Source organism: Carassius gibelio, chromosome B4 (assembly GCF_023724105.1).
Source record: "Carassius gibelio isolate Cgi1373 ecotype wild population from Czech Republic chromosome B4, carGib1.2-hapl.c, whole genome shotgun sequence".
In the NCBI taxonomy this organism is placed as follows: Eukaryota; Metazoa; Chordata; class Actinopteri; order Cypriniformes; family Cyprinidae; genus Carassius; species Carassius gibelio.
Window position 1 is genome coordinate 11,210,161 of NC_068399.1, and position 144,179 is coordinate 11,354,339.

General features: G+C 39.1%; 5 protein-coding genes across 12 annotated transcripts; 2 read left to right on the forward strand and 3 right to left on the reverse strand.

Annotated features, from left to right (window-relative positions):
• Positions 1 to 12,530: 12,530 nt before the first annotated feature.
• LOC127956941 (uncharacterized) lies at positions 12,531 to 22,339 on the reverse strand. Its single transcript, XM_052555270.1, has 2 exons — positions 22,320 to 22,339; positions 12,531 to 15,394 (listed from the first exon to the last, which is right to left on the reverse strand). Exon 2 carries the CDS (start codon positions 15,133 to 15,135, stop codon positions 13,330 to 13,332), a length of 1,806 nt encoding a protein of 601 aa, XP_052411230.1. The 5' UTR covers positions 15,136 to 15,394; positions 22,320 to 22,339; the 3' UTR covers positions 12,531 to 13,329.
• A 128-nt stretch (positions 22,340 to 22,467) lies between these two features.
• On the reverse strand, positions 22,468 to 84,998 carry brd1a (bromodomain containing 1a). 6 transcript variants are annotated; one of them, XM_052555262.1, is made up of 14 exons: positions 84,841 to 84,978; positions 84,641 to 84,752; positions 82,686 to 84,051; positions 82,412 to 82,568; positions 78,803 to 78,934; positions 78,578 to 78,706; positions 71,687 to 71,999; positions 69,984 to 70,226; positions 64,280 to 64,738; positions 62,916 to 63,024; positions 56,242 to 56,375; positions 55,131 to 55,237; positions 53,043 to 53,197; positions 49,148 to 50,234 (listed from the first exon to the last, which is right to left on the reverse strand). In XM_052555262.1, the coding sequence occupies exons 3-14, from the start codon at positions 84,032 to 84,034 to the stop codon at positions 50,051 to 50,053; spliced, it is 3,471 nt and encodes a 1,156-aa protein (XP_052411222.1). In that variant the 5' UTR covers positions 84,035 to 84,051; positions 84,641 to 84,752; positions 84,841 to 84,978; the 3' UTR covers positions 49,148 to 50,050. The 6 variants fall into 6 exon arrangements, with proteins under 6 accessions (XP_052411224.1, XP_052411222.1, XP_052411223.1 ...); XM_052555263.1 differs by having other exon boundaries at positions 84,641 to 84,738; positions 84,841 to 84,977; XM_052555261.1 differs by lacking the exon at positions 84,641 to 84,752 and having other exon boundaries at positions 84,841 to 84,998.
• A 13,140-nt stretch (positions 84,999 to 98,138) lies between these two features.
• Positions 98,139 to 110,311, forward strand: zbed4 (zinc finger, BED-type containing 4). Of its 2 annotated transcripts, XM_052555259.1 has the most exons (3): positions 98,139 to 98,329; positions 105,280 to 105,362; positions 105,459 to 110,311. In XM_052555259.1, the coding sequence occupies exon 3, from the start codon at positions 105,476 to 105,478 to the stop codon at positions 109,235 to 109,237; it is 3,762 nt and encodes a 1,253-aa protein (XP_052411219.1). In that variant the 5' UTR covers positions 98,139 to 98,329; positions 105,280 to 105,362; positions 105,459 to 105,475; the 3' UTR covers positions 109,238 to 110,311. The 2 variants fall into 2 exon arrangements, with proteins under 2 accessions (XP_052411219.1, XP_052411218.1); XM_052555258.1 differs by having other exon boundaries at positions 98,150 to 98,329; positions 105,280 to 110,311.
• Positions 110,312 to 110,390: 79 nt separating this feature from the next.
• On the reverse strand, positions 110,391 to 122,007 carry alg12 (ALG12 alpha-1,6-mannosyltransferase). 2 transcript variants are annotated; one of them, XM_052555276.1, is made up of 9 exons: positions 121,818 to 122,007; positions 121,322 to 121,454; positions 121,053 to 121,226; positions 120,606 to 120,800; positions 120,334 to 120,438; positions 119,443 to 119,665; positions 111,309 to 111,478; positions 111,147 to 111,222; positions 110,391 to 111,061 (listed from the first exon to the last, which is right to left on the reverse strand). In XM_052555276.1, exons 1-9 carry the CDS (start codon positions 121,974 to 121,976, stop codon positions 110,812 to 110,814), a joined length of 1,485 nt encoding a protein of 494 aa, XP_052411236.1. In that variant the 5' UTR covers positions 121,977 to 122,007; the 3' UTR covers positions 110,391 to 110,811. The 2 variants fall into 2 exon arrangements, with proteins under 2 accessions (XP_052411236.1, XP_052411235.1); XM_052555275.1 differs by having other exon boundaries at positions 121,053 to 121,259.
• A 12,919-nt stretch (positions 122,008 to 134,926) lies between these two features.
• Positions 134,927 to 143,795, forward strand: creld2 (cysteine-rich with EGF-like domains 2). Its single transcript, XM_052555280.1, has 11 exons — positions 134,927 to 135,260; positions 135,495 to 135,577; positions 135,769 to 135,879; positions 136,314 to 136,405; positions 136,993 to 137,169; positions 137,992 to 138,090; positions 140,216 to 140,299; positions 140,408 to 140,503; positions 141,297 to 141,380; positions 141,608 to 141,703; positions 142,078 to 143,795. Exons 1-11 carry the CDS (start codon positions 135,132 to 135,134, stop codon positions 142,155 to 142,157), a joined length of 1,131 nt encoding a protein of 376 aa, XP_052411240.1. The 5' UTR covers positions 134,927 to 135,131; the 3' UTR covers positions 142,158 to 143,795.
• Positions 143,796 to 144,179: the final 384 nt, after the last annotated feature.

Consider the following 144,179-nt stretch of genomic DNA (forward strand, 5'->3'; position numbering starts at 1 on the left):
TCCGCCCTGGTGGGCTCTGGGTTTCACCACATGGCTGTGGGGGTCTTCTGCTCCGTCCTGGGGGGCTTCCGCCCTGACCACACGGCTGTGGTGGTCCTCTGCTCCGCCCTGTGGGTGCCTCAACATGCCCTTCATGGACTTCTGTTTGGTGTTTTGGTTTTTGTTCCCCTCAGTTAGTTTATTATTAAAACTGAAAAATGGTATATGTGAGGATTTCCAGTCAGGATTTAGACTGTATCATAGTACTGAGACTGCTCTCCTTAGAGTTACAAATGATCTGCTCTTATCATCTGATCTCTCTATTAGTTTTATTGGATCTTAGTGCTGCGTTTGACACAATTGACCACAGCATTCTTTTGCATAGACTTGAACACTTTGTTGGCATCAGTGGAAGTGCATTAGCATGGTTTAAATCGTACTTATATGACCGCCATCAGTTCGTAGCAGTGAATGAAGATGTATCATATCGATCACAAGTGCAGTATGGAGTACCTCAAGGCTCAGTACTAGGGCCGCTACTCTTCACGCTTTATATGTTACCCTTGGGAGATATCATCAGGAAACATGGTGTTCGCTTTCACTGTTATGCTGATGATACTCAGCTCTATATTTCTTCGTGGCCCGGTGAAACACACCAATTTGAAAAACTAATGGAATGCATAGTCGATATAAAAAACTGCATGACGAGTAATTTCTTACTGCTAAATTCTGAAAAAACAGAGGTGTTAATTATAGGACCTAAAAACTCTATATGTAATAACCTAGAACACTGTCTAAGACTTGATGGCTGCTCTGTCAATTCTTAGTTGTCAGTTAGGAACCTAGGTGTGCTATTTGATCACAATCTTTCCTTAGAAAGCCACGTTTCTAGCATTTTCTAGCATTTGATATTTTTCCATCTCAGAAATATATCTAAATTATGGCCTATGCTCTCAATGTCAAATGCAGGAATGTTAATCCATGCATTTATGCCCTCAAGGTTAGATTATTGTAATGCTTTATTGGGTGGTTGTTCTCCACGATCAGTAAACAAACTACAGCTAGTCCAAAATGCAGCAGCAAGAGTTCTTACTAGAACCAGGAAGTATGACCATATTTTCCCGGTCCTTTGAACACTGCACTGGCTCCCTATCAAACATCGTATAGATTTTAAAATATTGCTTATTACTTATAAAGCCCTGAATGGTTTAGCACCTCAGTATTTGAATGAGCTCCTTTTACATTATAAAAATGAGTTCTCAAAACTCAGGCAATTTGATAATACCTAGAAAATCAAAATCAACTGCGGGCGGCAGATCCTTTTCCTATTTGGCGCCTAAACTGTGGAAAAAGCTACCTAACATTGTTCGGGAGACAGACACACTCTTGCAGTTTAAATCTAAATTAAAGACCCATCTCTTTAACCTGGCTTACACATAACATACTAATATGCTTTTAATATCCAAATCCATTAAAGGATTTTTAGGCTGCATTAATTAAGTAAACCGGAACCGGGATCACTTCCCATACCACCCGATGTACTTGATACATTCATTAGAAGAATGGCATCTACGCTAATATTAGTCTGTTTCTCTCTTATTCCGAGGTCACTGTAGCCACCAGATCCAGTCTGTATCCAGATCAGAGTGTCACTGCAGTCACCCGGATCCTGTACGTATCCAGACCAGATGGTGGATCAGCACCTATAAAGGACCTCTACATCCCTGAAAGACAGCGGAGACCAGGACAACTAGAGCTCCAGATACACTTCCCCTGTAAAGACCTTGTCTCAGATGACCATCAGGACAAGACCACAGGAAACAGATGATTCTTCTGCACAATATGACTTTGCTGCATCCAATAATTGAACTACTGGTTTCGTCTGGTCAGATGAGAACTGGCCCCCCAACTGAGCCTGGTTTCTCCCCAGGTTTTTTTCTCCATTCTGTCACTGATGGAGTTTCGGTTCCTTGCCGCTGTCGCCTCTGGCATGCTTAGTTGGGGTCACATCATTTACAGCGGTATCGTTGACTTGATTGCAAATAAATGCACAGACACTTTTTAAACTGAACAAAGATGACATCACTGAATTCAATGAGGAACTGCCTTTAACTGTCATTTTGCATTATTGACACACTGTTTTGCTAATGAATGTTGTTCAGTTGCTTTGATGCAATGTATTTTGTTTAAAGCGCTATATAAATAAATGTGACTTGACTTGACATGTTGTCTTACCCCAATAGAGTTTAGAATGTCTATGAATTCTGATCCCAATGCATCATATGATGCTCTGGTGGCCTGTATACAGTACCCAGTACAAACATCCCAGGGAATTTATCATTAAAAAACTTGTTTCTCTTGACTATTATATTATATTATATGAAGCACCATAACTTCAAACGAGTTATACCTGAAGCTTGCCCTCTGAGAAATACTGAAAATATTGTTATAAATCGTGGCAACACTTCCCCATTTAACTTTTGGACGTGGCTCATGTTTATAAAAAGAGAACAGACACAGACTCTGTAGTGTGATCTCTAGATGAAAGAGTCTATGTATTGAGAAATTAGCTGATTTCTGTAATGTGAGGCGGCTAGCAGATGGTCGGTTTAGCCACTCTGTCTGCTTCCTGACCTGGGCCCCAGTTAGTGGAGTGCAAATTCTAAGACTATATGTCATATTTCTAGAGAGAACAGTGGCACCACCTCTGGAGGGATTAAGACCATCTCATTTTAAAAGGTCAGGTCTTACCCAAAAACTCGTCCAATTGTCTATAAAACCTATGTTATTCTGCAGGCACCACTTAGACATCCAGCTACTGAGTGACAACAGTCTGCTGTGTATCTCATCGCCATAGTAAGCAGGCAGGAGACCAGAGCATATTACAGTGTTTGACATTGTACTTGCAATTTCACACACCTCTGTAGCATTTGGACCAATCAGACACACAACTATTTGTTATGTTTAACAAATAATGTCTAACGCCCCCTCATCTAACCAAAGGGTCTATGGACCCTTATCCCAAAATGCAACTATCACCTCAAAAAAGCAACTCTTAACTGAAGCCTCTCAAAAGCAGACACATAATGCACATAAAAAGGGTCTCTTCTCTAATTAACTCATAGAAAAACCTTTCTTTGAATTAATTCACATATACTTTAGGGCACTGTGTATGCTGTTATTGTTCTTGTATATTGTATTTTTTGTATTGTTTGTTTTATCTATGCTTATGATGGATCACTAGTTAATATAACCTCATCTATATGTTGTTCGGTATGTATGAGTTCGTATTTTCATGATCTAAATGAGAGTGTATATTATAAGTTGATACCTATGCAACACATTAGTTTTATAAGAATCTTAAATATTCTTCTCTTGAACCCCCCAATCTAATTTCTTATGCAAGACACCATACTAGAAACAAAGAGTTGTAAAACTTCCCTCCAAAAGGTGCCATTCCTCATTGACTCACTCAAATCCTGAGGGTGTGACATCGTCACCCCATATAGATCACTGATCACCAGATTTGGGCGGTTCTTTTAGATTCAGGAATTCCAGGAGAAGATAAGCTTGCGCCAGGCCTTCGGCCTTGACTTTCCATTCATCAAGATCCTCTGATTCGAACCAATCTTTCTCATCAACTCACTTCAGCAGAGTCCAACTAGAGCCCTGAAGTGCATCAGGACTCTTTTTCAAACAGGCGAGACGTGCAAGTATCAAACTTAGTCTTATTAATTGATATATTAAGTATCATATGCACCTTTTACAAAGGTGTGTTTGAACTAAGAAACTGATATTTCCCTTCAGGCTGTAGATCTGCTGAATATCAAATTGTATGATAGCTTCATGTTTTTTTGTTTTTGTTTTTTTTTTCAAGCCATGCTTACAATAGGATTGTCAATAAATAGAGCACTTTGATCAGGTTTCTCAGTGGGAGCATCACTGAGTGGGGAAAACCTGTTTAAAAACCTGTTTAATCTGAATGGAAGAGTGGTGTTTCATCCAAATTCATATCTACATCCCTCACATTCAGTTTGGATGTGTTTCTCTAATTCTGTAACCTTCTCTGTCAGCCTAAATATTACCCTGCATTTATCGTGTGAATCTCTTGTTGCCAACAGAGAGAGCTAAACAATAAATAGGCCTACTAAGCGGTGCAACCAACAATAACAGGAGAAGAAGCCATTACTCACCGTGATTAAAAAATGATTCTGACTTACCACTGTTGTTTGATAAACTTGTGAAAAATGGCTCAAGAAAGAAAATAAACGAGGCAACAGAAAAAGAAAACGGTAATAGACGCGAATAGAAACACGAGTGGAAACGTGAATGACAAGCTAACCAGCTAACGAATGCTAACATGCTGTACGTGCACTGTACTTATACAGCACTTATATAATTTAAAACAAACAGTCAGAATAGTCAGATTAGTTTGATAGATAATATCAGATATATGGTGTGAATTAAGTTTATATTTTCACTTTAGACAACACAGAGTGATGGTAAGATTCAACAGAAAAGTGAAGTTACCTGGAGCTACAATCACAAACCTTGCCACACGAGCAAGTAGTCCAGATTGGTGGAGTGTTGCAGTGATGTTTATGATTCTGTAAATTTCTTCCATCTCCATATATGATCATGGAGCTCAAAGAGTGACCATCAGCTTCTCGGTCACCAGTTTACACCCTGACATTGATAAGTTTGGTTTAAGACATTAACTGGTAAGCACAAAACAAAATATACTTCTCATTTCAGTATAAATAAGACTTCGATAAATCTAAGACATACAAACGAATCTAATACAAACACACTCTCATACATTCACACAAGTTACAGAGAGAGAGAGAGAGAGTGAGAGAGTGATGAAAGAATGAGTTTTATGGAAAGTGAAAATGTGAAATCCCAAGTTTATAGCAATACCTGCAATTGTTTACAACCATCAATCATTTAACTAACCCTCGCATTGAGTTTATCAATGAGGCTATTCAACTTTATATTAAAAGCACGAGTTTAGCTAGAATCTGGAGTTACATGCATTGCCTGTGTAGGTAGTCGCCTTTGTTGTCGTTATTGCAGATAGGGGTTTCCCATGTTTGTTGATTGTCTGGAAGTTCAGTAGCTGTTCGAAGTGATGTCTTCGGTATTGGCTGAAGGATGGTGTGGAGTCAGTGGGCTGGTTGAGTTTGAGGTGAGTCTGGGCGCAGCCAAATATGGAGCCAAAAGAGTCTCAATAAAGATATATGCACACACTAAATTCACAAATGCACACATAGGATTCATACATGCACACACATGATTCATAAATACACACACAGGATCCACAAATGCGCACAAAATTTACAAATGCACACACAAAATTTAAAAAGCACAGAAGATTCACAAATGCATACAAAATTCAGAAATGCACACAAAATTCAGAAATACGCACACAATTCAGAAATGCAAACAACATTTACAAATGCACTCAAGATTCACAAATGCACAGGACAAGATTCAGAAATGTATTTCTGATGCACACACACATATATATTGATTTACAAAATGCTTGCGGTTGTGAACTTCACTGCATTTGTGTGTGAATTTTGAGACTCCCCTGACTTGGCTCGACACACAAATGCTTTTTTTTTAAACAGGGAATGATCAGCAACCAATCAGATATCTCCCTTCTTTTAGCCAATCACAAGAACGCACTCCACGTGGGGGATTGTTTACTTATAAGCCAATCACATGAATGCGTTCATAGCGCAATATGCCTGTGGTGCAGTATATTATAGCCTACTTATTTATGAAATTGTATGAAAATACAGTTGTTTAGATTACAATTCAGGTTTTTTTTTTTTTTTTTATCATTTTTTACAAAATATAAATTAAAAAATGTCTCAATACATATAGCCCAGTGACTGCGGAAAAAAAAGTTAACCATGGATTCATAAATTTGCAATAGGCAATTATTTCATTTTATTGAAATATTTTAATGAAAGTTTAAAAAAAAATTTACACCTTTTTGAATATTTAAATATATCTAAATATTCTTTTGGATGCAATATAGAAGTCACTTTAATAATATAATAATCGGTCCCTACATGAAGAGAGAGTCAGAGGTCCGCTGCAAGAGAAAAGTGACTCTCCGGCTGCGCAAAGTTAGTCGCTGGCTGCGTGAGGAAAGTGAGTCGTTCGCTGAGGAAAGTGAGTTGATCGCTGCGTGAGGAAAGTGAATCGTTCGCTTAACTTCGCTGCGTGAGGAAAGTGAATCGTTCGCTGAGAAAAGTGAGTAGTTCGCTGCGTGAGGAAAGTGAGTCATTCGCTGCGTGACTCTTGAGGAAAGTGAGTCGTTCGCTGCGAGAGGAAAGTGACTCTCCGGCTGCGGAAAGTGAGTCTCCTGCTGTGCAAAGTGGGTCGCCGGCTGCGCAAAGTGAGTCGCCGGCTGCTTGAGGTAAGTGAGTCGTTCGCTGAGGAAAGTGATTCGTTCGCTGCGTGAGGAAAGTGAATCGTTCGCTGAGGAAAGTGAGTCGTTCGCTGAGGAGAGTCGTTCGCTGATTGGCTTATAAGTAAACAATCCCCCACGTGGGGTGCATTCTTGTGATTGGCTAAAACAAGGGAGATATCTGATTGGTTGCAGATCATTCCCTGTTTAAAAAAAGGCAGTGAAGTTCACAGACCGCAAGCAGTTTGTAAATCAAGATATATGTGTGTGTGCATCAAAAATACATTTCTGAATCTTTTGAATACAATTTGTGAATCTTCTGTGCTTTTTAAATTTTGTGTGTGCATTTGTGAATTTCGTGCGCATTTGTGTATCCTGTGTGTGTATTTATGGATTATGTGTGTGCATGTATGAATCCTATGTGTGCATATGTGAATGTAGTGCATTTATCTTTATTGAGACTCCATACTATGTTTGGCTCCATACTATGTTTCTCCTCCCAATACATAAATCAACATGTTATATTATTAGTCACATGGTCTTAATTTTCCCGTTCTTGCAGAGTATAATTCAAACACGATTTCTATAACATGAATATAACACAGTTTAAAAAGAATTGATTGATAGAAAATACTTAAGGGTTAATAAAATAAGATGTGCTTCAAACATGTGCTTACCAAACACAACTATAAACCTATAAACTATTCAATAGTTATTAAAAATTGCATAGGCTACTCAATGAGTGATTAGGACATGATAGTCAAATGTGTGGGTTACATACTTGATATGGAGTACATTATGATATAGAGTACATGATATGGACATGATTAGTTGCTCATTAATCCTGTTAGCATCATTTAGGTACATATATGCATGCTGTGAAGAAGGTGGTTGGTTAGGCTTACTGATTTACAATCATCCATGTTGTCTTGGGCCTCTTTGTGGAATTCAGCTCCTTGTGTTTCAACATTGTTCTGATCAAATCTTAAATTCCTTGCTTAAATTGCTTCACTCTGATACACTACATGGTCATACAGAGTTTCTATATTATGTACACAGAGCAACCATCCAATAGCGCATTACAATAATTTAACCTTGAGGTCATGAACACACAAATTATTGATTTTGCACTGCCACTGAGAGCATATAGGTCATAATTTAGATGTATTTTTGAGAAGGAAAAATGCGGTTTTAAAAATGCTAGAAACGTGGCTTTTGAAGGAAAGATTCCAATCAAATAGCACACCTAACAAATGACAAGGAATGGACAGAGAAGCCATCAAGTATTAGACTGTTCTAGGTTATTACATGCATAGGTTTTTGTTCTATAATTAAAACCTTTTTTACCGTAAGAAATTACTAGTCATTCAGTTTTTTATATCAGCTATGCATTCTGTTAGTTAGCAAATTGGTTTGTTTCGTCAGGCCACGAAGGAATATAGAGCATAAAGCATAAAGACCGTTTCACACTGAGCATGATGTGTAAAAGCAAGGCGAATCGCCGATAAACGTTGCTTTCTCACTGAGCACAAAACGATTGATCACCTTCTGCCAATTCATGCCTGCACACTAGGCATTGCCTACCAGAAATGCATTTTTACTCAGATATGTATTTTACAGATTTAACATGGTCCACTGCTCAGTATACAGGATTAAATATAGCTAAATCGAGCGCAGCGTCAGTTCAGTCAGGCCACGGAGGCAAGTCTGTGAACAGCTGATGCGGTCAGCTGTCAAATCGCTCCAATCACTACCACTCTCCTATTAGACACGGGACCTATATATACGTGGCACTACGGCTTGGTAAGTATGCTCAACGACTCGCAACCCTCCCTCCCTCCCCATTATAAGCATGAGCACATTACTGCGCAACTTCTGGCTGTTGTCTTGTTTGTTTCAGATCACTAAGGCTTACAAAAATCTTAGCTGGCATGGACCTCATTGCGGAGAGACACCCATCTTCATAACCAGGCTACAGGATAGACGTACCACTGCCACATCTACATCACCGTTTGCTTTAAAGACTTTATTAAAAGTCTTAATTATTATGTATTTCTAAATTCATGGTTTCCGGGGGGTTAATGTTAAAGCTCTTGTATGTTCAATTATTCTGGGAGCAAGAACCCCCATAAGGAACCATACCGCCAAAGATAAATTGTGTTCAATAAACTCAAGTAAACTTGCCAAAGTGGTTCCTGTCTGAAATAAAGTTTGGTTCTACACCAGAAACACAAACTATCTATTACGTTTACAAGAAAACATTTTAAAGTATAAATATAAGTACAATTAGCATGAGTACAATTAGCATCAAGCCACATTTTAAAAAGTATGTTTATTAATTTTTTTGCTTAAAACCCACTATAAACCATAATTGAGTACTTGTAATAACTTCCGACTGTAATCTTATTGTCATAAGAATCCTTTATTGTTATAAAATTAATATTATTGTTATAAAAAATAAAAACATACATAATCATGTCTATTTGCTTTCATATTTCATGTGTAGAAAAATGTTTCATTCTTTTTTTTAAACAAGGACGAGAGTTAACACGCTCTGACTCATAACACTTTCGCACATGGAAGAAAACGGACATTCCAGATCACATAATTCAGGGGAGAATTTAGAAATTATATTAAGGAAATGTGAGAATAAATCTGTTCTCAGATACCAACAATAACAGCAACTTGGTATCCACTCCCTTCTCTCTAACGGGATACTCTTCGTCGGTGTTAGTTAACACAGGTTTTTGAAACAACGCCACCACTCTCACCCTTTTGTGCAACAGCAGCTGCTCTGGGCACGTGGTCTAAGCTCAAATCTGATGGGATGGCCCGTTTCATCGTGGAGTGACGGGGGAAAAATCGACACAAATGACAAAAAAAAAAATCCTCTCTTTTGCACACCACGAATAATTGTGCCTGACATGAATAGCCCCATATGGATCTATTGTTTCGATTCAAAAGTGTCAATCCGCTGAACATTCACAATGAATTTTGCTTTCAGTGTGAAAAGCCCTTAATAGTGAAAACTGACACAGAAGAGCTACATAAAGCATAACCTCTAGGCTGAACCAAATGACAAGTGACAGAATAATGCATTATTTACACCTAGGTGCACCTGCTGATATCCATCAGTACATTTCAGAGACCTGCGCCAGAGTGGGGCCACTAGGGCAGTAGCTAATTAGGGCACATCAACTCTGTAGAAGTCATTTGATAATACTGATGTGAGAGATTGATATTCACGCTTCACCTCACTTGCCCTCCACTCAAGCATGCTGTTTACTTCCTGAAGCAATTAGACACCAAACAGAGAGAGCAACATATTTGAATTGAAGATACAAAACACCACTGTCAGTATTTCAGCAAAATCAAAAGCTTTCTAAACACTTTTCACAAGGTCAATCTCAGCGCAACACCAATAAAGGAGTTTAAATTCACTAGGTTCCTCTATGCATTGCTTATTTGGCATTTCAAGAGCTCAGGTTGACATAAACATAAGTGATGCATTAATACCCTGAGAAAAATCCCATAAATCAGGAGCTGCTTAATTTCACTCTTTCTGAAGAAGTGTCCTGATGATATTGTCTCAGTGAAAATGCAGAATGCTTTTTTTGCTTTTCTTTCATAGATTCACAGTGACCTCTAGTGACAGTAAAGCCTCTGAAATATTGGCAAAATCTGACAATGTAACTACCATGAAATGACTGTAAGCATCAAATAAAGACAGTAATAAGTACTTAATAATTCAAACCTAATAAAGTACTGAGGCAGTGTCATTGTACCAGATAGTAACACAATAACATTAAAAAGCAACAGCCATTGTAGTGTTGTAGGGATTACCTTGGAGTTCTCTTTTAGAAAAACAATGACAATGGCAGTGTATGCACATTGTAAGTAATCTCATACCATATTGAACTTTGTGTTAATTTCCACAAGACTTTCTGTATATAAGAAGAAGGCTATTTCAAAAAGGAAAATGTAAAAGATTAAACTAGGGAATTAGGGATAATCACAAATTATGAAGAAATTAATGCTATTGTGTAAATAATATGTAATCATGTTATTCATAAAAATAGCCTAACTGTAGTCTGATTATGAGTATTTTAAAATCATAACTGTATTTATTTTTTTTTTTTTTGTTATTTAATCTAATTACAAGTACTTAATTTTTGGAATATGATTACAATCCAGATCACATGTAATCAGTTACTACCTAGCCCGACCCGTCATTATTACATTTTCTTCGCGATTGTCAAGGGATGAAGTGTGGAGGGCTGGGAGGACGTCGGAGTTTCTTCGTGCCAATCAACTTCACTTCGCTTCACTGCCCAGACAGCAAGCAGTTTCGTCCCAGATCCGGCCAACATCTGGCCGCATGGATTTAACGCGGGCTAGATGTGCCCCTGATCTGGGCCAACACTATGTTGCTGTCTGGGTGAGAATCTCATCACGTCTGATCGCAAAAGAAGACAGCTGCTTTGGCCTGCTGTAGATAAGGCTCGAAAAGAGGGAAAGAAGGCTCACTTTGTACGAGGTCTTGTCTTTATAAATGGATCTGAAATTCTGAAAATCTTTTTTTTGTTGAATGTTGAATGTCTATTTCAATTGTTTCTCTCAGTGCCAGGGGGTTGCGTGATAGTGTAATGCATACAGTGTTGGTTTTATATGCTAAATCTTTCAAAACCATTATTTTTTCCAGGAGTCTGACTTTTCCAGGAGGCTCACTTTTTGGGAAAATCAATGGGGCAGTGAGGTGTGGATGGCTCATGGTTCAGAGCAATCCGGTGGTGTTATGGTATTGAAAAACCATTCCGCATGTTCAGTTTTTCAGAGTTACATAGATCCCATTGGCAATACATAGAAGGTAAGAGTAGAAGGTTATATCAAAGATCTTAACACTTCAGAGCAAATGGCTAGAACAATGAGAGAACAGAGCTCTGCTTATTTTTTAGAATGGAAAAATATAATTGTAAGAACTAAGCATTAGTTTTCGGGATATTAATGATATTTTGACAGATAATTATAAGGTAATTGCCTGTTTCTGTAGTAATTTCTATTCAGAACTTTATAAATCTAATTACTGTTAAGATTCAGCACTTATTTTTTTCATTTATTAAAGGGGGTTAAATCATTATCTAAAGATGAGAAGCTTGCATGAGAAATTTTTTTTATCCCTGAAGTAATTGAGGGATTGAGGGCCTTAAAAATAACAAATTTCCTGGAACTGATGGCCTAATGGCTGAGTTCTACAAAGTCTTTACTCAAGAATTGGCTCCATCCTGCTAGAGATGTTTTTGGAGAGTATTCAGTCAGAAACTTTGTCTTCTGGTTTAACACATGGGATTTTAACTTTGATACCTAAACCTAAAAAAGATGATACTTTGATAGATATTTAGCAATCTATTTGTCTCCTTAATAATGATTATAAAATTTTAGCTTGGACTTTGACCAAAAGACTCTAGTATGTTCTAAGTTCAGTTGTCAGAATCAGGATTTATGTCAAAAAGACATATATCAAACAATATCCGACTTGTTCTAGATTCATTAGACTATAGCGAATTAGTTAATGATGACAGTCTTATTCTTTTTGTAGACTTTTACAAAGCATTTGACTCTTTCGAATGCAAGATTATTTTTCTATCTCTCAAAAAGCCTGGATTTGGTGAGCCATTCTGCAAATTTTTTTACTCTTTATAATAATGTCAACTGTTCCATCAACCTTAAGTCAGGCACCTTCCCTAGATTTCAGTTGTCAACAGGAGTTTGTCAGGGTTACCCTGTATCCCTTTATTTATTTCTTGTGGCTGCACAACTTCTTTCCTCCTCTGTTTTAAGTAGTCAACTGCAAGGTATTACTATTAAACTCATACTTAAAAGTCAGCTAGCTGATGACACTATCCTGTTTTTAGAAGATGAATCAAAGATTCAGATTGCCATCCAATACATTAACTTTTTCTCTAAAGCTTCTGGCTTAAATTTAAATCTTATAAATGTGAGCTGTTAGCTGTCAAAGCTTGTCCTTCTCCCTCTCTTCACAGTATTCCAGTTAAGCCACAGGTGACCAATCTTGGTGTATCTGTGGTGTATTTCGCCGGTTCTCAGAAGAATCACACTCAGTCAGGGGTTTCTCACCGAAGAAAAGACTTTATTTTAAACAAAACAAAGTCGAGAGGACGTTGCAAGGAACTCTCCCGTGCGTTATTTGGTTTTTCCTTATATACATCATACATGGGGCGGTCCCACATAGACATGTCTCCTTTTAGACCATCATAAATCACAAGGGGAGGGGAGGCCTTTAAGGTATGTCTGACCATATGCTTATCTCTGTGCATTCCAGGGCATAGGCAACTTGTCTATTAGATTTTAGGCCTGTAAGAGTTTAATAGAATAATAACTTTAAAACAAAAATGGCTAGATTCATATTGATTATATACTTGATTAATTGAAACTTTACTAATAAAAATCTTCCACATATTCTCCCCTTTGAGACTTAATAAGTCTCACATTTGATTATTCTTATCCAGAGTGCTACTCCATAATCCAGTCATATTAGTTACACTACCTAGTGACTAAATAAGTCACATTGTATTATCACCAGTGACTAGATTATGGAATTCCACTCTGAGGGATTACTGGACCAAACATCTCTCTCCTTATTTGACGAGGAGGGAGTAAAAGATCCAGTCTCCCAAATTCCTTCTTTAATAGTACACAATGTTAAAAGCGTGAGCGTGTAATTGGTTCAGCACTTGCCTGTGGTTATCACAGTTATGTATAAAAGACATAAAATACATACATTACATCAATAATTGAATATCACAAGATTATAAAAGTTGATCTTCGGCTCAGATACTTTATGTATCGTAGAGAGCCTCCCTGGGCCAAAGTTCAACTGGCACTTATATCCAGGGTATGGTTAACCCTTAGACATCTTCATCATCATCAGAGTTGATAGAACTATCGTCCAAAGTTTGCTCATTCAAGTTCAGTTTGTTTAGCCATCCTTCATAATATTCCTCCAGACTCTTTTCAATGATCCTTTGTTGATTAATTGGGACTTTTATCACTCCCATTTGCTTAACAGTAGCATTGATGATTAATGATCTTAATAAAGGTAATACACAGCAAAATAATAATCCTCCTATTAATATGGCAACTCCTAAAAACATTCCTAGTTTAACAAACCATGCTCCCCATGCTCCAAATTTCACATCAATCCAATCCCAAATGTGTTGGTCTCTTCCGGCATTTGTTGTAATTTCATTTCTTAATTTTTTAATTTTTGTCATAACTTCCCTGAAAGCTCCTCCAGGGGCGGTGTTATTTGGGATAAATGTACAACATTGATCTCCAAACATAACACAAACTCCTCCCTTGTCTGCCAAGAGCCAATTAAGAGCCTGTCTATTTTGCCATGTCATTCTGCTTGTTGCATGCACTTGGTCGCCTAGTAAAGTTAAAGCCTCATCAGTATAATTAATGAATCTTTGTTGATTATAATAGATATAATTAATCCACTCTGTATTTTTGTTTGGTGTGATCCAAACCAGGATTGACTCAAAACCTCCTTTTATTTCACTTCTTGCCTTGAATTTATTAGGAATTCCTCTTGGCTGTCCAATTGAGTCTAAATATACGTCAGGGTCTGGCTCGTATCCTCTTTTAGTTCTATTGTCTTCCTTTTTCGTGCTCTGTTCTGTTCCCCATTGTGCCATGCTAACTTCTTGAAGTAACCTTACTCTTACACATATACCTTTCCATCCAGCTGGTAAAGACGGCAATAATATTTCACCTCCACAGATCCAAAAGAAATCTGCTATTATTAATGATTGATCTTCATAAATTTCTATTGGAGGTAAGGCTATAGTTTGATTTTCACATTTTTCAGGTGCTATCTTACTTCCTTTAGTTGTTCCGAATGCTAAAAGATCTGGAGCTCTAGAAGGAACTCCTGATTTCCAAGAATTTTTCTTATCTATATACCAAATAATAGCACATCTTCCTTTAAATTTACCCACATCTTGGGTTCCTTTTGGTTTATGGAAACACTCATATTCTTGTTTATAATCTATGCTATACCATTTTGGAATCTCTACTTTTTGTTTTTCAATTTTTATATTTTGACCGATATCTGAATACTGACACCAGGATCCCCAGAGTGGTCTAAAGAAATAATCTGTTAATTTAGGATTTCCTAAAAATCCAAGGCATTCGGCAATACAATATGGCCTGGTAAAATCTGTTAAATGACAAAAGTTTCTTCCAAATTGGGCACATTTTCGGTAGTCATATGGATTTGGTATGGCTATTACTTTGTTTAACGGAGATTTGGAGCACAGCAAGCAATTTTCTTTTCCTGTTTCTTTAGCTGTAAAGGCTGCCCATTTATACCATTCATTATTTTGGGCTGTATCCCATAATGCATCAATTTGACTAACGTCTTCATCACCTTGAACATCATAATCAATGTCTCTACGATTTTTGATTATCGTTGGTTCTGTTGGGTTGATCACATTATCACTTTTGTTCAAAGGTTGTAAAGTCAATTGAAGGGAAGTCAGGTTGCTTTCTATCGGTTGAGTTTGAGTCTGCATTATGAGATTCATTAGGCATAGAATGGTCTTCAGACATGTTGTCAGACTTATTCTCTGTCCTCTCCAGTTTGTCTGACAGGAGGAAAGAGCTCTCGTCAGTTTGCACTTCATCATGTGTCTCTGATTCTTCCTCATTGCTCTCTCCTGTATTGTCTGGTTGTCTGCTTTCCTTTCTTTCTGCCTTTCCTGTGGGAACTCTAGTACAGTGGTTTAGATGATACCAGGTTGTGCTTCCCTCCACTTGGACTGCTGTTGGAGTAGCTCTCACCACTGTGTAGGGTCCTTCTCTCCTGGGCTCATTCCATTTTCTCCGGAATACCCTCAGATAAACTTGGTCCCCTGGAACAACTGGACAGACCGTCTCCGATTCCTCACTGGGCTCTTTTCTTTTTTCCTGTAACTAGATAGCTTTATGTATGGCAGTTAGTTTCTTCATATAAGAGCGAAGTTCCATTTGTAATTGTTCTAGAGGAGGTCCTTTATAGGGACCTCTACAATATGGCACAGGCATGGGTCGACCCGTAAGCATTTCATGCGGTGTTAAGTGTGTGCTCCTGTTAGTTTGCATGCGATAGCTCATTAGTGCGAGCGGTAATGCATCAATCCAATTAAGTTTAGTACTTTCACATATTTTGTTTATTTTAGCCTTGATAACTCCATTAACCCTCTCCACTATCCCTTGTGACTGAGGTCTATAAACGCATCCTAGTATCTGTTTTATTCTTAATTGTTGCAACACTTGTTTCACAGTTTTTTGTATGAATGCCGACCCATTATCTGAACTTATTTCTGATGGAATTCCAAATCTAGGAATTACCTCTCTTGTTAGGAATTTAATTACAGTTCCTGCTCCTAGATCCGCGGATGGTACTGCTTCCACCCATCTGCTAAACCTGTCTATGATAACAAGCATGTATCTTTTGCCTTGTACACGCTTTATCATATCCACATAATCACATACAAGATGTTTAAAGGGGCCTTCAGGTGTTGGAATATGGCCTATTGGTGTCACCATGCCTTTTCTTACATTGTATTTAGCACATACTTCACATGTGGACAAAAATTCATCCACCATTGCATATAAATAAGGAGACCAATATCCTTGCTGTTTAATTTTTCTTACTACTTCTCCCCTTGCACAATGGTCAAAACCATGTGCATCTGTAATAAGAATATTCAACAGTGAAGTAGGTGCAACAATGTGTCCTTCATGTGTACGCCAAATTTCCTGTGAGTCTTTTTTAGCTCCCCTTTGTTGCCACATTGATTGTTCATAGGGGCCTGCTTGTTGTTGTATTCGAATAATGTCATCCAATTGAGGATGAGGCTCAATAAGTACAACAGGTGCTAATACTGCTACTTGACACCCTGAAGCTTTTTTAGCTTCTAGATCTGCTGCATTATTTCCTTTGATGACATAGTCATTTCCCTTCTTGTGTGCTTGACATTTGATTATTGCTAGTCGTTTTGGTAGCATCATAGCAGAAATCAATTGCCCTATTTGTTCACTATGTTGAATGGGAGTCCCATCACTCTTTTTGAAACCTCTTTGTTTCCACACTGCTCCGAATAGATGACATACACCATGAGCATACGCTGAATCTGTAAAAATGTTAGCAGTTTGTCCTTTTGCTAACTGACATGCAGTTGTGAGAGCTTTTAATTCTGCTAATTGAGCAGAGCAGGGCTGTACACAATGTTGTGATATCACAGATTCAAATTCTTTTTTGTTTTTCTTCACTACTGAATATCCTGTATGATTTCCTTCGTGATCCCTAAAGCTAGAACCATCTACAAAGTAAGTTACTTCTGCTTCAGTAATAGGTGTTGATTCTAGATCTGGTCGTAATCTAGTAAATGCCAAGGACTCATTCACACACTCATGAGGTTCTCCTTCAAAAGCCAAAGGAATTAATTCAGCTGGATTAACTGTATGGCATCTTTTAATAGTAATATCTGGATATGTGAGTAATGAGGAATAGGCTAGAATTCGAGCTTGTGTCAGAACAAATTTCCCTTGTTCTATTAATTCCACAACTTTGTGATGGGTATATATTGTTACTGGATACCCCATAGTTATTGTGGATGCTTTTTCATAAGCATAATACACTGCAGCTAAACCCTGTTGGTAACATGGTGGGTATCCCTGGGCTACATTGTCTAATTTTGTGCTATAGTATGCTATAGGCTGTTTTTTCCTCCCACTACAGGTCTCTTGCATTAATACAGCTGATGCATAACCATCAACTCTATTTGCCACGTATAGATGAAACATTTTATCATATTCTGCCATTCCCAGGGCAGGGGCCTGTTGTAATTCTTTTTTTATTGCTTCAAATGCTAGTAAGGCATCTGTGTTCCATTTTAATGGATTTCTTAAATGTTGTAATCCTGCTTGTTTCATAATTTCTCTCAAAGGCCCTGTCTTAACTGCATAGTCTTCTATCCAATCGGCACTAAAGCCTGTCATTCCTAGAAACGTCATCATTTGTCCTACTGTCTGAGGTAACGGTGTTTTACTTATACCTTCTAACTGAGCTGGTGCTATAGCTCGGGTACCAAATGCAATTAATCTTCCCAAGTATTCCACTTGAGGCTGGCAATACTGCAATTTGTTTTTAGACACCTTGTGCCCTCCTTCTGCTAATTTTGTCAACACCTTAATTGAGTCTTTGTGACATTGTTCTAGTGAGGTAGAACAGATAATCAAATCATCCATGTATTGTAATAGTGTACCGTCTATTACAAGGTCTTCTAAATCATCCTTCAAAATCTTGTTGAATATATGTGGTGAATGTTTATATCCCTGAGGAAGCCTGGTATATGTATATTGCTTATTTGCAAGTGTAAATGCAAATAAATATTTACTCTCTTCTGCAAGCGGTACACTAAAGTAGGCAGAGCAAAGATCGATTACAGTAAAGTATTTGGCATCAGGAGGGACATTTGTCAGTAAAGTGTGCGGGTTTGGTACCTCAGCTGGCATATCTTCTGTTATTTCATTTATTGTTCGTAAATCATGAACAAGTCGCCATCTATTTTTGTCTGATTTGATTACAGGCATAATTGGAGTGTTACAGTAACTAGTAGTTTCTATCAATACCCCTGCCTTCACTAAGCCTTCAATTGTCTCCTTTATTCCTGCTTCCGCATCTGCCCGTAAGGGATATTGTGCTTTTCTAGGCAGACGTGCATTTGGCTTTAGTTGAACTCTTACTGGATTTGCTGATTTTATTAATCCAATATCTGTGTCATGTTGAGACCATAGCTCAGTTGGTACCTGACACTCCATTTCCTTAAATAATTCAGTCTCATTTGTGTTTATTAAATCAGATGCTGTAGTCATCTGTGTCATTTTATTTTGGCTGATAACTACTTCCTGTGGAATTCCCAGCAAACTGGTTGCACACAGAATTTTGATGTAATTTTTGTCAGCTGAATGAAAAATCAATGGGTTTTCTGTTGATTCCCATTTGCTTTGTTCTGCCCTTTTCATCATTGGTCCTAAATCTTTTGCTTTCCAATTTCTTCCTAAATATACTGCAATATGCGGGACAGAGTTATTTACATTGAACCATTTTTTGACAAACTCACTTTCTGGTATGTTTAAAGCTGCTCCCTCCTTACCTATGATGATGTACTGGGAGACTATTTCAATCTGCTGTCCTTTTGTTTCTTTTTGCCATTTGTGTTCTATATCTTCATCCCTTTCTTGATCATACATCATTGTGCAATGAAATTCAGACTTTGATAGCTGTGCTTCAGGTATCTGTGCTTCAATAAACTTTCCCCATTTATTGACTGTCTGTCTCACATCTTGTTCTATCTGTCCTATCCAAAAAACATTTGCTTTTGGCTCTGCAACCATCATTTGTTTTTCTGTTCCTATTGAATCAATATATATACCTTCTGGAGAACACCAAATTTGTAGTCCTAATTTACATAATGCATCTCTTCCTAACAAATTAATAGGAGTTTGATTTGATACCAGAATGGGCATTGTTATACTTTGATCTTTTGTTTGTAGACACACTGGAGCTGTTATGGGAATCAATTGCATTTTTCCCGAGAATCCTATTGTCTTTGCAAATTTTCCAGACAAGGGGAGATGTGAAGCATATTTCAAATTAATGCATGTTAAATTTGCCCCCGTATCTACCATAAATGGAAATGGTTCTCCCTCTATTTTAATCTGCATAATAGGCTCTTGATCAGCTTTTGTTGATAAAATTGGAAGCTGACTCTCCCCTTTAGGATTCTCTGGGCACCCCTAATAGCCTGGATTGGGACCTCCCCAAGGGTTTACTGGGCCCTGCACTGGGCCCCGAGTAGGCTGTTGCCAGCTCATCTCCCTTCTACCCTGAGGTTGCTGTGGCCATTGTTGAGTTGGACAGTCAGCTTTGATGTGTCCGGGCTGTCCACAGCCCCAGCACAAGGGGGGAGGCCTGTCTCTGCCTCTGCCTCTGCCTCTGCCTCTTTGCTGTATGGGGTTTTTTCTCCATCCCATTTGTCCTGGCTGTTGAGTATAAACATTTATTATGGGCACAGAGTTCAAGTGTTCATTTGGAGGGACTGCTGTAAGTAGGCTTGACTGAGTAGTAGGTTGTGGAGCAATTACTGGAGGCATTAGAGTCATTTGTTCGGCTGTTGCATTTGTCACTGAAGCTTGAATATTTTTCTTATTTTTCTTTGTGAGTTCTTCAAGCTGTAATTGAGTTAGTTTACGTTGTAACTCTTTCTCTTGACTTTTAAGTTTTAGTTCATTTTTTCTTTGCTGTTCCACTGCATGAGACACATGGTCACAAAACTCTTTGTGTGTTTTAGACGTTAAACCGACCACATCCTCCAGCTTGCTTTTTACCGCTGGCGGCATAGCATCAATCACAGCTTGTCTAAACAATGTTGACATTAATGGGTCTCTTTCGGGATCCCCCTCAGTTTCTTGTTTCCACCTTTTCAGCTCTTTTTGGACATAAGTGGTTGGATTTTCTAAATCTCCAATTCCTTCTCCCTTCAGTGATTTAGGATTCAGTCTGATCGGATACTCCGCACGCAATGCCTGCCATACTGCTGGGCGGAATGCATCAAAAACAATCCCATCCATATTGTGAGAGTTCACTGCTCTATTTAGAGTCGTGGTAAGAAGAATTTCATCCATCTTTGTCCCTCCAAGAATTTTAGCAAGCAGAGCTTTAACATCTCCCACTGCCAATAGCTTTCCCATTGTTTCCTCTTCAAACACTTTAATGAATTTCCCTGCACCCTCATGAATATCAGGAAGGCGAGTGACAAGCCCCTCGAGGTCCTGTGAAGCCCAGGGGACATACTGTCCCTGCTCACCCTTGATTAAAATTGGGAGCTGTGCGGCCAGTGGTCTAAGTGTCCCTTTATCTCTGCCCTGTTCCCATTTACCGTTCTCAAATAACTCCTCTGCCTGATTCTCATCCTCACTACCATAGAACAACTTACTCTTTCCTCTTTCCAATTTATTTACCTCTCTGATCTTTTTCCCTGATTCTCTAATTTTCTCTTCCATTTCTTCTTCCAAAGCTTGTGCTTGTGCTACAATATCTCTATCTTTCCTCCGTTTTCTTTCTAATCCTTCCTCAAACCAGGTTTTGTCTTCCTGACATGCTTTCATTTTTTCTAACGCTGTACGTGCTTGTCTATAACAGTCGAGTTGCAGACCTTCTGCATTCTCCTGTCTAGTTTGCTTCTGTGTTTTTACAGCTGGTTGCTCTCTATCTTCCGTCTCTAACTGCCCTTCTAACTCTAGTTCTCCTGTTACCTCCATGGTTCCCTTGAGTAATGGGAATTCTTTTCCTAAAGGCAGATAGGGAGGGGGGTCTGCATATATCTTTTCTTTTCTCATGTTATCTTTCTCTGCCTCCTTTAGGACTTTCCTAGCCTGTTTTATACTCTTCAACATATCTTCACCTTCTTTTTTAAACAGCGCAAGTACTTCTTTCTCTTTTTCCCGTTTTGTTTCTCTTTTTTCTTTTTTCATATTGATGCTTTTAGTTTTATAGTTTTTTATCAGAGTTTCCATTTCCTCACACAATGCCACATCAAATGTCCCTTCCTTTGGCCATTTTGTCATCATATTTTTTGTTCTCTTCTGCCATTTCTTCGAGATTTTGTCTATTTGCTCTTTACACAGTGGATTTTTTAATCCAAGGATTTCCACTGGTGTGGCTGCCATATCTTTATTTATATTATTACCACCAACAATCAACTTTTTAGTTTTATATAATAAACTTGGTTACAATCTCTTCCTTTCCTTTCACTGAATTTAACTATTTTTTACCCCTTTCACCCTACTTTCTATTCTTTATTATGTGTCATACCCTTTTGAATTTAGTTTTTTATTGTCTCATGCGTTTACACTTTTTTAAATTTATATTATTATTTAATTGTCTATTTTATTTATCCTATTTTATTATCACTTTTTAGATAACTATTTCTAACAATAATTCTTTATTTTTATTTTTACTTCTCTTTCCTTTTTTGTCCACCCATGTATTAAATCTTTAATGTGGGAACTTCCTCCCTTGCTCTCACTCCCACTGTACTGGGCTCAGAAAATGTTCTCCCCTTTCACACAGACATCCAAATTTCAAAACTCTATTATAGATCTCGGTTCAAACTTTATTGATACTATTTCCCTAAGCCCATTCACACTTGCTACACTCTTTATTGAGCCAGAGTGCTTATGCTTGCATACTTTTTCCCTTTATCTAAGGGATAATCATTCATTAATTGTCCTTTTATTGTCAAGGCTCATCATACATTCATCCCTCTCAAGTGGATCTGGGACGAGTCCAATTCTGCCGGTTCACACCTAAGTGAAGGTCCAGGAACGGTGCTCGACCCTTACCCACCCAATACGGAATTTATTTGTTCATACATTCATCATCGTTCATACGGTCATTCGTCCGGACACAGTTTCATCCACACAACAAAACACAGCTCTTTCTAGAGCTCGCTCTACCTAGAGCGTCCTTAAGGGCCCACTTATTCTGTCTGCTTATCCGTTTATCACTGCCCTTTCCTAGGTCACAGCTATCCAATAAACACAGACCATTGCATACAATGTCTTTTTGCCTACACCCTTTTTGTTTTAAATCTAGGTTACCTTACAAGGCTTTCCTTTCAATAAACCAAATATGTGCATGCGGTTATTTCTTCTGGAGTGAAACCCCTTTTTCAATTTGGATATCCTATTTTTTCTAAATTTGGAAGAGTAGATTTTAAGTGTCCTTACCACTCAGAACTGACCTCAACCAACACAAACGAATTTTATAAGCAAAAATGCTTACCTTGTTTTATGGTGGCCACCCGGTTGTGTTGATCATCGGTCAGCTCAAAAGCGGCTGTCCACTCTGCCACTCTTGTCCAGTCCCATCTGGGGTGCCAAATCTGTGGTGTATTTCGCCGGTTCTCAGAAGAATCACACTCAGTCAGGGGTTTCTCACCGAAGAAAAGACTTTATTTTAAACAAAACAAAGTCGAGAGGACGTTGCAAGGAACTCTCCCGTGCGTTATTTGGTTTTTCCTTATATACATCATACATGGGGCGGTCCCACATAGACATGTCTCCTTTTAGACCATCATAAATCACAAGGGGAGGGGAGGCCTTTAAGGTATGTCTGACCATATGCTTATCTCTGTGCATTCCAGGGCATAGGCAACTTGTCTATTAGATTTTAGGCCTGTAAGAGTTTAATAGAATAATAACTTTAAAACAAAAATGGCTAGATTCATATTGATTATATACTTGATTAATTGAAACTTTACTAATAAAAATCTTCCACATATCCATATGTAAAGATGATAAAGTCAGAGGCAGACTGAACTTAGATCCAGTTGTTGGGAAAACTAAAAGAAAACACAAGTCAAATCACCTTTATTTATATAGCACTTTAAACAAAAAAGATTGTGTCAAAGCAACTGAACAACATTAATTAGGAAAGCTGTGTGTCAATAATGCAAAATGACAGTTAGAGGCAGTTCATCATTGAATTCAGTTGATGTCATTATCTCAAATCAGTTTAAATAGTATCTGTGCAATCATTTGCAATCAAGTCAACGATATTGCTGTAAATGAAGTGTCCTCAACTAAGGAAGCCAGAGGTGACAGTGGCAAGGAACCAAAACTCCATCGGTGACAGAATGGAAAAAAAAAAACTTGGGAGAAACCAGGATCAGTCGGTGGGCTAGTTTTCCTCTGACCAGACGAAACCAGCAGTTTAATTCCGGGCTGCATCAAAGTCAGATTGTGCAGAAGAATCATCTGTTTCCTGTGGTCTTGTCCCGGTGGTCATCTGAGACAAGGTCTTTACAGGGGATCTGTATCTGGGGCTCATCTAGTTGTCATGGTTCCGCTGTCATTCAGGGCTGTAGAGGTCCTCTCTAGGCACCATCTGGTCTGGATATGTACTGGATCTGGGTGACCGCAATGACCCTCTGATCTAGATACAGACTGGATCTGGTGGCTACAGTGACCTCGGAATAAGAGAGAAACAGACTAATATTAATGTACATGCCATTCTTCTATTGATGTAGCAAATACATCAGGTGTTATGGAAAGTGTTCCCGGTTCCGATTTAACTAATTAATGCAGCATAAAAATCCTTTAACGGATTTGGATATTAGAAGCATATTATTGTGTTATGTGTAAGCCAGGTTAAAGAGATGGGTCTTTAATCTAGATTTAAACTGCAAGAGTGCGTCTGCCTCCCGAACAATGCTAGGTAGGTTATTCCAGAGTTTATGCGCTAAATAGGAAAAGGATCTGCCGCCCGCAATTGATTTTGATATTCTAGGTATTATCTGTCACGGGGTGCGTACTGGACAGAGGACTCAGATGCAGAGTTTAGAAAAGGAGAATCTTTATTCTCGCCACAAAACACAAAATAACATAAACAATAATGAAAAGCTCTGGCGCACACAGATCTCCGAGCTGGCCGGCACACTGCGGACCACTCGCCCTGCCGGATCTCCGAGTTACGGATCCTTTGGCACAAGAACAGAAGGTGAGACTGATACTGAGAAACAGTGCAAAACATGGGCAAAGACAAAACAATCTACTCACGACCACAGACAGAAAAGCAGAGACATATAAAGGGAGTGGGGGAATGAGCGACAGGTGGGGAGAATAAGCTTGTGATCTGCACAACCCCGCCATGATTAGCGCTGATTGCCCAGACCACGAGCTACTGAACAGACAGGACAACACAGACCACAGGGGAAGCTGAGACAGCACCCTGCACCGTGACAGTACCCCCCACCTCAGGGACGCCTCCTGGCGGCCCCCGGAGGACTCACCATGACGCTGATGAAATTGATCAATGAGAGCGCGATCTTGAATATCGCAAGCCGGAACCCAGCATCTCTCCTCCAGACGATAACCCTCCCAGTCTACCAGATATTGATGACCTCTACCCCTACGCCGAATATCAATGAGCCGCCGTACAGTATAGGCAGGCGACCCCTCGATGAGCCTAGGAGGAGGAGGGGCAGAGGTCAGGGGCTGAAGGGGGGAGCGAAAGGCGGGTTTAATCTTCGAAACGTGGAAAACCGGGTGGATCCTTCTAAACTGAGGGGGTAATTTGAGCAGAACTGACACCGGACTAAGCACCTTGGCTATGATAAACGGTCCAACAAATTTGGGTTTAGTTTACGTGAGGGCAGTCTGAAGTTAATGTCCTTAGTAGACAACCAGACTCTCTGACCACACTCGTAAAGTGGGGGCTTAGTACGGTGACAGTCCGCCGATACCTTGTTCCTCTCGCCAGTCCGAGTGAGGGCTTCTCTGGCGATCCTCCAAGTACGGAGGCATCTCTGAATAAACGCATGCGCGGAGGGAACAACGGCATCGGATTCTTGAGAGGGGAATAGAGGTGGCTGGTAGCCTAAACAGCACTGGAAGGGAGACAAACCCGTAGATGAGACCGGGAGGGAGTTATGCGCATACTCTACCATGGTCAACCTGGAACTCCAAGATGACGGTTCAGCAGACGCCACACAGCGCAGGACTCTCTCCAAATCTTGGTTTGCACGCTCGGCCTGACCATTAGTCTGTGGTTGATAACCGGAAGATAGGTTCAGAGTTCAGCTGTCGACAGAACTCTGTCCAAAACCTAGACACAAACTGGTGACCTCTGTCAGAAACCACGTTCACCGGGAGGCCATGAATACGGAAAACGTGATCTAAGACCGTAGTCGCTGTCTCCCTCGCTGACGGCAATTTGGGGAGGGGAATAAAATGGACCGCCTTTGAGAACCTGTCCACCACAGTGAGAACCACCATCTTGCCCCTAGATGGAGGCAAGCCAGTCACAAAGTCCATCGCTATGTGTGACCAGGGCCGCGAAGGGACCGACAACGGCTGAAGTAGCCCTGCAGGGGGTCGATTGGATCCCTTACCCGAAGTGCAAATTGGACAGGCCGACACAAACCGTCGAGCATCCTGAGCCACGGACGGCCACCAAAACCGCTGCTTGATTAACCTACAAGTACGAGTCGCTCCAGGGTGGCAAGCTAGACTAGAAGAGTGGCCCCACTGAAGTACGCTAGTTCGGACTGACTCAGGTACAAAGAGCAAACCCTCTGGGCATCCAGTGGGAACAGAAGCATGGCATTGTGCCGTGCGGACCTTGGACTCCACCCCCCAGGTGACCGCAGCCACAACCCGTTCAGGATGCAAAATGGCCACCGGGAGGGTGGGACTAGCCTCAGCCTCAAAAACCCGCGACAGCGCGTCAGGTTTACCATTCTTAGAGCCTGGGCGATAAGAAACGGTAAACCTGAAACGTCCGAAAAATAATGCCCAGCGAGCCTGCCTAGAATTTATTCTCCTGGCGGTGCGAATGTACTCAAGATTCTTATGATCAGTTCAAACGATAAACGGAAATCGCGCTCCCTCTAACCAGTGACGCCACTCCTCCAGGGCCAGCTTGACAGCTAGTAACTCCCTATTCCCAATGTCATAGTTCCGTTCTGCGGGGGTTAAACGATGAGAAAAAAAAGTGCAGGGATGTATTCTCTCGTCCGAAGTTGATCTTTGAGACAAAACTGCCCCCACCCCCACCCCCACCTCAGACGCATCCACCTCCACAATGAACTGACGAGATGGGTCAGGGGTCGTTAAAATGGGGGCCGAAACAAATTGACACTTAAGGTTCTCAAACGCAGCTTGGGCCTGCGACGACCAACAGAATCGTCTCTTTGTGGAGGTGAGATCAGTCAGATGAAGGGTGATTTGGCTAAAATTCCGAATGATCCGCCTGTAAAAATTGGCAAACCCCAGAAAGCGCTGGACCGCTCTATGACAATCTGGGGTGGGCCAATCAGCGCAGTTGCAAGCTTTACCTTGGCGAGATCCATTCGGATACCTTCAGGCGAGAGAATAAAACCCAGGAACGCAACCGACTGTGCGTGAAACTCACACTTCTCCAACTTAACGGATAAACGATTCTCCAGCAGCCGCTGGAGCACTCGCCTGACGTGCTGGACATGATCGCGCTCATTCTGGGAAAAAATAAGGATGTCGTCGATATAAACAAAAACAAACCGATCGACCATGTCTCGGAGCACGTCGTTGACGAGTGCCTGAAAGACCGCCGGGGAGTTGGAAAGCCCAAACGGCATAACTAAGTACTCAAAGTGCCCTGTATGGGTGTTAAAGGCGGTCTTCCATTCGTTCCCCTCCCTAATCTGAACCAAGTGATAAGCACTGTGTAGGTCCAACTACGTAAAGATGGTTGCCCCCTGAAGGAGCTCGAAGGCCGATGACATCAACGGCAAAGGATAATGATTCTTTACTGTGATGTCATTCAACCCCTGATAGAAGTCGCTCCAGAGTCAATCAATGCTGAAACCTGGAAAACATCTAGTGAATAGATCTCGTCCTTCACCTGCTCAGCCAGGCCGTGGAGGAAATGATCCCAGAGAGCCTTCTCATTCCAGCCGCAGGACGCGGCGAGCGTGCGGAACTGAATAGAGTAACCGGATACCGACTGCTCTCTCTGCTGAAGCAGCGACAATGTTCGTGCTGCCTCAATACCGTGTGCCGAGCGGTCAAACACCTTGCGCAGCTCCCTCGATAATGCCTCAATGACGCACAACAGTCATGTTTGCTGTCCCACATAGCCGTTCCCCACTCTCTCGCTTGACCAACCAGGAGAGTGATGACGAACGCCACCCGGGATTGCTCCGTGGGGAAACAGGAAGGCTGGAGAGTAAAAAGTCAGCGAATACTGGGACAGAAATGATCGACATGAGTCGGGCTCACCCGAGTATGGAGCAGGTGGATTGAGTCGCGGTTCCGCGTGGCGAGGAGCAGGTGGGACAGACGGGGCATCCGGAACAGACAGGGCAGCTGAGGGGTTGGCCTGCAGCTGGTCAAGCCGTTCGGCTAGCCGGTTGAGCTGGAGAGCGATCTCCGAGTAGGCGCGACGAGAAGCTGCAATTTCCTCCTGCTGTCTACCCAGAAGAGAGCCCTGCTGCTGAAGAGCTCGGCGCAGCTCCGTTTCCTCTGCTGAATCCATCCTGGTGAGTAGATTCTGTCACGGGGTGCGTACTGGACAGAGGACTCAGATGCAGAGTTTAGAAAAGGAGAATCTTTATTCTCGCCACAAAACACAAAATAACATAAACAATAACGAAAAGCTCTGGCGCACACAGATCTCCGAGCTGGCCGGCACACTGCGGACCACTCGCGCTGCCGGATCTCCGAGTTACGGATCCTTTGGAACAAGAACAGAAGGTGAGACTGATACTGAGAAACAGTGCAAAACATGGGCAAAGACAAAACAATCTACTCACGACCACAGACAGAAAAGCAGAGACATATAAAGGGAGTGGGGGAATGAGCGACCGGTGGGGAGAATAAGCTCGTGATATGCACAACCCCGCCATGATTAGCGCTGATTGCCCAGACCACGAGCTACTGAACAGACAGGACAACACAGACCACAGGGGAAGCTGAGACGGCACCCTGCACCGTGATATTATCAAATTGCCTGTGTTTTGAGAATGCAGCGGACGTGGAGGACTATAATGTAACAAGAGCTTGTTCAAATACTGAGGTGCTAAACCATTCAGGGCTTTATACGAAATGAGAAAGATTTTAAAATATATACAATGTTTGATTGGGAGCCAATGCAGTGTTGACAGAACCATGCTAATATGGTCATACTTCCTGGTTCTATTAAGAACTCTAGCTGCATGCAGAACAACCATCCAATTACCTTGAGATCATCAGATTAACATTTCTGCATTTGACATTGACAGCATCGGCTGTTATTTAGATATATTTCTGAGATGGAAAAATGCAGTTTTACAAATGGTAGAAACGTGGTTTCTAAGGAAAGATTGCTATCAAATTCCTAACTGATGACGAAGAATTAACAGAGCAGCCATTAAGTCTTAGACAGTGTTCTAGGTTATTACATGCAAAGTTTTTAGGTCAGATAATCAATTTTTTTCAGAATTTAGCAGTAAGAAATTACTCGTCATCAAGTTTTTTATATCAAGTTTGCATTCTGTTCATTTTTCAAATTGGTTTGGTTAGTTTCACCGGCCTGTGAGGAAATATAGAGCTGAGTATCATCAGCATAACAGTGAAAGCTAAGAGTGTGTTTCCTGATGATATATCCCAAGGATTACATGTAAAGCATGAAGAGTAACAGCCCTAGTACTGAGCCTTGAGGTACTCCATACTGCACTTGTGATTGATATGATACCTCTTCATTAACTGCTATGAATTGATGACGGTCATATAAGTACGATTTAAACCATGCAAATGCACTTCCATTAATGACAACAAAGTTTTCTAGTCTATGCAAAATAATGTTGTGGTCAATAGTGTCGAACACAGCACTAACAACTAATAGCACTAATAGAGAGATACAACCACAATCAGATGATAAGGTCATTTGTAGCTCTAATGAGAGCAGTCTCAGGAAATCCTGGAAATCTTCACAGATACCACTGTTCTGTAAGAAAGAATATAATTGTGAGTATACTACCTTTTGTAGTATCTTGGACAGAAAAGGAAGATTTTAGATTGAACCATAATTAACTAGCTCTTTTGGGTCAAGTTGTGTGTTTTTTATGAGAGGCTTAATAACAACCATTTTGAAGGTTTTGGGGACATATCCTAATGACAGCGAGGAATTAATAACAGTCAGAAGAGGATCTAGGACTTATGGAAGTACCTCTTTTAGGAGCATAGATGGAATAGGGTCTAAAATACATGTTGTTGGTTAAGGTGATTTAAAATGTTTATAAAATTTTTCTTCTCCTATAGCAGAGAATGTTTGGAACTGTTCCTCAGGGGATCTATAGTGCACTGTCTGATGCGATACTGTAGCTGATGGCTGCATGGTTACAATTTTATCTCTAATAGTATCGATCTTAGAAGTAAAGTAGTTCATTCATTCATTCAGTAGTTCAAGTCATTACTGCTGTGATTTTGGGAAATGTCAACACTTGTTGATGCTTTTCGTTAATTTAGCCACTTTATTAAATAAATACCTGGGCGTATGTTTGTTTTCTTCTAAAAGAGATGAAAGAAATCAAATCTAACAGTTCTTAATGCTTTTCTGTAGGATAAGTTACTTTCCCACCAAGCAATAATAAATACCTCTAGTTTTGTTTTCCTTTAGCTGCGCTCCATTTTCCAGAGTGCTCTCTTTAGTGTGTGAGTGTGCTCATAATACCAAGGTGTCAGCATAAAGGAGCAACTGTATTTAAAATGCTAGAAAAGAGAGTGTCCACAGTTTCTGTTGCATCATCAAGTTGTTCTGGTGTTTTGGATATGCTAAGGAATTGGGATAAATCACGGAGATTACTTACAAAGCAGTCTTTTGTGGTATAAGTGATGGTTCTACCATACTTGTAACAAGAAGTAGAATTTGCGGTTTTAGCTGTATGAAGTTTGCACAAAACTAAATAATGATCTGAGATATCATCACTTGGCTGCATAATTTCAACACCATCAACATCAATTCCATGTGACAGTATTAAATCTAGAGTATGATTTCAGCGAGTAAGTCCTGAGACCTGTTGTCTAACCCTAGTAGAGTTCAGAATTTCTATAAATCCTGATCCCAATGCATCTTTTTCATTGTGAATGTGGATATTAAAATCACCAACAATTAAAACTTTATCTGTGGCCAGCACTAACTCGGATGTAAAATCACCAAACTCTTTAATAAACTCTGTATGGTGCCCTGGTGGCCTGTATACAATAGCCAATTCAAACATCACAGGGGATTTATCAATTGCATTTGTTTCTCTGGATAATGTTATATGAAGCACCATTATACTTGAAACCTGCTGTGGCAAGGAGGGCGTGATTCAGCTAGGTCTGCAGCGGGAGAGAGAGGCAGGAGACAAGTGGTGAGTAAATAGGTCAAGTGCTAATGATAAACACCTGTGTTTTGTTGCAGTAATTGGTGTGGAGAGACTGGATAAAAGCCACCAGTAATCAGGAAGGAAGAGAAGAGAGACTGACTGGAAACTCGAGCCACATGGGAGACTGTTGGTTTAACAAGAGTTGTGGGCAGATTTATATTCTGAGTTGTGTAATGAGTGATAGAGAGTGAAGTGGGTGCCGTTTTTTGGTTTGTTTCTTTGTTTAAATATATATTTAGTTCCAGTCAAGCCAACCCTGTCTTCTTCCTTCCACCCTTTGAACCACATCACACTGGTGTGGAAACCCGGGAGAGGAAGAAGAACGCAGGCGTCGTCATGCAGTCCCCGCCAGGATCGCCATTTGCGGATGTCATCCAATCGCTCGCTGGTCTTCACCAGGAATAAGATCAGGCACTGCTGTACCTTAGGGATGATCAGGAACGGCGTTTCCGAGCACTCATCCAAGCCCAGACTGCAAGACTGCAAGCTGTTACGGAGCTGGATGGGGAACTCCATCTGCCCCAGCCCTGCCCACTCACATGCCTCTCAATAAGATGGGTGCCCAGGACGACCCAGAGGCCTTCATAGACCTGTTTGAGAGGTCCGCTGAGGCATGTGGGTGGCCCAAGAGGACTGGCCAGTGCAGCTCATCCCCCTGCTGTCTGGAGAAGCGCAGTTGGCCGCACAACAACTGCCAGCCCAGAACTTCCTGGTCTACAATGACCTCAAGCACGCCATTCTTCAGCAGGTCAGCCGGAGTCCAGAACATCACCACCAGCGCTTCAGGTCGCTGGACCTTGGAAAGTGTGACCGACCCTTTGTGATGGCGCAACCGATGGCTGATAATTGGCAAAGTGGTGCTGGTGCAGTTTGTGTCTCGGCTACTAAGGAAGACTGCCCAGTGGGTCCAGTGCTCCCGCCCAACGTCGCTGAACCAGGCCATCCAACTTGTGGAGGACCAAATGGTGGCATGCCCAGGGGTCGGTGAACCCCTGCCATCTGTCTCTCTCTCTCTCTCTCTCTCTCTCCCTTCCCCTGTTTCTCTCCCCAAACCTGTCCCTTTCCCCAGGTCCAGAGGAAATCACCCTCCACGAGCCCCACCCTTGTAGAAGTGGTCCAGGGGCAGAACCCACAGCTGCCCCGAGGGCACCGCCCAGGGGGGTGAGATTGACCAGCGTCAGCCCTGCAGCTGCTCCCGATCCTTCACTCTCTCAACACCAATTCCTTGACCCGCTTCCTGCCACTAGGGTGGCGGGGAGGCCTGGACCGGCCTGTTGGCGTTTTGGGGACTCAGGTCATTTTATTGATTGGTGACCAGTGATGGAGGTGGGTTCCAGGTGCCCCACAGGCTGCCACCAATCAAGCTGGCCTGTACCAAATACCTGTAAGTATTAAGGGGGGTAACTATCATGCTTTGGTGGATCCAGGAAGTAACCAGACCTCAATTCATCATAGCCTGATTCAGCCAGAGGCACTGGATAAGAGCCGCATGGTTAAAGTTCAGTGCATTCATGGGGATGTGGTGAACTACCCCTTAATGTCGATGGCTATTCAATTTCGGGGACAGAAACATAGAGTAGAGGTTGCAGTTAGCCTGAACCTCAAACATCCGCTAATTTTGGGAACAAATTGGCCAGATTTTTGTGTATTATTGGGGCATTTATGTGTGGATGTATCCTGGGGGAAAGAACAGTGGGGAAGGGGGCGGTTGCAAAGGTGGGAGATGCTTAGCCAGGACCAATGGGAACTGAGACAGGGGAACGAAGCACTGTTGAGAGGAGAAACCTCACAGAGTGTGATGATTTTCCCCTGGAACAGTCTCAGGATGAAACGCTCAAAAATGCCAGTTCCGTGCCATTGACGGGCAGCTTCTCCAACTGACTTGACCGCTCTCCTATCCTGATTTTGCTATTTGAAAAGATAGGTTGTATCAAGTGACTTTGTCAAAACTAGATACAATTCAATTGTTAGTACCAAAAAGACATCTGGAAATGCTTTTCCAGGCAGATCACTGTAATCCGATGGCCGGACATATGGGACAAGCAGCAACATTTAATCGTCTAATGACCCGATTTTTCTGGCCGGGCATTCATGGAACATGCACAGATGATGTGCGTCTTGTCATGGATGTCAGCTGGTGAATCCGCCGGCCACCCCAAAAGCACCTTTGTTGCCCTCTCCCTCTTATGCAGGTCCCCTTTGAAAGGATTGGCATGGACCTCATCGGAGCACTAGAGCGATTGGCACGTGAGTATCACTTTGCATTAGTCCTAGTGGATTAGGCAACACGATATCCAGAGGCAGTGGCACTCTACAGCAATATCCCAAAAAGTATAGTGGATGGGCTGCTTCATCTAATCTCCTGGGTGGGAATCCCAAAAGAGATTCTCACCGATCCAGGCACAGCGTTTATGTCACAGACTCTCCACAAACTATTGGGCATTAAATCCGGTCCTGTCCCAGGAGATAGAGGGTGAGGAACAACCGGTGCTGTACATCAGGTGGAAACTCTTGAAGAGGGAGATGATGTACAGCACCATAGAAAAAGAATGCTTTGCAATTATATGGGACATGCTCACTCTCTGCTATTATCTCCTGGGGCGGGAGTTCACTCTCTGTTTGGACCACATGCCCCTGCAGTGGCTCCACTGCATGAAGGATACCAACACGCAGATCACCCATTGGTATCTAGCATTACAGCCCTTTAAATTCAAGGTGGTCCACTCCACAGGCCGGGGGTGCAGATGGCTTTAGCTGACTTTCTCTCCAGAAATAAAGGGGGGAGCTGCAGGCCGGCCTGAGTTGGGCGGTGGGGGTATGTAGCAAGGGGGGCGTGGTTCAGCGAGGTCAGCAGTGGGAGAGAGAGGCGGGGAGGAGAGGTAAGTAGGTCAAGTGCTAATCATAAATACCTGTGTCTTGTTGCAGTAACAGGTGTGGAGAGACTGTATAAAAACCACCAGTAATCAGGAAGGAAGAGAAGAATCAGCGAGTTTGGCGGTGGGGGTATGTGGCAAGGGGGGCGTGGTTCAGCAAGGTCAGCACTGAGAGAGAGAGGCAGGGGACGAGTGGGAATTAGGTCAAGTGCTAATGATAAATACCCATGTCTTGTTGCAGTAACTTGCGTGGAGAATAATTTATCCAACCCTCTGGAGTCTATTAACACGTATATGCGTTATGAGTCATTTTCTCCTGATAACCCCGAAAATAACTTAAATTACACTTTCAGTTTTGATTGTACATATAAGAGCAATACATCAATCGAATCTGTAAAGGGTCTAGTTTTTTTCTATACAGACATAATAACAACAAAACTTTGTGCACGTATAAGATAAAGATAACAACAATGTGTGCTATTCTGCAGCCTTAGTCTGCGCTGATCTTCATTTACAAATACATCATTAAAATGAACTGTAACTCAGTGAATACTAAACGAAGAGACATGAGAGAGATATCTATAGAAAGCCTGACACTTCTACTTTTAAACTAAACAAGTGCCGCCGAAAAGCAAATATTCTGTGATAAAGAATCCCATATGAAAACAACGCGATGTTCGTTTTTTCACGTCTCCCTTCATTTTATCTAATGTTACTCTGCCCCCGCGCTGAACGCTCTATTCAGATTCTGAAGCCCGAGGCTTGAATACGCCCACACAGAAGAAAAAGCAGCGTAACTCACCTGCTAAAACACGAGCTGAACCAGTCACAAAAGCGAAGCTTCACTCCTCGTCTCTCTCAGTCCTCGACTTTTTACAAATGCTGGAAAGAAACCGGTGCTACGGAAACTCTCACGATTGCGCATTTGCCTGTAACGTTAAGCGACTAGTGATTCAACTGTCGTGATAGTTTCGCAGTCTGAACGTAATTGTTTTGCCATGATCGACCGAGGTCATTTTGATCAAAATCTAAGAAACTATTATTATTATTTATAATAGATCGCAATTACGATCGGGGTGGCCATTGGGGTGGCCGTGATTATTTTCATGGTGGCCATGGCCACCCCTGGCCACCCCCTAGCTCCGCCCCTGCTTTAAGGGTGGGTAGGGGAGCACCAATAATCCTTTCAGCAGTTCGAACAGTAGTCGAACTCTGTAGTCTTCTGATGTCTGATTTGGTTGCTAAACCAAACCAGACAGTTATTGAAGTACACAGGACAGACTCAATGACGGCTGAGTAGAACTGTTTCTGCAGCTCCTGTGGCAGGTTAAACTGCAGGTCGTCTGCAAATTTCAGGAGCTTGACAGAGTGGTCTTTAGAGGTGCAGTCGTTGGTGTACAGGGAGAAGAGCAGAGGGGAGAGAACACATTCCTGAGGGGCACCAGTGTTGGTGTAGTGGCTTTTTGACATGAATTTCCCCAGTATCACTAACTGTTGCCTATATGTCAGAAAGCTGGTGATCCACTGACAGATAGAGCTAGGAACAGAGAGCTGGGTCAGTTTGATCTGGAGGGCTGTTGGGATGATGGTGTTGAAAGCTGAACTAAAGTCCACAAACAGGATCCTCACATAAGTCCCTGTTTTGTCCAGATGTTGCAGGATGAAGTGCAATCCAATGACGACAGACATTAGAGCCACAGGTCTGTAGTCATTAAGTCCTGTTATCTTGGGTTTCTTTGGAATGAGGATTATGGTGGCGCGTTTGAAGCAGGAAGGCACTTCACACAACTCCAGGGATCTGTTGAAGATCTGTGAAAAGATGGGGGCCAGCTGGTCAGCACAGATTTTCAGACAGGCTGGTGTAACGCCATCTGGGCCTGGTGCTTTTCTTCTTTTGTTCTTCTTGAAGACCTGGCGCACATCATCTTCACAGATTTGAAAAGCAGGATGTGTGGAGAGGGGATTGCAGGAGGTGTTAACAGATTAACAGGGAGATGGGCAGAATGGGTGTTGGTGGTTTCAAATCTACAATAAAACTCATTCAGGTCATTAGCAAGTCGTGGATTAGCCTCGGTGCAGGGGGATGGTGTCTTGTAGTTTGTGATGACTCTCAGTCCTCTCCGCACTGAATTTGAGTCATTGGGCGGCAGTGGCTCAGTGGCTGGATGAACTGGATGGCACCTTAAATGGCTGACACCGTGTGTGAATGGGTGAATGTGAGGCAACTTGTAAAGCCATGTGGTCTGTTGAAAGCGCTATATAAATGCAGTCCATTTACCAAGTAAACTTGTCTTCCAACTTTTTAGCTTAGGTCTTTTTAGCCGCTCTAATCTCTTTGTTCAGTGTGTTCCAGCTTGATTGTACAAGACTCTGTCCCCATTTCTGTAGGCATCCTTTTTGGCCTGACGAAGGTGTCTGAGTTTTGCTGTAAACCATGGCTTATTGTTGAATGTTAAATAAGTCCTGGTAGGAATGCATATATCCTCACAAAAACTAATATAGGATGTTACAGTCTCTGTGAGTTTGTCCAGATCGGCGGTAGCAGCTTCAAAAACACTCCAATTAGTGAGTTCAAAACAAGATTGTAAATCCTGCTCTGTTTCGCTGGTCCATATCTTCAGTCTTTACTACAGGTTTTGCAGATTTAAGTATCTGCTTTTAGATCGCTATAAGATGAACCAGACAGTGATCAGAACATCCCAAATCTGCTTGTGTAACAGAGTGATATGCATCCTTTATTGTGGTGTAACAGTGATCCAATATATTACTGTCTTTGGTGGGACATGTTACATGCTGTCTGTATTTTGGCAGTTCATGGGAGAAATCGGCTTTATTAAAGTCCTCAAGAATGATTAAAACAAAGTTTGAGTGTTGTTGTTCTGTCTCTGTGATCTGATCACAGCGCCGCTGCCCCTCCGATAACAACGTTCAGTAAAACGTCTGAATAATTTAAATCCGGTAAAAGATCTTGTGGTGTGTTCTGCCGAATGTTCAGCAGTTCATCCCTGGTGAAACTGATCGTGTTTGTTAAACAAAAAAACTGGAAAAAAACAAACAAAAACAGTACAAACACTGGAGAGCCAAGCACTGAAGCAGCTGTGTGTGGTGCCATCGAGTGATTGATCCTGTGTTTTGTTGCAGTAACTGGTGTGGAGAGACTGTATAAAAACCACCAGTAATCAGGAAGGAGGAGAAGAGAGACTGACGGGGAACTGGAGCAACATGGGAGTTGGTGTAACAAGAGTTGTGGGCAGATTTATATTCTGAGTTGTGTAATGAGTGATGGAGAACACAGTGGGCAAGGTTTTTGGTTTGTTTCTTTATTTGTTTAAATAAAACTCGAGTTCCAGTCATGTCAACCCTGTTTTCCTTCCACCCTTTGAACCACATCACACCTGCCCTCTGAAAAATCCTGAAAACATTGTTATAAATTGAAGCAACACCTCCCCCTTTACCTTTTGGATGCGGCTCATGTTTATAACAGTAATCTTGGGGAGTAGATTCATTTAAAATAATGTAGTCATCAGGTTTTAGTCAGGTTTCTGTCAAACAGAGCTAGATTATGATCAGTGGTCATATTATTTACAAAAAGTGCTTTCGTAGAAAGGGATCTGATATTCAATAAGCCAAGCTTTATCATTTGTTTATCCGTATTGCATCTGTTTTTTATTTGTTGAACCTCAATTAAATTGTTATTCTTAAATTGGTTTGGACTTTTTTTGTATTTTCTCGTTTGGGGAAAATTCATGGTTCAAAAAAATTAATGGTTACCAAAAGATGTATCCCTTAGAGGACAAACCCTTGTTGCTAAAGCTGAGTGCTTGATTTTTGTGGAAGCATAAGAGGTATCATGTTAAAAGTCTGTGGTTATTAATAATTATGATTGTGGTGGTCTATACTTTTTAGATTTTACTTTAAAAATCTAAATCTTAATTTACTTAAATTAGTAAAAACAGTACTTAACAAACTTTTTAATTTTAAAACCTTTTAATTCTGGAATATTCTTCCTAATCTTGTTTTTTCAAGGGGGGGAGGTGTCCCTTTCTTATTATTATGCCACTACAACATCACTAAATTTCCTCTTAAATTATATATTTTTTTCATGAACAAGCACTTTTGGGCTGGCAACTTATATATAAGAACAATTTTAGTCCTCACTGGTACTTTATTTGGAATAATTGTCATATTCTTTATAAAAAACAAGTAATTGTTTTATCCAGATTTGGTGAATAACATTTTAATTTGGTTTCACAATTAATCAATGCTGATGGACACTTGTATTCATATTCAGAGTTTTGAACAAGTATAACATACCTGAGAGTTTGCTGTAGTAATGGATGCCATTCCTTACGGAGTAACAACTCTTCTCAGAGATTATTTTTCAGTTGCTCATCCTTTTGATACAATGATTGGGAATATATATATATATATATATATATATATATATATATAGGTATATATATATATATATATATATATATATAGGTATATATATATATATATATATATATAGGTATATATATATATATATATATATATATATATATAGGTATATTATATTTATTAACTACACAAAGAGTGATATATTTCAAATTTGTATTTCTTTTAATTTTGATGTTTATAACTTTATAAGGAAAATCCCAAATTCAGTATCTCAGAAAATTAGATTATGAAAAGGTTCGATATTGAAGACACCTGGTTCCACACTCTAATCAGCTACTTAATGCAAAGCCTTTAAATGGTCTCTCAGTCTAGTTCTGTAGGCTACACGATCATGGGAAAGACTGCTGAATTGGCAGTTGTCCCAAAGACGACCATTGACACCTTGCATAAGGAGGGCAAGACACAAAACGTCATTGCAAAAGAGGCTGTCTGTTCACAGATCTCTGTGTCTAGTGATGGCAAAATGAGGCTTCCTTAACCTGTGAGACCTCACAGCCCATTGCTTCACCAAAAGGTTCATTATTCGAAGCTTCATTCATTATTGCTCACTAGTGACACCTAGCTACTGTGCAAAGAAATAGCAGACCAATAAAAACATACTGAATCAATGACCTGAGCAGACATTTGTCCATTGCCTGGGTATCAAATAAAATATGTTTCTCTGTCTGTCTGAATTTACTTGTGCAGAGACAACTGTCACACACATTCATTATTCATAAATTGTTTGGATAGTGACAGTAGGAACAACAAAAGTGAGACTGTGTTGAGTGTAGTTCTTATGGGGGAGGGAGTGTAATAACGCAAATTGCAACAGAAAAGTGTGAGGTGGGAAAGGTTAAGAATTGTTTCTGGTGTGTTTTGTGCATTAAACTGTTACTAGTTTTAGTGCAGTGTTGTGCTTATGGGACTATGGATTTAGAGGAACAAACTGCAACACTGCAGTTTGGGGTGGGTGAAGGAAGGATCACACATTCTTTTTATTGAGGAACAGAATTTGTTCAAGTGTGTTGGGGCTAGACGATTCCTCCTTTTGGACAGAACCTCTCCAGCCTGGGAAAAGGTCCTTTCGCATGGAACAGAGGATGCGGGGGAACAAAAAAATTTCAGTGCCAGCTGGTATAAATGAGAATACAGATGTTTATGTTGAGGCCAATATACTAGTGGATCCTCAGATCTTGTGAGATTCACTTTGGATAAATATTGATTTGATTGATAAAGATTGTTAGTAGTCTGTGCATGCTCGTGCAGTGCTCGATAACGCCTGTGCATGGAGGAGGTGTTATTGTTGTATGTCAGCTCCTTTAGGCACAGCAATCATTTCACCTAGAAACATAAATGAATAGACATTAAATATAATACAACCTTATAGTGAGTATTATTATTAGATCAAGACCGTAAAACAATAATAATACACATACCTTATTGTGACCAACCTTTTAAAAAAAACTCCCAGACAGAGGAGGATTTCCTCTTTCTTGCTGGCTCCATTACAAGGAAAAAGGAAGAGGTCACAAAAAGCATACAAATCCAAAAGGGCAATCCAAATCAAAAAGCAGTCCAGTCCAAATCCAAAAAACCAAAGCAATCCAAAAAATCTTATCTAGTTAATATAACAATATTATAATATAACTACTTTAATTAATAATAACAATATACTATAACTAATATAACCTGATATAATCTAATAATATACAGCCATAACACATATATGACACAATAACGATGACGACACAACTATCTAACTCTAATTCTGACTCGCTCACTCTACTACAACTGATTAATCTACTCCTGACAACACTCACAAGGTGGTGTGAGTTTCGAACCACCTTTATCCGGAACCGACACTCAGACCAAACCGATGACATGTCCACACAAACCGAGGCCTCGTTTGTCATCAGTTCATAACAGAATTACTGTTGGTGTCGCTGTTGGACAGTGTTTTCTCTACTTCCTGTTGGCCTTCTGTAGCTAATCATAGCTCCATGTAGCTGTTTTTATTTTATATTTTTTTCTCTATAATCTTTCTTACTATCACTGTCTGTTTGTTTGTTTTTTTAATTGTAAAATATAACTTAATTCACACCATATTTCTGATATTACCGATCAATCTTATCAGATTAACTTTGATCGTTCACTCTTCCGTGACTGCAGTACACCTGCAAAGCGTTAGCACTCGTTAGCTTGTCATTAGCGTTTTCTTTTCTCCTCTCCTCTCCTCTCTCACGCTGCAGTTTTCCACAAGTTCATCAAACAACCGCAGTAAGAATATTTCATCAAGCACGGTGAGTAATGGCTTCTCCTACAATTGTTATTTGCACCTCTTGCCACATGTACAGTTTATCTATCTCTGTCACTGATGAGGGATTCACATGTGATAAATGCAGGGAAACAGTTAGGCTGACAGAGAAGATTTCAGAATTAGAGACACGCATCCAAACTTTAATTGAGGACAGTAAGAATGTTAGGGCTCTAGATATGGCTTTGGATGCGTCTAGCTCAGGGATTCCTGTACATTGTCCGGTTCCAGCAGATCCCCTGCAGCAGGGCAACTGGGTGACGGTGAGGCAGCGTAGTCGTGGGTCAAAACACCGCTCTTCTGTTCCGCTCAAAACATTAAACAGGTTCTCCCCACTCAGTGATGCACCCACTGAGAAACCTGATGAAAGTGCTCTAGTTATTGGCGATTCTATTGTACGGAACGTGAATATAGAGACACCAGCCACCATAGTCAAATGTTTACCGGGAGCCAGAGCGCCTGACATCTTGGCAAATTTAAAAGTGCTGGCTAATGCTAAACGTAAATACAGTAAGATTGTTATTCATGCCGGCGCTAATGATGTTCGACTTCGCCAGTCGGAGATCACTAAAAATAACTTTAAAGAGGTGTGTGAACTTGCAAGCACGATGTCAGACACTGTAATATGCTCTGGTCCCCTCCCTGCTTACAGTGGTGATGAGATGCATAGCAGATTGTCATCACTCAATGGCTGGATGTCTAAGTGGTGCCCAAAGAATAACATAGGTTATATAGACAATTGGACGAGCTTTTGGGGCAGACCTGACCTGTTGAAAAGAGATGGTCTTCATCCCTCCTGGGGTGATGCTGCTCTTCTGTCTAGAAATATGGCACATAGTCTTAGTGTTTATACTTGACTAACTGGGGCCCAGGTCAGGAAGCAGACAGACTGGCTAAACCGACCGTCTGCTAGCTGCCTCCCGTCACAGAGGTCAGTTAATTCTCAGCACATAGAGACTCTTTCACCTAGATATCACACTATAGAGACTGTGTCTGTTCCACGAACTAGAAAATACAAAAAACGTCCAAACCAAGTTAAGGTTAACAATTTAATTGAGGTTCAACAAATAAAAAACAAATGCAATATGGATAAACAAATGATAAAGATTGGCTTATTGAATATCAGATCCATTTCTACGAAAACACTTTTTGTAAATAATATGATAACTGATCATAATATAGATGTGCTCTGCTTGACAGAAACCTGGCTAAAACCTGATGATTACATTATTTTAAATGAGTCCACCCCCCAAGATTACTGTTATAAACATGAGCCGCGTCTAAAAGGCAAAGGGGGAGGAGTTGCTTCAATTTATAACAACGTTTACAGGATTTCTCAGAGGGCAGGCTTCAAGTATAACTCGTTTGAAGTAATGGTGCTTCATATAACATTATCCAGAGAAACCAATGTTAATGATAAATCCCCTGTTATGTTTGTACTGGCTACTGTATACAGGCCACCAGGGCACCATACAGACTTTATTAAAGAGTTTGGTGATTTTACATCCGAGTTAGTTCTGGCTGCAGATAAAGTCTTAATAGTTGGTGATTTTAACATCCATGTCGATAATGAAAAAGATGTATTGGGATCAGCATTTATAGACATTCTGAACTCTATTGGTGTTAGACAACACGTTTCAGGACCTACTCATTGTCGAAATCATACTCTAGATTTAATACTGTCACATGGAATTGATGTTGATAGTGTTGAAATTATTCAGCCAAGTGATGATATCTCAGATCATTATTTAGTTCTGTGTAAACTTCATATAGCCAAAATTGTAAATTCTACTTCTTGTTACAAGTATCGAAGAACCATCACTTCTACCACAAAAGACTGCTTTTTAAGTTATCTTCCTGATGTATCCGAATTCCTTAGCATATCCAAAACCTCAGAACAACTTGATGATGTAACAGAAACTATGGACTCTCTCTTTTCTAGCACTTTAAATACAGTTGCTCCTTTACGCTTAAGAAAGGTTAAGGAAAACAGTTTGACACCATGGTATAATGAGCATACTCGCACCCTAAAGAGAGCAGCCCGAAAAATGGAGCGCAGTTGGAGGAAAACAAAACTAGAGGTATTTCGTATTGCTTGGCAGGAAAGTAACCCATCCTACAGAAAAGCATTAAAAACTGCTAGATCTGATTACTTTTCTTCTCTTTTAGAAGAAAACAAACATAACCCCAGGTATTTATTCAATACAGTGGCTAAATTAACGAAAAATAAAGCCTCAACAAGTGTTGACATTTCCCAACACCACAGCAGTAATGACTTTATGAACTACTTTACTTCTAAAATCGATACTATTAGAGATAAAATTGCAACCATTCAGCCGTCAGCTACAGTTTCGCATCAGACAGTGCACTATAGACCCCCTGAGGAACAGTTCCACTCATTCTCTACTATAGGAGAGGAAGAATTGTATAAACTTGTTAAATCATCTAAACTTACAACATGTAAGTTAGACCCTATACCATCTAAGCTCTTAAAAGAGGTGCTTCCAGAAGTCATAGGTCCTCTTCTGACTATTATTAATTCCTCATTGTCATTAGGATATGTCCCCAAAACCTTCAAACTGGCTGTTATTAAGCCTCTCATAAAAAAGCCACAACTTGACCCCAGAGAACTAGTTAATTATAGACCAATCTCGAATCTCCCTTTTCTGTCCAAGATACTAGAAAAGGTGGTATCCTCACAATTATATTCCTTCTTAGAGAAAAATGGTATATGTGAGGATTTCCAGTCAGGATTTAGACCGTATCATAGTACTGAAACTGCTCTCCTTAGAGTTACAAATGATCTGCTCTTATCATCTGATCGTGGGTGTATCTCTCTATTAGTTTTATTGGATCTTAGTGCTGCGTTTGACACAATTGACCACAACATTCTTTTGCATAGACTTGAACACTTTGTTGGCATCAGTGGAAGTGCATTAGCATGGTTTAAATCGTACTTATATGACCGCCATCAGTTCGTAGCAGTGAATGAAGATGTATCATATCGATCACAAGTGCAGTATGGAGTACCTCAAGGCTCAGTTCTAGGGCCGCTACTGTTCACGCTTTATATGTTACCCTTGGGAGATATCATCAGGAAACATGGTGTTAGCTTTCACTGTTATGCTGATGATACGCAGCTCTATATTTCCTCGCAGCCCGGTGAAACACACCAATTTGAAAAACTAATGGAATGCATAGTCGATATAAAAAATTGGATGACGAGTAATTTCTTACTGCTAAATTCAGAAAAAACAGAGGTGTTAATCATAGGGCCTAAAAACTCTACTTGTAATAACCTAGAACACTGTCTAAGACTTGATGGTTGCTCTGTCAATTCTTCGTCATCAGTTAGGAACCTAGGTGTGCTACTTGATCGCAATCTTTCCTTAGAAAGCCACGTTTCTAGCATTTGTAAAACTGCATTTTTCCATCTCAAAAATATATCTAAATTACGGCCTATGCTCTCAATGTCAAATGCAGAAATGTTAATCCATGCATTTATGACTTCAAGGTTAGACTATTGTAATGCTTTATTGGGTGGTTGTTCTGCACGCTTGGTAAACAAACTACAGCTAGTCCAAAATGCAGCAGCAAGAGTTCTTACTAGAACCAGGAAGTATGACCATATTAGCCCGGTCCTGTCCACACTGCACTGGCTCCCTATCAAACATTGTATAGATTTTAAAATATTGCTTATTACTTATAAAGCCCTGAATGGTTTAGCACCTCAGTATTTGAATGAGCTCCTTTTACATTATACTCCTCTACGTCCGCTACGTTCTCAAAACTCAGGCAATTTGATAATACCTAGAATATCAAAATCAACTGCGGGCGGCAGATCCTTTTCCTATTTGGCGCCTAAACTCTGGAATAACCTACCTAACATTGTTCGGGAGGCAGACACACTCTTGCAGTTTAAATCTAGATTAAAGACCCATCTCTTTAACCTGGCATACACATAACATACTAATATGCTTTTAATATCCAAATCCGTTAAAGGATTTTTAGGCTGCATTAATTAGGTAAACTGGAACCGGAACACTTCACATAACACCGTACTTTCTACATCATTAGAAGAATGGCATCTACGCTAATATTTGTCTGTTTCTCTCTTGTTCCGAGGTCACCGTGGCCACCAGATCCAGTCTGTGTCCAGATCAGAGGGTCACTGCAGTCACCCGGATCCAGTACGTATCCAGACCAGATGGTGGATCAGCACCTAGAAAGGACCTCTACTGCCCTGAAAGACAGCGGAGACCAGGACAACTAGAGCCCCAGATACAGATCCCCTGTAAAGACCTTGTCTCAGAGGAGCACCAGGACAAGACCACAGGAAACAGATGATTCTTCTGCACAATCTGACTTTGCTGCAGTCTGGAATTGAACTACTGGTTTCGTCTGGTCAGAGGAGAACTGGCCCCCCAACTGAGCCTGGTTTCTCCCAAGGTTTTTTTCTCCATTCTGTCACCGATGGAGTTTCGGTTCCTTGCCGCTGTCGCCTCTGGCTTGCTTAGTTGGGGTCACTTCATCTACAGCGATATCATTGACTTGATTGCTAATTAAAACAGACACTATTTCAACTGAACAGAGATGACATAACTGAATTCAATGATGAACTGCCTTGAACTATCATTTTGCATTATTGAGACACTGTTTTCCAAATGAATGTTGTTCAGTGCTTTGGCGCAATGTATTTTGTTTAAAGCACTATATAAATAAAGGTGATTGATTTATTGATCAGTCACGTGATTTCCATGTCAACAACACAAGCCTTGAATCACGGCTTCATCTGGCACGCCCCTTTTTTCTTGACACAAGCTCCGACGCCTCGGTTTATGGAGCCAAAAGAGTATCAGTAATAAATGCACACACTACATTCACATATGCACACATAGGATTCATACATGCACACACATAATTTATAAATACACAAATGCGCACACAATTCACAAATGCACACACAAAATTTAAAAAGCACAGAAGATTCACAAATGCATATAAAATTCAGAAATGCACACAATATCCAGAAATACACACACAATTCAGAAATGCAAACAACATTTACAAATGCACTCAAGATTCACAAATGCACAGGACAAGATTCAGAAATGTATTTCTGATGCACACACACATATATATTGATTTACAAACTGCTTGCGGTCTGTGAACTTCACTGCATTTGTGTGTGAATTTTGAGACTCCTCTTACTTGGCTCGACACACAAATAACTTTTTTTAAACAGGGAATGATCTGCAACCAATCAGATATCTCCCTTGTTTGAGCCAATCACAAGAATGCACCCCACGTGGGGGATTGTTTACTTATAAGCCAGTTTGTAAATCAAGATATATGTGTGTGTGCATCAGAAATACATTTGTGAATCTTGTTCTGTGCATTTGTGAATCTTGAGTGCATTTGTAAATGTTGTTTGCATTTCTGAATTGTGTGTGTATTTCTGAATTTTGTGTGCACTTCTGAATTTTGTATGCATTTGTGAATTTTCTGTACTTTTTAAATTTTGTGTCTGCATTTCTAAATGTTGTGCACATTTGTGTATCCTGTGTGTGTATTTATGAATCATGTGTGTGCATGTATGAATCCTGTGTGTGCATATGTGAATGTAGTATGTGCATTTATCTTGATTGATACTCTTTTGGCTCCATATCGGTTCAAATGTCACATCACTATCTGTGTCCAAGCACATTGATAGAGAAGCGAAGGGAAGGAAAAGATGTGATAGAAAAAAGTGTACAAGCAATAGGGATAACCGCACCCTGGAGAGGATTGTCAAACAAAACCCATTCAAAAATGTGGGGGAGATTCACAAAGAGTGGACTGCAGCTGGAGTCAGTTCTTCAAGAACCACTCCACAAAGACATATGCAAGACATGGGTTTCAGATGTCTGATTCCTTGTGTCAAGCCACTATTGAACAACAGACAGCGTCAGAAGCCTCTCGCTTCAAAAAGGACTGGACTGCTGCTGAGTAGTCCAAAGTTATGTCCTCTAAAGAAAGTAAATTTAGTATTTCCTTTGGATATCAGGATCTCAGAGTCTGGAGGAAGAGAGGAGAGGCACACAATCCACATTTCTTGAGGTCCAGTGTAAAGTTTCCACAGTCAGTGATGGTTTGCGTTGCCATGTCATCTGCTGGTGTTGGTCCACTGTGTTTTCTGAGGTCCAAGGTCATCACAGCCGTATAACAGGACGTTTTAGAGCACTTCATGCTCTTCATGCTGTTGACCAACTTTATGGAGATGCAGATTTCATTTTCCAACAGGACTTGGCCCCAGCACACAGTGCCAAAGCTTCCAGTATCTGGTTTAAGGACCATGGTATCCCTGTTCTTAATTGGCCAGCAAACTCGCCTGACCTTAACCTCATAGAAAATCTATGGGGTATTGTGCAGAGGAAGATGCAATATGCCAGACCAGAAGAGAAGAGCTGAAGGCCACTATAAGAGCAACCTGGGCTCTCATAACACACACACACATATATATTATCTAACTCTTTTGGTCGGAACAGGAGAATTAGGCAACTATTTTAGAATAGGCTTCTATCCTGTACATTTTGTCCTACTCAAATGGCCAGTTTATTAACATTCCACGGAATAAAGTGTGGTCTTTGTTTTCAAAATATTTAATAACCAATAAGGTCAAGGATATGTCCTGCAAATTACTTTATCTTTTTTATCCTGTAAAGCTTTACTTAAAAAGAATGTTTCCTGATATTTACTCTTTATGTTATTTTTGTTGTGATGAAGACAAATCTATTTCTCATCTCTTCTGGGAATTCTCGTATACTAGTCTGTTCTGGAAGGATTTCTATAATTGTGAATGCACAATTTTTTTTCTTTATTACTCAGGATGTTTTATGTTGTCAGCACAATTGTGATAAAGATGCAAAGGACCAATATTTCTTGATAAATTTGTTTCTTTTTCTAGCTAATTTTTTTCTTACATAAATGTACATTTCAGGGTGTTAAGCCTTACTTTAAAATTTTCATAAGCAACTTAAATCCTATCTGGACAATCTTCTTACATCCAGCAACTCCAAAGCCCGTAAAAACTGTCTAATTGTGTCATTGTATTTACCTCTGGCATTGATTGTGTATGTTCTTAGCAATGCAAAAAAAAAAAAAAAAAAAAAAAAAAAAAGATTGTTTTCAGTTGAATACTATCTCCAACCAGGAGAGGTCGCTAGTTTCCAGACGCTCTCCGTATAATTTTCAGTATAGTAGGATATGCACTATAATGTAAACATTCACTAATATTAGCAAATAATAAATGAAAAACTGACCATGAAAACTGCATTGTCCAGTCAAGATGGTAAACAGATTATCTTTTTACCAAGTTCAAGGGGATGCTTATATGTTTGGAGTGTTCTGAAATCTGTTATTTAAATCGTCATCACAACACTACAGCACAAACAACGGGGACGTCAGAGTTGCACTTGCCTCAAATTTCAAAGGTAAAAAAACTTTTTTTTTTACATAAATGTTTGCACTTAACTATGTTCATATAAACTCTAAAATGATACAACGTCATAATTATTAGAGGTCTTAAATTTGGGGACAGAAAGACAAAAATGTAAATATAGATAAGTGTGTAGATTAAACTTCAATGCTATGATTTCACTGAATAATCTTGAGCGCTGCACGTTTCAAAGTCAGGTGTGCTGCGGTTACCGGGGAAACTGCTATATTTCTGCAATTCCGAAAGTGAAACTTGCCGGCAGAGAACGAGTCAATTGAATTTTTCAACAAGTCCGTCTGCTATTTTCGCTACATATGTGTATATATGTATATATATATATATATATATATATATATATATATATATATGTGTGTGTGTGTGTGTGTGTGTGTGTGTGTGTGTGTGTGTGTGTGTATATATATATATATATATATATATATATATATATATATATATATTTTATGTTAACCAGTGGATCGACAAAAAGCTAATGCATTATAAAAAATCTAAACAATTAAGACACTAAGATATATTTATGCAATTAAATATAATCATTGACTAATATTATCCCAATTGTTTTAATTAATATAATAATTGATACTTTGGACTCTTCCCTTTTCTTAGAAATTGTTTAAAGGCTGAAATATAAAGTGCAGGGCTTAAAAGGTATTTAAAGCTCTTAAATTTAATGAAAAAAAATCCTGCAGTAACGCGGTTATTTTATGGTACCATTTGGAATAACAATTTATTTCTTTTTAATAGGCCCTTTTTAACGGTCCTCTCATGATGTTTTGAGAATGTTCTTTAATAATAATAATAAAAAAAAATAATAGGACCTTTGTTTGTTGCAAATTTACAATGAAATTGAGATTTTTATTTGTTGTGGTGATATTTCTGTCAACTGACAACAAAGTTTCCTTCTGAATTATCTTAACTGCACAAGTTTTATAGTTAATAACAATAACTGAACAAGTTTTATCTTTAAAAACAAATAACATACTTTAATTTCCTTCAATTAAAAGGAAATTGAGTAAGACAATGTAAAAGGTGTGTGAACATGGATTAGTAATCTGGCCTTTAAGGTATAAAGGAGAAAAATTCAAAATTGCCAGTCCCTGTTGTAGAGCATATAGCCTATGAGCACTATATTAAAATCCCAGGACACCCCGGCCCTAGTCCGAACTTTCAATGCTGTTTATTACTTTGGATTGTCTGACATGAATATTCTATTTACTTATAAAGAGACAGAAGCTATTCTACAATGGGTTACATTTAAAAGCATTTTGAGTTAAAATAGAGTAAATGAAATCACCTATAAAGTGATAAATCTGATTAACATGACACACACACACACACACAGAGGGGGAGAGAGAGGGAGAGAGAGAGAGAGAGAGAGAGAGAGAGAGAGAGAGAGAGAGAGAGAGAGAGAGAGACATGTGAACACTCAAATCGAAAAATTCTGTTGTTTCCAAATCTGTTTCTGTTAAAAATCAGCTTCTATTTCTTTTCCACACTTTACACTAATTACAAGTTAAAATATTTACTTAAAGATGCCTTTAAGTGCCATGCAAATCATATGTACTATACAATACATATTAATATAGAGTAATTGTTGTAATAAACTCAAGACATAACTAGCTGATTTATGAATTTATAAAAAATAAAAATAAAAAAGGACAATTTGATCAACAGATGTAATACCAACTAAAACAACTGACATACAGTTTAAAAAGTATTCCAAAATCTTCCCACTATAACCAAGTGGAAAACTAAATTAAGGAAGTCGATGTAAACATCCAAGAATACTCTTAAGTCATGTAAAACCTTTTTTTTTTTTATCCTTTTCCCAGTGAATAAACATCCAACACAATTAATGAACACCAGTACAAAAACAGTATCCTACAGCCATTATGGAGTTTCCACATACAAATAAAAACATAAAAAATTGTTCAAACAAAACCATTCACTCAACACAAACAAAAGTCTGGGTAGCATTTTTTGTTCTTTTTTTTTAAGTTTCATTAGAATATCAAAATAACACACTTGTGGTTTTCATAACAACATGACTTACTAATATGCAAAGACAAAGTTATATATTTAATTATATAAATACATAAAAATATGTAAAAATTGTTGTAAAAACATTAAGTTACAAAAAACAAAGCCAAATAAAAGCCTGTGTACAAACTTCAATAATTTAAACACAAAAAAGCAAGTACTCTTACATCATGTTCCAGCCCTGATTACAGTATTCTTTTACTTTAGTTTTACACAATTTATTTTGTTAATTTTTTCCAGCATCAATGAATTATTATGCTGGGAATAATTCAGGAAAATAAAAAATGTATGTACAGTACCCATTACAGTAAACCTGAATAATAAGTTAGTGGCATTATTTACAGAACTGATTAGAGACTTCTGTGCAAAAGAGACAGAAGTGGCAGGTATGGAGTAAAACAAAATACAGGAGTCACACAGCAGGTGCCAGTCAGGAATGGTGCTTAGTAAGGCTTTGAAATGTGTCTGCATTTGCCAGTCTTAGTCAACATCACTAAGGTCACTAATAGGTTCATCTTTGACTCGATTCAGATGGTTCATGGCACGGTTAAAGGCAGTCTGAACAGCCTTGCGGATGGCTGATGTGCGGCCCTCCATCATTTTAATCTTGTCGATGGTTTTGTCAATACCGAGAGAAACCATCTTGGATTTAGGAAGCCACTGCCTGGACAAGGTAAAACACACACACACACACACATATATACAATCAAATAAATGAATAGAAAAGATATAATAATAGAGATCACTATACCTCCCTAGTTTATTGAAAAAATTAAGAAATGCAAACATTTTCTGTATTAAATCTTTGTTTCAAATGTTATGTGTAAATTGTCTTTAGTTAAAGATGCACTAATTTGCATAGATTTCTAGAACAAAATCCTGGACACTGGATGAAGCCAGGTTCATAATAATTGTAATATTGTGTTGACATATTAGTCATGGGTTATTAAAATATATCTCTTTTTAACACCCCATAAGTATAAAAAAAAAAAAAAAAAATAAGCTAAAAAAAAAAAAAAAAACATACATATACAATAATAATAATAATAATAATAATAATATTATATATATATATATATATATATATATATATATATATATATATATATATATATATATATAAAATGAACAAAATTCTGTATACAATCAGGCAAGAAAAATCATATACAAATAACGCATATGAACAAACTCCTTTATAAAACCTTCAGAATACAGATTGGAATAAAACTGTAAAGTGTATTTAATTGCTACTGAATTTGAGATTTTTGAAGGTTTTTTTTCCCCCTTCACAGTAGAAAAATCTAATTTTGAGAAAATGGCCTTTAAAGATGAATTATAAATAAAATCTACAGACTCGAATAGATAAAATGCCATCAGATAAACACGCAAGAAAGACCTTGTTGTCTTTAATGTTTGAATTTTATATTAATAAGACTACTCGTTTTTGCTGCGATCAAAACTGGAATTTGGAATTTTAAGGGTTATTAGGGCTGGCAAATTTTGGAGTGTCTACTTAAACTAAGTGCAAATAACCTGCCTTGTTGGCTGAAGCTATTTACACCAACTCCACCCACTAACGTGTGACTTGGCTAGTCAATACTACTGAAGTTGTGCAGATGGTAAACCCTGTGACATGTTAATTTTGACGCGATCGACCTGGGTTCAAATCCGCCTTATGGCAAACTTTTTTTCACCCTTTTCAAATTTCTAATCACATCAGAAAAGCATTTATATAGAATATAGAAAACAGAAGAATAAAGTTTTGGGTTGGATTAGGATAGGTTTAGAGAACGCTTTAAATGTCCCAATAAGGTGGCATCCATTTATTTATTTTAATTACAATTAAAATTTAAACGCAATAAGTTAATATTGCATACTGTTTAACAATGTACTACAATACTGAGGTTCAGATAATAGCCACTATTTGCAGTAAGTAGTAACATTTTAATAGTGCAAATAAAATCTATAGCTATTTGCACCTAGTGTAAACAGCATATCACTAAAAATGCTGCTATTTACGCTTATTGCAAAAAGCCGGTGCCAAAAACTGATCATGGTAATTCTTTTTTTCAGAACAGTCGATATCCATAATTATCACGATAATAGTCAAATCTTTAATTCTTTTGAGTTTAAAGCCAGATTTTTGCTCCAAAATGAAAGTTGTAGAAACCAGATCATTATTGTAGAAACCAGACGTTTTTTGTCTAAGAAATGCACATTTGATAGTAGCTTAAGTTAGAATGCAGAGGTAAATTTTTTGTTAATTATCAAAATCAGTAACATCTGGAAAAATTGTAGCAACCACAGTTTTATATGGTTCATTTATTCTAACCAAGGATTTTATTTTTTAATTAAGCACTGGTCTCCTATTGTAGCATATATTTAAATCATGATAAACACAGTTAAAAACACACATATAGCAACTCCGTGCCATGGTAAAAATATAACTATGAAAAACAGTAGTCTAGAAACATTCAGTATAAATGCAAACATGTTATAGCTTAATTACAAATACATACTAGAATTACATACCATTACTCCTGTAATAAAATTCAGTGTGAATATCACAAATTTCTGCCACAATACATGTAAGTGATGGAGTGAGTGTTACTACAGTAAATCCATGGTGAATGATGGCGAGGTGTAAATTGAAAAGCCTTCTGTCTCATTGCACAGTGTTTCTTCTTTTTGGCTTTAAACTAGTTAGTCAAATTTTAATTTGTAATTTGTGCTCATCACTCTTGTGGCGTACGGCAGTTTAAACTGTGATCTAAGAGGATTAACAGTCCATGTAGCGCAATTCAAACGAATCACGCTGTTTCGTTACGCTTTTGGCGCATACATTTAATTTAACATTTATTGAACTCTTCGTTAGGGATGCACGATATTGGATTTTGGCCGATATTCGATATGCCGATATTTTCAAAATAATTTTGGCCGATGCCGATACCGATATCGATATATATACAAATATATACTGATATATTTAAACTTTAATTTTACTGAAGAGAAATCCATGTATCTCTTCTGTACTGATTCTACCATAAATGTATTATTTTACAAATGAAGACAGACATTCACATCTGAAAAACAGGTCAATTATTTCACTTGGAGAATATCGGTTTGGCTCATCGGCAGAAATAGTCATATCGGCCGATACCGATGATGGTCATTTTAAGCTTTTATCGGCCGATACCGATGTTGTGCCGATATTATCGTGCATCCCTACTCTTCGTATTGTTTTATCAAGGAAAATTATATCGTGATAATTATCGTTAACAAATTATCACCCACCCCTAATTAAAATACAAGGTTAAATGGTTATCATGGTCTGTAGTACAAAAAGGAAAAGTTACAAGATAACTGCAGATGTTCAAAGCATGGTTTGCTCAAATCCCTAAGTACGCACAATAATAATAGTATGAGCAATAATTGACTTGGCAAACAACAATAATTAGCATCTAAATCTCACCAGCTACGTTTGTTGTCAAAGAAGAGAACAAGGTAAAGTTTCTCTTCTAACTTGTACTGCATCTGTTCTCCAATCTGTAGAACATCCAGTGGGGGCATTGGAATAGAGACTCCATTGTGCTGGCACCCCACTCGTGGCATGTGAGGGTCTATGATCTTTCATAAAACAAAAACATGTAACAGAAAATGAGGACAACCCTGGGAAAAGTAAAATAACTGTCATTGTTTATAAATATTACTTGGGTCATACATGATTTACAAAAACCTTTCACTTGTTATTAAATACATAGTCTATGTCGGGGTGTCCACACTTGGTCCTGAAGGGCCACTGTCCTGCAAAGTTTGGCTCCAACTCACTTCAATACACGTACCTGGAAGTTTTTAGTATGCCTGGTAAGACCTTGCTTAGCTGGTTTAGGTGTGTTTCACTGGTTATGGAACTAAACTCTGCAGAACAGTGGCCTTCCAGGAACAGGACATCCCTGTTCTAAGTGATGTATTGCTCTAGAAAAAGTGTGAGCGTTTACCTTATGAGCGCTGAATATATGCAATGGCCGGATCAACATTCTGTCCAACGTTATATAACCAATCCAGGGGTTTTTCCGCATTGATCTTTTTTTTTTTGGCGGCTGTCAAAGCCTTATTTGATCGGGGAGTGATGTAGAATGACTTCTGCGCCTGAGAGAGAGCCCCGGCTGTGCGCGCGCACTCACAGTCTTCAAACAACACGAGAGCTTCTTGCTCTCTCTCTCCCTTGTGCATATTAATCAAAAACATTGAACACTATAGATAAAGGGCGAAACACCAAAGTTTCACGTGCGCTCGCGCACTCACGGTCTTCAAACTACACGAGCGCGGTCTTGCTCTCTCTCTCTCTCTCTCTCTCGTTTTCTCTCTCTCCCTCGTGCATATCAACCAAAATCATTAGACACGATAGAAAAAGGGCGGAACGCCAAAGTTTCACGTGGAGCATTCATAGATTTTTTTTTCTCCATGACAGGCTGCTGGCTCCCACTGTTAATTTTTTTTTTTTTTTTTTTTTTTAGAAAAGCACGCTCTGTATTAGCTAAAAGCCCTCAAGTTTACATTGGTTTCTGTATTCTTTCAATTCCTCTAAACAAGTATTTTGGGTGATCTTTTTTATTGAATCCTAGACATCAAGTTGTTGTTATTTTCATCTGAAAGAAGAACTTTTTTTCAGTAAGCTAGGCCTTGTGTGTTGAGTAGGCTATGTGTTTTCAAGTCACATCAAAACTGACTATTTGTAAGTACTGAAAAGAATGCATCAAACAATAATACAATTTATTTTTAAAATCAGTTTTCTGTAGATGGGTCTGATCTGTATCTATTGAATTATCTATTGATAGAAAACTGAAAAATAAAAACATACTGCAATGTTGCAACACTTATAGGAATAATATGAGAAAGAATCCAGCCAGATGCTACATAGAGCAGTGGTTCTCAAACCTGTCCTGCAGTACCCCATGCCCTGCACATTTTGTATGTCTCCCTCAATTATCACACCTGATTAAAATCATCAGCTCATTAGTGGAGACTGCAAGACCTAAAGTGTGTGTGTCAGATATAGGGAGACATACAAATGTGCAGTGCTGGGGGTAAATCACGGAGAGGTTTGAGAACCCCTGACAGAGAATATAGATTTTTATTTTATAGAGACACTGCAGATTATAAGGTAATATATAATAACAGGATAAAACTAAATGACTACTTAAATACATCTATTATGTTTAGACAGACCAATTATTTCTTCAAGAAAGTTTTTTTTTTGGGTTTCCTGACTTTAAATGTATGCTGAAGATATATTTTCCACAAGTAAATTGATTTATCACAAATATTTTATTTTGGCTGACTCCGAAAAGTGTGACAACTGAAGCATAGCTCATGCACAAGACTGAAGCCATAAGCACCAAGTTGTTCGGTCAAATTAGCATCAGCTCAACAGTTTAAATTATGTCAATTATGCAGGAATGTAGTGCACAATGAGCAGGACTGGACAGATCCAAGCTTTGAGAATATAAATAACGGAAAGAAATAGGTAGAAATAGCTATTAAACACATGCATACTCACCAGGGCAGGGTAGGAGGGGTATCCACTACATTTAGCCCAAACTAGTTTGAGAGGTTCCAGAACTGTAGCAGCACTAGCAGGCATCCAAATACTGCTGTTGCCAACTTCTATAAAAGCAGGAATATCAACAAACATGTTATGATGGTGCAGACATACAATATAGTGTTTATACTATGTCTACAGTGATGCAGCAAATAATAATAAAAAAATAGGCAATTCAGGTATCTTTATATATATATATATATATATATATATATATATATATATATATATATATATATATATATATATATATAGTGTGTGGAAAATAGGATATAAATACAAAAGAATTACAGTTCTGTACTTAAGTAACAGGTCAGTACGTTTTCAATACATTTACATTTTGTCATTTAGACACTTTTATCCAACGCGACTTACAAATAAGGACATTGGAAGCAATCAAAAACAACAAAATGGCAATGATATATAAATGCTATAACAAGTCTGTTAGCTTAAATGCAGTAAACGTAGCAAGGGCTTTTAAATAATATAATAAATAAAAAGAAAACAGATAGATTAAAAAATAATAATAGAGCAAGCTAGTGTTAGAGGTCTTTTTTATATAATTGTATAATAAATAAAAAGAAAACCGAATACAAAAAGATTAGAAAGGTAGTTAGATTTTTTAAGAATAGAATTAGAATAGTGAGTGCTAAAGTTAGAGGGTCAACATAGGTCAACATAAACATAGATGTGACGTGTATTCTTTTCGGTTAATTAAAAATTTATCTTGCTGCCACATTCTAGATTAATTGTAAAGGTTTGATAGAACTGGCTGGAAGACCTGCCAAGAGAGCATTGCTATAGTCCAGCCTGGACAGAACAAGAGCTTGAACAATACAGGTGGTATCTGTGGTTCAGTGGTTCACCGAACAAACTGTGGCTATATCTTTCAATTATAATCAAAACTTTGTTAAGGATAAGAAAAAACATATGATAGCCTTATTTGTTTACACTGTAATACAGAGCAGCAAGATCTGTCTTAAAAAATATCCAAGCCACTGAGGTTTGACTCACTGTCAAACTGAGATCAAATTACAATTCAGTTAAGTTTACAGATGTGGATACCTACCAGCAGCTATTCTAGCAGCTTTGGCGAAGTTTCTACTCTCGATGCAAGCAATAATCTCATTCTTGTCCTCCACTGTGTTCCTCCGGATGAGGGCTGGTTTCCCCTTTCCACACTTTGGTAGATTAACTGCATTACTAAAGACAGACAAGAAAACATGATGGTGTGGTGTGGGATGCCCGTGAAAACAGGAATTGTACAGCGTTACAGGGATGTTCATGTTGAATACTCAAGCACTTGACAGATAAATCATAAATTAGCAGAGTGCTCGAGTACTTGGGGATGCAATGTGTGTTCCTGCAGCTCACCAAGCATGGTGCTAGAAATGCCTAAGCCATGGATTTGATTCTTAAGGGATGAATAAAGTGATACAGTGGGGAAAATATTTATTTGATCCCCTGCTGATTTTCTAAGTTTGCCCGCTTACAAAGAAATTAAGCATATTCAGCATTTCTCTCCCTCCAAACACGGCGAGTCAAGTTAATGCCAAAGAGCTCAATTTTGGCCTTATCTGACCACAGCACTTTCTCCCAAACCTTCTCTGAATCATTTAGATTTTCTTTGGCAAACTTTAAACGGCTTGTACATGTGTCTTCTTTAGGAGTGGGACCCTCCGGGCGCTGCAGGATTATAGTCCATTTTGGCTTAGTATGTTACCAATGGTTTGCTTGGTGAGTGTGGTCCCCACTACCTTAAGATCATTAAAAAGCTCCTCCCATGTAGTTCGGGGCTGATCCCTCACCTTTCTCATGATCATCCTTACCCCATGAGTCAATATCTTGTGTGAAGCTCTAGATCAAGGCTAATTGATGGTTGTTTTGTATTTGTTCCATTTCTGAATTAATCACACCAACAGTTATCTCCTTCTCACCAAGCTTCTTGCTGATGGTCTTGTAGCCCATTCAAACCCTGTGCAGATCTACAATCTTGTCTCTGACATTCTTTGACAGTAGGGCTGCACGATTAATCGAAATCAAATCACAAAGACTATAGACTGTTTCATCGGGCCCACGCGCCTGGACCTAAGTTAACTTCCGGTCTGTTGGCTGCAGTGCCTTGCCTTCTACAAACACAGTTAAAGTTAAGGTGATGAGTAGACTGAAGTTGGGCTCAGGTGGTTGTACTGTGGGATGTGTTTCCCATACATTTATTTTATTTTTGGAGACTCGCCACAATTTTAAAACTGATCGATTTTCAAAAAGGCTTCTTTGAATAAACATGAGTAACGTTACGTACTGCACTTTTATTAATAATAATTCCTTACATTTATATGTTTAAATATCAAAGCGAGTCACAGGTGTTTTTATATCGCTGTATTTCTGGAGGAGGACTTGCATGTTATATGCCTGATAAAGCAGCGTGTGAGCGTAGCTCTGCTTCGTTTACAGCTGTTACTGGGGAAACCTCTATTTCTCGCGCTTTATGTCTATGCTTTAAAACATCTCCTGCAGGCAAATAATGAATTTGCATATTCATTAAGTCCGCCTGATCCACGCAGCAAACATATTTTGTTTGTTATCAAAAATATCTACTCTAGAGGGACTTGGCTGCTGTTATTTATTCTATTTGGAAGTCTACCGGAAGTTAAGTTAGGTCCACAATACGGGCACGCGCAGTAACGTCTGTTTATATTGTTATATTGTACATTTACATAATGACCATCGGAAATACTAAGAGGGGAGTAGTATAGCAGCTGGCTAAGTTCAGAATTCCAGCTGGCTGGTTATGTTCTTCAGATATACGGCCCAAACGCTTGACATCTGCAGAAGCAGAACATGCGGACACCTAGGTCTGAAAGCAGTTACTGATTAAAAATCAGCTAGCGATTTCTACAAAATTTCACTATAAACTATGTTGTGCAGAAAAGCACAACATTTGCATCCCTGTCCAGACTAGCTGACCGTCACAGACGTAAGCTATAGCCTACAGCCTACAGCATTCATTTAAAATCACTTGAAAAACAACAAAGTCGACAGCAATATTGCTAAATATGATTTCTTAAAGATACTGCAATGTGATAAACATGGAGACAACGTAGAATGTTAGCCACACTTAGCTATAGCCTGTGGAGACATATTCTCCTCACACCACAACTCTCTCTCCTCTGTCCATTTACCCTTCCCCTTAACTCTGCCTGACCCCTCTCTCACCTAGGCGGCTCATAAATTATATGGCAATGGCCCATCGTAAGAGTTGACATTAACCCCAACTGCGACCTCTTCACTGTCTGATTCCATTATGAAGAGATGAGCATAGAACGAGTCAATGTTTTGTTCGTTATCTGGCTCGGCTCGGTGTTCATCTTCAGTTCTCTCTTAACAGCAGTTCAGTCAGTGTACTGTTCGAGTACATTAATTACTCCGGGATATTGGTTTGTTTTAACTCAGGGAGTGTCAGCCACATTAAAAAAGTTAACAGCTTATGTCATTTGCGGATTAATGCTCATTGGAGATGTGAACCGGTTTAAACGATTCAGTTTGATTTGGTGAACTGGTACAAAAAGATCTGGTTACATCAAATGATTCATTCGTGAACCGGATATCACTAGATTGTTGTTTTGAACTCTCTCACAACAGACACGGAAGAGAAGACAATGCTGAATAAAGTCGTAGTTTTTGCTATTTTTGGACCAAAATTTATTTTCAATTCTTCAAAAAATTCTAACTGACCCTCTGATGTCACATGGACTACTTTGATTATGTTTTTCTTACCTTTCTGGACATGGACAGTATACCATGCACACAGTTTCAATGGAGGGACTGAGAGCTCTCGGACTAAATCTAAAATATCTTAAACTGTGTCCCGAAGATGAATGGAGGTCTTACGGGCTTGGAACGGCATGAGGGTAATGACATAATTTAAATTTTTCAGTGAACTAACCCTTTCAGTCTTAATACTTAAGTATTTGGCACTGTGATGAACATTATAGCAAATACATAAATCTGAATGGCTATTTCGATTTATTTAAATATGTTTTAGAAATTAGTGCAGCTGCTGTATTTATGGGGTTTCCAGGGTAAGGACATTTTCTGCAGTTTAGCGCCATCTGCTGTCAGAGAGTGAAAGTTCTTTCATTCAGCGTGTCTGTCATGTGTTCTCCCATGTGTGCTTGTTTACATCAAAGCGCAATGGATCGCGAAATAAAGATAAATGGCACTGCTGCATGATTTGCGTAGTATATAAATAATTTAGTGTATTATATGTGTGTATGTATATGGGGCAGACATACAGTCTATGGTGGCAGGCTCTCTCCACCCTCACATCAAGTGCTTAGAATCTGGCCAGTAAGCGAGGCTTGGCTGTATCCCGCATCACGCGCCTTCTTGGTAGTGTGCGAAGAATAACTACATTCTTTCACAAGAGCACCAGGGCCACCGCCGCCCTGACCAACAAGCAAACCCAGTTAGAGCTGCCTCGGCATAAACTTATCACCGATATCCAAACCAAGTGGAATAGCACATATGACATGCTGGCGCGCTATCTGGAGCAACAAGCAGCTGTCTTAGCTGCGCTGAGCTGCCCGGGAATCCGAAGGAATGCGAGAGAAATTGACACTCTGCATAACAGTGATATATCAGATGTCGAGGACATAGTGAAACTGCTTAAGCCACTGAAGACAGCCACAACAGTTGTCTGTGATGAAAAAGAGCCCACTGTTTCACTGATAATCCCACTGAAGTTCATGATCGAGCAAAGCATGTCACCAGACGAAAATGACACACAGACCATCGCCAACATGAAAAGCGTCGTTCTACTCGACATCTTGGACCGGTACTCTGGGGACTGTAATGACATGCTGCAGGAGTGCACTGTGCCTGACCCATGATTCCGAAGCCTGTCCCATCTGAATGATGAACAACGCGAGTCCGTCTATGCCCGAATATGTGAAAAAGCTTCAGCACTTCATGAGCAGCGCAACCAGGTAGGCTAACTTTTATTGAAAAAATAAAATGAGGTGCCCTGCACGTGTGTGTAACTCTGTATGTGTAGGCCAGAGCACGAAAACTTATTTCTCATATTGTTTTTTTGTTTTTTTATTAGTCGATGAGAGAGAGAGAGAGAGTCTCTGTGTGCGTGTGTCTGTGAGAGAGGGAGGGAGTGAAGGATTGAAAGACAGAAATGTTTGAGCTAGTTTTATTTTATTTTTTTCAGACCAGTGACATAGATGAAAGAACCACTCTAGGGCCAGTGCTTCAACATCAGGGGAAGCAGCAGAGCAGGGCAGGGTCATGGTTGAGACAGCACAGGGAGCAGAGCAGAGCTAGGAAGAGCCAGTGGAAGGAGAAAGTCAGATGCAGGACGTGACACAGCCTCCCCCACCAAAAAAGACAGCGTTAGAAGATCTCCTTGGGAGCTCCTACACTACTGTTGTTGAGACAGTGCAGTCCAGCAGAGGGATTGAAATGGAGATACACTCCTACAGAAATGGGATTCCTATCCCACTGTACAGTAGTCCACTTGAGTGGTGGAAAGTTAATGCATATGCTTACCCCATACTTGCCCCCCTGGCCAAAGCCTACCTTTGCATTCCTGCTACGTCAGTGCCCAGTGAGCGTGTTTTTTCCACAGCAGGAGACATTGTGTCTGCTCAAAGATCACTGATTACACCAGAACATGTTGATATGTTAGTTTTTTTGAAGAAGAACCAGTCCTGAGATAACTTAACCTAGGATTAGAGCAGCACTAAGGGAGTGTTCTTGTTTGTGTTTGGCCAGTTAGGCCTTGTGTTTCCCTGTGTGCAGCTGAAACAAAAATAAATAAGTTGTTGTTATACAGTAATATTTTCTTCTTTTTTTTTCTTTTTTGATATCGTATCGTGATGTATCATATCGTGACCCTGGCATATCGAGGTGCATCGTATCGTGAGTTTAAGCATATTGTCCCATCCCTAATTTATATTTATATTTATATATATATATATATATATATATATATATATATATATATATATATATATACACATATATATATATATATAAACACATATATATATATATAAACACACACACTTATCCTCTATAATTTAATTCAATTCTAATTTGAAATAATATTGTCTGTTAACGGTTAATAATCGGTTAGGAAAAATAACCAAAATGAACATCCCTACACTTGTCAATAATTCAAATTTGCCAAAATTCAAATTCAATTCATTTTGTCATATTATAAGTGCCATACCCTTTAAGAGTGAGCACTCCCTCTTCTGAAGTGCATTGCAATCGGCACGAGTACACATATGAGCAGGTACCGTATTTTCCGGACTGTAAGTCGCACTTTTTTCATAGTTTGGCTGGTCCTGCAACTTATAGTCAGGTGCGATTTATTTATCAAAATTAACTTGACATGAACTGAGAGAAATGAACCAAGAGAAAACAATATACCGTATTTTTCAGACTAAAAGTCGCACCTGAGTATAAGTCGCATCAATCCAAAAATACGTCATGATGAGGAAAAAAACATATATAAGTCGCACTGGACTATAAGTCGCATTTATTTAGAACCAAGAGAAAACATTACCGTCAGCCACGAGAGGGCGCTCTATACTGCTCAGTGCTTCTGTAGTCTACACTGAAGACATAGAGCGCCCTCTTGCAGCTGTAGACGGTAATGTTTTTTCTTGGTTCTAAATAAATGCGACTTATAGTCCAGTGCGACTTATATGTTTTTTTCCTCATCATGACGTATTTTTGGACTGATGCGACTTATACTCAGGTGCGACTTATAGTCTGAAAAATACGGTATATTGTTTTCCGTTGCTCATTATGTTCTTATGGTTATAAAGGGTAAGGCTTTTGACAATATGAGGTGTATGAAAGACAGCTATCCTGGTTCACCATGATTACAGACTGTGAACAACTGTGAAATGCCAACTGCAAACCGACCCCACTAGTGAAGTGTGCAGTTGAAAGCGATCAATTCGTGGTTGATTTAGAAGTGAATGCCCACAGAAGATATTCTAAAGCACTGGAGATTTCAGTCAAATAAGGTATTCCCCCATGTCCTTTACTGTTATAAAATCCACTACGCTTGACGTTGTATTCTCACACACTAAATATAACATCTGCTTGCTGCTAATGCTACTGCTTTTACATGTACAAGACATGCTTAATATTTACTCCTCTCATGAATAACCACATTAGCTTTACAACTTATATTTTCTAGTTTAAATATGTAAATCTGATTAATGCAATAATGCACAAAAAATCAGAGTGAAGACCATTTACTTATCTAACTGTTAAGTTTTGGAAAATCTCTGAAAGCATGCTGCAAGAATCTCAAGTGAATGCTAGCAAGCCATATAAATGCAAGGCAGTAAGCTCATTGGCTGCATATCCGGCATGATCTACTATATATCCACTACATAAAAAATCCACTATAGCATTTTAGTGAGGATGTCAAAAGGTGTTAAATAAGGGTTTCATAGGCATATTTATTGCACATACTGAATAGCCCTAAAAACAAACAAAGAAAACCTGTATGTATTTATTTTTGGTAATCACAATAGCAATTAAAAATTCACAAAAATGATGCAGCTTTTTAGACATAATTTAATTAGTCTTCACATAATTGTAATATTCCATGCGAGAGATGAAATGCTGTTGAAAATAATTTTTGATGGAATACAGCATGTCACACGACTGTACATTGCATCCTTTCAAAAGTACTTGTCAACTACCCACCTGCTGCTGGAGGACATGCTGGATTCAGATGCGCACCTGTACCTAGCCTCCAACTGCCTGCTAGAATCCAATTCTTTCTCCGGCTCCAGATCAAAACCATTTGACAGCCCTGAAAGACACAAGGAAAAGAGAAAAAGAGAAATCATTCCCATTTAATCTAATGAAACTAATGTTGAAATTAATAAAGAAACTCACAAAGTGAAGTAGTTCAAGCAAGCAAAGAGACTTTAATAGCAGACAGGTTGTTTACATGACAAATCACACAGCACATGTCTACTACTGACATGCATGACTATTTTTTGACTGAGGAAATCACCATATATTACACTTTCCCATGATGCAATTCTAGTAACCTTATTCTAAAAAGCCTTAAATGCACTTTGACCTGTCAAAAAAAAAAGTCTATTTTTTTTAAAATAGCTAAAACAATTGTATATGCCAAAAATAATTAGTATTAAGAGTCATGCTCAGGCCCATGCCCGTGTCTATAGATATACTAAAACTGTTCAAGCATATAACAATGTTTAAACATTTAACATAGATAAATGAGCACTATATCCAATAGTTTGTGCAGAGAGTGGAAGCTATGCGTGCTTTTGCAGGACTTGGAGGTGCCAGAGATCACTTGTATGTTTTTTTGTGGATACGCTGTCATTTTTGCTCATAAGGTAAGAGTAATTCATAACTGTAAAAGGTCTAATTTTATTTTTGTTCATTCACAATATCAACAAAAAATGCTTTTATAAAATAAATAAAACAAACATAATTTGTAAGCTTTCTTCCACATGGTGTTGAATAGGAGCGCTTCACAAAAATGAACCAAAACTCAGCAAATACATGGCTCACAGACATGATAAATACATCTATAGAAAGCTTTAAATTAGTACTCAACGAAATAAAACATATTGAAAACAAAAATGCTTTTATTTTAATCATAATGCATATAAATGCTTTTATTAAAGGTGCATCTAACGAGGAGATGGCAAGCACTGCACAAGACCAAATAACTTGCGTTGTTTGTCATGGTAATCAAATCAAAACTCTTTCAAAATGCCAAAAAAAAAAAAAAAAAAAAATACCGTAAATATTTCAAAAGTACATTTTTGATTAGTAATATGCATTGCTAAGAACTTCATTTGGACAACTTTAAAGGCAATGCTCTCAGTATTTCGATTTTTAAAATAGTTATATATTGGCCAAATATTGTCCTATCCTAACAAATCATACATCCACGGAAAGATGATGTATAATTCACGATTTTGAAAAATTAACACTTAAGACTGGTTTTGTGGTCCAGGGTCACATATATAATCAATCATAGTGTATCTGTCTTGCATTTTTGTTTGTTTTCCTGCAGTTTCTACCTGTGTCCAGGCGTTTGATGAGGGGCTCGTCCTTAACACTTTCTCTACTGGTACTCCGTGGTCTCTTCCTAGTGTGAAGCAATGTCTCTAGGCGTGGTATGACGACTGCCAAGAATGTTTTTGTGCCTAGCTGAGAACTCCCCTTTGGAGTTTCATCCCCTCTCATGAGTTTATGAGGGCTTGTGCTTTTTGTTTTGCGGAAAAGCACAGACGTCCGTTGGTTTACTGGGCTTGATGGCTCGGCTAGAGTTGATGTAGCTAATACACTGACATCACTGTCCTCTAACTGTAGATGGGAGTGTCCATTGAGTGGCTTTGAAATTCCATCCTGGTGGTGCCAGTTTTTGTCGGGACCGGGTTCAATGGGTTTCAGTTTGGGTGGCTCAGAGTGACGTCCCGCATTGATGAAGGGTGGCACAGAAACAGATGGCTCAAGCTTAGGTGGGACAGATTTATCACCTGCCATGAAACAGGGAAATACCGTCAAATATTGTACGAAAAGCAGTGCGTCACAGATTAACTTCAGTGACAATAAACTAGATTTTTTACATTTTTCAGAAAAAACAAACTAAAGTTTTTGTTTTCTCAGAAAAATCAAATGGGTATTGTAGGTGGTTGGCAAGATAATGCCACCAAGTTGCTAGTGTGTGTTCACAGTGCAATGTCATGCAGTTGCTAAGAGAGGGTTAGACTGTTTCAATCCTGCTCCAGGAGGGCCACTATCATGCAAAGTTTAGTTTTAACCCTGATCACACTCATCTGCCTATAATTAACTAGTAATTCTGAAGATCATGTTAGCTTGTTCAAGTGTGTTTGGTTATGTTTTTTTTTGGGGGGGGGGGGGGGGCGGGGTGACCCATTTAGTCACTATAAAAAATATATATATATTTTTTTTAGTGATTATTATTAAATAAAAACATAAAAAATAACTAGTAATAATATTTAATAAAACATCTAATAAACATCTATCCTCATCCAACCTGAGCTCCTCTCTTCTTCTCCTTTTCCACTAGGCTCAGATTTTTAAAAGGTTTGCTCTACTTACCTTTTTCATTATATGTCTCAGTGCAAATCGCTTACCTAAAATAACAGTAGGGTTGCCCTTGACCAAGGATTTATTTTTCTGGTCGACAAGTAGTTGTTCATTTTACACATTAGTTGACTAATTATCACATGGAGTGATTGGAAATGAGCAACACCTGCTCGACCCACCGGTCTCAAGTCCCACGGAGGAGACATAACAGGAGCGGCGACAGTGAAGGACGAGAGAGGACCAGGCCTGGATTTTAGTTTGTGTTTTGATTTTTTTGATTTTTGATTTTGTTTGTCGGCCGTGAGGGGCTGCCGTGTTGTTTTGTCTTTATTTTGTTATTAAAGTCTTATTTGATTGTCCGCCGGTTCCCGCCTCCTTCCCATGAATATGAAGTTTTAATGCGTTACAGTGGTGCTGAAGCCTCGGAGAAGGAGGGACATGCTGCTGAAGATCCCTCGCCGTGGTGAACCCGCGGTGCCATCAAGGAGGGCGAGGAAGTGTGCCACCATGGACGCTCGAGGCGGTGGGCTGGAGTGAGTTGCCGGGGATGGGCGAACTCGCTGCTGGCCGCCCATGATGTAGTAGGGCGGCTGCCGTCCGTGAGGGAGCAGAGGAGTCGGTGCCGTTCGCCAGGGGTCCGGAGACTGCTGCCATCCATGATGGAATGGGGAGGAGCAGGGAACGGGTGACTCCTGCCGGCTGCCCAAAAAACGGCGGAGGAGTGTCGTGCCATCCGCCGAGGGCCGTCCAGTGTAGTGTTGCATGGTGCACCGATACTTCAAAAGTATCGCGATTCTCAGAAATTAAAAACGTCACGATTCCTAAATTTATTAGTATCGATACTTCAAAGAATGACTGCGTTCCAGATTTGTAAGAGAAGTATTTCATGTTGGTGTGTGCAATGCATGCTTCCAGTGCCTCCCTATGGACGTCTGTGTTTTTTCTCCACACGCAAGCAGCAAAAAAGCACTAAAGCGAGATGGCTGCATAAGTGGCTTTACTAAACTGAGTGCATAATCGCATTAAATAATTTAAGTTGTTCAGATGAACAAAGCACGAGGTTTTCTTGCATAATTAACATTTTAATTGTTTAGTCAGATAGTTCATTCTGTATATAATATTCATTATATAGTTATGTTCTGTATGCTAAATATGAAAACGAGCGTATCTGCACAGCACCTATAACTGCGCTTTGTATCTGCTGATTGCTGATCGAGATTTACATGCTTGGCTCACTGACCCTGTATACTCATTCATTTCATTCATTCAAACAAGATGTATCAGTTCATTCAACTCTTTCACGAATGAGAAGATCTCTCGATCTAGTTCAGTGAAGGACGGATTTGTTCACTACATTCAACAAATCACATGCTCCGTCACATCTTGAGTAACTCTTTGACAGGATGAAACAGTTCACAGAGCTGTTCATGAGCTGCGCATGCGCTGCTCATGCGCTGCTCATAGCGCCGAGCTCGTGCGCTGCTGTGGAGGGAGGAACTTCAGTGAACAAGAAATATGAGTCTAGTATCAACGTATCTTCTGTGATGTCCCCGATCCACGGGTCGGGGTGGGTAAAGAAATTTCACTTTATTTGTGGGCTGGAGCGGGCCAAATAATTTCATAAAAGCATGACCCGCGCATCACATCGATGATATTTGAGAGTCCCACAGGTCACCGTGAGCGGAATTTTACATCACTATTCACGATAGCCCAACGGATTGGAAAACACAATAGCCCCAGGAGGTGGGGGCTAACGATTTTGCGAGCCCTGCACCTCAGATCTATTTGTGAAACACTGGTTTCCACACTGGTTTCGTTAAACAAAATAAATGATTATTTTAAAACATTGACTCAAAAGAATCATGGGTTCACTAATCTGATCATGAACTTGTATTACTGAGTCAAAGATTAGCTATTATTGAACATCTCGAATGAATAAAGACTTCAAGTTCATCTGTAAAGCACATAAAGCTATTGTTTGAGTCTATTTCATGCATGATTCGCATGGATCTGCTAACTGAATGCAAAGAGTGAGTTCTAGAAGAATGTTTGTGTCTTTGAGCATGTATCGCTCACTTGGAGTCGCTAAATGAACAGCTGTTGTTCTTTTTTTTTTCAACGGAGGATCAGTTGCCCTATTGGTTAAAATCCCCAAACTGTTTACTTAAATATAAAATTAATAAATGACATAAAAAATAAAAACAGGGGTTTTTGCGTTATGATGTGGTGGGCTGCTGTGGGCCAGAAAGCCTGGGCAACATTTTGGTCCCAGTCCGCCGCTGAATAGCACACCCCTATCCAAAAAGCACAATCAGTTGTATTAATAATGTTATCCTGAGTGTGAAGTGTTACCAGAATTTGTTTTAATTAAGGTGAAAAATAAAAGTTTTGTGTTTAATGTGTTTGTGCTGATGTTGAAATGGATTTCAAAACATATGGTATCGAAAAAAGTATCGTTAGGAACAGGTATCGAAACTGAGGTATCAAAATTGGCACCGGATCAAAAGATTTTGAACAATACAAAGCCCTATGCACCGGTGCCTTCATCTGTCCTGCGGCAAGTGCTACTGTTCAGCTTCCACTCTCTGCACAGAAACTTAAACAGTGCACATTTCTCAAGGTTAACATCAGACTGAGTGGCCATGTAAGGCTGCTGCTACTTAAATTTTTCAGATAAGCCATATTTGTGGTGGACAAATGATAAGTAATCATTTGGATGGCCTGCCAGATGCACTGTATTACCATCAGAGGTGGGTAGAGTACCCAAAAACTTTACTCAAGTAAAAGTAATTCTAGAAATATTTACTCAAGTAAAAGTACTAGTCTTGAATAGTTACTTGAGTAAGAGTAAAAGAGTATTGGATAAAAAATCTACTCAAGTAGTTAGTTACTAGTTACTTTGGGTCATATATACGGAGCCTATTTTTATTTAGATGTATAGATAAAATGTATGTAATGTATGTGTGTATGTATAAATTTATATATTTCATCAGCCTTTACTCCAATTTATTAAATTTATTATAAAACCCTGTCTGTTTACTTAAGTAACAGATATATGTGTAATGCCATAACATATTTTAATACGACTGACTTCATATTAAAAGTGAATTTAACATTGAAAGTTAATGTGATATAAATATTGCTACTAATCTTTCATTGTTCAGAAAGAGAGCAAATAACATTTACATTATTAAAGAACATTTTCACTGACAGTCTAGAGTTCAGTCACTCTCATAAAATCCTATTAAAATCATTGAAACTGTTAACACTGTGAAATCAATATCTTAATTATAGATTCGTACACACATCTGCACTTTGTTGTTTCTGACGAGAGAATTTGCCAGAAAGAGGTATTCAGTCAGTGAGCGAGTGAAGGAAGCACCGGCATTTCAGCGATGAATCATCGGAACACCTCTGATTGGCCATTGCATTCAAAAGCTCAACAGAACCGTGTGTGATTGGTTATAATGCGCAGCGCTGTAAAAACGCACCTGTCTCTGGCTCAGCTCCAGCAAGCGATCACAGATCTGAATTTAGCAGCTGATGATATGACTTGCTGAACGTACTCGCACCGGTGTGATTGTATTAAAATTAATAAAATCTCAATCGGCTATTTTTTGTCTTTTGGAAGCTGCATTCAACTTGACTCCCCTCTGTTATAAGCCACACACGTACAACAAACTAATGTAACAGTGGTATCGTGTACTGTAATCGAATGTAGCCCAAGTTATTACCTGTTAAAAAGTAGACAGCACATGCGTTCATCTAATAAGGATCTCCATCGCAAGCAAACAATAGCCTTTTCAGATTTGCTTTCAATTCAGGGCAGTTCCATAGCCCCGTTTTCAACACTGCTGATATTCTTAAACGTTACAACTCTGAGTGAACCGCTTCAGACGCTCAGCGCGTGCGGCAGGGAACTGAACGACTCATTCAAACTGATTCATGAACCAATTCACTCGTTTGCCGTTTGATCAAGCCTTTGAACAGAATTGACTCAAAAGAATGAATCATTCGCGAATGGGCATCGCTCATTGCCCAGAGAAAAGTAGACAGCGCGTTTGGAATAAACTGAAGCATTTATAACATTTATTGCATTAAGATAAAGTAACGAGAGGAGCGTCGCCCACAGTAACGAAGTAAAAGTACAGATTTTCCCCCAATAAATTTACTCAAGTAAGGGTATAAAGTACCCATCTTTAAATATACTCCGAAAAGTATTAGTTACCCCGAAAAATTACTCAAGTAAATGTAACGAAGTAAATGTAACTAGTTACTACCCACCTCTGATAACCATAAACCAGCCGTTAAACTTCGTGACTTTGCCAATGTGGATTTTTCCATAAAATTCATACAATTTTGGTCAACCAAGCCTCTTCTAGTTGAACGAATAGTTGAATATAAGGAGGTTGCCCTAAATAACAGTGATGCTTACCTTAGCCAATACTAAAGACACAAACTGTGATTTTAATCAAGAAGTTTGCTTGTTTATAAAGTGTCTTTTGGGCATTTAAGCGCTTATTGGTCAGGGTAGCTTTACAGAGGCAGGAAGCGACAGGAGAGGGATAGGATCAGTATGACCATGAGATGGGACTTGAACTTGAGTCGCTTGTTATATCAAAGTGATACCTACAAGGATTTGAAAGATATTGCAACATTTTTCAAACAAACCTTTCTGAAGGATATGGCAGGATTCTTTTTCTGCAGCATTCTCCAGTTCAACAGCAGGAAAATACTTCTTCAAACTCAGCTCCATCCTCACATCACTAATGATTTTCTTAAGCAGCTTAAGTCGTCTGCTCCGTGATGGGCTGGATTTCATTGCTGTGATCAGATCCAACTTTTCCAATAGCTCCCTCAGCTGCTCTTCCAATGACATGTGCTCTCGATTGGCTGGAACCAATAAGCGGTCCACTGAAAGAGTAAAAAGGCAACAATTCTTGATTGATTTATTCAAATGTAGGGATGGGAAACGCAAAAACATGTGATCATTATGATCTGACATAACTCTTCAGATTTACTGATTCTTAGGTGAAAGTTAACGTGCCTTGCGTTTTTGACTCATACATTACACGTCACATCCTGATGTCAAGTGTCATTATTGGATCATTATTTTGCCTTGTCCAAATACCTTTTTATACAGTCTATGCCAGACTGTCCAAAGCGCAGTGCCCTGAACGCACGCTAAATCCACAATATCCCGAATACCTGGCTTAGCGTATCCTATTCTCAGCCTCAAACGTCATGCCCACGGACCACTGGCTAAATGTCTAATGCATATGAGACACAAAAGAAAACACTTCAGGAGTGTCGAAGTCGTCATCGGATTGGTTGAATTCCACAGGATTTCTGGGAGACATGTGTGTCACATTTTTTAACGTTCTGCCTGTAAACAAAGATGCCGTGGTGCCAAACCCTCTCACGAGAGAAGAAAGTCACAGTTTTTACAACGGTGACGACGAGTGCTTATCAGGGTCAAATAAACGCTGGGTTCTCAAAAGTATGTGGAATATTTAAAGTTCGCAGCACAGAATCTTTCAAATATGTCCGAGAGTTTTACCGCTGGTCTGTTAAAGTGGCGACATTTCCACTTCCGGAACGTGATAACGAACTAAACGAAATGTGATTAGTTGTCTGACATGTCGGTCAAACGGCTTCATGGGTGGGTCTTAGCCAATGAAAGCTGCCATGAATTCCAGCCCTTCAGCCATCAGTTTAAAGTCTGGCTATGCGAGACTAAGTGTATTCCATCATGCATCATGTTTTGGAAATAAATCGCTAGACTTTTTGCTAAGATAGCGAGAGGTCACGGAAACCTTTCCAATGTAAGTTAAATTTGATTAATAACACTTGGGCCAAATACAGGAAATATGTTATAGAAGTAGTCAAGTGAAAAGACTGCAAGTGTGAGTATTTGGACAAGGATCTTTACGGGTTGTGTGTGAACACAAGCACAGATTCCAGGAAATTGCTGAGTGTGAATGAACCAAAATCTAACAATCCAAGAACAATTGCCGGGAAACATTACCTGTGTATTATCTGGAATCTTAGTGTGAAAGGGGCTTTAGTTTCAAGGAAGCACTAATCTAAGAACTATGTCGCATGGTGACATTTGACAAGAAATGTCACTGGATAGACAAAAAGACATGCTTGAATAATTACATTTGTTTAGCTATATTTTCAAGAACACATGAAAGGAAAAACAGTAGATATGCATGTGATTTTCATTTTGTTTTACATGTACACATATCCAATGATCTCATACTAGCACAGGGGGTGCTTTGAGGTTAGTTTGCTTTATGTCCACAAGGAATTACCTTTTACAAATCATACCAATCAAAAGACCATTGAGACTACAGATTTTGTGTATTTACCATCTTCCCAGGAGAAAGGTGCAGATTGCTCGATCTTAGGTGGTTCAAGCAGGTGCATGCCAGTTTCAAAATCAAAGCCAATTCTCAGAACATCTCGGTGAGTTTTCCTTAGCACAGCTCCACCCTGGTCTCTTAATCTAACAGCTGCTCTGTAGAAGAATGTATCCTTGCCATTGTACTTCATGCAGTTTTCAATAATGAGATTGAAGTCAGCTTCAAATTCATCCAGATTCTTGTAGCCTTGTGCATCAATGTGTTTCCTCATGGTGGAAAAATCCATAGGGTGCAAGATGTGGTCCATATAGTCAGGCACCTGTGAGGAACACACAAAAAATTAGGAAATTCTGATCAGTAGAGCTGAAACAACGAATCGATTTAATCGATTAAAATCGATTATTAAAATAGTTGTCAACTAATTTAGTAATCGATTCGTCGCTAAATAAATTTTATTTGCCATAAGCGGCTCATTTCGTGCATATTTCAAATCTGCGGTGACCAAAGTGTGGCAGTAATGAGCCACCGGAGGTTTTACTCAGCCAGTACAGCAGGTGAAGTAGCGAATAGCCAATAGCTGGCCTCGTTTTATGTCACGTGCTTCCCGAACAGCGTCTCTGCAGCATTCAGCGGGAAGTGGGAGTACTTTACTTTGAGCCTTCAAAGTGAAGAGTAACCTGTAAACTCTGCACTACTGAACTGTTTAAGGGGCCGTTCACATATCGTGTCTTTTGCGTGCTCAAGTTCGTTATTTCCTATGTAGGCGCGCAGTATGCACTCTCATAATGGAAGCGACGCGGTCGCGACACGCACGCGGTGCGATGCGCCCGTTTTTCCAGGCGCGTCCACACCGCATCCATTTATCCTTTGCTGAAATTTCCGGGTCTTCATGGAGAGAGCACGTCATGGTTGCTTAGCAAAGGCAGACGCCTCAGGGGCGCTTCTGCCCGAGCGCTTTGGAAAGAAGGAGAAAGCGGCGCGACTAGCGTTTTCCACGCGTTTTTAGGTGCGATATGTGAACGGCCCCTAAGAATTTTATTTGTGCAGATTCTCCAGTACAAGGTTGTTTGCAAATGTTTAGTCGTAAAAGCTGATAACATTGCTTTTAACAGTTAACATTTAAAGCTTTACAAACATGTTATGTTATCAGTTTGTCGTTTACCAGTTCATAATTCAGACTTGCAGCCTAATTATGACTGAATGAGAGAGGTAAATGTTTGAGTATATTTAAAATGCACTTCTGTTCTAAGTATTCACTGCTCTTTTTCACACAGCAGGTTTTTTGTGTGTGTCCCAATTTGTTTTTTCTGGACAACCTTCTGTTGGATTTTACTTTAAATTGTGAGTTCCATTCAGGTTTCATGCCATTGGCACTTTTTTTCGAAGGATTGTTTACAATTGGTTAAAATCTCTTAAAAATCTATGCTGAATGATAAAGACCCTTTATTAATAATTTACTTGGGGAAAAAATGGAAAAAACTAAAATATAAGTACATAAACCGATTAATCGTAAAAATAATCGACAGATTAATCGATTATCAAAATAATCGTTAGTTGCAGCCCTACTGATCAGTGACAGAGACTCTGAAGCCTCTAAAAAAAAAATAATAATAATTAAAAACTTGTTGTATTTTGAAAAACCTTTGAAGTCCTATATCAATAATGACATAATTGTGACAAACGCAGTAAGATTTTTTTATGTGCTTTAAAAATCCAGAAATCATTCAAATATGCTTGATTTATTATAAGTGGTGGGCCGTGTTGCCGCAGTGGATAAGACATATGCCTTTGGTGTGAGAGACCCGGGTTCAAATCCACTGTGAGACACCAATGTGTCCCTGAGCAAGACACTTAACCCCTAGTTGCTCCAGAGGCGTGCGGCCTCTGACATATATAGCCATTGTAAGTCGCTTTGAATAAAAGCCTCAGCTAAATGAATAAATGTAAATGTAAACGTATAAGTGTTCGAAACAGTCGTGCAGTTTTTTGTGATACTTTCTTTCAGGATTCTTTGATGTATAAGAGTTAAGTTCAAAAGAAAAAAAAAGTTCTTTTAAAAAAAAATCTCACTTATTAAACTTTTTAATGGTAGTGTATATTGTGCACCCTGTTTTAGAGCCCGACCGATATGGATTTTTGGGGGCCGATGCCGATGCCGATATTAACTCGAAAAGAGCCGATTTATAAGCCGATATTTTGATTTTGAAAATAAACTGGATATTAGACCCATTTCCTATATACTGCACTTACACAACATTCAATAGCAAAATATCTGCCTGTTCTATGTATGTGGGCTGTATAAACCATTTTCCAGAAGAGATTATGTAAAAAAAAAAAAAAGCCTTAGATTATAGTCTCAATGACTAAACAATTGCACATCAAAAGTATATATTTTTTAATGGTCAAAAAAACAGTCTGATTTTAAACATTTAACACTTTTACTTTCTTCCAGTTGAAGCTGGTTTTAACAGTCTGTGTGTGTTCTGTAAATAAATTATAATACTAAAGTATTTGCAGAAGTAGTCCGACACTTTGCTGCTACAGCATTCACCTTTTTCAGCCATCTGTAGGGCAGAAAGAGACAGAGAAAGAATAAGCATGTGTATTAATAATATGACCATGTATCATTACTCGTGTCATCATTAGAATTAGAATGATAATAAACAGGGATCTCCTACATAGGCAAAAATGAGAAATATATATATTTTTTATTTGTCAACCAATAGGTATTACCTATTACCTACTTCTATTTAACAATATTACAACATTTTCCTGTTATGTCTTTAAAGCTGCTTTGAAACAATCTGTAAAAAATAAAAATAAATAAAATAAAAAAAGCGCTTGTTCAGCTCACATTTATTTACATGTCCCCTCTGGTTAATCATTTCTGACGCACCTACTCGAAGTTGAATGGTTAACGTTAGTGTCATGAACACACCGCTGTCAATTTTGAGAAGAACCACCTTCAATCACGTTAATAGCAAGCATTTAAGGGGCCTGCTAAAAAGGAAGCTATATTAGCGTTAGAATAACATAAGGCTGTAAATATCGAATATTTTAGTAATCGAGTCTATGATAGGCTTTTGTACATTCTGCTGAACAACAGCCTTTAACTGGACTTTTATTTTGACGGGTTGGCGTACATTTACAGTTCTGTGTGTGTGATGTGATGCTGCTTTTACTTAAATCAAACGGTCAAATGCTCATGAAGTGACTGTCAGAGCAGTTCTGGAGATGTTGTTCATGTGTTCACGTGCTTATTTCATACCTGTCAAGTTTTGAATTTGAAAATAAGGGAAATTTTCCGGCGCCCACCGCAAGCAGTCCCACCACCCCAACAAAGCTCCAGTATCCCTTACATTTTAAGGCAGGTGTTATAGCCCAAATTAAAACACAAAAGGGTATATATGAAGAGCATTTATTTAAAGGCTTATTTGCATATTTTCTGTTAATTTAACATTGCTTGTCTTTACATTTACATTTTATTTTCATTCCACACATTCTTTTCATTTCATATTGCTTTTCTTTTACAGTTTTTCTTTTTATTTCACATAACTTTTCTTTTACTCTTTTAGTGAGTTGTTGTACAAATTTGTTGCAGACTTTGCATTCTTTAAAAAAGTAAATTCGCTGTCCCATTTATCCTGGTATTTACACATGGGTTTTGGTTCTTTGGCAGGTGTGCCTTCACTCTCTATCGTAGCATCCATCATCCGTCTCGGTTTTTTCTTTTGTTGTTGTTGTTTTTCCCGCGTTATAACTCATGTCACCTGACCTCACACACCCCTCGCGACAGGCTACTTACAGGTGGCAGTTATCGCGAGACTAGTGACAGAGCTCAGATTGGGAATGTTTTTATTATTATTATTTTATTAATAACGCAGGTTAAAATAAAAAAAAAAAAAAAATACGGGAGATTTACGGGAAAATACTAATACGGGAGGACGGCGGGAAAGAAGGGTAAAATACGTGACTTTCCCGGCCAAAACGGGATACTTGACAGGTATGGCTTATTTAGTGAGACAGCGGACGCTGAATTCACCGCGAGCTTAATGCGCGCTTACGTGTGTTTAATGAATGAAGAGGCGCTTCTGCACCATTCATTAACAGAGACACGCAGAACATGCGGGATTCATATTTAAACAGACTATTCCGTCTTAATACTTACAGATATTCGTCAATATCGTGATTTGATGTAAGTGCAATGACCTATTTTTAATGAATTCATTCAATAACATAACAGCTGTTGTTTTTTCGAGGCACGCTGTACATAACTTCTAGTCATTGCCCCCCTGCCACAGTTACCCGGTCATTATGTGGGAAACACTGCAGATATATTTAGAATAAGTTAAACGATAACGTTATAGTTTGACATCTTATTAACGTTCGCACTCTTCCACTGATAAACATGGTATTAGCTCCGTGGCTAATCTAATATATAGATTCTAATATAGCAATGCATTAGTGGCTGTAAGTGATGTTACAGAATATTTATAAGTGATAATGATAGGACCGTTAGCTAGAACTACCACATCATTGTATATACAGTGTATGAACTAAATCATTTCACATGAAGAACGACAGACTCACCGTCAAAACAGAAAAAAAATCTCTGTGGCTGGCTTGGCTGATCGCTTTCTTCGCTAGTGGATTTCTGGCGCTGTTGTCAACTCTGGAGCTGCAGAGCTCCCTCTGGTGGGTAAACTATGCAACACTCATAACATGAGTAAAGCATGAGACTCCGTTTCTCATGTTCCATCAGCCGTTATAAACGCCGATGCCGATTTAAATGCAATAAGCTCATATCGGCCGATAATATCGGCCGGCCGATATATCGGTCGGGCTCTACCCTGTTTGTTTTAAAAAATCTATAAGCAAACCTTTTCCAAAGTGTTCTTGATCTACGTTGTGACACTGGATGTTTAAATTATAATCTTTTGCAAATTATAAATGCAATGAGTTTGCTTCTTTCTTTTCTGAGAAGATCATAAATATCAGGAAGGCGATTAGCACATCCTCAAGTAATGCAGAGGTCAGACAGATTCGGCCAAAATATCAAAAATATACTATGTCTATTTTTTAAACAATTGATAGCAACATTCTGGAAGACATAGTGCAGCAACTAAAATTGTCAACCTGTTGTCTTGACGCACTTCCCACATCTTTCTTCAGAAGTGTGATTGACTGCTTTAAAGCAGATCTCTCAGAAGTGGTGAATGCCTCACTTCTTTCTAGGACATTTCCAAACTCCCTAAAAACTGCAGTTGTAAAGCCCCTCCTGAAAAAGACCAATCTTGATAACACAATTTTGAGCAATTTTAGACCAATATCTAATCTTCCTTTTATAGGCAAAATTATAGAAAAGGTAGTTTTTAAATCAGCTGAAAAAATCCTTAAACTCAAATGGATACCTAGACAATTTTCAATCTGGTTTCCGACCGCATCACAGCACAGAGACAGCACTCATTAAGATAATAAATTATATTTGCTTAAATTGTGACTCTGGCAAAATATCGGTGCTGGTATTGCTAGATCTCAGTGCTGCGTTTGACACTGTCGATCATAACATACTACTAGAGAGACTGGAAAACTTGGTCGGGCTTTCTGGGATGGTACTCAAATGGTTCAGATCATACTTAGAAGGGAGAGGCTATTATGTGAGTATAGGAGAGCATAAGTCTAAGTGGACGTCCATGACATGCGGAGTCCCACAAGGGTCAATTCTTGCACCGCTCTTGTTTAGCCTGTATATGCTTCCACTAAGTCAAATAATGAGAAAGAACCAAATTGCCTACCACAGCTATGCTGATGATACCCAGATTTACCTAGCCTTATCTCCAAATGACTACAGCCCCTTTGACTCCCTCTGCCAATGCATTGATGAAATTAATAGTTGGATGTGCCAGAACTTTCTTCAGTTAAACAAGGAAAAAACTGAAGTCATTGCATTTGGAAACAAAGATGAAGTGTTCAAGGTGAATGCATACCTTGACTCTAGGGGTCAAACAACTAAAAATCAGGTCAGGAATCTTGGTGTGATTCTGGAGACAGACCTTAGTTTCAGTAGTCATGTCAAAGCAGTAACTAAATCAGCATACTATCATTTAAAAAACATTGCAAGAATTAGATGTTTTGTTTCCAGTCAAGACTTGGAGAAACTTGTTCATGCCTTTATCACCAGCAGGGTGGACTATTGTAATGGGCTCCTCACTGGCCTTCCAGAATGCTGCTGCCAGGATTCTGACTATAACCAGAAAATCTGAGCATATCACACCAGTCCTCAGGTCCTTACACTGGCTTCCAGTTACATTTAGGATTGATTTTAAAGTACTTTTACTCGTATATAAGTCACTAAATGACCTAAGACCGAAATATATTGCAGATATGTTCACTGAATATAAACCTAACAGAGCACTCAGATCACTTGGATCAAGTCAGTTAGAAATACCAAGGGTTCACACAAAACAAGGGGAGTCTGCCTTTAGTTACTATGCCGCCCACAGTTGGAATCAGCTTCCAGAAGAGATCAGATGTGCTAAAACACTAGTCACATTTAAATCTAGACTCAAAACGCATCTTTTTAGCTGTGCATTTATTGAATGAGCACTGTGCAATGTCCGAACTGATTGCACTATATTTTCTCTGTTTTATTTTATTTTTTTATGTAAAATCATTTTCTAACTGTTTTTAAATGTTTTAATCATTTTAAAAGTTTTAAAATTGCTTGTTTTATTTTACTTTATTTTATGTAAAGCACTTTGAATTACCATTGTGTACGAAATGTGCTATATAAATAAACTTGCCTTTCCTTGCCTTTATGCTTAAAGACACTGTGCATACAAAAATACCTTATGCCATTTATTTTTTCAATCAAAATTCAGGAAAATGCAGACCAACCTCTGTAATGCTAACAGGCTCTGCAAAAATGTGTGCTTGGTCTTTCTCCTGTAACTGATCCAGCACAGTCCTCAGAAGGACTGTCAGAGGAGTGAGTTGGACCTCCATTAATGTCTGCTGAAGCATAATCTGCAACACAACCACAAATATGCAAACAATTAACATTAGCAAATGTTACTGTTACAAAAACCTCTCTTAATTTAAAGCAGCATATTGTTCTCATACCTCTTCTTTCTTGAGTTTCTCTCTCTTCCTTATCAACTCTAGCAGGAGTCTTGCTCGCTCAAGGTCATGTCTCAACCATTGCCACTTCTTCAGCTGCTCCTTCAATGCTTCAGTTTGCTCTTCTGTCTGTTTCTGTCATTACAATGTTTTCAAATTCAAGAAAACTATGTTATTAAAATGTAAAAGCATGCATTGTCATGTGTAAGTGCCGCCTGAAGAAATATTTAACCTAAAAAAAAATGAGTATTTGCTGAAAATGTACTCCCCCTCAGACCATCCGAGATATAGATGACTTGGTTTGGTAGGAAATTGAGAAGTATGTCACTTGCTTACCAGTGGATCCTCTGTAGTACATGGGTGCCATCAGAATGAGAGCCCAAGTGATGTTTTTCCAAATATGTTTAAATGAAGAACTACCTGGCCTGAAGGTGAGTACATTTTTAGCAAATTTTCATTTCTGTGTGAATTATTCTTACAATGCTGCATAAGGATATACAGGCAAACAAAAATCTGATATAATTTTGTGTATGTGTGTGTGTGTGTATATATATATATATATAGAATTTTTTTAGTGGGAACAGGGCACTATAGTTCATTTATGTAAGTGAGGATAGCAAAATAACGTGAACTCATTATACCCCAAAAAAAACTCTTTATAGAGTGGACTACCAGTAAAACTGATAAAACTGATAAAAATGTGGAACCAAACATTATTCAGACCATTGACTAGAGATGTCCCGATACCCTTTTTCTCTTCCCGATACCTGGGCTCAGGGTATCGGCTGATACAGAGTACTGATCCGATACCTGGGTGTGTATCTGTATACTGTAAAACTTCAAATAATAGCCGAGTCCCAAATAGACGCCTGTCTCTTTTAAACGCCTGGTGTGACGACAGGTTTGGGTAAATAAAGGCCGGTCTCAAATAGAGGCCTGGTCTGTTTTTTTTAGTAGTGGGTTGTAGGCTATTTGATCTTCTCAAACCCGTCAGATCGTCTGTTCTATGTTTTGATTAGATTTCATGTGACAGACACAAAAACAGTTCATGAACGACTCACTATGATAACATAATAAAGAGGTTAACGAACTTTCTTTTAGTCTTCAGTTTTCTTAATTCTCTCAATACCTCCATGGAGACAAAAATAAATAAGTATGATTTGACATTTTAAGCTGAGAGTTTTCAAATTTGCCGAACAAAACTCAGGAGAAGCAGCGACATTTCTCGGTTGATACAAAGAGAGCTGGATACGGAGCGGCTGAAAAATTCCTTTAAGGTATGCTTGCGCGTGTGTGTTCGAGGGAGAAAGAGGAGGTAATATATTTCATTAACTTCGGGGTGTTATCCTTAGGTATGTGGCCTGACAGTAGCTTCTGATAGAGGTGAGGATCACCTTATCCATTGTTTCAAAGAGGGAGAGCCGTGCGCATCTGGGCGAGAGCTGTGTTTAGTGCAAGCAAGGCAGGCAGAATTAGCGGAGGCTGGAGAGGGAGAAGTGGAGGAGAGCGACGTGGAGGAGGAATTCGCCAATGAACTTGTAATTGAGGATCGCAGGGATGATGATAGTGATGAATAGAGTAATTTTCTATCACACGATTGCAGTTGTTTTACAGGGTAGCCTTCATTCTTTCTTGTTGATATGTTTTGGGCAACAAGTTCATATGCTCGATAGATTTTAGCGGTAATATTGTTCTGACCCTTGCTGTCACATCGTTTCATTTTTTTATGCTGCCAATAATATTAGACATTTCTTACACTAAATTATTTGTTAAACACATTCGTTTAGGGGTAAGTTAACTTGTATTGTTCCTCCCATCGCGGTCACATAGTTTCGTTTTTTATTATTTATTTTTTTAAGCTGCCAATAGCCAAAGACATTTCTTACATTAAATTATCTGTTAAACACATTCAAATTAATTATAAATAAAACGTAATATAATGTGGTAACCTCCTACTGTCATGCTTGAACATCTCAACACTAAATTAAAGGCCCGTCTCTTATAGACGCCTGTCTCAAATACAAGCCGGTGCAGTTCGGCGATTTGGGTAAATAGAAGCCCGGGCTATTATTTGAAGTTTTACGGTATACAGCTGTATATACTACTAGCCCTGTGTAAATTGCTAGAATTATTTTATGCTGTGCTTCAGACTTATCCCTTAATAAAACATGAACAAATACATGGTGAACTACTGTATTTATTACAGTATTCTTATTATCTGACATGAATTTGACAGTAATATTATTTATTTTCTTAAGCGAAAAAGAACTTCAAATGCAGCCAAAAATCGAACACTGCAAAACTAAAAAGGGTATTTTAGTTTTACAATATAACTGTATAAAAAACTGCATCAAATAAGTCTAGGAATATAAAAAAAATTATATATTATTCAGATAATCTCTTTACAACAAAACAAGTAAAAAACAAGCAACCGTCTAGACATAATTATTATTATTAATAGAGACGTATTATTATTACTAAATAGAGACATAGCTAAATCTACTGTAGGCTACAACAGTAGCTTAATATATTGTCAATTTACTCATGTTAAACCAAACATTTATTTTGATGGGTTGCCATGAAGATCTTTGAGTGTCTGTGTGTATGATATGATAGTTTTCTCAAATGAAACTGTAAATTCTCATGAAGTGACTGTTTATGCTTTTGTGTCCTCATATAGTGACACACGGCAGAGACTACAAAACCACGAGCTCTCGCACATCTGCGCCCGTCACCCACAGAGATGGTAATATTTCAATAGGAGTAATATTTCAATAGTATTTTGCAGTTTAATATTCACAGGCACTAATATATATTCGGCTAAAGTCTGGAGCCCTGCGCTTGAACGCAGCTGCGGGAACCGAATATACTCGGGAGTCAGTAACTTACTACAGGTACTACAGAGACGCTGGTATCATCACAATTTAAAATTTTCAGCACCGACTTGGTAGTGAAGTGGCAGTACTTCTGAAATAATCCTAAACAGCGGACATACTGCTAACCATCTATAATATAGAAGCGGCTTCACTGTCTGTTGGCAGTTTAGAACGCGATGAGCGATCTAGTCATATATAGATCAGTGCTGCTAACGTGCTTTCATTTCTTCTTCGAAGAAGAACCGTGCAGCGGTTAGGCAAAGCTAGTGTTCATAACTAAGTCTTGAAAATGGTATCGGGTCGGTATATGGGTTCGTATACTCGCCGATTCCAGAATTTGTTGTGGTATCGGTGATATTTCGATACTAGTATCAGAATCGGAACAACTCTACCATTGACCTGACCACATTTTGCTGAAGTGTTGTTTCTTTAATTGCTAGTGCCCCCTTTTTACACCACAGACGGAACAAAATTAAGCTCTGCTTGGTAATTGGTTGACCTTAATTGGTAGTATCTAATTGAGTAATTAAATTTAAAGGCTGAATAATTTTTGGGTGATTGTAATCCATTACATACCTTTCTATGTAATTGATTACAATTTGACATTATCAAGATTTGTTTTGACAAAGTTTAACTCTGAGTTCTTGTCATATTTTATTGCCATTTTCTAAACTATAGCAAATAAACTGTGAGAAAGTTTGAAGGTGTCTGAATAAATTTTGGTTTGACTACTTACCGGCTGTGTGTTTTTCTGGAAATGTAGGCTAGCTTGGAGGCGTCTGTTGAGTGGCACTCCATTCCTTGAAAGTCTTTTAAGCATCCAATACTTCAATACAAGTTCGCCAAATGCCTTCTTCTTCTGTAAAGAAACTTGATTGAGGATTGTGTTTAACCTGTAGGAGAATATAACAGTATACAATGAAATGAAAAGTCTTGATTATTTGCACTGAAATGGCTTAAAAGAGTCCAATATCTCACCAGCTTTTGTCAAATCAAAGATTCGTACAAACCTTTCAGGTGAAAAACTGGGTACAGATGCATTTGGAACTGGGCCTACAAATTCCACCTTGTTGTCTTTAAGTCTCTTCTGTTTTTTTAATCTTGTCCTACTGTTCTTTTTGTCCACTGACTGACAAAGTCTGTCATTTGTCTTAGTTTCATTATAAATTGTAAGCGGTCTTTTAACGGAGCCATTTGGGGTGTGGGCCCCACAGTAGGCTGTCTTTTTCACAGAAAAAGTGGGTACATCTGAGTCAGTCAACTCTTTAATAGGCTCCATCTTCATAAAGAGACCAGCCTTCTGTGCACAGCTGACATGAAACGCAGTGTAGCAGTTCGCTTTGTGGCACTGGATACAAGCCCCAACACCTTTTTCTTTACAGAGGTAGCAGGTAAGCTTCCATCGAGCTGGCGGAATATTTGAAACACCATCAATAGGCTCAATGAAGACCATGTTGGAAAACCCAACCTCGGGAACCCATAATGCACAAACAACATGACCCCATTGGTCATCTTCTGTCTTTTTGACCGCTCCTCCCTTGTTAGGGCAGAGGATGCAGTTAGCAGGTTGTGTTGGGGACTGCAGACAATGTCGGCAAAGCCACTGTCCCTCTGGAATATATGGAACACCATAACAATCCTGGTGAACAGCTAGATTGCACATATCGCAGAACAGGATGGCATTGCTGTCCATGCAATCTCCATCCATGCATATGCAGCAAACAGCATCTTCATCAATTAAGAACTGTAGATTCTGTTGGCCCTGACTCTCTAAAAATGATTCTTTTTCAAAACGGTCAAGAAGGAACTCAAAGGAATTAGGGCAAACAGGGTTAAGACCTTCATTCTTTCTTTTCTTATTGACCAGCTCAAGCCAGGCATAGTCCTCTTCGTCCATATCATATTCCACCTCCTCATTCAGCTCTTCTGAAGTTTTCTCCTCAAATTTGTAGTATGTAGAAGGTCTGCGTGGGATTGCGGGGAGACTGTAATCCACTGTGCGGAATTTGGGCTCGGGAAGAGTTCTGCCTTGCACTAAAGCATTCTGTGGGGTAACAGCAGTGCTCTTTTTATGCTGGTTGTTTCTGAGGTTTGCAGAATGTACCAGGACCTGCTGGTGTTTTTCAGCATTCTCCTTATTGCTGGTACACTCCACAAATTCCTGTGCAATGGGATCCTCATCCGTGATGATGTAGAGCTTGTCAAAGATGCTGAACCGGTGCATCCGGCCATTAACTTCTAGTTCAACCATCGTCTGGGCCTGGGCGTAAGTCAGTGTCTTACGGTTTGAGAAAAGTTTGATAGGGGAAGGTAGGCGCTGAGGGGAGAATACTTTGTGAGGCAGATATTTTCTTTTCATTGAGGATTCTTACAAAGCTGAAAATAAAACATAACCAGTGTTATTTATAATACAACAGTGCATTTTTATTATATGTTGATTCATTCCACAAAAATTAAACCATGCTGTTTTACATGACTGAATCTAAATAATCCATATCACAATGGATAAAGATATTCAAAAATTAATGTTACCATGGTAAAATGATGCAATGTATGTTGCTTTGGTATTGATGTATACAACGGCACTAAAAGCCCAGAGTATTTCTACTTCAACTACAGTTTTACCAAGGTATTATTAGGTTACTACGTGATAGCATGGATTACTATAGCAGCGTAGGCGCAAATAGGTCGCATTTTCGGGATGAAACAGGAGAGATCAGAGACACCATTCGGACGTACAATTCAAAACATTTTAACCATTTAACGTGTATCAAAAACATTCAAATCGAAACAGTTTTTCTACATCACATCAGAGTTTTAGGGTTCGCCTATCCCCTAAAATACTGCCCATGTAACGTTAGGCAGTTTGCGATGTTTTCAAATCTTTTCTCTTTATATTCCCAGGCATTATAAAAAAGGTGCAAATCGCAAAACAATGACGTTATTTTATTATCGATCATTTTACCTCTGATCTGCTGAATAAAGAAAGGAGCAGCTTTCTGGCGAGGTGGCCTGCAGTTATTCCGTACACAATGTTCTCATCCAAGGACCACCGATTTAAATCTGCATGAATAAATCTGGAATGCTGCAAACGCTTAACCACAGCGGACGACAGGACTACAATTATGAACTAATAATCAGTACAAAAAAGCTTGGTTTGATTACCATTCAAACACAGGGTCGTTTCCTTTCCGGCAAGGAACGGCGATATGATTATTTGCCTGCAACCAACAACAATGCGGATGGTTCACTACGAATAGACGTCGCATCCGCAACGCACAGCGTCATGACGTACCCAGCTCGCTTCTTTTTCCTCTTCTTCTTTGATGTTTAACGGCGGTTGGCATCCAACTTCAATGGTCAATTACCGCCACCTACTGTGAACCGGAGCTAGACAAAAGAGATAAACTATAACTAAAATGGAGACTTCCAACTCTCTTCCCCCACCCTTTAAATAAATAATAAATATTTCCAAAATTGTGTTCTATATTCTCTTTGCTATCCCTGTGTTACCCAGCTCGCTATACTGTCTATATGGCTCATAGGGTCTTCTTTTTCTTCTTCTTAAGGTTTTATTGGCTGTTGACAAGCAACAAAATGTTGTATTACCGCCACCAACTGGTATGGAGTGTGGATCAAGATGACATTTTATATCCTCTCAAACAAATTATTTATTCTAAGATACTGAAAAATAAAACTATAACATTTATTTCCAGATTTATTTTGTAAAATATCCCCTAAAATATCCCCTAGTATAAATCACATTTATTTATTTTTTTTTTCTATTAAAGTCCTTCTTTCAAGCTCATATTTCTGATGGTCTTTCACTTTCATGGTCTTCCACTACTATAGGATAATGATCACTTCCTATAATCATTTCTCTATTTACATCCCATAAGCATACCCCCGCAAGAGAATTTGATACAAGTGTAAGATCAATAGCTGATTCTGTGCCCGTTTTGACATTAATCCTTATACCCCTTCCATCATTTAAACATTCTAGGTCTTTAATCTCCATTAACTCTTCAATCACTGTTCCATTCCCATCATTGCAATTATCCCATAAAGTGCTGTTAGATTTTGCTGTATTTGACTGAGCAGTAGTTTGGGTGGCTCGCCAATGTACTAGATTTCTCTAATACATAAAATAAGTAAGCTTGACCAAAGTTCTTGTGGGGAGAAGAATTTATTGAAGGTAGCAGTGTAGTAGTTCTTCAGCAGTGATGTTAGCATGTCATCCTTCAAACAGTCTTAACCCAAAGTACTGTCTGTGAGAACAAACCGTTATACCTGTTAACAAATGTGCTACAAACAATACAATAGCCGCGGTCAGTGTCTGTCAGGTCAGTGCGAGCCAGGGCTTAAAGCGGGCCGGGCGGGGCTCATAGTCTCGGGCCAGTAACACTGAGGCCAGAATAGAGGGTTTTCACCGACGTTACGTTCTGGGCGGTAACCCGGATGCGCGGCCATTGTGGAGGTACTCGGTGTAAAAAACTGAACGGAGTACAATGGAGTATAGTGCGCTTTGGATACTTTAAGTGAATGTAGCCATGTCTAAACAACTGAAAAGTTCAACAAAACGTGCCCAAGATGCAAAGGCATATAGGGAAGGACTTGGACCACAAGAAAAGGCGCTATTTCGAGAAATTACGATTTATTGGCGGTGCAGATCCTTACGAGTTAGCTCCCTCTTCTTGGATCCGTGACGACCCGGTGATTCTTCCTTCAGTTGCATATCCCGATATAGTCAACTACCTGGTTTTCTCGCCGAGCCCATACACAGCGGAAGACCTTAAATCCTACAAGGGTTTGGAGGCTTATAACCAGATGGTGTGTGGATGGGTGAGGGAGATGCAGTACCAGGTTATCGACGACCGTTGTATTGTAAAGGGCAAAGTAAGTAATGCAATAACGTCTTTAATCAACCTATACTTAACTGTATGATATCATTGCGATACTCAAGGTGTAGCCAAGTGACTCTCAATCATTATTTTTTTTTTTCATTTCAAAGACTCCCAGTTTGCTATCTACACTGTACACTATCTGAATTAGTTTCATAGTATTTTATTCTATCATATAAATGCACATGTACAATCTGACACCCCAAAAAACCACACACTATTATTCTCGAGCTGTCTTATTAGTACAACCTGAAACACGGCAATAATTAACCATTTTCCTTAACGACTTTGGGATATACTTCAGTGCCAGTGCTTTGTTGTGATGCGGAGTGCCTCCAACATGGCCGACTTCCGGTCTGATGACGCGCCGTGAAAACGTCCCCGGTTACTCACGTAACCTTAGTTCCCTGAGAGGAGGGAACGAGACATTACATATGGGGAAATCCATTTCCTCGAAATTATGAAGTCTGATTGAATAACTCTTTTGCTTGCAAATAGCCAATGGCGCCCTCGCCCTCACCTGATTGGCTGACAGCCATCAATATAGGTGACGGTGGGTGCCAAAACCCTCAGAATCTTCCACTGAACGAGAGTAATGAGGTTGGAAGGTTTTCCACACGGCAGGTTACGTAATGTCTCGTTCCCTCCTCTCAGGGAACTAAGGTTACGTGAGTAACCGGGGACGTTCCCTCATCGAGTCGGTCGGCCATGTGGGAAATACTGTCCGGCCTAGCTCGCATCGAGCCACAGAAGAGCATAAGCACTAGTTCTTACAGCGCGTTAGCTCTAGGTCGGGTACCGGACCTGGTTTAAACACCTCTTGGCACAGAGCCAAATCAGCTCTTACACCATCGTAATCCAGTGCACCCAGATAAGCAACACTGGTGTGATATGGGGAAAATGCAGCAATATGTTGGTGCTTGGGAATACACTGCCGGCTTATAATGCGGGCTTAATAAAGGAACCACATTAGATAGTGAACGAATACCTCAACCGCAGCTATTACAAAAATAACTGACGCTGACCTGGTAGAAACCACGGCTAGTGCACGCGCTAGGCAGGGCGTGCCCATAGCTTAGTCCAATGACTAAGTGCACCCCGGTTGGGCAGGCGGTTCCCCGGGAAGCATAAGCTAGTCGCACAGCCTCCACTATCCAGTGTGATAGCCTCTGCTTCGACAGCGCGCTGCCCTTCTTGGCACCCGCGTAGCAGACGAAAAGCTGCTCTGAAGTTCGAAACTGGCTAGTTCTGTTCACATACTGTATGCACGCAGGGCAGCACGGGACACAAAGTGCACTTCTGAGACACTGAATTACTGTCCTCCTCTGGGGGAAAAATGGTTGAATTGTAACTATCTGAGCTCTGAACGGCGTTGAGAGCACTTTAGGCGAATAGCCGCGTTTGGGTAAAAGTCTGACCATACAATCGTCCGGTCCAAACTGCATACACGCGCTGTTCACTGACAAGGCATGCAAGTCTCCCACTCGTTTCCCGCAAGCTAGCGCGAGCAGTAGCGCCGTCTTAAATGAGAGCACTTTAAGGTCGCTAAACTCAGCTGGTTCACAAGGTGGGTTGGACAGCGCATTAAGCACTAATGACAGGTCCCAGACCGGCATCTGACGAAGGCGGGGTGGATTAAGCCGCCTAGCTCCCCGAAGAAAGCTCGTTATCAGGGGGTGCCTCCCCACTGAATGGCCGTCTAGCAAGTCACGACAAACGGCGATAGCGGCCACGTAGACTTTCACTGTAGATGGGGTACTGCCAGCATCCAGACGTTCCTGTAGGAAGGTCAGAATAATGGAGATATCGCAACTCCTGGGGTCCTCATTTTTGTCAACACACCAGTTAGCAAATACTTTCCACTTCAGAGTGTATAAACGCCTCGTCGAAGGGGCTCTAGCCTCTGCTATTGTCTGCAGCACTCGCTGATATACTCCACGCTGATCTGCCACACATGCAGATCCCAAAGCTCTGGGTTGGGGTGCCATATGGTGCCCCTCGCCTGGGATAAGAGGTCCCTTCTCGGCGGGATCCGCCACGGGGGAAGCCGTGATATGTTCACCAGTTCCGGGAACCACGGCTGGTTGGGCCATTTGGGTGCTACCAGGATCAACGCACATCTCTCCTCCCTGATCTTCTGCAGCACCAGCGGCATTAACTTGACTGGGGGAAAACCATACTTCCGTCCCTTTGGCCAGCGGCTCGACAGCGCGTCTCCCCCCAGGGGGGATGCTGTCAGCGAGAAGTACAGAGGGCAGTGGGCGTTCTCTTGCGACACAAAGAAGTCGATCTCCGCTTTGCCAAACAGATTCCAGATCATATTTATCGTTTGCGGATGGAGCCCCCATTCTCCGTGTACAATGCCGTCCCTGGACAGCACGTCCGCGCCTCAATTCAAACTGCCCGGTACGTGCACTGCTCGAATCGACAGAAGTACCCTGTCCGTCCATAACAGCAACTGTCTCACTAATCCCTGCAGGGATCGCGAACGCAAACCTCCCTGGCGATTGATGTATGCCACCACCGCTGTGTTGTCCGTTCTGATGAGAACATGACGGTGTTTCACAAACGGAAGGAAACTCTGCAGCGCTAGATGAACCGCTTCCATCTCCAAGCAGTTTATATGCCAGTGCGTCTGGTCCCCTGTCCACGTACCGAAAGCTGGTCTGCCATCGCATAGGGCTCCCCAGCCTGATAGTGAAGCATCCGTAGTGACCACTACAAGTCTGACCACTCTGCCCATAGCAGCACCCTGCTCGAATATGGTCATGCCGAACCAAGGCGCCAGAGTCTCGAGACAGGAATGCGTTATGATAAGGCGTTCCGTTCTCGCTCTCCACGCCCGCGGCTTCACTCGGCTCTGTAACCAGTGTTGAAGCAGTCTCATGTGTAACAAGCCCAGTCTGCAGACGGAGGCTGCGGCCGCCATCAGACCGAGCAACCTCTGAAACGTTCTTAAGGGGATAGCTCTGCATTGAACGAAGAGGGCTAGTGTATTGTGAATCGACTGGATTCTCGGCTCTGACAGCTTCGCGATCATAGAGCGCGAGTCCAGTATCATACCCAGGAATGTGATATATTGGCGCGGCTGCAGTGTGCTCTTCTGAATGTTCACAGACAGCCCCAAACCTGTCAGATGGGCGAGGCGTCTGTGTTTGTGTTTCTCGAGAGCGCTTCTTGACCGTGCGATGACTAACCAGTCTTCGAGAAAGTTCAGTATGCGCATTCCACTGAGCTTCAGGGGAGCGAGTGCTGTATTCATGCATATTGTAAATACACGGGGAGCCAAAGTGAGCCCAAATGGCAGCACTTTGAACTGGTACGCCACACCCTCGAATGCAAAACGCAGGAAGCGCCTGTGATGTGGGGCTATCTGGATGTGGAAGTAAGCATCCTTTAGATCCACTGCAATGAAGTAATCGTCGGGCTGAATGTGCGCGAGGATCTGCTTCACAGTTATCATCTTGAACGTGCGTTTCGCGAGCGCTTTGTTCAGTAATCTCAGGTCTAAGATGGGGCGCATACCTCCGTCCTTTTTCGAAACTAGAAAATAACGGCTGTAGAAACCGGAATTTCTCCGTTCCACGGGCACTATCTCTACTGCTTGTTTGGCCAGGAGAGAGGATATTTCTGCTCGTAGCAGCGGGGCGCTCTGTTCTGACACTTCTGTCATAATCACACCGCCGAAGCGGGGTGGTCTGCGAGCGAACTGGAGCGTATAGCCGCGTTTTATCGTGTTGATCACCCAATAAAATGCCGCGCTGAGATGACTCAATACAGAGGGTATACGTGCGCGCCAGCCACCGGGGAAGCATTGACCGCTATATGAATGGCAGGTGACTCGTTCGCGGCTTCTTGCACGGGAACAAACATAGTCACCTCCTCGGGTTTCCCCGAGCTTCCGCTTTGCGAAGCGTCTCTCGGAGGAGAGGCTTCGCTTATATAGCGGGTAATAGTAGAGGGAGGAAGAAAGCTCTTTTGCTGAGGCATGTAATGCATGTTTATTGAAACAGAACACAGCGGTTTCATTCTCACAACATTTACATCTTTGATGAACTCTGGGTGGGAACACGCTCTTTTCACAGCAGGTCCGACGAACACGTCCCGCACTCTCTTCCCCCTGGCACGAGCATCAGGAACGCTGCTCCTTCTTGCCAGCCGGGCGCCCTTGGCTGCTAGAGGCCGGTTTAGGACCAAAACGGGGCTTCCTGGGCTGCCTCTGGCGGAATGGTGGCTCTGCCTCACGACGCTCTGCCGCGCTCGGGAACGCGCGCCTGGTATTTCCCGCCTGGCGCTGTGCCGAAGAAGATCTGGACCTCGCTGCAGGGGGGGCTTGAGACCGTTTCGGCAAAAGATGAGGCATCATCTTAGACTGCTTGACGGTCTCGGCGTATTTCTCCGACAGAGATTCCACCGCGACACCGGAAAGACCGGTGGGGCTCACCGGTGCATCCAGGAACTGCCTCTTTTCGGCATCGCGCATGCCGGACAGCGTCAGCCACAGATGGCGATGCAGGACCACAAGGCTGCTCATATTGCGGCCGATTCCCTGCGCTACCTTTTTCGACGCCGCGAGAGCGAGATCCGCCGCCGTGCGCAGCTTCCTGAGCAACTCTGGGTCTGGGCTTCCCTCATCCAGGGACCCAAGGAGCCGAGTTTGGAAGACCTGCAGGATTGCCATCGTGTGGAGGGCAGATGCTCCATGTCCAGCAGATATGTACGCCTTCTCGGCGATGTGAGCAGTAGCTCGACATGGCTTAGAAGGCAAAGAGGCGGTTTTCCAGCCTGGAGAAGACGCCAGGTGGGCCGCGATAGCATCCTCGACGGGAGGCGGTCGCGCGTATCCTAATTTCTCCGCCCCTTCCACCGTCGTCAGCAGCTGGGTCCCCTGTGCATGGGCTCGGGCTGAGTAAGGGGAGCGCCATGACCGGGTGAGTTCCTCGGGTCTCTGCGGGGCTTCAGCCTGGCAGCCCGCGCCAAGGAAAGAACCGTCCATCCATCTCTTAGACGGCAGCTCCTTGGGGGCTGTCCACTCCAATTCCATATCTGCCACCGCCTCCGTGAGGATCGCCATAAGCTCGGCATCCAGTGAGGCGGTGGCGGCTTCAGACGGGGCCTCGGACCACGCTCCCGGGTCTGAGGCATTAGTAGACATGGCGTCGTCCTCGTCATATCCAAACGAGACCATTTCCCGCGCTTCTAGTGGAGGGCGGTAACTGGCCTCAGAGTATGAGAGGGGATCTTCCACGTGAGGGTGGCGTGGGCGTTGGGCTGACGCCAGTACCTCGACAGAATCCGTCGATGGAGCTCTCTGCAGTCTCTCAGTTCGCGGCTCGACGGCGGTGGACGGGGGAGAGGCAGGAGATACAGGGCCACCGTTACGGGTAACGGCCAGCCTTGCACGAAGGATCTTGATGGGAAGCTCCTCACAGGCACGACATCCCGATCCTTCGAATGCCGCCTCTGCGTGAGCCCGACCCAGGCACAGCACACACTGCTCGTGTGCGTCCGGGAAATCAATGGGCCCACCACACATGCGGCAAAGAGACATTTTAAGAGTAAAATCACCGGAACTCGAGAGGGGATAATTTTCCATAATTTTCCGCTCTGTATGCGTGAATCCACGACGAAACCAGACTCAAGTGAAGAAAAAAAGATTCTGAGGGTTTTGGCGCCCACCGTCACCTATATTGATGGCTGTCAGCCAATCAGGTGAGGGCGAGGGCACCATTGGCTATTTGCAAGCAAAAGAGTTATTCAATCAGACTTCATAATTTCGAGGAAATGGATTTCCCCATACGTAATGTCGAGAGACCGACTCGATAAGGGAACCCTCTATAGCGCAGAGTTTCTACAGTCGAGCCTGAAGCTCCGCTGCGCGTCACTAAAACACGCCCTTTACACGCCTCTCAGAACAACGTCATGCAACGTCATCATTTCACCAACAAAGAGAAGTTATCAGAAAAATAAGAAATAAATCACTGGAACATGCGCGATCACAAAACGAACATGATAAAAGCAGCCGTTTGTTTGCATGCTTTGTCATATATTCAAATTCAAAAGCATCTATGTTTTAATTATAGAATAAGTGATACATTGATCATATTGATTTAATTTATCAGGACTCAAAATTAATCACACATAAATACACTTATTTCTATTTTATTTATTTATTTTTTCTGCTTATGAAAATAGCCTGCTTATTCAGTCGAGTCTTTTTCTGTTTATGTGTAGCCACAGTGACCTATACGTCACATTTAGAATGAATGATAATCTCTCTATTTTTATAAAAGCTCCTGAACAAAAAACATTATATGATAGTCAACGTGAGCAAAACTCTCGAGACGAGGCTTGTGACAGATAATATAAGTTACTAAATAAATACACGATTGTGATAGAGAATAAGAAGCTGACGTCTGATTTCTTCAAGAGGTCATGTTTAACATGTTTACTATGGTAACATGTTTAGCATGCGTGCATATCTTTTACATCGCTTATAAATATTTCTGCCTTGTATGGTGATTATAATCCACATCAGATCAAGTTATTTCAAACACTCGCCGCTGACTGAAAGTGAGTTTTGAGCTTGACTTATTTAAAAAAGTGTTTAATGCTGGTGTTAAAGCTGTTATCTTTCTGAAATTATCCTCAGCGCACACTCTCTATTTTTATAAAAGCTCCCGAACAAAAATCACTATTCTATTTTGATGATATGCAACGTGGAGCTAACCTCATGAAACGAGACGACAGATAAAATGTTACTTAATAAATACACAATTGTGATAGAGAATAAGAAGCTGACGTCTGATTTATCCAAGCATTTACCATGTTTACTATGGTAACGTTAATTTTTAGCGTGCTTTACATCGCTTATAAATATTTCTGCCTTGTTTAGTGATTATAATCCACATCGGATCAAGTTATTTCAAACACTTGCTGCTAAGAGTGAGTTTTGAGCTCAACTTATTTTAAAAAGTCTGTAATACCAGTGTTAAAGCTGTTATCTTTCTGAAATGATCCGCAGTGCAGACTCTCCAGACAGTGAGAGACTCCGCCTTTGTTCATAACCCCTCCTCTAGCCCCAGCTGGCCCGCTGGCGAGGAAGCCGAGGAAGCCCTGACAAGGCACTATCAAGCCCCGGAAGTGACAGTGGAAACGCGACTGGCCCTGGCACGCCCGGTTTAAGCTCGCCAGTGGAAACACGGCTAATAACACCCCATGGAGAGAAAATGATAGTTTAACCTTTTGATGACTTGAAAGGATTTCCCATGGAGAGCCCATTCATTGACCTGATGTTGACCTAAGAGGCTGATTATGGGCCAGTTGTTTCACACTATTGTGAACAAATTACAGTTGCCTACAGTTGATTCCAAATACACTCAACCAAAGTTAATTAAGAACAAATAATCTTTCAGTGATATGGGCATTTAAATCTCCACAGCATATAATTTTTCCTTCTAAATGTACAGTAAGTTCATCCATTAACTCTAGTGATAATCTTTTACATGGATTATAAAAATTTATAATTTTAACATTTCCTTCTTTACTCAAAACCTAATACTATAAATTCCAACTCATTACCTTTCTCAATAACCCTATATTGTATTCCATTTTTAACAAATATTATACACCCTCCCCCAATATCTTCCTCTCTATCTCTGCGTATACCATCATACCCTTTAATACTAAAATCTAATACTGGCTTAAGCCATGTTTCCTGGATACATATGATTTCTGGTTTCTTTCTAAGCCCTTTTATAAATCGTTTAAACTCCTGACCATTAGCTATCAAACTTCTTGCATTCCATTGTAAAATATTCAAGTCAACTTATCACTTGCGCCTCCTGTCTTTCCACCATCTTCCAGTCTTTTTTATTTTTTATTTTCCCAAGATATATTATCTATACCCAAAAACCTTTCAGCTCCTTTCACAATTATTTTAATTTTCTCTGTATTTTGTTTAACTTGATCTGTACAATTAATTACATAATCAATGAACAAAATCAACTAATCCACTGTCAGTGCTGTGTTGCTTTCCTCTGCTTGACCAACCTCTTGTCTCAAGTTATTTTCCATTGTATTGTTTTCCTGCTTGACCAACCTCATGTCTCATGATATGTTTAACAGTATCATCACTTCTCCTTTGCTTTTAAACCTTCTTCACTGCCTCTGAGTAACTTAAGTTGTTTACCGCTTTCACTTTTTCAATTTCCACTGCTCTCTTCCTTACATCACATACACTGTATGTTATCCTGTGTTGCCCACAACAATTACAGCAATTATCCTGTACACCCTCTCCACAGTTTTCAATTCTATGCTCACCTCCACACTTGGGAAATTCATTGTTTTCCTTTGCACACCGCTGCTATATGTCCATATCTCTGACATTTATAACAGCGGAATGGGGGAGGAATATATGGACTCACTACGAAACTCATATATCCTATTTTAACTCTTTCTGGAAGCACTGAATCCTGACGCTTTGTTTTTTTGTTCTTCTGTTTTACAAATTATAAGCAGACTTCCGTCTCTCAAAATCTTAGCTATATCCACTTCTCCTAACTTTTGCTTCAACTCTTTAGACAATGCCATTGGACTAAGATTAACATGCTCATCTTGCTTTCTAAATTTAAGAATTATCTTAGATTCCTCTTTTACAATCTTTTTGCGAACAGCCCTATTATCCTCATTTGAACTGTTTCCTTCTAATCCCCGTTTACTGGATTGGCTTGTTACCAGATTCCCTTCATTTAGTTTTTTTTCCTGTTTTCTTGACTTTTCCCACTCCCTACTAAATTCCAATCATCAAACTCCATATCTTCTTCATTAACTTTCTCAAAATTCATCTCAATACAGTCACAAACCAGTTTATGCCAACCGCCTTAAACTCCGAAAAAGTCGTTCTGCGTACAACCCACCTGCTCATAGGGTCACATAGGAAGGCTAGACAACCCCCCCATGCTTCACACTCCATTCCAGTTGGTGGCGGTAATACACCATAAATTGGCTTGTAAATCGCAATTAAATTGTTCAAGAAAAAGAAATAGACAAGCTCCAGATTTCTCTAAAAAGAGCCATGAGGGATGCCGAATATCTCCTTTTTTTATTTTTACATGTAATGCATGTAATACATTAACAAATATAATTTTCACGGAATCAGGATTTAAAAAAAATAAAATAAAAAATGCTGTCAATCAGCAGACGATAATAATTTTAGAGATTCATTAGAAATTAAAAATGTGATTGATTGTTTGAATGACTTTTCATTGGTTTCAGGTTTAAAATTAAATTCAAACAAATGTGAGTACCCTCTTTAAATAAAAAATTGAACTTCTAGATATTAATGGAATCCCTGTAAAGAATGTAGCTACCTATCAAAATATGTAAAGATGAAACGGAAAGGGTACAGCTTAATTTAAAAACTTGGTGACTGAAGATAAAAATAGATTGAATTTATGGTTAATGAAAGACCTGTCAATGAATAGTAGAATTATTTGATCAAAAACTGAATGTTTATATCATCTGCTCTATCCTGCAATTTCACTAGATGTACCTAATAATATAATTAAAAAAGTAAATAGAAGTCTTTACAATTTTATTTGGAGAAATAGATCTCATTACATTAAAAAAGGTACCTTAACTAATTGGGTTTGTAATGGAGGCTTTAAATGTGCTAGACTTCAGCACATCAAATGAAAAAAAAAAAAAAAAAAACGGTTGCATCAAGAATTACTTTCAATACAAAATTAAAATGTATTATTTAAATCCCAATCTAATCTTAAAAAAAAAAGGTGTTGAATTTCTGTTGCAATGCAACTTTGAAATAAGCAATATTCAACTTAGATTAAGTAATTTTCACAAGGTGATACTCTCATGGGTCCTTATAAACATAATTTCTCTCTAAAAATATATATATATATTAATTCCAATAATCCCTAAAGAATATTATTTAGTGTTTGATGCTATAGCATCTGGATTAAAATGTCTTTTCAAATGAAAGTTGAATAAAGAAACTGAGTCTCAGGCCTGATGTTGCAATTAACAGACAGGATTACTAACAGGATTCAGCCCAATATCTTCTAAAACACACTGGCATTGTAAATTTGAGTGCAATGACGGGAAATATCCATGGTTGCTGCCTAAAATTATTGCATAAAAATAAAAATTGAGAGAAGTACATTTAAAATTACTCCATCGGGTGTACCCTCTTTAAAGTCTTTTTCTTAGATTTCGTACTGATGTAGATTTTATATGTGATTTCTTTGGTATGAGAAAGAAAATGTGTACTTATTTTTTTAACTGAATTTATAGCTAAATGTTTTGGATAGATTTGGAATGTTTCCTTTGTAAATGCCTAGACATGAAAGTTAACTTTTCTGAAAAAAAAAAAAAAAAAAAAAAAAAAATATATATATATATATATATATATATATATATATATATATATATATATATATATATATATATATATTCATTTTATTTTATTTTAAAAGACAAAGATTACCACCAAATGTGGCCTTTATTGTTAATCTTTTTTGATCATGGGGAAATACCCCACAAATTAACAGAAATGGGTTAAAGGAAAACCCAACTTTTTGTTATTTCATATAGATATGAAAAATTATATCGCTTTACTACTTGGGTTGAAAAACAGTAAAGCAAAACGCCCTAGGTCTCTTAGTGAAGATTTTATGTTATTTATATGATGAACTCTTACCTGTTATTATTTTGTTTAGTTGTTTATTTTTTTTACCTGTATTATTATGTATAATATACTGTATATTTTCTATTTCTTTGTTGTTGTTTATATTTGTTCAGTACTCCATACCTTATATGTGGGAAATCAATATATATATATATATATATATATATATATATATATATATATATATATATATATATATATATATACTATGTACTATTTATATTATTTATTTATAATACTGGCATGATTTTGTTATACATTTTAATTGTTACAGCTTAATTATTCCAAGTATATATATATATATATATATATATATATATATATATATATATATATATATATATATATATATATATACACACATACATATATATACACACACACACACACACATATATATATATATATATATATATATATATATATATATATATATATATATAAATTCAAAATCTCAGTTACATTTACAATTGCACTGTCATATGAAACTCTACGAACACAAACATATTTAGAATTTCCTTTGCAATCAGGAAATGAAAATAAATCGAATGCTGGTTGATGCTATAGTGTCTCCTAAACAGCAAAAATCCAGAAAAGTTCCAAATATTTTAATTACCTAAAAACAGACTTAAACATCAAAGAGCCTATGTGTTTTGCCTTATTGCCCCTGAGAGAAACCCTGGGGTCAAGAAACCCCGTGCATATTATTTAGTAAACCCTCGTTATTATCTGTGCTTTGAGCGTTTATGCATAAGTATGCAAAGTGTATAAATTGCTTCATAATTTTATTTACATGATTATGACCTTTCATCGGGTATGATATAAAAATGACGGTAGTTTTGTTTTATTAACCCCACCCACTATATCGAAAACCTATGTGACGCCATACCATAGAGCCATGTTTCTTCCGTCTGACGCCGTGTGGCGCTACTACAGCGCACTGTTTACGGCACAGGAGACAAAGCAACCAACAACACTGGACCAACTGTGCGCTTTATTTAACCATTTCACAGCCAAAACTCACTTAAGTAATCCTCAGGACACAAAGGTAAGCTATACTTATGCCTTTACTCGAGTGTTTATATTGTCTCGGGAAGACGCATGCATGAATTTGGTTTAGATCCAGTGACCCGTCTAGTTCGACGATCTTCTCTGTTTTGTGCGACCAGGATCCGGTTCTGCCTCATCAGGTTATGTCCTGTGTGGCCTAACGTAACCACACAATTGAGTTGTCACAAAGTCAACTACGCTCTTTCTACGTGATTAAATGATTCCAAGTAGGTATTTTAAATCCCCAAGCAGTCGTATGTACAAAGTAAATAATAAGAAAACACACAAGTAACTCAAGTTTTATGGCCATATGGCAGGAGCGAAATGTTAAGTATTTTCCTGTTGTTTTGTCTACGCGCTAATGCACTAGCCGCTAGCATGTGTCGCTCTAGCTAGCTCCTAACATCTCGTGAGAGCGTGTGTTGAGACGAGTAACGTTACCTCAAGCAGCACACGACTTCCTTACTAGAAACACTTCTGATAAATTGTATGTAATTGTATTAGAACTGCATGAAACATACATCAGTACACGGTCATAATTATCATAGTAGGCTGCTCAATGTATATTTTTGATTTTCTTTTAATTTATGCCTTAATATGTCGTGACAACTGACAGAAAATGTAAACGTTAATATACTCTTTACACCAAATGAAACAAATTCCACTGAGAAATATTTTAGCATAGTTTGACACTATGTGACAATGTAGCCTATATTTTCGTTTTGCTATTAATTGCTGTAATAGGACATATTGTCATTGATGACAACAACTGACGTTTTTCTTTTTTCTTTATCGCTGTTCCGTTATGAACAGGTTCAAACCTATACAGTCTATGGTTAAAACAAGGAAAGGACTGTATTACTTTGTTAAAAATATGGTGGCATTTCTGAAAAAAAAAAAAAAAACAACCCACCAAGTATTCTAATAGTAGTAGTTTATATAGAGGAAAATATACCAATTTGGTAAACAAACACTGTTGCATTTCAAGAAATAAAGTGTATGTGGATATCACAGTATACCTCTCATAGCTCTGTGTAGTTACAGGTCCAGGTTAAGATGGGGAGTGAGATGTCATAGCAGCTTTATGCAGGTTATATAATAATTTCTCATAGTTCTGTGTAGTTACAGGTCCAGATTAAAGATGAGGAGTGAGATGTCATAGCAGCCTTATGCAGGTTATATAATTATTTAATTGACAGGTTTCCCATTCATTTTAAAGTACATTATCATGTTCACATTAATGAATAGGCTGTATTATCATGTATTATTCAAGTATGATTGATCATTGCTACTGATCCCAAATAAATATGCACCAATAATAATACCAGCCATAAAAAAAAGATAATTATTTTTGTGTTATGCTGATAACTGACTAACTAACTAACGGTCTGTTTTGGCTGTTAGGCCTATATGGTTATTTTCATTGGAGATGCTAACAAAGCTGAAAAGAGAGAACCGAACCAGTGTTATTCTTAATACAAGTCGAATAATAATGATGATGATTATAATATTATAATTTTTCAATATCTAACTAGTGAAATATCCAGCAATTTGTTGCCAAAAAGTTGTTCTAGATTACATTTTCCATGGTATCCTGAACACCTTTTTGGTGACCGTTTGACAGTAGTTGCTATAAAAGCAAGGCTTAGCAGAGAATTAGTTCCACAAACCATAAATACACAAAACTACTTTTCAAGACCGATATCTCTGAAAGTAATGATAACTTTCAGTTCAGGTCAGCCATTGATTTCATTAATTTGAAAGGGTCATTTGATGCTTTTTTAAAGATAATTATTTTGTGTATGTGGAGTAACATGAATCATGGAGTTGACATGATTTAATGTTCAAAAAACACATTATTTTTCAAATACTGTAAATTATTGTAGGTCCTCTATGCTCCGCCTCTCTCAAACGTGTCCTTTCTTCCAGGCAAGTACAGTCTGCTTTGATTGGCCAACTGACCCAGTGCATTGTGATTGGCCGAACACAGCAAGCACTCGTCGGAAATGTAACACTGCTTTTCATAATCACCAGCTTCATCTTTCAAAATAAATGTAGAGACAGTTAATAATGTCCTTAGTTTTACCACCAGTTCAAGCCCGAAAGAGGAACAGAGTGGTGTGACAGGCAGTGATGAGGCATGTAATGTGTTTGCAATACACAAGCCACGGACGTTAAGACAGCGGACTCCAATATGTGATCGGGTTGGGCGATAAATCGATTTTATCGATTAACTCGAATGAGTAGTTCATATCGACTAGTTTGAATGAAAATAGGTTTTCTTTTCAACATCCGCCGACGCTCCACTCAGGGCTCCTGTAGTTTCCAACGGCGTGTTTGCTATAGAGACAAGCTGTCGAGTGAGAGAGATGTTACACAGTATGAAATGAACAAGACAGCGGCAGCACAAGCACACCCGCCAAAAAGCTACCACAGGAAGTGTTACTTTTTGCGCGGCTTGCCGGGCTTTACTTTTGTGACTCGCATGGCAGTAAATAATACGATGATATGATCATGCAGTCAATTCAGATATTTCATAAAAACATTAAAAACAAGCAGTGCTATAACATAACCCTTTAAAAAACTCACACCATGTCTACACCGGGCACGAGTGGCACGATCCAACAAAAGACGACAGAACCCAGTGATGTTGTCTACACTGGATGCGGTGTGATGCGACACTATCCCCATCAGTAAACTGATGCCTCGTTCTTTTCATGACGAAATGTACTGACACTATGTTCAGATGATTTGCAACTGTAGTGTGGTGCCATCAAGTTTAGACAGACTTTTAGCGCAGCAGGGCGTGGCACGACAACTCTCGCGTCCGTGGTAGACATGGTTAGACAGTGTCTGGTCTATTTGAAAATTATTTATATATATATATATATATATATGTATATGTATGTGCTGCAACAACGAGTCGACGTCATCGATTATGTAGACTACAAAAATACGTCGACGTGCGTGAAATGCGTCGACGCGTCACACTGTTTGTTTACATCTTGCGTAATGGCATACTGGGAATGGAAGTTGCATTCTATCACAAAAACCGAGACCATTGTTATCAAAAGTATGTGAATACTTTAAACACAGGACAAATAAAATGGCCCTTTGTTGTAAAACCGATATGGTGAACCACGGCAGCACAACTGCGATGCGCAAGCACCTCAGAGGAAAACATCTTGGCGCTCTCAAGTGTTACGGTTTAACTAGTTACCGTGTGATCTGGTGACCAACTTCCTGGTTCAGGTCTGATATTCTTGCGCTTGCGGCATTCTGAAAAGTTGAGATGTTTTTAACTCGATGCGGTGCGGACGCGCCTGGAAAAAACGAGCGTGTCGCACCGCGTGCGCGTCGCGACTGCGTCGCTTCCATTATGAGCGCGCTTATCGTGCGCCTACATTGGAAATAACGAACTTGAGCGCGCAATAGACGTGATATGTGAACGTCCCCTTAAAAGACAGCGCGCCGCAAGACAACAGTCACAAACCACCGAGCTACCCCAAATCAGCTCCAGATCTCTGGAAACCATGCTAAACCATAGCAGAACCCTGACTACATTTTATGGTTTGTGATGCTAAAGAACATTTCATGACGTCTCAGACAACTGTAAATTTATGGCTACTGTGGTTTAATTATAAATGCTATCATAAGCTCATATTTACCATAGTAAAATAATTTTCTTTGCCTCTTATTTATTTTATACTGTAAAAACTTCAACCACATAAGTTGAAAATGAATAAAGGTTGAAATATTATATTAGAAGTTGTACTTATATTTTTTTTTTGTAAAGTTATCCAAAGGATTCATTAGCTAATAAAAAAAAAGAACATTAGATTAATTATTTATTGTAATAAAAATAATCGTTAGATTAGTCGACAGAAAAAATAATCATTAGTTGCAGCTCTAATATATATATATATATATAAGATGGAAATTTTGACTAAAAATATATTTACACACGCTCTGTCCTACGTCCGTGACACTGACTCACTGCGGAGTTGCCGGTTTTAATCTTAACAGTTCTTAACGCAGAGTATGCACTTGGTTGGTTAGATGCATGATGGGCTAGTATGGGCTAGGTGTTTTTTTTTTTTTTTATAATTTTGTCTCAGTTACAAATTTGACTGGTAAATGATAAAGAATGATAGCCCCCATTGCATTGCATATCAGGGATGACAGATTGATAAAAAGACATGCTAATTATTACTAGATGTAACTTGATACCTTGAAATAAAAGTGGCTCTATTGATTTTTTGATCAGTGCAGCTCCCATGAAAAAAAAATTAGTGAAGACCTCTGACAGTCGTACAAACTGTATCCAATATGGCTGTCACTTTTGTGAAAAAAATCATTTTCGATTTTTAAGACATAAGTGTTTGTTGAATCGATTGTAAAATCTTGTAAAAAAAAAGACGATTGTAAAAAAAAAAAAAAAACGTAAAATAACGGACGAACGTAAAGAGAGTGCTGGAAACGCAAAAGTCAGCAATATTTCTTCTTTATTGGCATGAAGTGCAGAATAACAAACGGCAACAGGAGTGCAACATTCTCGAAAAAAATATATGCAAAGGGGACTGCTGCCATAACATAAATGAAAAACATCACTGCAGGCTTCAACCCGGCTGCATTTAGGATTTAGACAATTCAAAAATCTCCAAGATTATTTTAAATAATGATTCAATCCATTTCAAACAACTGTTCAAAAATGAAACTTTAAATGGACCTGAGAAACAGCTGTGTTTTTTTTATTGAACGTAACCGACACTTAGGCTAGGCGGCACTAGGCAGGCATATTGAAATGCGCAAAAAGTCACAAATTTATTGGACAGGAAAACAAGTCGATCAACATTTTCGGGGTCCAGAGCAGAGCGTTTTTAATTCACTGTATGTCCACTGCACTGATGTCCCAGGGACCAGTGTTGGGCAGTAGCGTCGCTACAAGCAGCGAAGCTACTAGTTTAACTACTAGTTTAATTTCTCAGTAGCTTGGTCGTAGCTTCGCTACTTTCTGAATCAAATAGCTTTTCAGTAGCGAAGCTCTTTTTTTTACCAAGTAGTGCGGTAGCTTCCACACAAGCTACATTTTCGCAAGCATTTCTGAAGCTCAAACTCAAATCGGGAAATACAACTGCTAAGATCGCTGATCCTGGATCAGTAGTGACGCGACGGCGCTACTTCATCTTGTTCGTGCTTACGGTGGATAGCAACCAACCATCTTTATGATGCATTACCGCCACCTTCTGCTCCGGATGGTACCACTCCTTGGCCAGTCACGCAAAAAATTATTTGATGAAATGATGGCATAGGATGAGGTCGGAGAACAGTTAATCCCGAGGAGTGAGTCGCCATGGCCGTACCTCGACAAGTACATGACACTGACCGAGATAACCGAGAGAAAATATGTTTTCAGATGCTGCTTGTGAAAATTATCAGGGTCCCCCTTACGAAAGGAAAATATATTTTATATTAAATATATTGTAATACATTATTTTCCTTTTTATTTTCTAATATTTTATATATTTGAATACATTTAATAATATATTGATGACACATATATTATATAATATATTGCAAAATGTACAAATGATTGCCGCTTTCAATATATTGCAATATATTGGAAAAAATTAATATATATAAGAATATATGCCTAATATATTACATGATATTTTCCAATATATTGCAATATATTTTTGTTTCATAAGGGCCAGCCTGGCCATTTTTTTTTGTACTGTGTCTTGCATTTTGTTCTGCAAAGGCCTACAGTATATTAAGAATGCCCATACAACAGGTGCATACACTTACTTGTGCTCACATTGTTAATTACATGTATTTTGATTGTTTTTGTTGCCAAAATGATAAGGAACACAAACTATTCAACTAAACAATTACACCTGCCTATCTGTTTGACTGACAGTTTTGAGCACTGAGATAGCATTGACTTGTAATAAAACGTGTTCAACATAAAATTTTTATTTTAAAAGTAGCTTAGATGTAGCAAGCTACTGCTGATGTAGCTTAGCTTGCTACATTTCCCAGGGGGGTAGCTTCAGTGTAGTGAAGCTTCATTTACTGTGGAGTAACTGGTAGCTTAGCTCACTACATTTTCCAAGTAGCTTGCCCAACACTGCTAGGGACACTCAGGTACAGCTGCGCAAAGTGGGGGTATTACTGCCAATTTTCCACCACGAAAGCCAGTCGCTGTCAGCTTTCAATGGTCCTTTTCATAACTCAGAATCTCCTGTAACTAGATGCGCGAATGAGGTGAATTCGAGTCTTGCTTACGCCTAGATACACACAGCATCTCCCTGACATGGCTGCTTCAACACTAACTTTGGTTACTGAAACCATGCCTTCTTTCTTTGCCTGAACATCTGTCAAGTCAAGTCACTTTTATTGTCACATCACCACAGTACATGTGCCTTGGTGAGTGAAATTTTTGGGAGCGTTCTCCAGAAATTGCAGAAACAATTAACATTTAACCATACAGACTTCAACAGGTGAAAATGTGCAATATGCACATACATATAGTCAGTACACACCGTGTACTATGGGCGGCATTATGCAAATATTTCCACATAGTGACGTAGACGTGGGGGCATTTGAATGAGTTGTTTAGGAAGGCATGGCAGAGTCTTAACTTTGTTAAAAAAAATCTGTTTGGTTTTGAGACTTTAGTCTTTGCAACTTTACAGATCTTCTTCATGCACCAAGAGCTTGTAACACTCCAAAGAGAAAGAAAAAAATTTAATCGCATCATATGACCCCTTTAAATTGTCAAACTGATTCAAACAGATAAAACAATAATAAGTGTATTACTAATAACTTATAATAATGAGTTTAAAATAATGTTCTATAAAAACTACTAAAAAGTGTGTATATAACATTATTTCTTTTATTCCTTTAAACTGTTAATTGTATTTTTGATCTCATCTAATTTTTCAGGTTCTACAAATGAAAACAAGCAGTTTACACTATCCTAAATGGAGGTCAACACATCTGTTGCATCTGTGCTCAGATATAACATGGTAAAGTAAACATCTGGATGGAAGAAAGATCCATACCCATGACACTTGAACACTTAAAAAGCTGCTTTGAATAGAGAAGGTTTTCTTTCCCTGCAGAAATTCTTTCTGCGATAATGGATGGAGAGGACGGCCTCTCAGAGAAGACTGAGGATATAAGCCACGAGCATAATGGCTCCAAAGATAACAAGAGAATAGAGGCCAAAGGAACCTGTTTAAAAATAGAAGGGAAAGATGGTTATGTGTTTAAATCATACAGAATTACTCCTCAAGATGTACTGGAAGCAGATCCCCACACTTGTCCCTCTGAGACACTGGCAAAAGATTCCTCTTTAGTGTCTTTGTCATTTGAGGGCACAGAGGAAGATGGATCTTCTGAGGTCGATGGGCTCTCAACAGAGGATTCAACAGCAGAAAGTTGTGAAAAGCATGACTCTCAGACATCTCTAACTGTTTCAAGTAAGAGCCAGAACACTGAAATAAATAATTCCGAAATTGAAACAAGTATTTGTGTCAAAGAAGAACCAAATGTAACTGGTGAAATCGCTCAGGATGATGAAAAGTTATCATTTGATGGGGCCTTTGGCCCCTTTGCCACCAGAGGTTATGATGATGCTTATGGTAGCTTGTTCAGTGGCTACTCAAGTACTCTGTATGATGTTGCAATGGATGCTGTCACACAAAGCCTTCTATCATCCATTAGAAGTCCCCTCAACCCTAGAAAAAAATCCCCTGCTTGGAACCATTTTTTCATATCACCACGTGATAGTACCAAAGCAATCTGTATGTACTGTATGAAAGAATTCAGCCGAGGTAAAAATGAGAAAGATCTCAGTACTAGTTGTTTAATGAGGCATGTGCGAAGGGCTCACCCCACTGTTCTTCTGCAAGACAGTGACTCTGTAAATAATTTGTCCAATAATTCATCTTTAATACCTCCCAATATACCACCAAACAATGGAGACTTGTCTGTATGCATCAAGCCTCCTACAGACAACCTTACTCCACTGTCCTCTATTGTAGCTGAGGCCACAGACATAGTGTCCAAAGACTCTTTACAAAAGGTCAAACCAAAAGCAGAAAAGAGCGTTAAGAGTGACTATAGTGTGGTTCCATCCCCACATTCCTTAAACAACCATAATGATGATGCCACAGACTTGAGTGAATGCCCTGGATCAGCCCCTAAGAGCTCAAGTTCCCGGCGGCGATCAGCAGTGTGGAAACACTTTTATTTATCCCCTGCTGACAGCTCAAAAGCAGTGTGTATTCACTGCATGAATGAATTCAGTCGTGGCAAAAATGGGAAAGATTTGGGGACAAGCTGCCTTATTCGCCACATGTGGCGGGCCCATCGTGACATAGTCATCGAAGAAAATGGACAGGGCTCAGGCATTCCTCCACCTTACACCACTTCACCAACATTGCTGTCGCGCACACAAGACTCCACAGAGGTCAAAAAGGAATTTCTCTGTACCTCGCATCGCACTGATGCCATATCAGACGAAGTGCCCAATGATGACAGTGAGAACATGATTCTTGAGGATGAGGCAAATGATGCTACATATCAATCTGGACAGGAGTCCTCACTTGATGCATCATTTAGTCTGAAAGGGGAAAATATACCTGTGTCATCCTCGCCAGAGGAACACAGTGAGGGGCATAGCATATCCCAAGATCAGAACTCAGTTTTTCAACAGAACAAAAAAATTATGAAACGAGTGAAATCGGAAGTATGGCATCATTTCATTGTCTCTCCTGTTGACCAGCTCAAAGCTTTGTGTCGGTATTGTCCCTGTGTTATAAGCCGTGGTAAACGAGGGGACTTTGGCACAAGCTGTTTAATGAGACATTTAATGCGACGGCACCCTGATGTTCTCAAAACCCAAAAAAGCACAAATGACAAAGTTTCCACGCCTCAGTCTCCCCATTGTACTCTTGCTGCAGAGGACAACATGACAACAAATGCAACGGACAGCCCTGCTGCTGAGAACAAACACCACACCCTGCCTGTTTTCAGCAAAAAGACTTCAAAGCTATGGAATCACTTTTCTATTTCCTCAGCGGACCCAACAAAGGTGGTCTGTTTGCACTGTAGCCGCACAATTAGCAGAGGCAAAAAGACAACCAATTTAGGCACTAGTTGCTTATTTAGGCACATGCAAAGATTTCATGGGCATGTGCTTGAAAATAATAGTAATAACTCAGGTGATGTGTCATCTGCTGAAATTCAAGTTAAGCAGGAGCTCATGGATGTTTCTACTTATGAGGAGAATGCAGAGAAGTTCAGTGAATGCCACCCAGCTTCCAAAAAAATCACCAAACTCATTGCTGAAATGCTTGCACTGGATCTTCAGCCATCAACTGTAGTGGAAAATGTTGGCCTTAACCGACTACTGGAATACCTCCAGCCACAGTATTCTCTACCTTCGTCATCCTACTTTACCAGCACAGCAATCCCCGAAATGTATGAAAGCGTGAAAGAAGTAGTTCTGACCCACCTCAAGGAGGCTGAAGGTGGAATTATTCACTTCACGACAAGTGTTTGGGTCAGCAGCCAAACCCAAGAGTACTTGATTGTTACAGCCCACTGGGTAACATTTGAGTCTCAAGTTCTGCCTCAAGGGCAAGATTTCCACTGCTCAGCCCTTCTTGGTGTTTCTTCAATTGACTGTGACTACAATGTGCTGAACATACAGAAGCAGCTTGAATATCTTTGGGACACCTGGATTGGTTCTTCAGGCCTTAAAATTGGATTTACTGTAACAGATAATCAAACTATTGGAAGCATACTAGAGAGCAGTGATCACACCACCATGCAGTGTTTTGTTCATAGCATAGACCTCATTGTTAACGAAGCCATAAAAAGTCAGAGGATGGTTCAGAACTTGCTTAGTATTGCTCGGAAAATCTGTGAGAGAGTGCATCGTTCTGCTAAAGCAAAGGAGAAGTTGGGAGAGCTGCAAAAAACTTACCAGTTACCTGAAAACCAGCTGGTTCAGGATGTTCCCTCTAAGTGGAAAACATCATATTTTATGCTTGAGCGATTAGTAGAGCAAAAGAAAGCCATTGATGAGATGTCAATAGAGTGTAATTTCAGGGAACTGATAAGCTGTGACCAGTGGGAAGTAATGCAGTCAGTCTGCAATGCTCTTAAGCCTTTCGAGGTATCCTGCAGGGAGATGAGCAGTCGCACAGCAACTCTAGGTCAGGTCATTCCACTCATTCACATACTCAACCGAAAAATAGATATGCTTTTTGATGAGACCATGGGTATTGACAATATGCTCAAGTCTTTAAAGGAAGCAATGGTGACTAAAATGTCACCTACACTTCATGACCCCAGGTACATATGGGCAACCATGTTGGACCCAAGGTATAAGACCTCCCTTTTTACTGAGGAAGAAGCAGAGCAGTGTAAGCATGACCTCATACAAGAGCTTGAGGTGTCTGCATCTAACTCCGTGGAGACTAAACCACCATTGTCAAACGGATGCAGTGAAATACCAGCTTCATCAAACAGCTTGGCCTCAAACGATGAAAACCTCTGGGCTCTTATGGATGACATTAGACAGAAAATCAAGCAAGAGGAGAAACCAAAATCATTAGAGCTTGCAGTGCTGGAGTATTTGGAGGAAGACATTCTTGACCAGAGTTGTGATCCTCTGGATTATTGGAACCTAAAGAAGTTACTGTGGCCTGAACTTGCCAAAGTAGCTGTACGCTATGTGGGTTGTCCACCCAGCATTGTACCAGCAGACACCCTTTTTAGCACATCAAGTGTCAACTGTGCCCTGAATCAGTCCCGGCCATTGCTAGAAAATCTTGAAGGACTTCTTTTTTTAAAGGTCAACCTTCCTTTGATATATTTTCAGTACTGATAATTGTGTATTTATATTTGCAAGGCTGTTGCTTAGATTCTGAAGAACCTCAACTTAGGACCACTCAAGTAACTTTTCTGAGAAGGCCTAGCTAAATTCATTTTATTGAGGTTCATATTCTTCAATACACAGCATTTGGATATTTAATTGAATAAAGATTGCTTGAGTACTACTGTTAAGTTCACTTGATAACTGGAGTCTTATTCCTGGTGAAAAGTGTTTTCAGGGAGGGAGGGTTAGCTAGCTATAGGGGTAGTTATTGTTTGTTGCTGTACTTTGATTCCTTTTATTAAATTTATTTTATCTCGTCTTCTCTCTCCTTGTGCCTTATACAAACTACTTCAGGTCAACATGCTGTAAATATGAATTGATGTGCAAAGCAAGTCATAGTCTTCTGATTTAAATGATTTTATAAAATTGAAACTACATGCTGAATACTGTTTTTATATAGATACATGACCCAAAATAAATGCTGTGACTGAGAGATGTTTTAAATGTATTTTATTTAATTCTGTGATTTTTGTGGTTCATGGTACTTTTAGAATTAGGGTTATTTTTATTTTTGCTGATGATTGCTTTGTATTTGTTAAAATGTATATAATGCTGTACTTTCAGGTTAAAATCTTTTTTGAAAATTTGTCAAAGCACAAATCAATTTTCTTTTTCTTAAATTATGGGACTTTAAGGAAATGTACTATACATTTTATAAATTTCCAAAATATAATTTGACAAAGGAATAATTGAGACTGGAACAATACGTTTTTTTCTTTTTTTCTATGTGGTAATTTGTAAATAAAACTTTACACTTTGAAAACATGTTGCTTTTAAATTTTATGTTTCAGATCTTGGTCTTGTGAATGTTTTATCCCTATTGAGTATTAATAGGGATAGTTATATACAGAGGACATAGCTATACAAGGACTATAGTTGCCATAGGACTAGTGGTGTTTGATGTTTTGCTGAGCTTTCATATACTTGTATATGTATACCACACAAAAAAAAAAAAGTATGTGATGGATAGGCCATCTGTCCAGGGTGTTCCTCTGCCTTCAGCCATAGAAGTGAGATGACACTACATAGCATAATCTTTTTGGAAAAATGGTTGTATTTAGTTTTTTATAAGTACGATTAAAGGAATGGTATAATCTAACCCTTATGTCATTCCACAATTGTATAACTTTTATTTTTCTGTGAATAAACATCATTTTTGTCCATTCAAGTGAAATCAACGCTCAACAAAACCGTCTGGTTACCAACTTAAAAATATCGTTTAGTATTCTGAAAAGTAGTATAGGTTTGGAACGATGTAAATGGTGACTTTAAGTGCCATTAAGGTCTGAAACCACAGTTAGCACCCACGCAAAGCATACTAGGAGGCATAGTAATAGCATATTTACATTGCTTACAAAAGGAAGCAGCAAGCAAATTATCATGCGATTAAAACACCTTAACTCAGAACCACTTCCCTCTCAGTAAAACAGACCATCAAAAGAATTCAGAGAACCACTTCTGTAAACATTTATCTGTCCATCTTTGCAGATGGAATATTTTATTCAACTATTATTGAAACAATTTCAGTTCAGGCTTATGCTATCTGGGTTCACTGAGTGTCTTTCTAGCAGCACAAGCTTCTTGTTTAGCTTAATTATGATAGGTGGAAATTGAAACATCTGTAATACGAGGTTTTGGTATCCTGAGAAGAAGACCAAAGGTTTGTGAGAATCTTTGAGCAGTGTTATCTTAGTTGCATTTGATTCCATTAACAGGTGTGAATATGTTTTCATAACTGCATCTTCAAGAGTCAAATTCTCCTTCTTGTCATATCTAGGAAATTAAGGAAAAACATTCAGAAAAATCATCAATATTGCACATGTGTAGCATTGTCTTTGATAATTCATTGGTCACACACCTCCAGTTACTATTTAGCTCCAGAAAACGTGAGACTCCCGTCTGTGCAGCAAGTATATCAACATGTAATGACACATCTGTGTGAGAAGTATGCAACTTAATTAGATTGCTTCCATTTTTCAATAATAATTCAAAAGTAAACAAGCAATCAAAATGAATATACCTGCTGTTGCTGGAATTATTCTATGCAACTCCTGCATTGCTTTCCCTCCTGGGTAGTTGTGATGGGAAACATAAAGAGAAATACTTGTGTATACTCCATTGAGCATCAAATGTCCTACTATAGCTATGGAGCCAATTTTATACATCCATGACTTGTAGTAATTCTTCAAACTGTAACAAAAAAAGAAAAGTAAAACTAAACATATCCGTTGACATGAAATATTGTAGGGATGAAAAATGTACAAAAACACTTCCTGTTAAAACCACCTGTTCCATACCAAAACATAGGGTACGGTATGCAAATTTTAACATTTAGTACAGCTTTAATCTTCTAATTGGTCGATTTGAATGTATCAGATTTGTTTTTTAGCCACATGAACAAGAAAAAAAAAAAGGCTTGCTGGGTCGCTGTGAACATAATTGTTTTTGACAAAGTTTTGTTATAGACATTTCATGAAGACCTTAAAGAATCATAAAAACTTGCAGAAAATGGGCATTCTATTTCCCCTTCAAACTAAATTTTGTAGTCAACCCTTTGGGTAAAACATATGAACAACGCATTTGCAAGATTTTTTATTATTCTGACAGACCAATCTGATACTAAAGTGCATGAAAATAATCTATGCAGGACCAATTAGAGCAATAGCCGTAGCCGTATAATATCAAGTAAAAGTTAGCCAGCATAACTAGTGGTCTTGTTAACTATCATTTACTGAAATTCAGAAGTACTGACAAGCAATACTATACATGCACACAAAACAAGGTTCATGTATTTCAGAAATGAGGGTAATGTGTTTCAGATTTTTAACTTGTAATGTTTATCTTCTGACATATGCAGGAATTCTCCACCTACAAACTCCATTTTTTTGTGCAATGGGCACATTTGAAATCCAATCAACAACTGATGCGCAAAATCAAGTCCCTGTCCAAAAGTTTTTCTTTTTCAATAATCTGTTATACTGTAATGTTCATCACAATCTCTACTTTTTATAATAACTTCAATTTAACTTCAATTCAATATTTTAAAAAAAATAAGTTAATAATATTTTATTCTAGTTGAATAATGTTCTATTTGAAAACTAGTTACAAATATTAAGATAGAATAAAAGTTTTAAAAAGTAAATAATCCATTAAAACAACCGTAATCAATATAGCTGCCAAGCAGCGATTACGGGGCCAAGCACTCCACCAGCAAATTGAGGAGCTAAGCTTGGCATGGAGCATCACACCAAATGCAACAATGAGCAATTACAGCAATTTTAGTATGATTGTTATCGAAATGGAGAAAAAAATCATAAATACAACCTCTCGTAGCATGATTTATTGGCTTATCAAGTGTGACCAATAGGTGGCGCTGTTATCAAATTGATATGGTGTGTTCTGTGTGACTGACATTGACACACACTAAGTTAAGTGTCAATATGCCAAAGCACTGCAGAGCTACAGCTACAAGCTATCATGCCTCAAATTCGTTGAAGTCATTCGAAATTCGATGTAGTCTGTGAAAAAGGATTTGTCTATTGACACAAAATCCATAACATTTTGTCAGCGCAGTCTCTAGATTATCTCACTTGAATTTGGTGAAAATCGGACCAATGATTGATGAGTAGTTCAAAAAAGTTAGGTTTTCAACATAAATCAAAATGGTGGACAGGAAGTCCAGCTGGCATATTTGGTATCTATAGCCGCATTTCCACTGTCGGGCCAGTGCTAGCCAGGGCTTAAAGCGTGCCGGGCTAATAGACTCGGGCCAGTAGCACCGAGGCCAGAATAGCGCAGGGTTTCCACAGTGGAGCCTGAAGCTCCGCTGCGCGTCACTAAAACACACGCCCTTTACACGCCTCTCAGAACAACGTAATGCAACCTCATCATTTCACCAACAAAGAGAAGTTATCAGAAAACTAAGAAATAAGTCACTGGAACATGCGTGATCACACAGGAACATGATAAAAGCGGCCGTTTGTTTGCATGCTTTGGTAAATATTCTAATTCAAAAGCATCGATGTAGAATAAGTGATACATTGATCATACTGATTTAATTTATCAGGACTCAAAATTAATCACACATAAATACACTTACTTCTACTTTATTTATTTATTTATTTTAAACGCTTATGAAAATAGCCTGCTTATTCAGTCGAGTCTTTTTCTGTTTATTAGCCACAGTAGCCGTCACATTTAGAATGAATGATAATATCTCTATTTTTATAAAAGCTCCCGAACAAAAAACATTATTGTATATTTTTTATGATAGGCAACGTGGAGCTAAACTCTCGAGACGAGGCTTGTGACAGATAATATAAGTTACTAAATAAATACACGATTGTGATAGAGAATAAGAAGCTGACATCTGATTTCCTCAAACGGTCATATTTACCATGTTTACTATGGTAATGTTAATGCCTAGCGTGCATAGTCTTTTGCATCGCTTATAAATATTTCTGCCTTGTATGGTGATTATAATCCACATTGGACCAAGTTATTTCAAAGACTCGCTGCTGACTGAAAGTGAGTTTTGAGCTCGACTTATTTAAAAAAAGTGTTTAATGCTGGTGTTAAAGCTCTTATCTTACCAATGTTTTGCCCGAGGAAGCCCTGGCGAGGCACGATCAAGCCCCGGAAGTGACAGTGGAAACACGACTGGCCCTGGCACGCACTAGCACGCCCGCTTTAAGCTCACCAGTGGAAACGCGGCTTATGTTGTTGGCCATTGAATATTTTGAGGCCAGTTTCCATTTTGTTGAAAATCGGACCAACAGTTGAGGAGTTAGAAAAGGTAGGATTTTAACATAAAATGTTGGACAGGGAGTTCAGATTTCCTACTAAAACATTGGTATGTCTATAATCTATGTTACCAAATTGACGTGGCATGGTCAGTGTGAGGTGACAATAACACATACAAAGTTTGGTGCAAATGTGTCAAAGCTTTGTTGAAATACAGCCTCAAATGCATTTTGCCATCCTTCCAGCAAATTCGTTGATACTCTAAATGACAACCGTTCCGTATATCGACACGAAATCCATTAACTTTTGGCCAGTCGGGTCTGAAGATGATCCGCGTCAAATTTGGTGAAAATCGGACTAACGGTCTAGGAGGAGTTTGAAAAAGTAGATTTTCAACATTAATCAAAATGGCGGACAGGAAGTATGGCCAATTTTGGCATAATTGGAATCGATGTCCTCGGCATGACAAAAAGAATATAGGGAGACTATTTTCATTTCAATATTCTAATCTATTCAAAAATTATTAGCATTTTTTTATATTTCAATATAACTCTTGATCACAAGTTGGCGCTGCCATGCATGAAGCCGAATATTTTTGTAATTATTTTCATAACGATACGATTATGCATTCAAAAGATACAGCATTTTAAAACATAATTCAAAATGTCAGACGCCTAAAATGGCTGACACGGGAAATCTGGTTGTTTGATTTTTGGCCAAACCATTCAGAAGTTTTAGGCAAAAATATGCATTTTTCAAATCTCCTTACCACTAGGTGGCGCTGCGTCAAAATACTGCAGGTAGTCTCAGGTCATGGTTATTATAACACACACCAAGTTTGGTCTCAATATGCCAAACCATTGACCAGATATAGCCTCACATGCACTTTTGCGTGCTTTTCCTCAAATTTGTTTTCCGTGTCATTCAAGAATGGTTGGACGAATCAATTTGAATTCCTTAACTTTTTGCTAGCTTTGTCTGAAGATGATCTGAGCCAATTTTCGTGAAAATTCACTTTCGGTGCTTGGCCCCCTATTAAAACAGCATGTAGCCTTCAAATATTTTTCAATTAAGTAAAAATTGCTTTTAAAAAAGTCAAGTGAAAATTTAGTAATAAAATGAAGAACAAAGAAACTCATACAGAACAAGTGGCAAGTCTATCAAGTGTGTCATTTACATTCTAAGATCTAATTTGACATCAGATTTTTTTGTCCCATTTGTTGCTATGACTAACAGTGAAATCAGTGTAATAACTGTGTCATTGATTATAACGAGAGTTTTGGCAAAAATGTAGAAATCATGTTACTTACAGATGGTTTTCACGTGACTAAAAGGAACTGTGTGTAGTTGAACATTCAGTCACTGGATTGATTCACTAAAGCCCCTTTCACACTTCACGTCGGACCTGGCATATTGCCGGAACATTGCTGGGTCGCCTTCTGTGTGAAAGCAAACACGTCCCGGGATTGATTCTGGCATTGAACCCGGGTCGGGGACCTAGTAACATTGCCGGGTTCAACACGGGATGAGCGCTGTGTGAACAAAAGCCAGATCTAATGCCATGTCGAAGTGATGACGCGCGTTATCGCGTAACTCTTTTACTGGCTGTTTTGAAGGAAGATCAACGTTCACGAGGAAAAAATATGTGCAAACTGTAATGAAGCAGAGATCAGTTAGTTCCTCACTTTCCGCGCTGACGCCGAGATCGTTCGCTTGCTTCAGTGAAAGTATAATGTGCCTAACGTTTTCGACTCGTACATTACACATCACGCCCTGATGTCACGTGTCGTTAAGGGATCTTTATGGGTTGTGTGTGAAAGCACGCACATATCCCGGGTAATCACTGGCAGTGTGAGAGTGCAAAATCTAGTGACCCGGGAACAATTGCCGGAACACTTTACCCGTGTATTTGCCGGAATGGCAGTGTAATACATAAAAGCAGAGGACCACTTTGGGATAAATAACGACTGTATATGACAACAATCACAGGTCATGAGGGTCATGAAATGCCATCTCAGATTATGTTTCTAGAGGTTGGCAGTGTTGGGGAAAGTTACTTTTAAATTAATGCATTACAATATTGCGTTACTCCATAAAAAAGCAACTAATTACATTAGCTACTTTTTATGGAAAGCAATGCATTACATTACTTTTGTGTTACGTTCGTGTTCCTTTTCAAATACGAGCAGGGCTTGATTGTTTTTAATATAAGAAGTTCTATTTACAGTAAATGTAAAAGCCCTTTCACACCATAAAGTGTAATGAATAAACCTCTGAAGTAAATTCACATCTGTACATTAGGACACAGGGTAAAAAGGTTCAACACACTCCAGCAATACAAAAAATTTTACAATTAAGCCCAATTTTAAGTTTATTTAAAATAATTTTTGCTTATTAGTATGTTTGAACTGGATCATCAAAGGTCAGCAGGAAAGACTTGAGTAAATAAATGGGATTAGATAAATTTGTGTTAACATTAGGGCTGCACGATATTTGGAAAAAATGACATTGCGATATTTTATTTTTCTGTGATATATATTGCGATATGAAATCAAATCTATTTTTTTTTTACAAACAAAAATGGGGTGAGCACACTTAAATTCTAATTTCAAATGATTTAAACATCGACACCATCGTGTCAATTGATTAATATGAGTGAAGGAGGGAGAGCAAGACAGCACTCATGTTGTTTGAAGACGGCTCTCTCTCTCTCTCTCTCTCTCTCTCTGCCCTGTTAAACTTGCATGTGTCTTTCAGTCCTGTCAATGATAAACTTTCACTCTATGATGGTTAAGCTGTGCAATTAATCTGCGAATCACATTCGTTAAGGGCCGGGGAGCAGCTGGCCCGTACAGTTAATGAATAACAGATCAACTACGACAGCCTACATCGCACATCCTGTGATGTGACAATCGTGGATTCGTACATTGCGATATCGATGCTTAAACGACACATCGTGCAGCCCTAGTTAACATATTTCATTATTGCAGGTTTGCGGCATATTCTGAGTTTGCATTTCACTGTTCTAATTAATTTTGTTGAATACTGAGTTTTTCACACAGCACACGCAATGCCTCTGTGCTTCCGATTTCTCCCAATATGGGGAGCAATATGACTTGTCAGTCAATAAATGGGAAAAAGTAGCTGACGTTACATTTTTGAAAAAGTAACTCAAAAATGTACACAATGTAAAATAAACAATGTAAAATATTGTAAAATAAAAAGTAATGCATTACTTTACTGGTTACTTGAAAAAAGTAATCAGATTATGTAACTCGCATTAAGCACGATTTTAGCCCAGTTTTTGGCTCGCCAACAGGTTTTGAGAAAACGCTGACAAATGCCCGAAATCAGAGGAAAATCTGTGCTCGTTCACGCGAGTGACAATCACGCAGTGTGAATGAGCAAAGACGTGATCTGAGAGAATCGCCGAAAAATCACTGATGCCCGTTAGATATTTGGCATGCTAAATATCTGGAACTGTTGGCGATTCAAAATCATGTTCTACATCGGCGATGACCGACAGCCAATGAGAGAGCAACGGTGAGGAGTTATAAACCAAAATATCAGCAAGCATGGCTTAATTTCAGAAAACGTCTTTCTTCTCGGCCTATTTGGACCCAAGATAAATTAGTATAAATTTAGCAGGAGCACCCATGTCTGTTTGACGTTTCATCTGAGCTATCCCAGTCTCACGTGAAAACTCTGGTCTTGCAAGTGTGATATCGAGTTGTTTCCTTGTTACATCTCACGGGTGTTTGGTTGTGAAACGTAGTTTATATGCAAGACAGAGTTGTCAGCGATTCTTCCTATTGTAAAGTCATGCAATGTGAAAAGAACAGAAAAGAACCCGACTACTTTGAAAATCGTGCAGTCTGAACTCGGCTTTACTTGTAATGTGTTACCCCCAACACTGGAGGTTAGTTTATACATTTTACAAAGTTTGTTGTTGCAAATTGTTTGTGAAACTGCATTCTGAGAGTAAGATTTAAAATGACATATTTGCTCTGCGTATGTATGTGGATTAATTCCAGTAAATTAATGCATGGTACATACAAGAAAAAGAATTAAGTACAAAATGTATAATACTGTACTAAAGTTTGACTAGACTCCTTCAATCTTTTTTGTTAATCAAAAAATAAACTACATGTCCAGTGTTCTTACATTTTCAACTAACAAGAAATATTTTGTCAAGTATGAGGCTTTCTAAGCTAGTTTTGGTTTGTGATAAAGTTTCTTCCTCATCCATTTAAAAATCATAAGTATTTTGTAGGGATGTAACTATCAAAATCTCACAAAACGATAATATATGAAGTCCACAATAAGATATTTATTGCAATATTCTGCAATATGTTTCGTTTGACATAATGCCCCAAAACACAACTTAAAGGTGCTGTAGGGAACTTTTGTAAAAAAAAAATATTTTTTACATATTTATTAAACCTGTCATTATGTCCTGACAGTAGAATATGAGACAGATAACCTGTGAAAAAATCAAGCTCCTCTGGCTCCTCCCAGTGGTCCTATTGCCATTTGCAGAAAGTCATGCGCTCCCGGTAAAAAATAACCAATCAGAGCTGCGGTCCATAACTTTGTTTGTGTTCAAAATGGAGAAAAATGAACATAATAAGCGAGTACACCATGAATCCATTTTCCAAACCGTGTTTTTAGCTTGTCCTGAATCACTAGGGTACACCTATAATAAGTGTTTATATTCAGACTATTTTAGATTGCTTCGGGGGTACCGTGGCGGAGTAACCCAGTACCTTTGTGATTCTTCATAGACATAAACAGAGAGAAGTAGCTCCGGCTACAATGTTCTTCCGCAAGACGCAGGCAGTTCTGTTTATTAACCGCTAGAGCGTCAAAAGTTCCCTACTGCAGCTTTAAGAGGCCTTTTATGTTAAAATATGAAGTTTAAATATATTTTAAAAACTACACTTTTTGCCTGGAAGCCCTAAGTTTCATATCGTCAGGTGACCACAATAATATCAAGACAGTTTTGCTATCGCAATATCACAATATTTATATTGTTACATCCCTGTTATTTTGTCCTTATCAGTGTTGTCTTATTAGGCTTGCTACTAAGGGACATAAGGGACTGTTGTAACTTTCTTTTTAAATTTATTTCCTTTTGCTCTCATGTCACTAAGGCTAAGTAGGCTATAAAATGCTAACAATTAAAGTTTTGTTTTGGCAAAATCTCATTCAGTCTGGCACTATTCAGGAAGACCCTTAGTTTTTTTTTACCAAAATCTAAAATGGATAAAATAAATTTGTATTATATATTTTTCTCATTCACAATTCTGTTTCACTCTGAAATACAGCAAATTATTGAAGTAAAATATGTTTCATGCAAGAAAATTCTATACAGATACCAAAACATTACTATCAATATATGTTCAACTTACATAAAGGAACAGCCGCAGGCAGCGATCATGTTGAACACAGGGAAGGTGTAGATGATGAAACGGAGCTCCTTGTGAGGCAGAAAGGAGTACAGCAGAATGAAGCCTACAGTTATGATGAGCGGTTTTGTTGTTCGTCTATCCAACAGGCCAAGTGGAATGAATAGTATTGTGCTGCCAAGAGCTCGAGGGAGAGCAGAGTAGAAGTACCACAGAAAAGGTAAAGTTTGAGGCACGAATGAAGTCAAGGAAAGATACAAAATTTTGACAGGAGACAGAATCATGCAAGTTGCTTACTTAGCATGTTGCTTAAAATCTGTAGTTTTCAGTTTACTGGTCACTTTTACTCATGTGATCGTTTTAAGCATCAAAAAGAATGCAGATGCAGAATTCAAGATTTTCTTCTACAATTCAGCAGTTAAAGCCTTAGCTATTACCATGACCACTGCGTCTGAAACACTGAGTAATAGTTTACAATGCACACATCAAAATCTTTTATTGGAAGAAAGTTGCTCAAGACAAGAAAAAAGCTTTTGTGTTTATATGCACTGTTAGCAGTTTTACCATGTACATGCAATAAGCAGCTTTCTCCATCCTTTCTATTATTTATATTATCCCACACAAATGCACTATCCTCACAAACCTGTTAGTCTTATGTACTTGTAGTCCTTTTGACTACTTTTAAAATATGATTTATTTATTTGTCATTTTTTAAATATTGAAATCTCCAGTGCTCATTCATTGTCATTGGAAAAGAGCAACCAGTTCCTCCTTTTGTGCTCCACAGAAGTCATAAGGTCTTGGATTGTCATGAGAGACAAGGACAAAACATTTTATTTTGACTAAACTATTGTTTAAACTACAAGCATTTTAAAAGAATTTTGCAAAAGGATATTCCCCAGTTGGAGCTTTTATTCAAGACTGTGTTGTACCACAGTACCTGACCCTCAGGCCAGAGCAGCTTATTCCAGAAAACTGTGTCAACCATGACAGTGAGACCTACAAAAGACAGCAAACACTTCAGTCTGTGAAGGTATTTGTCTGCATGATGGCAAGCAAAATATATCAATAAATGGAAAAGTCTACATTTAGCTTTAGACAATTACAGGATATGCTAACAAAATACATAAGAAAATACAGAAATCAAGAACTTGTGCTTCACTAACCCAAAGATAAAAGACCAGCAGGTACGGCATGGCAAAACAACTGTAGAAAATTGAGTTTCCTGCTCAGGAGTGACATCAACAACATCAGGCCAAAGAAAAGACACAATTCAGAGCGAAACACAATAATGGCCAAAGCGGAGAGCCAAATGAAGGCACCGTGTCTCTGGCCCAACCAAGATGTGAATGCCAGCAAAACTATTCAATAAAACACAATTTGGAAAAACTGTTTAATGTTAACACTTAAGTTAGACAAAATAATGTATTACTAGAACAAGATACTATTAAACACAGATTTTTTTATGAATATGAAAGTCAGCAATTTGCTTTAGCTTTGTTTTTCAAGCCAAAATAACAAAACTGCTAATAGAAAACTGTAAATATTGCTCAAAAATACTTTACTTTACTTTACTTCACAATACTTTGTGCTTTATAAAGTCTGTATAGTACCTAAAGGCAAAGCAAACACATTTGGGAGGGTTCTGGTACTGTAAAACATCAGATGGAACTGTGTGATGCAGATAAAGCAAAACAGACTGGCCACCATTGATCCAAACTGCCTCCGGATCTCTCTTTGCATCTGCCATAGCGACAGAATCACACATAGTCCAAGAACGCCTCTCACTGTTGTAAAAGAAGAACATAAAGCAGATGAAACTGCAACAATTAAAATTAATTTAATCTAGTCTTAAAACTACAGGTTGTGATCTCAGACATACCAAGGATCTGAGTGTAACATTTTGGTGTTTGAAAGAGGGCAAGCACACAAGTCATTGGTGCACTGAGTGCAGATATGAACAGGGGTCCAAGAAACGTACGTGGAACCACACCAGGAAACTCATGATGGTCATACTGGAGAAAGAGAAATAACAAGGAGATAAGTCTTTATGTAGATCTAGTTGTTTCAATGCTATACAACATACATACACACACACACACACACACACACACACACACACACACAATTATTATATATATATATATATATATATATAAAGAGCACCATATCACTACAACGGAGTGCTTCTCTTCCGGGTTTTGGCGTCACAGATACAGCACTCTTAGCAAATTTAATCAGATCACTAGCTTAGGTATAACGCACTAAAACACAGGATTAAAACAATACGTTCTAATTTAAATAGTTAAATGCGCTGTTTAAGGTTTAACGTGATTTTGAAAAATAGCAATAATCATTTTTGAGATTTGAGCACTTACCTTTTCAAAATTAAATCTGTGATACAGAACATCGTGAATTGCTTGTAAGTTAAAACTTTCCTCAACTTTGGTGTAAGGACAGATAAACAAATGTATAAATACAATACAGATTATTAAAATTAAAAGAGGACGCTCAGTTACGGTTTCCTTTCGAGCCATCTTCTTCTTCTTCTTTTTGTTTTGTGGCGGGTTGCAAACCAACTTAATAGGTGCATACCGCCACCTACTTGTGATGGAGTGTGAAGAGAATGTACCATTTCTCATCTAAATCTTATATTCTGTCCATTATTCCACAATTCTTAAGAAATCTCATTATTGAACTCCGGCATGATTTGTTTTCCTGCATTTGGACCATCGTTCATAATACTGCTTAATGAAAATTATTTAACTCCTAAGGATTATAATTCATCTTTAAGTCAATCCCTTTCTCAATATGCTGTACATCTCATCATAACGTGTTCCACTGATTCATCTGTTAAACAAACTTTACATAGACCAGTATCATGTTTCCCTATAATGTATAGTGTTTCCTTAAGATTTGAATGTCCTGTTTGTACATACAAATGACTTGTTCCCTACTTATGTTATGAATGATGTTTCTGCTCTTTATACTCTGTGATAATACCTACCTGTTTGACATGAGTCCCAGTAAATCTGCCATACAATATGGCATGGGAAACATCACACATGATGAAGTCATGAAAAGCTAATGCTTAGTTTATGATGAGTTCTGTATTTGGATGTTAACAGAATTCACATGATGTGTGCTGTGATGGGCCAATGTTGGGGTCTTGTCACCACTTTAGTTGAGGGGCCACACATATGATGAAGTCATGAGAATCTTATGCTTAGTTAATGATGACTACTGTATTTGGATTTTAACAGAATTCACATACTATGTGCTATCTGTCCATTTACCTGCAAGCTACTATGAAGAAGATATGAACATGCTGCTTGATAACTCATATGATATGGAATGTCCACATTAGATTCTAAATTAAAACACATTAGATTCTAAATTAAAAACATTAGTTCTCACATTAATTGATATCCTATTGTAGCCTGTATGCATGCATGTGGTAATGTGGATTTTTGTATATTCCTTTAAGAATTCAAGTAGTCTTACATGCATGAAGTAATGCTTTTTTGAATCATGTATAAGCATAGCTTTATGCACAATGGATAGTAAAGACCTTGAAAACATCACGAACATGCATAATAAATCATAAATCATGATGATGTACTCTCCTTACTTAATGTCTTAATTAAGGTGTTGTTCATCCATGAAGTAATGAATGAAAGACTATGAACTCATGTTAGTTCCTGGTAATTCATGAGATATAAATGCATGAAGTAATGCATAATTCACACATTAATTTATGCATGAATTCATGGTAATTCATGTACCCTAAATGTAAAGTGTTACTAATACTACAGAAAGAATAAAAGTTACACCTTTCTTTCCATGAACATTTGGGCAGTGTTATGCAAATCTTTCCACCCAGTGATAAAGACGTGGTGGCATGTTTAAATGAGGCATTTTAGGAGGACGTGGACCATTCTTAACTTTTATAAAGTTTTTATAAAATCTTTGGATTTGAGACTGTAGTCTTTGCAACTTTACAGATCTTCTTTATGCACCAAGAGCTTTTAACACTCCAAAGAGAAAGGAAAATTTAAATCGCATCATATGACCCCTTATATTTCTTTTTGTACGTTTTAAGTCATCTACAGGTTGTTCCAATAACCAAGGTGCTATTGGAGGAGTTACTATTACCAAAGCAAATTTATTTAATTCTATTCCAGTTTCATTTATAAATTTCTTAATTTTACATGCAAATACCATACCTGGTTTATTTACTGTTTCTCAGCTTTCTTTAAGTACTTTTTTTTTTTTTACAGGATGATCCTCTCTTTGGCCCTAAAGATTAATCCAATATGCCATTGCTAGTTTTTTTCTTCTTAAATATAGAGACATTTAATATAGAGACATCTGAGGACTCTACCTGTATTACTGCAATTGGTGTCGTCTTTACTGCTTCTAGAATCAATCTAGTTTCGTTAATAACGCTGCAGATGCAGATTCATACAAAATACATTCATAATTGAGAAGTGATCTCATAAGTCTAATATATATACTCTTTAATTATCTGCACACCAATCTTGTCCTGCAACCCCTTTTTATTAAATTTTATATTTTACGTCAATTATTTATAATATATTCTATGTGGACATTCCAAGTTAGTTTTCCACATTCCCAAATATTTACATTTAGATACTTTTTCTAATGTGGACCAATAAAGTTTAAGCTGCTTATTTTTCTCAAATTTTCCTCATGATAAATATCTGGTAATATGTTTTGGATAATGAAAATTTCAACCCCATTCTAGAGACCACCTTTCAACTCTGTCTATTGCTTCTTGAATTCTATCCAAATTAAAATATAAATGTCTTCCTCTTTTCCACATTATTCCATCATCAGCCTTTTCAATATCAAAATAAGGTCGGGAGAGAGCCTGGTGGATAAACCTGTCCTTCAGTCTGCTGGTCCTGGCCTGGAGACTCTGCAGTCTCCTTCCTGATGGCAGCAGCCTGAAGAAGCTGTGTGTCGGGTGGGTGGGGTCAACTTCAATGCAGAGGGCTTTGTAGGTGAGACAGGTTCCATAAATGTCCTGGAGGGAGGGGAGAGAGACACCAACGATCTTCTCAGCTGCTCTCACTATGCGTTAAAGGGTCTTGCGGCAGGACGCATTTAGGTATCATACCACACAGTGATGCAGCTTGTCAGAATGCTCTCGATGATGCCTCTTTAGAAGGTGCACATGATGGGGGCTGGGGCTCTGGCTCTTCTCAGTTTGCAGAGGAAGTAGAGATGCTGCTGTGATTTATTGGCCAGTGCTTTGCTGTAATCAGTACAGGAGAGGTCCTTTGTGATTTGCACACCAAGGAACTTGGTGCTGCTCACTCTCTCCACATTCGCAACATTTATGGTCGGAGGAGCATGCTGTGTGGGCACTCTCCTGAAGTCAACGACAATCCCCTTCATCTTCTCCACATTCAGTGAGAGTTTGTTGTCAAAGCACCACCCAGCCAGGCGGCTACCTTGCTAGTAGTTTGTCTCATCTCTGTTGCTAATGAGACCCACCACAGTCATGTTAACTGCAAACTTAATGAAGATGATGGAGTTGTGTGACAGCAGTCATGGTGCAGCAGAGTGAAGAGGAGGGGGCTCTGCACACATCATTGGGTGGCCCCAGTGTTCAGTGTAATGGTGCTAGATGTGTTACTGCAAACCCGTACTGCCTGAGGTCCTCCAGTCAGAAAGTCAAACAGCCAGTTGCACAGTAAAGGGTTTAGCCCAAGCTGGACCAATTTGTGAATGAGTCAAGGGATGATTGTGTTGAATGCTGAACTGAATTCTATGAACAGTGTTCTGACATATCATGAGTCTTTTTGTTCAGATGTGTGAATGCTGAGTGGAGGGCAGTGGCGATGGTGTCATCGTTCAATCGCTTAGATCGATATGCAAATTGGTTCATTCACACTTTCAGTGATTTCCCGGAATCTGTGCATGTGTTTACACAAAACCCATAAAGGTTCCGTAAAGACACATAACATCAGAGTCGAAAACTCTAGGCTATATTGTAGCTTAAAGTATAGAAAGGCCAGTCTAATCTCTGCTGCTGCTATTTCCATTTTGACCCAACACTTGGTGGATTTTTTTTGGCAAAGAATTGAGCTTACTTATAACATGTGACCATGCTGTTGCATTTGGTTCTTAATTTGCTCATACACAACCGCATCACTTACCATTCCACTGATCTGGCGAATGATCTCAGCTTCAGTGCGGATACTAAGGAGCTCTGTGGTCTCTGCTTCAGTCAAGTCAAGTCAAGTCACCTTTATTTACATAGCGCTTTGAACAAAATACATTGCGTCAAAGCAACTGAACAACATTCATTAGGAAAACAGTGTGTCAATAATGCAAAATTATAGGTAAAGGCAGTTCATCATTGAATTCAGTGATGTCATCTCTGTTCAGTTAAATAGTGCCTGTGCAGTCCAGTTTGCTAAATTTCTTTTTATTTTATTTTAGTTATTTTTTTAAAGTGAACACCACTCTCTGCATTTAAAAAACAGACTTGCCCCTCTGGCACTGCAAGATTGTATTATTGAAGAGTCACATGATAACTACGTCATCACTAGGGTTGGGTATCGAAACCCACTGCTAATATATGCACCAAACCAAATTAGAAAGCAGATTCCGGTGCCTCATTTCAATGCCTCCTAAATGCCTGAGCGATCGGTAGAAATTTGTGTCCTAGTTCTCCGAAATGTACAAAAGAAGCACATGTGTAGCTAGGCTTTTTTTAGCAGGGCTCTAGCATTTAGCTCCATAAACTGTACACAAATTTGCATTTGTCTCAGAGTCAGTCCACTTAAATTTAAAATGGAAATGGCAGCAGACCTGTCTCCTCTTCGTCTTTCAGCACGCTCTTTAATCCGCATAGCGCAAGTGGACTCTAACAGAAACAGAGGACACAATGTGTGTTTATTGACAGATTGTTAGAATATATGTATCTGTGCAGTTCGTTGTCATAAGTACAGTTTACAAAAGGTCACGAGGGAGCAATCGGTTTCTCATCTACTGTGAAGTTTTCGCTCCGTTCATTGCTCATCACACCACAGCTGTTTCCTCCAGCGAAAATCAAGCCCTTAACACATGGACGCATACTTTCATTACACTTATTTAAATATACTTAATCTAATTATACGTACTTTATACATACACTAATGTGCAAAAGTCTTAGTCTTAGGCAATCTGTTGTCTGCTTGTGCATTCAAAAATCTCACTAGATTATTATTAAAATGAATGGCAAAATAAATGTTTGTAAATGTAAACTGATATTTCTAACTGACATACTACAGCACAATATTTAAATAACTGGCTATTTTGGGCTGAAAATACTAATGTGCCTAAGACTGTACTTTACAAACGACATTGTTGCTACCTTATAAAGAATGACCATACAGTCATTCACAGAACTGATTAAAGACAGGGACATACAGCACTCATTTTAACTAAATATCAGAGTGATTGACAGAGATACAGTAGAAACATTATGTGTGGTTTTACATTTGACAATGACCCACATCATGAAATACATTTATTAGCTTTAGAGTAAGGATGTGGCAAGTGGGGCGTGGCCGAGAGACGTGGGAACGGGGCGAGGCCGGTGGAGTGATTGGAAATGAGCGACACCTGCTCGACCCGCCGGTCTCGAGTCCCATGGAGGAGATGGAAGGATATAAAACAGGAGTGACAACAGTGATGGACGAGAGAGGACCAGGCCTGGACTTTATTTTATGTTTTGATTTTTGTTTGTGCAAATCCCCTCATGGACGACTGCCACGATGTTTTGTGTTTATTTTGTAATTAAAGTTTCATTGTGATTGTTCGCTGGTTCCCGCCTCCTTCTTCCCGATGATTATGACATTTGTACTGCGTTTGTCATGATCCTGCCCTCGTGTCCTTGATTTTTCCTAGTCTTGAGGCAGGATCATGACAGACCCTTGTTTTGTGTACAAGCGCATGGCCTTGTCTTTGGGCCATGTGCTTGTGTTGTCTCGTTCCCTTGCCCCGCCCCCCTTGTTAACCTAGTCGTGTCTTGATTGTCCTATCTGTAACACCTGTCGTGTCTTGATTAGTACCCCTATTTAGATCTCCTAGTGTGCTCTGTCTGGCGTCGGTTCATTGTCATTGAGATTTGTACCTGTGATTGTGATTGTTCCACTCTGTGATTGTTCCTTAAAGAAGTGTTTGTATTACCGTGAGTGTTTGTTTATAGTTAGTATTTAGAGTCCTTGTTTATCTTGTTAGTCCAGTCCTGTTTTAGTTATTTAGTCTTTACCTTGCTCCGTGTTTTCCCCCTCGTGGGTTTTGTTTTCCCCTTTTTGTAATAAACCCTTTGTTTGAGAATCCCTGTCTGCACCTGAGTTCCTCCCTTACCAATACCTGACAGAATGAACCGACCCCAATGGAACTCAGCAGACAGGAGGCAATGCTGGATGGCATCAGCCAGCCAGCGAGATTGTTTTGAGGGCTCTCGCCTTGTGGTGTTCCGGGGGACCAGGGGAGGTCGTTCCGGAGTGAGCGGGCGAGAGGAGGAGCCCCAGAGGTCCCCACCTACCCAGCTGCCGGCGATCCCGGAGGGTCGTGTCCTGGCCGTGGCAACCCTGGGGGGTCAGGCAAGCCCCTCCCAGAGTCCTGAGGTGCCCTCCTCAGCCAGCAGTCTCCCCATGAAACGAGGGAGACGGTTTTCATGGGAGTCAACTTCTGAGTCTTCGGCGTCCGAGACTGCCCTGCCCGAGACCAAACTCCCCCAACCCGCCTCTGACCCAGCTGTGGCCTCTGCACCGCGCCCAAGGAGGAAGAGGAGGAAGAGGGGGCCTGCCGGTCCTGTGACCCTGTCTCCTCCCGTGCCAGCAGCGGAGAGCGCTGGCGTGCCCGTGCCAGCAGCGGAGAGCGCTGGCGTGCCCGTGCCAGCAGCGGAGAGCGCTGGCGTGCCCGTGCCAGCAGCAGAGAGCGCTGGCGTGCCCGTGCCAGCAGCGGAGAGCGCTGGCGTGCCCGTGCCAGCAGCGGAGAGCGCTGGCGTGCCCGACCCAGCAGCGGTGAGCGTGCCCGACCCAGCAGCGGTGAGCGTGCCCGTGCCAGCAGCGGTGAGAGCTGGCGTGCCCGAGCCAGCAGCGGTGAGCGCTGGCGTGCCCGAGCCAGCAGCGGTGAGCGCTGGCGTGCCCGAGCCGGCAAAGAAGAGGGCAGTATGCAAGTCGGCAGTCGTGAGAGCGCAGGAGAGTGCCGCGGCCGACTCTGCAGCAAAGACTTTAGTTCAGTGTATCTCATCTCGTAAGGAGATGCCAATTGTCTTAGCGGCTAAAGCCTTTTCTGATTATTTGTCTAGTCTTGTCCGTATCCTAGAAGTCCCCGTCAGTCCTGTCTTGTCCTCAGACCCTGTCCCCAGAAATCCCGAGTGTCCTGATGTCGTCTCCCCGTGTCCCGTAGATGTCGTCTCCCCGTGTCCCGTGAGTGTTGCCCCGTGTCCTGCTGATGAAGTCATGTATCCTGTTGATGTGGCCCCGTGTCCCGTAGATGTCCCGTGTCCTGTTGTCCCCCCGTGTCCTGTAGATGTTGCCCCGTGTCCCGTAGATGTCCCGTGTCCAGTAGATGTTGTCGTCCCGTGTCCAGTAGATGTTGTCCCCCCGTGTCCAGCTGTCGTCTCCCCGCGTCCCGTAAGTCTTGCCCCGCGTCCCGTAAGTGTTGCCCCGCGTCCCTTGTCTGCTCCTATCATGTCCCCTGTCAGTTGTCCCGAGACCCCTCCCCGCCCCTCACCACCCAGACCTGCCCGTACCCCCCGTCGTCAGCCTTCGTCCTGTCCTCCTAAAACTCCTGCCCCACCCACTCACCCTGGTCTGCCCCCCATGAACTTTGTGGTCCCGCCCCCTCCCCTTCCCTGTTTGTTTTTTTTGTTATGTCACCCTAACCCTGCCATTGTGTTTTCATGTTTGCCTTTGTTATTATTAGTCATGTCTTGTTGGTTTGTGTCTGTGTCCCAGTCTGTCATGTCAGTCATGTCCCGTGTTTGATGTTCCCTTGAGGAGCGTCTGGAAGCCGCTCCTTAAGGGAGGGGTTCTGTCATGATCCTGCCCTCGTGTCCTTGATTTTTCCTAGTCTTGAGGCAGGATCATGACAGACCCTTGTTTTGTGTACAAGCGCATGGCCTTGTCTTTGGGCCATGTGCTTGTGTTGTCTCGTTCCCTTGCCCCGCCCCCCTTGTTAACCTAGTCGTGTCTTGATTGTCCTATCTGTAACACCTGTCGTGTCTTGATTAGTACCCCTATTTAGATCTCCTAGTGTGCTCTGTCTGGCGTCGGTTCATTGTCATTGAGATTTGTACCTGTGATTGTGATTGTTCCACTCTGTGATTGTTCCTTAAAGAAGTGTTTGTATTACCGTGAGTGTTTGTTTATAGTTAGTATTTAGAGTCCTTGTTTATCTTGTTAGTCCAGTCCTGTTTTAGTTATTTAGTCTTTACCTTGCTCCGTGTTTTCCCCCTCGTGGGTTTTGTTTTCCCCTTTTTGTAATAAACCCTTTGTTTGAGAATCCCTGTCTGCACCTGAGTTCCTCCCTTACCAATACCTGACAGCGTTACAAAGGGATACACAACTTAGGAAATGAGAGGAGTGTGTGCAAAGCTATGGATTTAATTTAATGTCCTTTAATGTTATCCATAGTTTTTGTGGCCCTTTAATTTTTTTTTTAAGTATCGGTTCTGCCACCGTTTAGGCACCGGAACCATTTGAAAAGTATCAAAATGGCACTGGTATCAGAAAAAGCCCAAACGATACCAAACCCTAGTCATCACTATGACAATCGGTTCCGAATTTTGTTCACACGGAGCTCATTCAGGGACTGAACCCCACAATGTTACTAGGTCCCCAACCCGGGACACAACGCATTTGTGTTCACACAGAAGGCACTCCAGTATTTTTCCAGGACCAGCTTGAAAGGGGCTTCTGAGTAATCTTGGAGGTCTGTGGTGTAATTGCATGTGGCAGCCTGCTTTAACATATTCCAGTCATTGGTGTTGAAACATTCTTGAAGAGGGTTGCATCTCGATCCAATACTCAGTATCAGTATCGACTCCGATACTGAAATTTTCTGGCGGATCATTTATTGGTCAGACGAGACCAATCCAAATCCGATATTGTGCCTATAATATTCTGTGTTATTGTTGATAAAGCACCATATATTTTAAGTGCACTATATTTCAAGTGCTGTTCCATAGTTCAGTGTGAGATACAGATTAATATTTAAGTCTTTAAATTCAAGTTCACATAAACTCTTCTTTCTGCTGTGGCTGTCTGTCATCCTCCATTCAGCAATCAAACTGCCTGTTGCATTCGGTTACTACAGTCAAAACATGAAACTCTCTTCAAAAGCACACAGTAACGGGTTTAAAACTGTTAAAAGAAAAGGCTCAATAAACTAACCCATGGATTTAATACACTACGTATCAATATCTCTTCCCTTTTTGTACTAACTTTTCTATGCGGACTCATATTGTTTCAGCACTAGTCTTGAAGTACCTCTGATTACCCTTCTGGCCACACTTGCATCTGTTTATAAACTGATTTAGTGACTTAAATGAGAGGTCTGTGTGCAGGCATTAGCCAGGGTTGCCATCTCTCATGTATCTGACGTGACACTCACGCTTTCAGCATCTATCTCACGCTGAATTCCAAGCATGACTGTCACGCCAGATGCGTGAGAGTTGGCAACCCTGCATTAGCATGACAGTGATGTGTTCTGAGACACCGAGGTGGGAGAGGGGTAGGGCCTTGAAAGCTCCTCTCTGGGTGGTTTAAACAAAATACAGAGTGTTGTTTCCCCGTGTTGAAAAGTCCATGCATTGGTGTATTTTTTGGAACACACTTTTTAAGTCTGCATGGTTGAAATCTCCAGCTAAGATGAGAAAAGCATCAGGGCGGGTTGTCTGCTGAACACTGATGTGCTGGTACAGTTCTGGTACAGTACAGTTTAGTGCCTCACTCCTGTTGCTGTTGTTGGAACTGGGAGGGATGTATTCAGCAATGTGCAGTATATTAAATATGTGTAAGTAAACAGATTTTGGATCTTTATAGATTATGTTATTTATTTGATCAATAAATGGTGATGGGCATAGTAGACTAATAGTGTAATTTATTAACTACACATAAAAAACTGACTTTTTACTTAAGTACCAGATATATGAGTGTCATGCCATGAATTATTTTTAATATGACATTTGTATTTTGTTACACCCCAGTTTCTGTCTCCCGTGTTTGGTTAATTGATTAGTTCCCAGGTGTGTCTCGTTTCTTTCCCATGTGTTTCATGTCCCCATTAATTTAGTAATTCCATGCACCTGTCTGCCCTTCGTTATCCTGTCTTTAAATACCATCGTCTTTCAGTTCAGTTTTGGTTGGTCTAGCTATATAGGGTTACATATGTGGGTAACACTTTATAATAACTGCACACTATTAATCATTAATTAAGCATTAGTAAACAGATAATTCATAATTTACAAAGCATTAATAGACAGTAATAAGCAGTTTATAAATACAGATATAAATGCTTTATTCTTAATTTAAAAGCATATCTATAATGTGTTTAATAATTGTATTTTCATACTTTATTCATGATCAATTTATCATTTCTCAATGAAGTATAGCATTATTTACAAACCAGTTATTTAGGAGTTGCCAGTGATTCATAAGATCACAAGAAATGTAGTAAATTCAGGTAGTTATAAAGCATTTAGTAGTGGTCAGTTAACTATTTATGTGAGCTCATCTAAAGTGAGTCTAGTTATGCCTTGTAAAGCATTTATAAAGGATATTTAAAGGCTCAGTTATCTTCTAAACAAAAAACGGAAACAAACACCACAGTGATACAGAACATAGAAATATTAACAGCCTTTAAATCTCATGTGTAAAAGCTTTACAAGGCATAAATAGTCCTCACTTTAGATGAGCTCACAAAAATAGTTAACTAACAACTACATATGTTTTATAACTACCTGAATTAACCCTGAATTACAGTAGAAATACATGTTAATAAACCATTTATTAACACTATAAGTAACTGTTACTATATGTCTGAATAAAAAGATGTATGAATGCACATTTAAATAGTTTATTAATCATTTACTTACAATTTCTAAGTGATCTTATGAACCACTGACAACTCCTTAATAACTGATGTGTAAATAATGCTATACTTAATTTAGAAATGATAAATTGATCATTAATAAAGTATGAAAAAAACAATTATTAAATACATTATAGATATGCTTTTAAATCAGGTATAAAGCATTTACATCTGTATTTATAAACTGCTTATAAATGTCTATTAATGCTTTATAAATTATGAATTAAATGTTTCCTAATGCTTAACTAATGATTAATAGCATGCAGTTATTATAAAGTGTTACCCATATGTGTGTCTTCTTCCTGTGATCCATGTTGGATATACATCTGTGTTGGATTAATAAAGAGTCTCTCTTGATTATCATTGACTCTGAGTTCCTTCCGATACTGGATTGTGATGGAAGACATGACCAAAAGAGTTACAATTGCATGGTTTCCCTTTTTTTTCTGGTTTTCCTCAGTCCTTTTTGCTTCCGTAGTGTTGTCCATGGATCCTGCTGGTGCAGGAAGGAAGGTTGCTAGCTATCTCGCCACCTACCTTGATGACGTGCTCTACACATTCTATAATGCAAGCCTCAACACTGGGTTGAGAACCGTTGTCCAAATACGGTCTTCGGGAGGAATTCGCCACATTCATTGAGTGGACCGGTCCACTTCGGACCCAGAGCCTATTCCACCATCTCCCCAATGTGCGGAGCGCATGCCCAAGCCTGCTACTAACGGAGAGCCAGAGCACGCCGCAACTGACGAGCCATCACTACGGAGCTAGAAGCCATGACATCATGGAGAGGTGCTCCGGCCCCTGTATCGCACCTGAAGGTGAGTGGAATATGGAATGCCAAAATGAGGAGATGGATTTTATAGACTGGGAATCTGAACTGGAGGATAAACTGCCCCCTCTCCTCTCTCTGACATCTCCGCTGGTCCTGTCCAGCCCTCCTTCGTTCTTGGTTTCCTTGTCCAGCCCTGAGGAGGCTTCCAATTCTCCAGTTCCAGTCCCCCAGTTAAGCCCAGGATGGGCTCCAGGTCCCCAGTTAAGTCCAGGAAGGGCTCCAGCCCCAGAGCTTGCCCCAGTTCACTCCAGCCCCAGAGCTTGCTCCAGTGTCAGCTCCTAGAATGTGCCCTACTGTGGCCACTCCTCCAAAATGCTCACCCTACCATCCGCTCTGCCGCACCCACCATGGATCCTAGCTCCCGCCTCTTCCACACCTCTGGCTTTGTCTCGTCGCTCTGGCTCCAACATAATATCATACCCCTGGACTCATTATGTTGTGTTTTCCATTTTCCCCATGTTCTTTGTGATCCAGTTTCTGTTTCCCGTGTTTTGTTAACTGATTCGTTCCCAGGTGTGTCTAATTTCTTTCCCATGTGTTCCATGTCCCCATTAATTTAGTAATTCCATGCACCTGTCTGCCCTTCGTTATCCTATCTTTAAATACCATAATGTTTTGGTTTAGTTTTGTCGGGTCTATCAATTACATAAGTGTGTCTTTCTCCTGTGTTCCATGTTGGATTAATGAAGACACTCTCGATTATCATCGACTCCATGTTCCTTTCTGCATTATGACATATTTAATAACAATATTAAGTAACTTAAAACACAGAGCAAAGAACATTTACATTATCAAACATTTTCATTCAGTCTAGCCAGAGTACAGTCACTCTCAAAAACTCCCATTAAAATCACTGAAGCTGTAAACTTTGCAATGAATATCTTAACTTATATCATACGCACATCTGCATTATTCGTGATTAAGTTGAAATCAGTTCAGTGTTGAAAAGTGTCACCTTTCCTCATGTATTACATGGGCATCACTAAGGTTAAAGTTGATGTCATCTAATGATTCCCTAGCAGTTAAAAAAGTGAAAACCTGTCAAAAAATCTGAAAAAAAAAGAAAAGTGCACGGTATTAATTTATTGTTTTCTATTATGGCAGCATCACTTGTGCTCATCATTAGGCCTACTTCCAGGTTTTCACTATATTTGTATTCATAACAATTATTTCTGTTTGTAGCTTTCACATGGTTTAATACGTAGTGCTAACTATTTCATATCATATAAATCAAAGAAAATAAATTACAGCGTAAAAAGCACGCAGTTCTGAAGCCTTGATTATTAATCGCTCAGGCTTAAATTTTCTGGTGCTTCTGAAAATACAGATCGTCAGCAACTTAATTGCACATATTCATAATTCAACCTATTTTGAACACACAAATAATAATCTCGGATAGTTCGGACAGCATGCGAATTGTGACGTAGGCTTACAAATATATTTTATTGTTTTTCCCGCGCGTGGAAGCATTTCATTGGCTCACACGTTGATGGCCAGGAGAACTCACCAATTACATAAAGACACAATGTTACCGATGGGCTGACGCGGAAATCCGAATGTCTAGCTGGTGAGGAGGCTGCATGGAAATTTCTGAAAATGACAATCTACATATCTTTATAATAAACGTGTCATAATTTCAGACACTAGATGTTGATTCAGGGCAACTTAACTGGGTGGAACAACTTAGAAATATAGTGTTTTCTTATTGGACAACCTTTGAGCTAGACAAGAAAGCATGATACGCTCATATAGTATTTTTATCTTGAGTTGTATTAATTTGTTTCTACCACTTGGATATGTGTATACAAAGGACTTTGACGCATTATGCTCAACCTGCAAACAATTAGTCGACAATTTTGACAAGGTATGTCTGTATGTTTATTTTCGATCTCTTGTGAAGAAAATACCATCTTTAAAGCGATTCATTGTAATTGTTCTTTGAAAGTCTCTAGCATCACTTCTTTATAAATGTTACATTGATACCTTATTGCAAAGTAATGACATTTAGACATGTTTAAATGTGATGTACTGTAAATGTGTGAATACTTATTAGGGTCACTTTAGGTATGTTGAGTTTCAACATATTCATTTTTGCCAGGGTCTGGAAAAAACAGCAAAGCAAAATTTTGGTGGTGGAAACACAGAATGGGAAGAGCGAAAACTCTCCAAATATGAACTGAGGTGAGAAGTAAGAATTTTATAATTTGACAAAATATATTAAAACAATATTTACATGCATGCACTAATGAAATGATAAAATGTGCTCTTGTAGTTCATTATCTTGACCCAGACTATCAGGATAGACAGTGTATGTTATAATTCACAAATATGTGTGTTATTTATTGATTGATTGATTGATTTAATTCTTTTAGTGAGATTAGGTTGACCGAGATACTGGAGGGCTTGTGTGACAGCAGCAGTTTTGAGTGCAACCGCATGTTGGAAGAAAATGAGGAACATTTTGAGACGTGGTGGTTCAAGAGGTCAGGAACTCAAATGGAGACCATAATTTGTACCATAATACCTGAAGACTTCATTCTCAAGGCTGAGGTATACTTCATTTTTCTGCGTGCCGTCATGGCTTGTGCATTGTTGAATAGGCAAGCCTATCTCAGCATACTTCCTTTTTTTTTTTTTTTTGATGCATCTGTTGTGTTCTGAACGACAAAGAAGCAGCATCCATATACTAGGGTAGGGGTGACCAGCTGTCCTGTATTTTATGTGACAATCTCAAAATTGAGAGATTTGTGCATAAGGACAGTCTATGTGGACTCTGACACAATTTACACCTTGCACACTGTGCGATACAATACGGCACGCAGACAGTGTATGTATACTTTGGGCTTCAGTTGCATTGTTAAAAGTATCTGTTTAATTGAATTAAAGGAAATCTGACTTTTTTGCATTTTTGTTGTAGGAAAACAAAACACCCTGATCTGTTCAAGTGGTTTTGTGTAGAGACCATCAAAGTGTGCTGCCCAAGAGGTTTATTTGGTCCTGACTGCAATAGTAAGTGTTCTAAGTGTTGAATTAACAAATTTTTAATAAGTACAAATGCTTAGCCAAAGCATTGTAAGTCCACCTTCCAGTGCTTTTGTACGCAAAATTTATTAGTTGCAATACTTTTACTAGCAAAAAACTGTTTTTAATTTTTTTAAACATGCAAGTTTTTTGGGGGGAGAACGCAAGCATTATATTTGAGGGAACGCAAATGGATTGAAAAAATATTTTTTCCTCTTTTGCTACATCACCATGTCCTCTTGTAATATTTTGACTAATTTCACCTTGACTACCACAAATTTCCAAACCGATATGCAAATAAAGCTTACCACTAAAAATCAGCTTTAAAATTGGTTGATGGAACACCATCCTCATAATGTCTTTTGTTGCACCCCTTTATGTCAATTCTATGAATCCAAGACATACAGTATATGCTCTGTTCAATGTGTTGTGCTATGATTATAGAACACATGAAATTAAGTTCATATAGCTAGAAGCATTTCCATTCATGTACACATATTGTTGCAGACATTAAAGGCCCCATGTTGAGATTATGAAAATATGTAACATTATCTTTTGTTTTGCATCATTTTAAGCTTGCATTGGAGGAGCTGACAAACCATGCCATGGTAACGGCAAATGTGATGGAGATGGAACAAGGGCTGGAAATGGGAAGTGCACTTGTGATAAGGAATATGAAGGGGAGTTTTGTCTGGAATGCAGTGATGGTTATTTTAGTGCACTGAGGAATGATACATACTCCTTGTGCAAAGGTACACATTAAATAAGCCTGATGAGCATCATATGTTTCATAGTTATAACTAGGGGTGTGTAGTGGAGCCAATATCTGTATTTGTATCAGTCTTAAAATTATTTGTATCTGTATTCTGACTTAACTGGAAGTTCGTAAAAATGCATTCTGTTTTGAATGTAATTTTGTCTCTTTTATAATTTTCATTTGACAGAAATGCCTTTTATAAAACAAAAATGTTTTGTTTTTTTTTAAGTAAAGGAAGATTAATAATAATAATAATAATAATAATAATAATAATAATAATAAAAATAAGAGAAGCTCTAAGAGAAATTGTGACTTTATATTATTGTGAGTTTATCACATAGATTTTCAAGATTCCGTATCTTAGTGCATATTACTTAAGCTCTGATTTCTGAAAGACAACGTAAGACAGCAACACTGCTTTTTGATTTGCAATTGTGCCGTTTATTTTTTTTCAGAGAGTTTACACTTTACACACTCGTTCAGTAGTGATTTTAGAAATTTATGTATAATATTGTAGTATTCCTGGCTCACCTGTTATCCAGCAAGCACAAATCATGACCGTGTATGACAAATATATATATTTTTATTATTTGGTAGAATTCATTATAATTTATGCCACTGTCCGTGCCTTTCCAAAGCTTTCCAGCTTTGAGTACACCCCCTAGTTATAATATTTGCAAAAGCTGACTTTATCCATATTTATATATATACAGAAATTTGGAAAGCCGTTTTGGAATTTTGAAAAATCTATATAAAAACCGTTATTTAAAATGTAAGATTTTAAATTGTATCTTTTTTCTTTCTTTTTTTTTTAAAGAGTGTCATGAGTCTTGTGTTGGATGCACTGGAGGAACCAGTCAAGATTGTAAAGAATGTAGGAATGGATGGGAGAAAGACCAAGAAGGAGCATGCATTGGTAAGAAGAAAATAATAATAATTTGAATGCCTGGAAAACCGATGGAAAATAATAAAACTTTAAAATTCATGGAGTCCTTTTAATTTAATGAAGTCATTTACATGGTGGTTGCATTTTAATAGTTCTGTTCTAACAGATTTAATAGTCTAGATATGGATGTGTGTGTATATATAAGGGATTGTATGCAGTCATCTTTTCATTATTCCTGCCAGTTTATTTATGTTCGGTACTCCTATGCTATATTCATCTAATAGGAATTGTGTTTTTCTTATTGGAGACATTTTTACAACAATTCATAAATAATTATATTAAAACATGATCCGTTAATTCAAAGTATTGTTCCTGAAATACCAGTGGAAAAGCACCTCTGAACTCTTTGTGAAAGAATAGGAAAATAAAAATAAATAAGTTATTTGCCTTTGTTCCAGCAGCAGGTTTCATTTTTTTTATTTATTTATTTATTTATTTATTTTTTGCGATGTCTTTGAGTAGATTCTGCTTTGATATTCCCATAAATCCTTAGCACTAGGGCAGTGCGATTAATTGAAATTGTAATTAAATCGCGATTTCTAAATCACTTTATAGCACGATTTTCTGTGGCCTCGACCTCCGCAGTATGCTATCAGCTAACAATCAGAATGCAGTGCACCTGAGTGGAGCGGTAGAACCGAACAGGCTGGGCATATGCATAACTCCAGGGTCACACACACTGTCTTTGATGCGTAGCCATTTTTTTCTAGCCCATGTTAACGCATCAGAATGTTCACACTGCACTCGGTAAAAGATGAGAAAAGAAAATGTTATAAATAGAAAGGTGCGAAAAGATTTAATATCTAGCGTATGAGCGGGAGTGCACAGGACACAGGTTTAGGGAGACACGTTTTAAGGCAGCGTGTATCTGAACCTTATACAGCCTCATCTGAGCATGAGCATTTGATTTTGTTAACAGAGCAAAGGAAATCTGCATGCGAGCGGATAGAACGCGCTCTCGTTGCTGCTTCTGAACCGCGTACACATAACTTACTGTATACACACTGCAAACGGAGTACGTGTGAACCTGTATAATGTATAACAAATCTATTTCAACACCTAAGGCACCGCTACAGTAAGCTCTATGACCAATGTATGGCAAAAAAGATAAAAACCGTGTCCAGAGATTTTTTTTTTTTTATTTTATTTGTATTTTTTGCCAAATGTCTAGACTCTAGACATTTTGTTTGACATCTTTACTTAGTGATTATTTTGACTTATTTCTCTTCTAGAGACATGTTACAAGTTTTTGATAAAGCTCTCATTGGTTTTCTTTTGGAAATTTGTTTCAAATTTATACTGAATGCATTTATGACTGAAAAGCATATGTGTCAAAATCGTGATTAAAATCGAAATTACAAAATTGATTAAAAAAAAAAGAATGTGATCGTTTGTTTTTTTTTGTCCATATCACACAGCCCTACTTTACACCCAACCTGTACAAGGGGGAGAATTGGTGGTTACTCTGATTACTTGGACCTATTAGGTTGTCGCAGATGGATCCAACATCCTTGCTTTTGTTGGCTTACTGCTTTAATCAGATGTCTTTCTTCTGTCCTACTTCTATCACCACCATTAATTCCATTCATCTGCCTCATAGAGGCTGCTGACCACCATTTATAGGCTATTTCTAGACCAAGACATGTGGTTCCTACCTGGGTTCTTCTAAAAATCTGTTGGTGCTTCAATCACAAAGCTTTGGCCTTTGTTGGCCTTGCACCTGCATTTACCTGACACATCTTTTGCAGCCACATCAGGTGATGATATAGTCTAAACAGTTCTAAACAGCATACTTTGAATATTCCTGAAAGATGACAAATTTTATCCAAGAGTGTATTCCAGAAAGCCTACCATCACTTATATCTAAAAAGTGCACCTTAATTTAAAGGTTTTTTTTTTTCTTTTCTTTTTTTCAACTGTGTGTGTGTGTGTGTTTTAGATGGATATGATTTATGTGTTCTGAGCTTTAGTGACAATTCAAGTACCTTGAACCTTAACTTACTAGTTTTATGCATTTTTGCTTATTTTGATATGTATTTCTAAGGCCCATACATTTGTCTTTACCTGTATCAGTCCTGTGTTTTTCCATTTACAGACATCAATGAATGCATCAAAGATCAAGCTCCATGCAAAGAAAACCAATACTGCCTAAACATGGATGGATCTTTCTCCTGTAAAGGTCCATAATATTAATTTCCAAAACTTGCTTACTGTAGGTTTAGGGTTGGGGTTAGGAACAACTGTCAGTTGTGCATAAATAAATTGTTACTTTTACTTTATGTCCCAGAATGTGATATCAGTTGCTCTGGTTGCAAAGGACCTGGCGCAAGTTACTGCCTCACGTGTGCTGATGGCTTTAAGCTTGAAGAACGCACCTGCACAGGTATCACTTTTCTTTAGGGAAGAGCTTGAATGGCAATGATTGGATTTTTTGCTTTTTCCTGTGCTTGTAGACATGTGAACAACTGATGCAGTGTATATACCAGGAACACTGACAGTGTGTGGATTTAGGAAGCCTTATGTGATGGTGTACTGCTGGTTTTAGAGCACGTTCATAGTAAATGGTCACTTTTGTTGTAAACAGAGCTTACACTGTTTTTACACAGCTGATCCAGAAATGAAAATTCAGGAACATTTTAGATTAGGGGACACTGTTTACTATTAACAAGTTGCTCATTAGCATATCTTTTTCAAGCATACTGGCTGTTTGTTTGTATTTATTAAGTTCATATAATTCTGCCTTATTCTGCATTAACCTATTCTAGATCCCTTAACCCTACCCTATACCTTGCCATAACTCCCTTGCTAATATCAATAAGCAGCAAATTAGGAGTTTGAGGGAAACATGCAAAAAGAAAAGATGAATTTTATATGCAGGTCCATTTTGTTTGAGTTAAGAATAAAATAAGTTAAACATTGTTATATTTTGTAATAATATACACACAAACACTTACTGAATATCTTAATCATAATGCACATGAGAAATGTTTATTTTACTGTTATTTTATTCATAAGTGGATCTACAAAGTGGATCTTGCAACAGGACACGTGTGTGTGTGTGTGTGTTTGCCTTTTTTTTTTTTTTTTTTAAACCTTAATTGACAATTCAAGTACTTTATTCATTTCTAAGGCCCATACATTTTTCTTTCCCTATATCCTGTGTTTTTCCATTACAGACATCAACGAATGCACCGAAGATCCAGCTCTGTGCAAAGATAACCAATACTGTCTAAATACAGATGGTTCTTTCTCCTGTAAAGGTTTGTTTAAATAGTGTTAACAAAAACATTTGTTTTATTTTGTTAACCCTATTTAAGGTGATGTTGTAATAGTGTAATTACGCATAAGTAATGAGTAATATTAATTTCCATCACGTGCTTAGTGTAGGTTTATGGTTAGCTTAGGGTTAGTTACTGTAAATTATGCATAATTACATGTCAAACAAGGACACTGTAAAATAAAATGTTACCATTATTTTATATCCCAGAATGCGATACCAGATGCTCTGGTTGCAAAGGACCTGGTGCCAGTAACTGCCTCACCTGTGCTGATGGCTATAAGGATGAAGAAGGCACATGCACAGGTATCACAGGGAATAGCTTAAACGGCAATGACTGGAGTTTTTCTTCTTTCGTGTGGTTGTGGATATGTGAGCAACTTGAGGCAGCGTACACACCAGGAACACCAAGAGTGTGTTAATACTAGGGCTGAACAATTAATCAAATTTTTTTATCTCAATTACAATTATGGATGACACAATTACATAATCGTTCAAAGAGGCAATTCATCGTTCAAAGTCCACTTATGTTGAGGATACTCCTTTTTCAATTGGAGATGGATAGGAACTGCAGGCATGCCAGTCAATCGCATTCACTCTGTGTCTGTGTCTGTCCTTGTTATTTTAATGAGATATGTATACTTTTGTAATTTGTCTTGTGTGTGTGTGTGTTTCATTAGAAGAGGATAAGGAAGTGCCTGCCTTTGACTCTGAAGGTTCCCAAACTGGTGGCTCATTTGAAAAACATGAGGACCTCTGAAGTCATATGGTTTGAATGCAGAAAACAGTCTCCAGGACACAATATTTGCCAAGGGACCACTAGTGTCTGCACTGCATCTAAATATTGTTTGTTCTTCTTCTGGAATAATCAAGAGTGAAAGGCATTTACAGTACATACTTGAGAAACAGCCCTTTTTGGGAACATGTTTTTGCAGTTGAGACAGTCAGCACCACTTTATCAGTGAGCAAGATTTACTTCGGATATACCATCCCGGATTTTTGTTGTCTTAAAATTTATATGAAATCAAAATAAAAAAATTAAAAAAAAGTTTTTCTTTTTTTAAATTGGGTTTCACCGCCAACTCTATAGCATCTATATAGCATTCTTAGTAAGTGCTTTTGAAACTTTACATAAACCCTGCCTGTTTCTCCACTGTCCCAACTTTCCACTGTTCATTAATGGAATTATAGCTTTTACTTCAATATCCCCATTGGTAATTTACATACGCTTCTCTTTTATCATGTTATTTTATCACGTTATCATCCACCTCATTCTCTAACACCCCAACATGTTCAAATACCCAACAAAGATGTATCACTACTTCAACTTCATACTTCCTTTTGTATTCATTTGTTTGGTTTATTAAGCTCATGTCAACCTTTAAATCTGTGGCTTTTTAAGGTGGGTTACCACTTAAGGGGTACCACAGGACAAAATTACATATTATTAATTCATAAATGTTTGGCCCACTACACAAAACTATGGCCTACATTATATTTATTCTCCCAATAATCCCACAGAACTCTGCAGGAGTTCATCAGTGTCCCACTGTATTGTGAGTCAGGGTCATTACCAGTACCAGCAGCATACCTAGATATTTGATTTACAATATTTTATGGATTTAGTTTAAAGTTATAATTGTATGAATATGAGTATGCCTTATTATTCACATAGCTGTTACCAGGAGAAAAACTTTTGTTGATTATGAAAAAAATACTAAATAATGACATGCATGTAACATTTATCTAATCATCATCTAATCAAACTTTAATCAAAAGTTTAATCAAAACATCTAATCAAAAGTTGTCTGAGGGTACTATGCATCTATTGTCACATTATCCAAGTACAAAACAAGATCCTAAAGATAAATGCATACAATGTACAATTTAAATGTATTTAATATTAAGCAATTTAATATTAATTAATTCATATTTATTCTATTAATATACGATAAGCAAATTAGTGCACTCTCAGTGCTGGGTTGCATGAGGAAGGGCATCTGCTGTAAAACCTGTGCCAAATGGCTGTGTTGGCTGTGTGGATAATTTTGCTGTAGCGACCTCTAATGGGAGTAGTTGAAAGAGAGGGTCAAAACCACAGAGATAGACCAATCTACAAATATGTGACAGTGCTGTTTCTTTGGCAACTTAAGTTCTCCAACACATGGTCTATCCTCTTTCCTATACACCATGTAATTTTTAAGGCATAAATTATGGGAGTACCTTCTGTTAAACTGTGGTAATCAGCAACCTTAGGTATTGTGATTTAAATTTGAGTGTAATAGATAGTCAAAATAGATGTATTGGAAAGTGGAGGCAAATTAGTATTTAAGTGCATACGTCACCAAAGTCTGCTTTTTCCTGTTTGATTAGTCAATTAATAAAAATACAAATGAAACATGTACAGCTGGATTCTTCTGAATTAGATGCAGAATAATTATGTGCAGAAAATAAGGTGAACTTACATTTCATGCCAACTAGATGAAAAACTGGGACATTGTTAAATAAAATAGGAGAACAGACCTATTTAATAAGATTAATTTGGAGGAAAAGAACAGAGTGAATTAAAAAGAGCTCTTGCCATGGATATTCTTGTGATTTTATATATATATATATATATATATATATATATATATATATATATATATATATATATATATATATGTGTGTGTGTGTGTGTGTGTGTGTGTGTGTGTGTGTGTGAGTGAGTGTGTGATATATCTCAGCTTGTCTAACAGACATGTCTTGCTGGATGAAGGACCATCACCTTCGACTCAACCTT

Bases quoted from the DNA above. Each gene is read 5' to 3' on its own strand.
- LOC127956941 (XM_052555270.1), bottom strand. From the start codon at position 15,135: ATGAGGAAGAATCAGAGACACATGATGAAGTGCAAACTGACGAGAGCT.
- brd1a (XM_052555261.1), bottom strand. From the start codon at position 84,034: ATGAAAAGAAAATATCTGCCTCACAAAGTATTCTCCCCTCAGCGCCTA. The intron at 82,569-82,685 runs GTTTGTACGAAT...ATTCTCCTACAG, and splicing joins CCCAGTTTTTCACCTGAAAG to GTTAAACACAATCCTCAATC. The intron at 64,739-69,983 runs GTTTGTTTGAAA...GTTTCATGGCAG, and splicing joins CTGCCATATCCTTCAGAAAG to GTGATAAATCTGTCCCACCT.
- zbed4 (XM_052555259.1), top strand. From the start codon at position 105,476: ATGGATGGAGAGGACGGCCTCTCAGAGAAGACTGAGGATATAAGCCAC.
- alg12 (XM_052555275.1), bottom strand. From the start codon at position 121,976: ATGGCTCGAAAGGAAACCGTAACTGAGCGTCCTCTTTTAATTTTAATA. The intron at 121,455-121,817 runs GTAAGTGCTCAA...CTCTTTCTCCAG, and splicing joins ACAGATTTAATTTTGAAAAG to TATGACCATCATGAGTTTCC. The intron at 120,439-120,605 runs GTTAGTGAAGCA...TGTCTTTTGTAG, and splicing joins TGCTGGTCTTTTATCTTTGG to GTCTCACTGTCATGGTTGAC.
- creld2 (XM_052555280.1), top strand. From the start codon at position 135,132: ATGATACGCTCATATAGTATTTTTATCTTGAGTTGTATTAATTTGTTT. The intron at 135,261-135,494 runs GTATGTCTGTAT...CATTTTTGCCAG, and splicing joins TAGTCGACAATTTTGACAAG to GGTCTGGAAAAAACAGCAAA. The intron at 141,381-141,607 runs GTTTGTTTAAAT...TTTATATCCCAG, and splicing joins TGGTTCTTTCTCCTGTAAAG to AATGCGATACCAGATGCTCT.